General features: G+C 38.9%; 3 protein-coding genes across 4 annotated transcripts in view; 1 reads left to right on the top strand and 2 right to left on the bottom strand.

Annotated features, from left to right (window-relative positions):
• The window catches only part of ACER2 (alkaline ceramidase 2), a 19,050-nt gene extending 1,513 nt beyond the window's left edge, over positions 1–17,537 (bottom strand). The window contains exons 1-6 of one of the 2 annotated variants that reach the window (XM_059492914.1): positions 17,328–17,537; positions 11,494–11,608; positions 10,502–10,643; positions 6,631–6,768; positions 2,623–2,760; positions 1–1,924 (exon numbers count right to left, since the gene is read on the bottom strand). The exon at positions 1–1,924 is cut by the window's left edge and continues 1,513 nt beyond it. In XM_059492914.1, the coding sequence (XP_059348897.1) occupies positions 1,738–1,924; positions 2,623–2,760; positions 6,631–6,768; positions 10,502–10,643; positions 11,494–11,608; positions 17,328–17,435 (828 nt within the window). In that variant the 5' untranslated portion in view covers positions 17,436–17,537 and the 3' untranslated portion in view covers positions 1–1,737. Of the gene's footprint in view, positions 1,925–2,622; positions 2,761–6,630; positions 6,769–10,501; positions 10,644–11,493; positions 11,609–13,236; positions 13,399–17,327 lie in introns of those variants that run through there. The other variant, XM_059492915.1, reaches the window with a different exon arrangement.
• A 1,147-nt stretch (positions 17,538–18,684) lies between these two features.
• On the top strand, positions 18,685–23,550 carry RPS6 (ribosomal protein S6). The gene is made up of 6 exons (XM_059492810.1): positions 18,685–18,784; positions 19,569–19,700; positions 20,570–20,780; positions 21,155–21,301; positions 22,406–22,563; positions 23,391–23,550. The coding sequence occupies exons 1-6, from the start codon at positions 18,779–18,781 to the stop codon at positions 23,484–23,486; spliced, it is 750 nt and encodes a 249-aa protein (XP_059348793.1). The 5' UTR covers positions 18,685–18,778; the 3' UTR covers positions 23,487–23,550.
• Positions 23,551–27,903: 4,353 nt separating this feature from the next.
• DENND4C (DENN domain containing 4C) lies at positions 27,904–80,157 on the bottom strand. Its single transcript, XM_059491813.1, has 32 exons — positions 79,838–80,157; positions 74,525–74,777; positions 73,465–73,534; positions 72,512–72,681; positions 70,781–71,022; positions 69,871–69,937; positions 69,191–69,249; positions 67,656–67,800; positions 67,143–67,318; positions 63,458–63,558; positions 60,213–60,431; positions 59,085–59,230; positions 57,934–57,969; positions 57,579–57,709; positions 56,607–56,739; positions 55,976–56,182; positions 54,739–54,867; positions 53,884–54,028; positions 53,404–53,550; positions 51,071–51,196; positions 50,103–50,243; positions 47,667–48,802; positions 46,605–46,785; positions 44,842–44,951; positions 42,043–42,218; positions 40,843–41,025; positions 39,153–39,342; positions 37,923–38,168; positions 36,471–36,588; positions 34,612–34,765; positions 33,464–33,528; positions 27,904–32,728 (listed from the first exon to the last, which is right to left on the bottom strand). Exons 1-32 carry the CDS (start codon positions 80,146–80,148, stop codon positions 32,592–32,594), a joined length of 5,850 nt encoding a protein of 1,949 aa, XP_059347796.1. The 5' UTR covers positions 80,149–80,157; the 3' UTR covers positions 27,904–32,591.
• Between the last annotated feature and the right edge of the window lie 47,280 nt (positions 80,158–127,437).

The following is a 127,437-nucleotide window of genomic DNA, read 5'->3' on the forward strand; positions in this document are numbered from 1 at the left end:
AAAAGATGTTTCAAATCTACTACCAAGTGGTATAAATATGAACTGTTCCATTAGAAAAATTTTATGCTGCTTTTATGATTTTGCAGTCATCTACTGCAGTAGTCTACTCATCTATTTTGAAGGTCTCATGAAAAAACGTCTTATCTCCCACTAACAATTTGCTTCAAGAGTAAGCATACACCTTACTTCTTGCTTTCTAAGCATAAATTTTAATACAAAAGTTTTAAAGGTTTCAAAATGCTTGAAAATTAATTCAGCCCAAAGTTCTTGCTAAAAGTAACTTTCATAAAGATGACACAGCACAGAATACATTTTTGCATTGATAAAAAACAAAACATAAGACATGTAAACAAAAGAGAAAACCATATTTCATGGTCTAATGCTAAAAAAGGAAATAACACATTAATAGAAGTGTACATTCAAAGCCTTAACCCACTTAGAGTTTTGATATCAGAGTTCTGAGGAATGTGAATAGACCCTTTTTTCTCCAAAACTGCAGGTATTAGCAGCTACAATTGCTCATACTTGAAAAACATGCCGAACTTTGCACCATTTTTTTAAACAGGCCTTGTATTAATTGCTTGCAAGAACTATAGCCATTCCTGAACCTCAACACTAATAATCTTAAAACTAAATGGACCTAGACACCCCTTATCTTTACAAAATGGACTGAAAAAACCTGGAAAATCCCAATCTTTTGCAAGAATGCAAGATTCAATATTACATCTCACAGCTCACTGAAATGTAGGTCTTCAGCTTGTTTTTTAAGCAGTTATCTACTTTTTTCCTAAGTATAACTAGCAGAGCTCTGGACTATTTTTGACATCACTTGGAATGAATTGGTGAGAAGTCAGCTCTTAAATTAGATGTGCAGCTAGGCATCTAGGAGTCTTTATAGTTTAATCACACTGTCAGTCAATGCTGACCTGAGATGATACTGAAGATAATTTTCACACTTCTGTGAGCACTTCAATGCCAAATTCAAGACCAAACATGTCTCAAGAGGTAGAGAGGGATTCTGTGACATTTCTGCAAGAAAATATGCAGCATACAAGTATTCACAGGACAGTGGAAATACAATAAAATCCTCAAACTACTACATAGTTTTAGGGACTTCTGTTAGCTCCCTCTGCATTTACACTGCCTAATTGCACTTACATAGAAATCCAGCTGCAAACACTCATCTCCTGCTGTACTTGAGGAAGCAACCATGTATTCTGTGATCCAAAGTGATGCACAGCCTGGGTTCCACACAGCCTGGGTACACCAGGCTGGGAATAGCATGGGCTTCGAGCACACTCTTGTGGCCATGTGTAAGTGCAGCAAAATCAGAGCTAAGAAGGACACAGGATGGCACGTAGGCATCTTGGACTGCCTTCTTTCGCAAAGGAAGTTACAAAAGAAGTGGATCAAGCACCAAAGGTGACCTACTACAAAAAGATCATTCTTTGACCCTGGTATTTGAGAAGAGCTTTTATCAAGAGAAATGCTACATCAAAAACACAGTGCAAAAAACAAAGAAGCCATTTTGTTACTTTAGTGTTCAAGTGCCCCCATGTTCCTGCTTCCTCTCTTTTCTTCAGAGAGGAATGAACACACTTCTCTTCCCATGACACTTGAAGTACTGCCTATCTTAGGAAGAAAAGAAAATACAACACTAGTAATTTATCATTATATAAATATTCTCTGTGCTGGAATATAAGTTGAAAATCCATCCCCATTCCATGGCCTCCAAGTTCATGCAATCTTCACAGATGTTCTTTTGTGTGCGCAGAGGAGCGTGACGTAGGGAACTCCAATGAATGCCCACCTTTCACTGGGCCAGAACTTTATGACAGGGCCCTGCTCGGGGATCTCGGAGGCAGCATCAAAGTAAGCAAAGCAGACACATCCTAGATATGCCGCAAGGCAAATCAAAATGTGCCTGAGAACAGCCACCCACACACCAAGATAGGACAAAAAAAAGGAAAGAAAAAAATAATCAGTAACATAAATTCAGTAAAGTAATCAACTGTATCACCATACTTTAAAATCAGTCAGTCCTTCAGCATCTTTTCACAAGCCCCACATAGGATTGTTGTCTGTCCTTTGCATGGAGGCAAAGAATATTTGGAAAGGAAAACCACAAAACTGTAGTTTATCCCTGGTCTAAACGGGCTCCAGTTTTTTGGCTTCTCTTCACCTGTCATATTTGTGCAGAAATGCTGAGATATGGCACCTCAAGTAAGTAACCATGATTTGCTGGGTGGTAAAAGAAAAAAAGCATCAATGCCCTTTACTGCTTCTCCACTTCATCATCATTAATTAATCACTAATCCTCATTCATCATGAGGATTACCATCATCATCTATGGCAGTTTAAGTTTTCATAGTCACAGCTATGGTTTTTAGTAACCAGTATGGCATGGAATTCAGTTACAATTAATGAATGTAGTGGCTTAAGAATACAACCAGGCCTAAATCTGCCACCCTGAATAGCACAAGACTTGTTCTGGGCTTATAAAATCTTACTATATATTCTGTCTAGAGCTAACCAGAAATAGCCACAAGCAGCACAGAAGGGTAATGTGGTGAGAATGGATCATATTTGAATCAAATTCTGGACTTTATACACACCACTTACCATACACAGTGCAAATAGGGAAAGTTAAATGAGGACCAGATCTCACAAAACGCTTTGTCACTGATCCAGCAGAAAAGAGCTAGCATCCACCAAAGACCTGAAAAGAGACCCAGTTTGTATACACGCAGGTTTTCACACCTAAGGAGAAAAACATACATAAATATTTATAAAACAATGTCAGACATGCATCATTAAAATGATTCCACCATAAATGTACTTAAAATATTATCTTCATTTACAGTCTGGCTCTGATGCAAGGCAGAGATGAGGTAACAAAACAAGCCTCTTTATCAGTAGCTGTGTTTTAAGACACATTATTGTCTTAAATACCAGTGTATCAATGGTCGGCAAACATCAAATTATTCCTATACCTAGGAAGGGGTGTGACTAGTGATTAGTTACATATGCTGTTCATTAACCACCAGCCATGCAGCAAATGGTCAGATTTGCTTGTATTTGTTAGTGTATAAAGACTTCTGTTAATGCTAAGGCATTTATATTCTTCAGTGAGAGGTACTACTGTTCCTAACAGCATTAAACCATGAACCTAAGCAGATAGGCACATGAATCAATTTTGTTTTTCTGATGGATAAAACCAGACTACTGAGATGGAGTACTTGTGTGCTCTGACAAAGGAAAGGGTGTGTGTATTGAGATGAGGGTTTCCTGGACATATCTGAAGGAGATAAACACATGCAACTGCATCCCTTTTAAGAGGGTTTGAGGGTTAAGAGGGATAAGAGGTTTGGCCTCACACTTAAGGTCTTTTAGTCAGGACCTGACTACCTGAATTCCAAGAGGAAAAGGCAATTAACCTGTGTGGTTTAAAGAATTCAAGGCTGCAAAGGAAAACTGGAGACTTACTTACCCCGTACAAGATCAGCCATAGCAAAGGTACAGACTGTAAAGACAGGTTTGCTCAGTGCCACCATCACATACTACAAATTTCTTTTATAAACTTAAGACAATATTGTAGAGTGCTCTGCAAAGGACTACCTTAAGGTGGAAAGATCACAACGAGAAGAGCACAGCCTGCTGATCTCTGTAATACCCCTGGGTTTTCTGAGATCAGCCATCATGGAGTTTTCAGTTTCTGCAGTAACTGTGCTTCAGATGGGTGAGGACATGCTTGCTGACGAAGCAGGAGACTGCTTCTACTACAATGAAGAGACATAATGCAAATACCACCTGGACATGTAGCCTTTCTTTTATTTCTCAACAGACATGGATACTAATAAGAACTAAAATAGGACTTGTTAGCTGAGGGTCTAAAAGACATATTCATGCTGCCCTTATCCTATCCTACTCTATTCTGAAAGATAATGGATCCCACAAATCTTCTGCTTCCATTTCCCTTTCATCTACACTGCACAATATTCTCTGCTTAACAAAACAGTTATTCAAATTTCAGTATTCAGTATTTCTGCAAACATTTGTGAGATCCAGTCATTTGCTATTTATGTAAATACATACTTCCAGCAGCATTATCTTCTGATATCTTGAAACCCACAAAAAAGCATTACAGCTTTTCTTCAAACCAGTGCAATGTTGATTAATTGAATTTCACACAGATATCTCCCTTTCTATCCTAAGGAATATTTAAACTTTTAACTAGCTTAACCTTTTAGTCAAGGGAATAAAGAAACCAGCAGTAATGAAGCAAGGCTCCCCCCAGAGTCAGATTTCTAGTAGAAGAATCAAATAATAATGGTCAGACCAGAAGCTACGGTAAACCTTCACTACTCAAGGCTCAGAAGTCAGCTGAGCAACAATATTCTAGCAACCATCTGCACATGGAGGACATTATCTCCCTAAACAGTTACTAATTTGATGACATTATAATCTCAATGGCTCGGACTAGGCAAATCAAAGGATACACATCCACCTTTCCACTGATTTCACCTTCTAGTGCAGCTTTTTCTTTTTAGATACACAGGAAGGAACTTGTGACAGAAATGAGAATAAAGTTTAACAATTTCTTTGTCTTTCAAGGACACTTGACTACCTTTCACCCTTTTGATCACCTCCTACCCACAATACTTCCCAGCCATACACTCGATCTTACCAGGTCCACATCTAAGAACTTCATGCTCTTTTGCGACAATATTATCTTCTCACCAAAGACAAACATAAAGCAAAAAAATTTTGTTTGGAAACTCAGTAGTTTTGATTCCCCAGAATTCTGTACAAAATTGACACAGTCTAGAATAGGAATAACAACAAGGAGTTGTGGCCTAAAATACCAAAAACTTCAGCATGGAACAAAAGCAATTTTTCCTCCCCAAATATCTATTTCACAGAAAAATTTCCACTGCAGCCTGCCGGACTTGGATGTGAAGTTCCCTCCTGGCTATGGTAGCACAGAATGGAAAAATAGCAAATCTTTTCAATAATGGTTAGATTAATTTTCCTCCTGCAGAAGGGGATGAGATGACTCCTTACCTCCCAGTTTACAAGAATGTAACCCTTTAAATTTCAAAAGGATCAGCATAGCTTAAAAGAAAAGTTTTATTTGTCTTTTGCACTTAAAAATTCATCCACAAATATCAGTAGTATTAAACCATTCCAATGCACAGCCAGAGACGGTCCTATGTCACTTCTGGCCCCTTTTTATCCACCGATTGGAAAATAAGGTCAATCTCTGTCCTTAATTTTCTCCCTGAAAAAAACATGACCAGGAAACTCCAGACATTTTAGTAATATATGACTGTCTTGGGGTGGCTTTGTGATGCTAGATTTCCTCCCAAACCAGGATAATGACCCTGCAGAAAGAGTTTTAAAAAAACAAATACTTACAGGCATACCAATTCCTAGATGTGAAACAACAGTACTCAAACTTAGGAGACACTAACTTGTCCTTTCAAGTTTCTCAGGAGCTCATGCCTGGAAAACTGATACGGAACTGACAGAGAATTCACAGATTATCCCATGCCACAACCAGATGTCCCTCTGCCCTGTCAGTAGTTCTTTGTGCCATAATCAAAATGAGACACCACCAATATTGTTCCACTACTGACCTCGTCCACAACTAACTTGTGCACTGTTTCCAAGTGTCTTTTACCAAAGAAATACACAGAAGGATGCCTAAAGAGAAACGACTCATGAACACCTTTACAAAACATTGTTTGGAGAGGCTTCCATTCTATAGCAGTGGCAGATCATTACAGGGTAATGTAGCAAACAGAAAAGTCTCTATTCTAACAGACACAATTAGAATGAAGACATTTTGTTCTAACTCATTTTGATGGACATATGCAACATATAAGAACAAGTGTAAGTTGTAAAACTTTTCTCAGACAATGGAGAAGAGGTGAGAAAAAACAAGTTCAAATGCTAGTACTCCTCTGGTCCTTTTTGCAGTGGGTGAAGAGATGGAAAAAAGGTCTCTGGACAGCTGCTGGTATCACTATAACAGAACAACTCTCTAAAATGTGGAAATCAGTCTCAGGTTCTTCTCTATTTGCATTCTGGTTTTATGATTTCTACAGCCTTGACTGACACCTATCCTCCAAAATGTAGTGATTAACCTTCTCTTTGTAACTCTGACTCCATCACATTATTCATATCAGATGAGACTCACAGTACAACTTTGGGAGTTGGAAAAACTTCCACATGTGCTTGGGCCTTTCTCCCACTAGCATCCAAACTGCAACCATGCCACCACCTCACCCTTATGCACACTATATAGTAAAAATGCTGTTGATAAAACAAAACCCAGGCCCTAATTTCACAATGAATAAACAAATTTGAGTTAAATCAGGTTGCAGCAAGAGGTATGTTGCAAGAACACACAGAAAATATCTGACCGACTATGAAGTCCTAGGGAAAAGAAATCCTTGTCAAAAAATGTCTGAACTGCCAAGAAAATTTATACTAGATTTGCTCTTGCTTGTGGTAGAAGCATTTCTGATCTGCTGTGACATGCACTGAAGCCAGATATAGTGTATCACCTCACAGTGTCCTAAGGATCTGAGAAGAAAATGCTGCATTCTGGAGAACTGCACTTACCTCTTCAACTCAGCAATGAGCAAAGCTGTGCAGGGAACTCCCAGCGTCATTAGCGAGATGTTGTTAATGGCAGGCTTAATGAAAGCCAGGCAGGTGGTAACTCCAGACAGGACACCCACAGCAGCTTTAAATCGGCTCCTGAGTAGAATTTATATGAGCAGAAAAACTTATTTTAATTCAAAACTTTAAATTACTAAACTCAGAAATTTCAACATTATTAAAATAAGGTAACAAAATTGAGGTCTACCCCTGTACAGAGCACTGTACTTCTTTGAAAATGTTCTGTCTCATCATTCCTCAGGCTCTTAACATGGATTTTTATGGTATTTTCTTATTGTTAATGTCTCAACTTCTACAGCTATGTCACAGCACTCTGAACATTCCTTTATCTCATTAGAGCCTTCAAAGATACTGAAACTTACATACTAAATTGGAACACTTCCTTAATCAAATTCAACAGTAGGTGAGAAATTCCCAGAATTTTTTATAAAACCAAGATTTGGTATATTCTTAGCAAACATGAAATCACTATTGCACCCTATGTAGACAGCCCGACAACTTTTAAATTAAATATATGTTAACTGTTGTTTAAACTCCAGATCTGCATTTCAAACAACCCATTCCAGTCTATGGCTGAAAAAGAGGTATTTTAACTATTGGCCCATAGCTTTTTAAAATTGCTGTCCAAGGATGGCCTTCTATGTTTGAAGTAGGGTCTCAATATATTTGTACGGTACCATTCCATGGCCACAAGTGCTAGGCTCATTTAATTTGCCTTTTGCTTTAAAGGTTTTCATTCTGCTGGAAAGCAACAAGTTATTTAAGTAGGAAGTTCTGATATGACGTGAATGTCTCAATGAGTAAATACATCACAAATTGATCATGATAGATAATAACATTTTCAGCAGTGAAAATTCAAAGTGTGATGAGGATGATCAAAGTGAACAGTACAGCGGTGAGTACATGATACACATAATACTAGAAGATTAGTCAGGCAAAGCAAAAAACTTGAAAGTATTGACCAAACCTGTTCTAGGTTAGGGCTTTGTCTTGGGTTACAATGTAAGGTATGCATTCTATCACCACCAATAGCACCTTCTGATGAGCTGTTAATGGTCAGTTGTTTCCAACAGCTGCTCAATGCACACTCAGCCTAAAGCAGAGTCATCTCCGCTCATGGGCCATAAAGGACTCCCCAGAATGTGCCACAGAATTACATCATCCCACTGTGAGATATCCACCCTGGGGCGAGGTACCTAACATTCTTACCTGTATATAATCTGGGACCTGGGCACCATGATACCACCAGAGGATTCCCAGTGGACAAGAGCTCTCAATGACCACCACTGGACCTCCAAAGAAGAACAAGACCTTTCTACAGGATCACCGCTTCGACAAGATTACATCCCTCACTCCAATGGGACAGCTGTCACCACCCTGACCAACGGGGTCATATTCTGACTTTGTCTGTTTAAGCCAGTGCTTCTGTACTATTGCCTTTATCGCACATTTTTCCTATTAAATTGTAATTCTTACTTGGAATCCCTCACAACATGTTTGTGTGGAGTTAATTCCTTTGGCTGGTTTGCCTTCAAACTAGCACAGGTTTGTTGCCCAGTGTCTGCATACTTCAGAAAGGATTCAAGACCTTCCCTAAAAAGTAACTGTTTTGACACATTCTCTGAGAAGTGAAAGGATATGATAGGATCTTTCAGATCAGTATTTACAGTTTTAACACAAAGTTAAACAGAAACAGTATTTTACCCCAGAAGTGTTGTGATTCCTTTACAAACCAATAGTTTACCATCCTTGTCCATACTGTGAACCTACCCTGCAATATCAGAAGACACTAATTGGCAAAATGTAACCTCTAGGAATCTGAGAGCTCATTTACAGTGTTTACATAAATTACACATAAATTTAGGACTCTGAATTCTTCACTTGAACTGAACATCTAAGAGTCACACAATAAACAAAGACACCACTAAAGCTTGTTAAGTTGATGATGTTCTCTAACAACATTATACTGTAATATGCTGAAGGACTAAATTTACACCAATGCAAAAAAGCCATATAGAATCATAGAAGATGCTGAGTTGGAGGGCACCCAGCAGGATAACACCTCCAATTCCTAGCCCTGCACAGCACCATCCCCAAGAGTCCCCCATATGCCTGAGAGCACTGTCCAAACGCTTCTTGAACTGTCAGGCTGGTGCTGTGACCACTTCCCTGGGGAGCTGTTCCAGCGCCCAACCACACTCTTGGGTGAAAAACCTTTTCCTGATATTCCACCTAAACCTCCCCTGACTCAACTTCAGGACATTCCCTCAGGTCCTGTCACTGGTCACCACAGAAGGGAGACTGGCTCTTGCCGTCACTAAGGTGTTGAAGACTACAGTGAAGTCTCCCCTCAATCTTGTTTTCACCAAACTGAGCAGACCAAGTGACCTCAGCCACTTCTCACACAGCTTCCCCTCAAGGCCCTCCACCATCCTTGTTACCTCCTTTGGATACTCTCTAATATTTTAATGTTTTTCTTATATTGCAGGTGCCCAAACCAGCCCCCAGCACAGGAGGTGAGGCTGCCCCAGCTCAGAGCAGAGCAGGACAATCCCCTCCCTTGCCCAGCTGTGATGCTGTGCCTGATGCACCCCAGGACAGGGTTGGCCCTCCTGGCTGCCAGGGCACTGCTGACCCATGTTCAACTTGCCAGGATCCCCAGGTCCCTTTCCATGGCACTGCTTACAGCACCTCATTCCCAGTCGGTCCATACATTCAGGATTGCCCCATCTCAGAATCCAGCAATTTCTCTTGCTGAACTTCACCTGGTTGGTGATTGCTGTCATTTGTTGAGGCCTCTCTGCCCTCACGGAATTTAACAGCTCCTCCCAATTTGGTGTGGTCATGAAACTTACTTAGTATTCCTTCCAGTCTTGTGTCAAAGTCCAAGTCATTTATGATGATGCTGAAGAGAAGTGGGCCATGCACATAGGCTGTATACAGTAATTACAGGTACACTGTACCCAGTGCAAGCTATTTTGAGGTATGGTCAGTCTAGGCACCAAACTTCTCTCCATGCATTAGCAACTTCTAATCTGGCATATTGTCAAGAATAAACCAACCAACCAAAACCCCCAACAATCAAACAAACAAATAAAATTTTCATGCAGAGAGTAACACTGTAAGAATGCAATAGGCAACAGTCTTAGCAATCTTCAGAGAGAACAACACTGATGCTGCAAATCAAGCCTCTCCATTACCTCATCTTCTTTACTGCATAAAAGAGCAACACAATGGTTTTATTGTGGAGGGGGGCAAACCACAATCAAATGGTTTAAACTGGCTATAAAGTATTTTTTTATACCTGCAAGAAAAAAAAAACCCTTTACAACAATAGATTTCTAAAGAAACACTTAGCCTTTGAATACCGAAACACCATTTTTAATCACCATTTTAAAAATTCACATGAACATTAAGCCGACTTTCATAGGTTCACTTGTATATATCCTTCAGGATATACAAAAGGAAGAGTAAAGGATGGCTTCTCCTACATTAGCTGTAAGTTATATAAACTACCCATCATACCCATCATCTCCCTAGAATCAACAAGAAGAGACATTTCCAGAGGCAAGTCATCTCATCTAATCACCTGAAGTTACAGGACACAAATCCCACTACCAGCAACTGCTGACTCAGGAATTTTGAACAAAATGGGCTGAATGACATACAAGCAACTGCAAGACAATGGAGAGAGAAAAATAGCAGTGACAGTGGTAAGATTGATAACTTGGTGCAATTATGTGCAGATTTAAGTGTTGGCACAGGAAGTTTCAAAAAACATGAAAGTGCATATGTACCATTGTATGATTACCTGTCATTGCGAAAAACTCTGGGCAGGTATCTCCTAGGGAACCACATGGCAAGAGCACACATCAGAACCCAGAGAATAGCCAGCTCATCCAGCATCTGGCCCAAGAAACTGAGGGTAGCATGAAAATAAACAGATCCAATTCCTGGACGAATGAATCAAGAGACAGTATTATGAACAGCTGCAGTACTGGAATAGACTGAAACACCCTGCTCACACTCAGAATGTCACAGGAAATGGTAGCTACAGGAAATGGTCTACAAAAGGTTACAAAAAACACCAACTTTACTAAGAGGCAATCCAAGCTATCATACTCTTGCTAATCATGAAGAAAAAGTACATTACAAAAGTAGATTACAAAAGTAGCAGCTAAAAATGTAAGCTCCTACTAGAAAAGATGTGCCTGAAGAAACACCATGTGGAAAAGTATAAAGCAAAACCAATTAAAAAATAAATGCCAAATGCTGCTTTGGAATTTTCTCAATAGCACAAGAATGGGTAAGAAAAGAGAAAAAGCAGCAGTATCATGGATACTCTCTACCCATGATACTGATTTACATACAGGTGGAAAGTGTTCCACTACCCCAGAGGGCTCAGACTATCCCCTTGAAGTGCCTCCAGGAATGAACAAAATTCAGAATCTCACATCTACATCTCTGGGCCTTTTCAGTACAAACGCTATTCCTCTCCTAAGTTGCACTGGCACTTCAGCTTTTATTTAAGCAATGAAAACCCAAACACAAGAAAAAAAAAAAGTATTCAAGGAAGGACTGGAAGGGAACAAAACTATTGTCAAATTTCCCATCAACCTCAGTTTGCAGAAGGCATTTTCCCTCCAGAAATTATGGCTGCTTTGGCTTTAAACAAATACAAGCAAATTCTTCCATAGATATCAGGACTGCTTTGTTTTAAAAAACAGTCAAGTACAAGCAGGAAAAACTGATGTCCTCTCTCAGTTCACACAGGAGTTGGCAAATACAGAGTAATCAACTTACCAACCACGACTAGCAGAATCCATATTAAATATATTCCACTGTTGAAGCAGACTGCGTATTGACGGAACAAGCACATACATATGGGTGGTAAAATGAAAAACAAGATGTTGCTTATCTAGGAAAAAAAAACAAACAGTCTCAGAAAGACAGAAAATAAACAAATCTTAAATATCTTTAGGCTTTCTATAATACCATTTTGTCATTCAGTGAAGCCCCAGTTCAACAAATTATGACCCACTGTTTCTGCCTAAGCTGAGCTGTTTTTGCAAAAGCATTGATTTGTTTTGTTTAACATCATTAAATTAGTAGCAGTATAAAAACTTTCAACAATGTAAGATGTGGCTCTTCAAGTCACAACTCAAGTCAATTCCCAAAGGAGTTTCATTGAGAATATACATTCGAGACTGTGTACAAGATCAAGCTATTGAGGACCAGTGACCTGTCCTCTCACTGGCTATCAAGCCTAGCATGGAAAAAGCACTAGAAGTACTGACACAAGACAGAGCTAGACAAGCTTCGTGGAAGTCAAATTATTGAGCAATAGTTATTGTCTGGGAAGGTCTGAAATACAATGCTAGACTAAGAGTTAGAACCCTTTTTGTACAGGGTAAAGAATGCCTGGAGCTTTAAGTCCTTTTACACTTCAATTTTTTTTCCCTTGGTTCTACACTACAGAACATGACTGAAAACTAGTTATAGGAAGGTGGAAAGGCTATAATTAGGACGACTGCAAGGTGGTCTAATTTTTTAATTCAATATGCTTGATTTGAATAGAGACATGTTTTCTGTTTTTTCTTGCTTACAAACAATCTAAAGGATGATTCTGTAAATACTGGATACAGTTTACTATCAATTAGCAGGAACTTTCATTGTAGTAGTGATCACTTGGCTCTTCCCAGGAGCTGCCAGTGCCGAGAGCCAGCCATGGCACAGTAATTGAGCAGTTATGAAAAGACTCTATTGCCGCTTCACAATGGGCCAAAGGACAGGAGGAGTCTCCACCCTCAGCTTTCTCATGTTTGCCTGCCGAGCCCAAGCACAACAGAATATCACCTGTGACAAAACTGCTCTCAAGCTGATGTAGAAAATAACTCTCGGTCAAAAAAAATCCTTTGGGACAGATTGCCTCTTCACAGGTTACAAACTTGTGCCAACAATAATGAAAATTTAGTGGAGTACTAGTTAAAGAATAACATCGGAATTTTTTCATTCACCTACTGTTGTCAACCTCTTAACACAGTCTGAGAAAAGATTTTAAGAGGCAGATCAAGTTGTTTAAACTCATGTAAAGCAACCTACACATTCAACAAAAACAGGTTCACGTGAGAAACTTTCATACACAAAACACCCCACTCAGTCTCCATGCAGCAGAGACTGCCAGCAAAGTTGAGAATACCGTCATGGACCAGGATCCCAGTGCATGATGTCCTGGCACATACACAGAACAGGAAGACTTCCCTCACTCCAAAGCAGGTAGGAAGCATATACAGTGACAGCAGGGATGATGGAATATGAATGAGTCCTCTGGGGGCCTGGGAGTGCCCTATGCTTTTTAGGCTTTTACACACAGTTAGGCTGAAGGGAGGTGTCAAGGGGCAAAAATAGGTGGTTATAAACCAAGTGTTTGGAAGAAAACTTTTCCATCTCTACAGTTGCAACTGACCACCATCTATCAAAATTTGGCTAGAAAGTCCTTATTCCAACTAGGAACAAGATGATAAAGGACACACTAGATATACTCACCACAAGTGTAGCAATGTAGATTTATGCAAGTGATTAGCCAACAAGGGAGCAGTTATGTGTTATGGTAGTGCTCCTCTGGGAATAAACTCCCACTCATGCTAAGGTCCTGCCTGCAAATGCAAGAAATCCCTTGCAAACTGGAGCCTGAGCATAACTTGTACTCTTTGCAGTGGTCATCAGGAGGATTTCCTAACATCTCAGAAGCTGATATAATTGTAGTACTAAAAAATATTAAAGTATGGCTTCAGAAAGTACACCGCATGAGCATTTTTTAATATTAATACATAATTGGCCTCCATGATTTGGTAATGTACAATTCAAATACTTTGATAATTAAAATAAGTGCAAAAATTTACATCAGTAGTCCAGAAGATTTCCTTTGGCATCTGCAAAAGGCAATGATTAGATGTTACAGTTATGAAAAATAGGCAAGCAGTCCTGCAGTAAGAGTGCATTCTTTTGGTTTCATACAATTCTGGACCTTTAGTTTTAATTTTCAGCTAATTAATTATATAATAGAAATTCAGGACGTAAGCCTATAGGACAGAGAGAATAGGCTTGCTTAGATCATGATCATACAACTTCACTCACATCTGGCCACTGTCTTGACACAGATGCTTCCTGCAGTCCTCATGTATTTGTCACTACTGATTACATCTCCCAGAGAGCAGCTGCAGAATTCAACTACCACAGAAAAACCTACTGCACCATGTCCTTCTGAGCAGAAAGCAAGACTGGACTAAAGTAGCTGCCAGTAACATCAGAGGGTGTGTATTCTGCACATCCTGGTACCTAAACACGACATTCACGTACACTATAACTCTTCTGTGGTAAAAAAGGATGTGGTGGGGAGAGTACAAATACTCTCTCACACTCTTAAGACTACCTCATAACTTTTTATAACTTTTATTTCCATGCCACCGGGGAGCAAAAGAAGAAGAATAAAACCCTCAAAATTCCCTCAGTAAATGGAAATTACAAGTACAACTAAATGCAACATATTGAATTGCCAGATACGGACTCTCCCAGGAAAAAATACTGTTTTCAGTATTTAAAACATAAGCAATATCTTTTATTTTGTAAATACCTCTTCACAGAAAAAATTGTTTTGATCATTTGGAGACATTTGTTATGGTGTGGAGTAGGGTTACACTGCATCAGAACACATTACTTTATTAATTTCAGAAAGAAAAAAATAGAAAAAAATGTACTGTTTTTATAACTATTCTTTCAATTTGAGCTACAGAGCGTTTTGTGGCCTCACTTCAGCTAGACAAAAATCACGTTAAGTCTAGCTTGTGTATGTTTTAAAAAATTAGTTTGATCAACTTATACAAAACTTCCAAACAGTTTTCTCCTACAGATTTAATTCTGTTGAACGCTTTTTGTTTTCTGTTTAAGCCCCACCAGAGTACATAATTAATTTTTTAAAAAATACATAAGCAGCAGATAAGCTGTTCCAGTTTGTGCTTACATGAATACTGCATGAGACCTCAACCACAACTCTGACCTCAGCCATGGCAATTTAAAATGCGGATTAGCAAGGTTTTAATCTAAAGCTTAATGACCCAGATGCCAGAGTCAGGTCTGCTGAAGAGAGCTTCCTGGAACTTCAAGGGAGTTTGAATCAGTCAGAACAAACCCACCCTAGAAGGAATATAATTTAGGTGCTACCTAAGGTACTTTTTAGAGTAGGGCCAAAACTTCGTAACTGTCCTGTAAGCACCTGGTTTTGAGGACACAGTTGCACAATCCCATCAATCCACTGCAACTCACTGTTTTAATTAGCAGAAGTTGCTAACAGAGAAATCAAGCCATAACAATAACTTGGTATTGCTGAAGAGAGCCTAAACATGACTAGTCTCAACACTGCCTCTTGTTCTCCTCCTCTTTCAGCGAACAGCTTACTGATTTGTATACAGCTGCCACAACACAGCAGGCTCCACGGCAAACTTTCTTCTGTGTCTGTCCACCTGTCTGAAGCCTCGGTTATTCATCTGGACACAAGTGCAGCTTCTAGCATTTTGGTAAGCTTCTATACTACTGCTAGTCAGCTCAGTACAGTGCTGTGATTTAATCCCATCCAGCAACTACACACTACCCAGCTGCTTGTTCACTCCCTTCAGAGCAGGATGGAGAAAATCAGAAGGGTAAATGTGAAAAAACTTGTGGGGGTTGAGATAAGAACAGTCCAATAGGGAAAATATAAGCTCCTCACACAAACAAAGTGAAATAAGGAATTCATGCAGCACTCCCCATGGATAGGCAGGTGTTCTCCATCCCAAGCAAAGCAGGGCCCCTATCACACATAACAGTGATTTGGGAAGAGAAATGGCCTAAAGGCACAAACTGCTTCCTTCTCCTTCTTCCAGCTCTACACGCTGATCATGATGCCATATGGCCTGAAAAATCCACCGAGTCAGTTGGAATCAGCTGTCCCAGCTGTGTCCCCTCCAAATGCTTTCTGCACCCCCACCCACTTGCTGGTTGGGTGAGATGAGGAGCAGAAAAGGCCTGAGTAAGCCCTGCTCAGAAGTAATGAAAACATGCCTGAGTTACCAACCCTGTTTCCAGCACAAAACATACCCCCATACCAGGGCCTATAAGGAAAATTCACTCTGCCCCAGACTGAAGCAGCACATACAGTAGAAGGAAACCCATCCCCCTGCATAGCTGGCTACAAAACACATTTGCTGTCTTCAATATCTTGTTTATCCTGACCTTTTCCTCCCTTTGTTTTTGGTTCTTGCACAGTGACATCAGAAACACAAAAAAAGCCGACAGTTTCCCTCACACACCCTCAAAATTCTTCAGTGGCATGGACCAGCCACAGTCTTTGGGACTTTGGCAGCTAAGAACAAGAAGAAAACAAGTTAGCAATGTACACAGTGCACCATGGAATTAATTACTTGCTCTGCATGTACAGAGTCTCCCGGGATACACACTCCATCCGGGGAAGCCAGACACCGATTTCTTCCACTATGTTCTGGCAGTCAAAGAGATGTGGCTTGAAAGGGGAACAGAGTTCAGACAAGGATGGAATTTGGGAAAAAAAAAAAAAAACAAAAAAAAACCAACAAAACCAAAAACCTGCTCACTTTAAAGTACAAGAGACAAAAGCAGTAGCTCCAGCTCCTCATTTGTGCACATACTGCCTCCTATAGAACAGAAAACAGACAGCATTTGCATGTTTGCCCCTGGACAGGTGATTCTCATGGAAGGGCAAACCACCCAAAAGCCCAATGGATTATCTTATTCTAGTGGATCTTTCACTGCCATTCTTTACATCAACAGGAGCACTTCTCCCTTTCCAAGGTATGTGGTAAAGGGCAATCTGGCTCTGCTGCTCTGGCTGTTTTTATAAGTTCTCTCCAGCAGCTGAGAGGTATTGGGAATGTGTGAGAGGACTCAGGGGTAAACTATGACTAACTGGAAAGAAGCAACAATGACATTATTCCTCTTTCCTCTCTTCCATACTCCAGTTGCTCTCTGAAACAGGTATCTCTGTTGCTTCCAAAAATCCACTCCTAACTTCATCCTGCAACCTAAAGGCAAACTCTCCATGAAACCTTTGCCTTCTTGGAGTCAAACATGTCTGGGAGAAACCCAGTTTTGCCTCCAAACACCAAGGTACATTTCAATCTTGACCCATCACTGCTGTGCATGCCCATCAAGGTGCTGACACCTGTTTACGTGAACGGGTGATAGACCAGGGCAATCTAGCACCAAAAACTTGGTGCTTGGCCACCACAAGTCTCAATAGAGACGAGGACAGGCCTTCTACACACTACTTACCGGCAGTAGCATGACTAGAAAATCTCCCCGTTTTATACCTGAGAAACTAGGAAAAATTTTTTTAATTTTAGGCGTGCCAGCGACCGGAGAAGAAAAAGAAGTCGAAAGCCATAGAAAGGCATGCTACAATCCCAGGAAAACTCCGCAGGAGACGAAGCTGGCAGGCAGCAGGAGCGCCCCGGGCTGCAGCGGGTCCTGCCCGCCGCCGCACGCTCGCCCACCCGCAGCCCCCGCCGCCGAGGCGGCCGCCGCTCCCGCTCCGCCGGGCACCGCCGCCGCGCACCGCCGCCACCCACCGTGTTGTAGAACTCGGCGATGGCAGGCACGATGGTGTAGTTGTCCTCACACCAGTCCACCTCCGAGCTGCCGGCCCGCAGCGGGTCCCACCACAGCAGCGCGCCCATCGCGCCCGCCCGACGGCCGCTCCGGCCGGCCCTGCCGCGCCGTGCCCGGCCGCGCCGCGGGGCGGGGACCGCGCTGCCGCCCGCGCCTCTCTCCGCCGCCCGCGCAAGTGGCGGGGCGGGGCGGGGCGGGGCGGGCCCGGGCCGGCCCTCCGCGGGCAGAGGCGGTGGGGCCCCGTTCCGCTTGGGTTTCCCGAGCCTGTGCCGAAGGTGCCGGCCGGTGCGAGGGGTAGTTCCTCGCTCCCCGGCGGCTTTGAGCAGCCAGCTGCTCCACAGGCGTGGGCAGCATGCCCGCTGCCCTTGCACGCCTAGAGATATCTCACACAGAATCACAGAATTGTTACGTGTGGAATGGATCCCTGGAGAGGATCCAGTCCAACCTCTCTCCCAAGGGAGGGTCACCTAAAGTAGGTGACACAGGAACACGTCCAGGTGGGTTTTGAGTGTCTCCAAACAGGGAGACTCCCCAGGCAGCTGTTCCAGTGCTCTGCCACCCTCAGTGTTAAGAAATTCTTCACGTTAACGTGAAACTTCCCGTGTTTTAGTTTAGGGACATTATGCAGTGCCACGGGGCACTACTGCAATTTGTCTGGCGCCATCTTCTGGCACCCACATTTGAGATTTTCCTATGTATTGATGAGATCCTCTTTGTCTTCTCCACACCAACCAGTCCCAGCTCCCAGAGTCTCTCCAACTAAGAGACATGCTCCAGACCCCTGATCATCCTTGTGGCCCTCCGCAGTAGCTCCTTGTCTCTTTCGTGCTGCGGAGGCCAGAACTGGACAAAGGACACCGTGTCAATTCCAGGCGTGTGATGGAGAGGAGCGGCCGCTCCCCGCACGCCCCTGCTCCCATGCGCAGCAAGTGCGGGACACGGCCGGCAGGGAACCGGGAAGCCCATCTGGGTGGGAGGCGCTAATACGGCGCAAAAAACGCGCCTTCCTCGAAAGCCGGTGAGGCGCGTATTGATGGCGCTTATTTTTACAGGTGCCAATGCTCCCAGCCCCGGAGCGCCTGCCTGCTGTCCTCCTGGCCGCTCCTAGGGAACGCTTTCTCCCTGGCGAGCGGCGCCTCACGAAGCCGGTGACAGGCCCGGGCCTGGCCCTGGCAGGAGCCAATTGCCCGAAGTCGGGCGCGCGGCAGCGCCGGGGCCTGGTCACGCACCGCGACCACGCCCCCGCCCGCTCCTCTTGGCCCCGCCCCTCGTCGTAAAAGTCTCGCTCGGCATTGGTCAGCTCAGGTCACGTGGGGCGCGGGCGGGACTGCTCTCGCGAGAGTTTCTGGGTGTATGTAAGAAGTGCGGGCGGAACTGCGGCCTTTTCCCGCGGCGTTGAGACGTGAGCAGGATGAAGGTGAGGCCGCACCGGGCCGGGGCCGCGGTTGGGCAGGGGGGCTTGGCCTCCCCCGCCGTAAATGGTGGCGGCTCTGCCCGCAGAGCCGCTCTCGGTGGCCGATGGTCCCCGGCGGCGGGGCTGGAGTGCAGCTGCGGGGCGGATGGGAGTGGATTGCTTGCGGGCCCCGTTTCCTCGGCCGGGGCTCTGCTGCCGCGGAGTTGCGGAGCGCCGGGCTTCCGGAGCAGCCGCTTGGCTCGGAAGGGGTTTTGCGGGTGAGAGGCCTGTGCAGGCGACTGCAGGGCCCGGTAGGGAGGTGCCGTGCGCGTTGTGCCCGCGGCAGTGGCGGCTGGCGGCCGTGCAGCGCTGCGCTCTGCGGCGGCCCCCGGGAGGTACGAGTGGTCCCCGCAGCAGGTGCTGCTAGTCCCTTGCAGTGACTTGCGGTTGTGTCTTCATGCGGCGTGTGCTGTGAGGGATTTGTAGGAAGAAGGGAACGCAGTTTTCTGCTGCTCGCATTCTCTGATCCACCTCTAGCTGAAATAAAATCAGTTGCGACTGAAGGAGTTGTATATAGCCCTGTGCGGCCGAACCTGGACCTCTTTGCCTTGGCTCTCCCAAGTGTGTTGGTGACAGGTTTTTCTGGTGAGCATTTGTGTAAGCAGCTGGGGAATCTCAGCTTTGGAATGGCAAGCTCTAACCATCAGGTGAATTATAATTTTTGTTAAAATCTTTCTGAGAAGTTTCAACCAGATTTTTTTTTTTTTTTTTTTTGTTTTTTTTTTTTGTTTTTTTTTTTTTTTGTTAGCTCAACATCTCTTTTCCGGCTACTGGCTGCCAAAAGCTCATTGAAGTAGATGATGAGCGTAAGCTCAGGACATTTTATGAAAAACGAATGGCCACGGAGGTGCTGGCTGATTCCCTTGGTGAGGAGTGGAAGGTAAGTAGTGCAGAAGAATGTGTAAGAGTTGTATTTGAGGAGCTTGAAATACAAAATTTCTCCAGTATGCACTTGTCAGCTATAGTATGTGTATGGTGTGCATTTGGTGGTCAAGTTGACAGGTTCTCTTGCTGTGTGTGTACTGACCTTGCTGCTTAGGCTAGCCTCTTCCAGTATTTAACTTAATTGGGGGGGGGGGGTTGTTTTTAAAACCTTGTGGTTAGTTTCTTCTCTCTCACAGCTCCCCTTCACAGTAGCTTATTGCTCTTCATTGGAGTGCTGTCTTTTGGTATTCAGGACAGGTTAAATCTGCAGTATAAAGCTGCTGGTTGTTAAGAATTGATTTTGTTTAAACTGCTGCTAATGTGTGAGAAAAAACATGTTTGGCCTGGTGGATGGGCTTGGTCCATATTAGTGCTAATATGGACTGCGCAGCTGAACTTAAAGAATGTGATCTTTTCTGCTGCCATCTTCACAAGGAAAGTGGTCAAACTTTTTTCCTGTATATCACTACTCTAGACACTACTGTGTTTTCAGTTTGTGACAATAACTGGCTTTATTTAAGCCTACAGTTGCAGAAAAGCTAAATAATGGTAAGAGGTTTTGTGCTGCTACTTTCCAACAAAACTTCAAAGTGATATAAATCATACTAACTGTAAGTTCTGGTATGCAGAGGTACTTTTTTACATTTTTAGAGTGAAATTGCTGAGCTGTTCAGAGGTGTTGGTTAAAGTTGCATGCACTACTGGTAGCAGTGACTCCAGCTGTATCATGGACATGCTGCTCCGTTGTTCCATGCGGTATCTACTGTGGTATCTACTGCTTGAGGGAATAAGGACGTGAGTAACTCAGAAGTGTTCCTGTTGCAGGGGTACGTTGTCCGGATAAGCGGTGGCAATGACAAGCAAGGCTTCCCCATGAAGCAGGGTGTCCTGACCCACGGGCGTGTCCGCCTTCTGCTCAGCAAGGGCCACTCCTGCTACCGCCCCCGGAGAACCGGCGAGAGGAAGCGCAAGTCTGTCCGTGGCTGCATCGTTGATGCGAACCTGAGTGTCCTGAACTTGGTCATAGTGAAAAAGGGTAAGGGTCTGAGTGGAACAGCCAGTACAGAGGTAGACGTAGACACCTGGAAGGAGCCTGCTTGATAGTGGTTCGTAAGCTGCGTGGAGTGGAAATGGCAGTCCCAGTTTCAGAGCACAAATGCATCTTAGCAGTCCTGAGAGCATTGCATTCTTGTAATGCTAAAACTGGTTACTGAAGCACTTCTTGTTGCTGCAGAAATCTGATGGTGTCAAAGGAGCTAAGAGTGGCTGGGGTGGTGCTATTGACAGCTGAACCCCAAAGATTACCTAGCATTACCTTGAATTCTTGCGTATTTTAAACGCAGGGTTTTGCTTATGAACCTGGTGCTCAGTAGTGTAGTAATCGGCGTGTTTAAACTTACATTCCCAAAGGTGAAAAGGACATTCCTGGGCTGACTGACACAACTGTGCCCCGTCGTCTTGGTCCCAAGAGGGCCAGCAGGATCCGCAAGCTGTTCAACCTCTCTAAGGAAGATGATGTTCGCCAGTATGTTGTGAGGAAGCCTCTGAACAAAGAGGGTAAGAGCTCCCACTGGTACAGCTCCTCGGGATTCCTGCCGAGCTGACCAGCCCACTGCACTGGACAAAGCTCTGGCGGTAGTGCATCTGGGAAGTTGACACTCACTATATTTAAACTTTGTCAGCCATAACTTGTGGAAAAAAACCAGTTTCTTGGTTGCCTCATTTCCTTCACCCTTCTGCTATGTTCTGTAATGCTTCTCTAAAGTTTAATAGACTCTTTCGCTAGTGTTTCTAATTATAACCCTAAAGTAGTTGCTAATGAAAGTGTAATACAAGGTGGAATGTTATTAAAACTTCTGTAGTGGGGGGCAAAGGCAGTGTAGTGCTAAGATTTTTTTTCCCCATCTGCTCATTCCAGGCAGTCTGAAATGAGGTCTTATTGGCAGGGCCCTGCTTTCCTTACTGCCTCTGTATTGCAGTGTAAGATTTTTAATTTGGGGTTTTTGCTTTTGATCGTTGGGGGGGGGGGGGAAGTGGATTTTTAGAAGAATATAATTAGACTTGTGTACTGTGAAAGTTTGGGAGGGAAAGGAAAACATCATAGGAAATGGTTTTATCCATTAAAGAATACGATACAGGTGGGCATCACACTGTGGTGTATGACTTAGTCTGTCAGGATGGCTTAGTAAAATTTTATTTAAAGATATGTGTGGTAGTGTGTTTGCCCGTTGTGGGCAGGTAATCTGTTTTCTGGGGTAAACAATGTCAAACCCCTAAGTAAAATTGTAGATGTCTTTTTAGTGCTGGAAACAAGGCTTATTCTGAAAGCTATATAATGGAGTCCTTTCTTATTAAAAAATCTAGGTCTAGGGGGGAGTTAAAGGACACAGGTCTGTTGAGAAGCTAGGAATTCTCACTTCATTTCTAGTAAGTCCACGAGCATTAAGACAGTATATTGTTAATGCTGTGTCTGGTGATAATTGATAATTTTTCTTGTAAAATTTGTGAAGGTGCTGAAATTTGTATAGTTGCTGTCATGCGTAGTACTCTAAACCGTGTTATTGTAATAGTAAATCAGAGTTACTCTAAAGTTGTCTGGATGAGGCCTGTGGCCCCTTTGGAAGGTTCTGTGCCATTTGGCTGATTCCCAGTGCTTTTTAGGCAAGAAGCCCCGAACGAAGGCTCCCAAGATCCAGCGGCTGGTGACTCCTCGGGTGCTGCAGCACAAGCGCCGGCGTATCGCCCTGAAGAAGCAGCGCACTCAGAAGAACAAGGAGGAAGCTGCCGAGTACGCGAAGCTGTTGGCCAAGAGGATGAAGGTAGGTTTGCCATTCTAGCTCAGCTGTGTGGAATATAGCTCCAGAATCAAGGGATTTACTCAATTGGACTGTATGGCAAAGTAGCCCTATGCCTACGGCTGCTCTGCACCTGCTAATTTTGAATATAAGTGCCCAAATATGAGTATAAACATAGCTGGTCAGTTGAGGTTTTGGAATATTTCTTCTGTTTCTGTCATAGAGAATAGAAATTACCAAGCTCACTAATTTGAGAGCCTTTTTTGAAGAAAATTAACAGTTAGGGCCTCTGAGGATATTTTTTTCCATAGCTATTTTAGTTAAAATTAATTCAGGTTTAACCTCAAGATGCCCAAGCATTTGAGGGGTAGTGTGGAGAAATCAGACTCAATGCTTGATCTTGATGGAGGATAAGTTGGCAAGAAAGTATTTGTTAGTGTGTTTGCCCTTGCTCCTAAAACTGCAGTGACTGCTGAAGCAATACTGAAAGCAGTACAGTTGAAATATTTGGCACAGTGCTTCCTGAATTTCATTACTTCCAGATAGAAACTGAGAGCTGCACCTTTGATGTGTTGGAAACTCTACATCAGTTTCTTAACTAAAATTTTGGGTGTCCACAGTGACATATTTTGGTGTGCAGTGTAACAGTTTTGGGTGTTTGCATACAGTGCAAAGACACAGGTCTGTGCTGGTTTGGATACTTGGCAGAATTCTGAGCTGTAGAAGGGAAATTATTTAGCGCTATTGACTTATAGAATTCATTCCTTCAAGCTGCATTTTCCCTGGTTTGTTTCTTGGTATATGTTTTGAAGTGCTTGATGTGTAACATCTCTGTACTTCATGCCTTTCAGGAAGCCAAGGAGAAACGCCAGGAGCAGATTGCCAAGAGGCGCCGGCTTTCTTCTTTGAGAGCTTCTACATCCAAGTCTGAATCAAGTCAGAAGTAAAGATGTTGTGCACAATACTAAAAAGACTTACATTTAATAACCAATAAACTCCTTTGGTGGTAAACTTTCTGTATGAGACTTTGTAGTACATGTTGTTACTTGCAATTTCTTGAACAGGAGTTCAGACTACTGCATCATGCGCAGCAAACTAGAACCACAAACCATGGTCTTGATGCAGTTCTCTTATGAAAAGATTGTGTCACTCACTTTGATATTGAGTATAACCTTGGTAAAACTTTACACCTTCAGCTGATTCTTGGCAGAATTAAGTGCAGTTCAGATGCTCACTGGAACTGGTTCCCCAGGAAATGGCCATAAACCTCTGCCAGAGTTCTGGGCATGTCTGGATGATGCTTAGTCAAAAGCTTTAGTGGTGTGTAGTCCTTTAAAGAGCCCTGGTGTTCCTCTCTGATCCTTTTGGGTTACTGCAAACACGAGATGCTTGTGATTCTGTATGTATTGGAGCATTGTTCTTGAAATTGGTACTGAGCATGAGAAGGCACCTTTTAAAGGTTTGACTTGAAAATTTGACTTGGGGATTAGAAACTGCAGTGGCCTTTATTTACTGGGTGAGGATAGTGGGAATTTGACTCAAAAATTCATGTGTTGGATGATAAAGTGGTCTGCAGCTAAATCAATTGTCTTTGTTCTTTAAATAGTAATTTGGGTCCACTTCTGGTTTTGTTGAGTGTTTCTAGTAAATCAGGCTTCATTGCATCCTAAGAAGTTGGGACGATTTTTATTCCTGTGTGTGCGGCAAGGCTTTTCTGAGTTGGGGCCTCACCAGGCCAGAAGCAGATTTTAATGCATCAGATGAAAAATCTGGATTAACAAATCAAAAGTTGCAGAAGACAAGATCTGCTGCTCATGCATGAGGGGCATGGAAGGATCAAACCTGCGGTCCTTGAAATTTATTGTAGGATACTGGGATACCCATCTCTGACAAGGGCAAAATTTGCCATGAAGCACTTAGGTACAGTGGAACCTTGGACCAAGAGACTTTGCCAAAGCAGTTACCAAGCTTTAAGCCATCTTTCACAGCTGAACTGAGACTTACTGAAGGACAACTAATCAGAAAAGTTAGAGGGATGGTAATTGTGGTTATGCACGAGTTAAATAATGCTGGCTAGGTCAATAAAATTTTAAAAGGGTACCATTTTACAATGTATTTTTTTAATGGAGACCATGTTCGTTGCCCACAGTTTAATAGTGAAGATCCATAGGCCCTGTTAAACCTGAGCTTCACTAAATGAAAAGGTCGCCTTTTACTCCACGTCACTCAGCTGCAAAAATTAATGCGGAGAAAATGCGGGGAAGAGAGTAACACTCAATAAATTCACAATGCTAAGAATTTTAGTCTGCAGAAGGGAAATAACACTGCCTAACTTCTTAATGCTAGTAAAATACACTTGCACACAGTTAAGAGGTGCTCTGGACAGGGTGTACAAGCACTGAGGCGTGTCCTGGACAAGAACAAGAATGTTTTGAACAGGCTACTACTAAGTAGAGTAGTACAGGCTATTCTGTATGACCTGTCCTGCTATATAGGCTGTGATTGCGTCTTCCTCTAAAGCACTGCAACTAATACCCAGTTGTATGATTGTGTGGAAAAGGTCAGTGGAGTCCTGGTTGTTTTTATCAAGCTTTGAGGATAAGTGGCCTTGTCACACAGGGAATACATGGCCTTATCACTAGTAGCAAAAAAATCCTTTCTGCACTCTTCTCCCTCACTTGTTTCCGGGAACTGCCTTAGTACATCATCTGTTGCTTCCTTCTGCAGTTTTAGGCTTTCAGGTCCAAATTAGGCATGACTTGTAGACTCAAAGAACAATCCTGGCTTGAAGGGACCTTGAAAGATCATCTTGTCTGGCCTGTTCAGGTCTGTGAAAGGTGGTTCTCCTTGCCCCCATGTCCTCCTCAACTGACATCAGTTAGTGACACAGCAAACGTGGTAAGGGTGCTTTTGCTCCTATCATCCAGATAATTCAATGAGATGTTACAACTTGGAGCCCGGTACTGATCCTTAGGGGGCCCCACTTGGGACAGGCTGCCAGTCTCAGTACAACAAGCTGATCACCTATGAGATGATTCCTGCTTATCTCACGGATCACCCCCATCCAGTGTATACTTGACATTTATATAGGAGGTGGCTATGGGAACCAGTGTCAAATGCTTTGCCAACATCCAGCTGAACTAAACTGCTCTCTCTTGACATGCTATTTTTCTGTAGCACTTACCAATTGAGCCTGGCATAATTTGCCTTTGTTAAACTCACACTGAGTTTTCCCAGTCACCTGCTTTGACCATGGCTTTAGGTCATGGACGACTCAAATGGCCAATCCGAAAGAGGCTAATGAAGAAGGAGCATGTTTTCTCTGCCCTCATGCAGTAGGAACTGCAGTAAAACCACAAGGCCAGCAGCTGCAATAGTCCCTTAACTGCTTAACAGCAGTTCAAAACCTGTGATACTAAACACAATGCCGAGTGCTATCTGGGAATTGCAGCTTTTCCTTGCACGTCTTAGCAGTTTCAACAGGATTTCTGTTCTTTAACGGCAGACTTCCTGCAAGTCTGAAGCTTGGCTGCAAACTCAGACACACCTTAAGTTTCAGGGCAAGTAATGCACCCTGGTCAGAACCTGACCGGTTGCCATTTCACCTCTTTGCAACCAAAGGAATAGAATACACACACCATTGAATTACTTTTAACCAGCAAGGTCTGAATTTAGACAGCGTGACACAGAAAACAAATGAGGAAAAAATGGCAAAGGAAAGCATCTTGAAGAAACCTAAACAAAATGTTGGACCATCCTTCTGAGCTACTCTCATAACTAGGTGAAGTGAGCCCCTGTTCTTCCCAGCAGATTCTGTCTGCCACCCAACTCCATGGAACCACTGAGTCTCCTCCAGGCAACTCTGGAAAACAGTAATGTGCAAACACCTGCTGAAGCAGGACAGAGACTGGTCAAGTCAGCACTTTTTAGAGCTGTCTCAGGGTCAGATTGATGCCCACCAGGAACACAAGGCCTTTCCTGCTCAGCTGCTCTGGCATATGCGATTATTCCTACACAGAGGCAAAACCTTTCAGATTACTTCTGGACTCTATCAGTTTTCCAGCCTGGCAAGTTGGCTCTTCCTTTTCTTTGCAGACAATAGAAGTTTGTCTTTACAGAGATGGAAGTAACTATTATTATTAGCAGGGAACTTGCACTCAAGGTTGTTCTGAACACATGAAGCATCAGAGCTTCTTGAAGCAAGCACCTTCTGCTATTTTACCATCACATTCCCTCAAATTTCCCACCAGATTCTGACAGAGGAAGTAGCAGTTCCTTTGTCTCTACAGCTTCAAACCCTGTGTTCATGCTTCTTTGGGGATTCCTCAAATGGAAGCTTTTGTTCCTGTACAGCATTCTTCCTCTTCTGTCTCCTCCCTCAACAGGCCACATGAAGGGTAGGAAATGTTAAGACAGGGTAACATTCTTAGCAAAGAGCAATATTGAAAAGTCAGCAGTGACAAAAGCAGAGGAAAACAAGGAAAACCAGTGTGATGCTTGCAAGATACACAAATCCAAAAGACTAACTGTTCCTCAGCTCTCTGTCTAAAAATAGGACTAGAAAAATGGGCTTATTATGAATCTGCTCCACAAGCTATCAATCTGTGCTATGCACAGCACTCTCATCAGCCAAGAAAGGCTTTTAGGGTCTTGTATTATTGTTTCTGTCAGATTAATGAACTCACTGCCATACATGAGGGGGTTTGAAAGTTGTGAAGGTGAAGGCCTGAGGCACTGGCAATTTCTACTACTTAAATTTCATCTCAGCCTCACTCCTATCCTTGCCCCATAAAAAACCAAAACAAAACAAACTAAAAAGAAAACCCCTGCAAACTACATGTAATCCACAACTATGTTATGAGTCAAGAGGTCCACCAATGTTTTGAACAAGCTAGGATGCATCAGGTGAAAGCATCACTCTGTGATCCCTTACGGAGCCACTGAGAAACCAGAACTCCTGGGAAGTGTTCTCCCAAGTAAAGCCACAAATACGCTGCAGAGAGCACCAGCTATCCTCAGGAAGCCAGAGGCCATGCTTTTCCTACAAACAAGAGTTCACAGATTGTCTGAGCCTGTTTTTCACCTGTTCTTACCTCTACTGTTGCCCAGTGCTTGCTGAAGGAGCGACAGAGCCATCCATGCTCTCTAGAAGCCACATCTGCACAGGTGAGTCCCATTTTTTATTTTCCTCTCCCCTGCCTCTGCTCTTTCCCATCATTCAGAAGCCACAGATGTACTGTGAAATAATTACCCAAAAAGAGATTCAAAAGTCTTTTGCTGAACGATAGGCTGAATTTACACTTAAAGATTAAATTCTGTCAGTAATTTGAACTCCAGAGGTGAAAAAAGCTAAACAATGGCACATTTTTTACACAGGATGCATATATACTTTATTTTGGGAACAACATTAAAAATTGTTTCTTAGTCTAGAATATCTATACAGAATTTAGGATATAGAGTGCCCTTTTAAACTCATTTTTTGTCAAATGTACAAAAATATTACAGAGAAACAATTGTTAATCAAAGCACAGTAAATGGATGCCATTTTTCAACAGTTCAAAACAGTCTCTAAACCAGTGCAAATTTTATTGCATTAAGCTTCCCAGCTCACTTAAGAGATTCATAATTTATTCACGCTACATCATTTCATCCTTGTTACAATATAGTTTATTTTAAGCTCCTAATAGGAGTTTAATGTGCTTCTAAACAACAGGAAACTATCCCTTTTATTTGCACCATTGGTTGATGCAGACTGAAAGAACAAATAAAAATGCCATCTGATCCTCTCATGTATGCATCACAATATACAGCACAGGAGACTACAGAACTGGAATCCAATTCAACCTTTCAGTTTCAACTCTTACAAGTTAAAAGGGTGTTTGTTTTTAAAACGATACATAGTGAAAAGTGGATATACAGAATGCATTTTAAGATTTTTATTAGTTGAAAGAAAAAAAGAACCCTTTTGCTGAAAATATACAATTATGTGAATAAGATTACCTGCTTACTGTAAATAAAATAGGAGTTATCTGCATTGAAATAATTGCTGAATTAAGAAGAAAAAACTACTGAGTGGATTCTTCAGTTCCTTACATTTTAACAATTTGTTTTAAAAATATAATTTCTATTATCTAATTTAATATACATTTTGAAAATATCCCCTATGTTGCAGTTATTCAAGGAAAGCAGTAAACTCAATGGAAGGTATATTCTTTTAGCTGCAGCAATACAAAAAGCCATTAATTCACAGTTAAAATAGAACATTACTCATTCACAAGTGCAATGTAGCTTGAGCTTAACCAATGTGAAATTCCACCAGGAACAAGACTAAGTTACTTGCAAAATTGATTTAGCTGGAAACCCATATAGTAAATAAAGTATTTCCATTACAATTGTATTGTCTAAACTTGTATTGTCTAAATTTAAGTTACATAAAATTTGAAGACAGGATATGATTATAAGTAACATACAGATGCTTCTAGTAACATCTAAAAGCTGTTACCAATTACTGCCCCAACACTGGAGCCACATCAGTCTTCTAGGCCTAAAAGGTTTTCAAAGTTGTCAGGTTTTGGTGATGTGCCAGAATGTAATTGATAAAGAAAATCTTTTTAACTTAAGAATCCTGATTTTAAACTTTTAAGACCTCATTTGTTGTTTTAATTCCACAAAAAACCCAGCTCTTCGCCTGTGAGTTCACAAGCTGTATATGTAACTGATTTAAAGCTGGGGGAAAGGTGCAAGATAGTATCTTAGCACAACTGGCTGCAGTTCAACATCCTTACGGAAACAATTCAAGGAAGCTTCTCTGATAATTGTTCTTCCAGTACAAACTTTCTAAGTTCTTGGGCATACCTGAAATTCATTGTTTGCATCCACTTCTGTTATCAGGTTGCTCTACACCCTCATTTTGTCCACACATTGCATGTTTTGAAGTTAGTGCTGACTGATCTGCAAATGTTTTCCTCAGGCTGTATGTGGCAATTACAAAATATATAGACAGAAGACTCATCTCCTGAACACTGGCTGTTGAGGTACTAGAAAGAGTATGTGCTGGCAAGCGTTTCACAAGTGAGCAAAATGCTACTTTTTCTGTTTATATTGACAGAAAAACAGAACCAAAATCTAGCTTATCCTCATCTGTCCTCCACAACACTTTGCTCAGATCAGTAATGTATAACGGATTCAGATAAATTTCGATTCCTAGGAGTTGGGTGTCAAACAAGTTAGAAGCATTTGTACGTTACTAAGTCATCCCCATGTAGTTCAAGAAGTTCATCCTGTCAACTAAATTGCAGAAGTGTGCCTTTAGTGCCTAATTTTCAGAAGAACAAAAGTTTGCAATACACTCACAAAAATATTTTGAAATTTTTCCCTGGTTACTTTTGGCCAGATTTTGTGAAACTTACTTCCCCCTCCAATAAAAGCATCCTAGATGAAAACAAATTGTTTTCAGGTATCTCCCTTTTCATCTGAGCTATGGATTATATTAAAAAACCAACTGATTAATTAGCTACTCTAGAACCTAAGCATTAAGAACTCCCTATAGAAAGGAGAAGGTTTTCCTTTTTTTTATTCTATATTAAAGAATCAATTCCAATATGCAGATTCAAGATTTCAAGTAGCTACATGCAGGACTTCTACCACTCTGAAATCCAGGTGCCTACACCAGGAATAGCAGTTAATTTGTAGTGTACAAAATGCCAATATGCAAGAAGCAAATCAAAGCAACTCCAATTCTGCAGCTGATTTTTTCTCCTCTGGCTTTACTTTTGTTGGGTTTTTTTTTTGTTTGTTTAGTGTATATAGCTGGGAAAGGTTGGACAATTAACACTAGACATTGTGACACAATCTGCTTTGCTGTCTTTACAACACTACTCCCTTAATTAGTCCATATTTTCAGCAACAGATGAGAAAGTTGTTTGGAAATGAAGATTATGTGTTTCCAGAAACTAGTTCATAACAATATTATTTACTATGTTTTAAAACTGTTTGGATGTCACGTATCTAAAACAGCACTCACTACACAGATTTTCCTTGTCATTTGAGTTGTGAGAATTTTAAAATTACTAAAGTGACTAAAATTTGATTACTCGCAAGTTGCATCACATAATCACATGGTTTGTCAATTTAATACTCAAAAATAATGGTCTTTGTGTAGCTGTCTGTTGAAAAATAATGCATAGAGTTACACAGAAAAATTTGCTGGCTTTGATTTGTAGAAATATCAAATTGTTTGGATCAATGCTTTAGATAGACTTGTATTTTAGAAGGATGGAACCATGTCAATTACGTAACTGGAGAAGAGAGGAAAAGATGAAGAATCAAGGGCTGTTCTTTAATTGTGATGTAGGTCAGACATCAGCAAGCAACTGCATAAACCCAAAGAATAAAAAAAAAAATAATTATTGCGTGCTTTCTTGCTTTTAGTTGTTGAGAAAGCACAACAGTTTTATCAGGAGAAAATCTGTCCAGGTAATATCCCCATATTAACTTAGGATCAGCACTTGTAGACAAAATACCAGGCATCAGTCTATGATGTAAATATATTTTGTCATGTATAGTGCAACTCCCTTGTTTTCACCTCATGAAAAAAAAGTTGGTTTTATTGTTTCATATAAAAAATTGTTCCAGACAGATCTTCATCCCTCATCATTTTGAAGAATGAAAAGTTTTAAAAGTAGTATCAAGTAAATACATTCATACCTAGATGCAATTAGTATTTTAAGCTATGCTCCTTTTACATGCTACAAATATATTTTTTTCTCTATGAATTATTCCATTGTAAAAGCCATACCACTACCTTTCAGCAAAAACCTGGAAAAAATCTTATCATATTCTTCAAGTAACAGAAACACTTACACTGTTGACCAGTATCCAGGCTTTCCTTGCCAAGACTACTACTACTGTAGTCAATTAAATATGTGAGGTGAGGAAGTGTCTTATCTACTAGAAGCAATACAAAAGATGGATACATATTTTCAGATCATACACATAAGCACTTCATTTCTGCTAATATACACCTTGAAGACCACATTTATAAATACATCTTAATTGAAATATTGAATCTGGACTATCAGTGCAAAATAATTAACCCACAGGCTAGTATAAAACCAAGGGAGAGGGTGATAAAGAATTCAAGGAGGACACCTCTTAAACACACATGCAAATAGTATAAAGCATAATTTTTTTTTCAGGCAGTATCTGTTGACAACTCTTTTGTGTATTCTAATACCATTTGAGCTTCCTACATAATTCTTAGAATGCCATCCATTTCTGAGCTGCTTTGTGTAGAAGCTTATCCTCCTTTGGAGAAAGCAGCCAGTACATTTACAGAACCTTATAGTTTATCAGACAGAGAATACAGGAAAGTTGAGTGTAAGTCTCTGTTTACTCACAGCTGTAGATACACACTTTAAAAAGGTCAGCAAAGGTAATTCAGAATACTGACTGGGACAAGAATCAGGAGAAGGGTAGCAATTTAATGTACTGTCTGATGAAATTTAATGTACTATCTGATGAAAGCAACTGCATTGCAGCTTCCAATCCAAGTTTTCAAATATTTACATTCATACAACCATATTACACATTAATAAAAGGACTCTTCTCTAGGTAAAGGTCATTTTAAAGAAGCATTGAGGAATCTGAGCCCTGGAAAAGTACTTCATTAAAATACACCAATATTGGTGGCCCTTAAGAAAGTCACCAACTATAGATTGCTGTTTCATCATCAGCCTTTTGAACAACTTGATAATATGGAGGAAAACTTTGAGGAAATTAAAGAATATATATAGGAGAAAAGTATATCAACCACTGAAATAAACCCATAATTTTAAAACATTTTGACAAATTTTACAATGTGCCCATGAGATGAATGAGAAGAATACATGTTGCAGTTCAATGAAACTAATTTGACAAATTGCTCAATTAATACCTTTTGAGACTCAAAAGTGTATATGAGAGAGACTCAAAAGTGTCTATGTCACCATGCTCTTCGGTTTGTTCAGCTCTGCTTTTGTCTCTCTGAAGTACGGTGCGCATCTTCCTTGTTTTTATATTAAAGGTGCTCCAAACCACTTCCTGCAACACTCAACCCTGCTGCTTGGTGGAGCATCTATTCTCTGCATCTTTTCAAGAATTTCCTCTGGTAGTTTTTTAAGTGCAAGTCTGTATTCACTATCAAAGACCTCTGAAATAGCAAAAGCACAACTGAGATTATTTAAGAAACACTGTACAATGCACACTACTATTCCTATAAAATGCTTTTGGTGATTTTTATATAGTAACAAAATTATCTTCATTAACTAGATGCTGATTTTCTTTTTTTTTTTTTCAAAATACACCTTCTCAGAGGACCTGAAAAGCATCCCCATAAGACGGCGTGGCACCACAACACACCACAGTGGATGCCCATTGCTTCTTTCCTGAAGTTCCATTTGCCTGTTCCCAGTGTAGTTCCCCTATCACATTCCATAACGGAGTCACTTTGATTGTGTAGTACCAAATAGAAGACAGGATAGAAGAGATGAGTAGAGGGTGGGAAATCAGGTGTTTAGATAACAGGTCTTAGGTCTGATTTCAGGTGCTAGGTCTGATATCAGGTTGCTAGGTCTGATATCAGGTTGCTAAGTCTGATATGTGGGTCAGAGAAAGATGGACAAGACTGGAAACAAGCTTTCAGATATGAAGAATAACAATTTCAAGCTCTTCAAATACTCTTTGTTTAAAATAACTCATTACTGGTTTCAAACAAAGTCAAAATTAATGGTTCCATCTGAATTATATTCACATAAGAGCAACACCTAAAGACTGACAGTGCAGTTTTTCACTAAAACACAAGTGAATCTTAGAAACAGATTTTATACACTAGCTTTCACATAAAATATCCACAGGGACTATGTATTTCACAGTATTTTTTACTTACCAATGTCAATGTTTTCTCTTCCAAGAGACACCAGAGACAGGAAAAGAATTTCCCTGTAAAAACTCCTAAGGGAATATTTTGAAGGCTGAATTAATGAAAGCTTCAACTATCCTGTTTCCAAAGTCAATATTGAAGACTTCCATTATGTAGCTTCTACAACTGTTCTGTTAACCTTGCTTGTGAAAAAAGTGACCAATCTACATGACTACTAGCTTAAGGTTTTTTAATGCTTGAATACTTTTACTTGATGCAGAAAGCCACATTACTCCCAAATCCTAGTAGTTACATTTTCTACAAAAAATTCCTTTGCCATAGAAATGCCTAATAAACAAGAAATATTAAATTACCCACTTTTTTATTATTAATTAATTTCTGCCTGACCATGAAGCAATGTGTGGGTATAGATTTCTTTCAGATCATCCATACTTTTGTTTTTTGTTTCAGAATGTCATAGTCAATCTCAGACACAGGTATCATTAAATAATCAGATATTATTTTTTCCCCTTGTCAAAGTTATAAAAATGCTTCTCTGAGCAGAGCATTCTCTGTTTCTTTTTAGTAACTACAAAACACAGAAACAAAGATGACTTAGTATGACAAACTTCAAACACATCTTGTATCGACTGTAATTTACTTCAGAGTCTCTTCTTTTGTACAAAGCCATCCTTGAACTGCAGCGCAGGTTACAAAATACAAGAATTATTTACACATCTCCCTCTCTTTGAGACTCACACTGCATCCACTTTTCATAGCCAGTACTCCAGATTGCTAGAATTTCAGAAGACATAACTAGGGAGAATGTTCCACACACTGCAACAGGACACTTGTATTTATCAATTTGCTAGATCTGGAGCAACATCAAAATCTGTGTAATTCATACCTGCATTTTTCTCACTCATTGCAAAATGTCCATTTTTATTAAAGTATCACATTCATCCATTTGATCTGGATGAACTATGCATCTGCATATAGAGTGCATCTGTTCATAAAACACAGGTGTAAAAAAAAAATACACATAGTTTTTGGTGGGCACAAATGAAATGGAATCTTCCCCAGAGGTGTTTATAAAATTATCACTATGAAATGTACACAGTTTGATCTTATTTAATTTTTAGTGGGTAAAAACTAAGAAGAGATTATACCCTCACCTCTGTCGTTTCACATCTGGCTTAACTTTCTGTAGGAGGAGGTTGATTGGCTTCATAACATCATTGTGTTGAATACTTAGTTTGATGCTCTCTAACAATGTGTTTGTTGCCTGCTGATCTTCTGCCAGTGTGGAGGGTTTCTTTTCAGAAGAATCTGGAAAGTGGAAACATACAGACTATTACAGTAGTAAAGATTTTTTTTCCCTTTAATAAGCAGAAGTATTTCCAAAGGTGAGATACACATGGGGAACCTCTACTCAATCTAGAGAAATTTGTTATCATGGAAGGACCTTGTCTACCTATAGTCTTCACTCTGAAGTAACTTTATCCAGAAGTTACGGGATGCATCAAGTATCCATGTGCAAGAGGTCCAACATGACAGAGAAATACATGAGACTGAAGAGTACCCAGCATCAGATGTTGCCTGTGATGGTTTATTAGCTCAGTTTTATTTCTGTACTTAAAAATCAGGTTCACTGCAAGAAGATTATTGTTACACAAGGAAAAGAAACAGAAGTGTCACTTTTCTTAGCAAGGAAACTTTTCTTATCAAAGCCCTTCTTGAAAGCCACCTACAATTAACTGATAACTTTGGGATATATATTGAAATAGAAAATGCACAGTCAAATCAAACCGGAAAGAAAATGACCAAGATATTTACCATCATGATTTGTCACTTAAAATGCCACACTCAGAATAACACTGAACTATTATTTTCTAGAAGACAGTGTCATGAAGGAATAGTAAGTCCATGTACTGGCAAAGAAGTAAATTTACAGATTAGGCAGTGAGTACATGGTGTGTAAATGAATTGCAGACCAAGTCTAGTAATTTTCACTACATTGACATGATGCTTGCATCAAATTGACATATATGATACTTTACAAATGTAATTTTGTGTTTTCAGAATATTTTCTGACACTGCTGTATGGCCTGTCTATTTTTCTTCCACATCTCAAACAGGCTCTTTGCTCCTTTGTTTACATATATATACATACATATACATACATATATATAAGCAATATAATACATATTTATATATGTAAACAATATATACATATTTGTAAACAATATATATACATATTTATGCATCTTCATTCATGGCTAGATGATTTGGGGATGCTTTTCATCTACTGTGGTTACACCAATATGTTTTGTAGAATCTGAGGGAAATAACAAATGTTGTTCTGTGCTCAACTGTAATTTTCTGATCAGTCTCTTTATTTTAAGGACATTTTTCAATAAACACCTTTTAATCCCTTAGAATCAAAATTAGCACATGACATAGTTTTTAGCATAGTTTTTAAAAGTTAAAAGATGGAATTAGAAGGTTTTCTGATTATCAGAAGTAAGGAAGTCCTTAAGTTCTTATAAACAGTCTGCCTGGTTTTATGCTAGATGAGGCTTTCTTCTATCTTACTTTTTGACAGTCAGGAGGGCTGCCAAATGTACCTTTAAAGGGACTGGTAATGTTTCATTCATTTACAGCAGCAAAAGATACTTTTTTGTAACTCAGCCTTCTTGTACATGCCTGCATAGCTATTACCAGATAATGCAGTGAAACTGAAGTGGAACTTAAGGCGCTCAAATCAAGTGAGAGTTATTTAGCACCACGTCTACAACAATCAGCAATTCCTCTCCTCTTGTAAGTGTATGACAGGTAATGAGCAGATCAAACTTATTTTCACAACTAATTTGATACCCAGACTATGCGAAGTACCTAAGGGATTGCATATGCTTCAGATACTAAAAAAGATACTGCAGATTGATGGGTTGTGTACGCTTCAGCCACTATAAACCAATCGTTTCTTTCCATAGTCTCTTCTTCCTCTGTTTTCTGTAGCATTTGTTTTACTTACTGAGATTTCTCCAAGATATATATAGGGGCTCCCCGGGCTCTTGATGGAGGTTGATATTGTCCCACAGAAGATGGATGTATACAAGCTTGCTATCTTGAGCAAGAGATGTCAAAGGAAGCTAAAAACACATGAGGGAAGGGAATACATTTTAAAAACACTAGTACAGTGTTATGTTATTTAAAACTCCTGCCCTTTTACTATTTTTGTGACCAAAGCAGGTTAACTTTATTTAACTTGAATCTAACAAACAGGAGCATATGTTGTCCTCTACAGTAAACTGCACTCAACCAGAGTAGTTATAAGTACTTCAGTATTTAATTATCTTTTATAGTTTATCCTAATGTATGAAGAGCATTTAGTTTTCTACAGGCATCTGAAGAAAATATTTTTGAGTATTTATCTGGAAATATCTTTTGTGCATCAGACACAGTACTTGATTTGTACTACTAATCATACCATATTGCAATATTTTCTGACCTGATGAACATTTTGGTATGCATGTCTACGTATTAGCCTTCCCAAAAAGTAGAAAGAATCTTCATATGAATACAAATATGAACTATTTATTTCCATTAAAAATATATGGTGCTCAAAACAACACATATAATTATTTTAAAAAATTAAGTGCCTCTGGAATTACTAACACAATAAGAATTACGAGGCAAAAAAAACTTCTCACTTAGTGTGTCTATTTACGTAATAATTACATGACATTATGTCCCATCTTGCTGTTTTCCCTGTTAATGCATTGCAGTTTTCCAGGATGCTTTAGATTTCCTTAGTATTGTCTTCAACTTCTTTTCTTGGAAAATTTTTCTCAGTTCTAGGTGGGTGTTTTTTGAAAATCGAGGGAAAGAATTTAAAGGTGAAGTGTGTACAAGTATATAGGAAAATACTAATTTTTTGGCATGCACCAGATACAAACACATATTTAATTTCAATTTGTACCTACTCATAAAAATTATATAGGTTTCAATCTACTCCTTTAAATTAGAAAGGCAAAATACTCAAAAGATATATCTATTCTACATTCTTTTGTTCTAGTCATGTAGTAATGAAACTCGGAGTTTGAATAGCAGAACCTATTCTTGGAAGAGAAAAAAAAATACTGTCCAGTAACTTTAAAGATTATAAACTCAAGTGTGTAACTCACTCTGTGTACTGCAATATATTACAGTTTTTGAGGTCTTTGCAGACACATCTTGTTTCCTATTCTTCAATGAATCTCACTCTCTGGCTTTTCAGTAGAGACCATCTTGACTAGAACTTGAAGACTGTTTCACACATCTCCCTTCAAGAATCCTTGTGGGAAACAAACTTATCTACTTGTATGATAAAAACCCAAGAACTCATATTCAGCTGTTCAGGAATTATTTAGGCAGTTGTTTGGAACCCAGCTCCCAGTGTTGCTCACGGTAATACCCGCCGATCTAACACGAGGATGCCATTTACCTGCACTCCCTCATTGCAGTGCTCAGACGTCAGAATGAGTCCAGGTAAGTTGCTGGGCAGATCCAATCGTTGGAAATACCAGACTAGGTTCCAGAAGATTATGGGGTGTTGATTGATGAATTTGGATGTATGAATTACTTGCTCTCCCTCATTCTCCAGGAGTGATTCGAGCTCCTTACGCAGTACCAAAGGGCTCAAGTAGGGTACAGATACAGGGGCAGGGTTCTGCTGTTTTATTAAAGGATCCTAAAAACAGAACATGCACAAAAAAAAATTGGTTTGTTTTTTTTGTTTCATTTGTTTTGGGGTGGATTTTTGTTTGGTTGTTTATTGGGGGGGGGGGGTGTGTTTGTTTTTGCTTTTGACTTTGTTTTTTATGAAACCAAAGAAGATTTTTCTTCCAGAAATACTTTTCAGGATTACTTGCCCTGAAAACTTCCATTGCAGAGTTTCTTTTGACATTTGGAAGAAGCTCTGGAGCTACTGAATGCACAATAACTTTAACAGCATCACCAGTTTTTACCGTTGGAGAGTTCTTAATTTTAAAGAACAATCACCTATGCTTTTCCTATTATGTGAGCAAGAAAAAAAATGCTAATTTGTTAGAACTTGTTGCCAATTGTGCAGTTTTAAGCTATCTAAGCTGGTAGCCAGTACCAAGCCTGCAGCAGTGGAAAGTGAAGAGAAATGTCAGTAATTACATGAGCTGTGGAACTGAATCGTGACTTCACATGTTAAGGCAGTCTCTGGAAAATAACAAGTACCAAGAGAGAGGAGAAACACTTTTTTTCACAAGAAAGGCAGGAGTCTCAATACTGCCTCTCACCTTCTCCCATCCACTCCACAGATAAGCCTAACAGAATATACAGTAGGAGTACAAGTAAATGCACAGAAACAGAACCAACTTTCCATCTTGTCATGTGTTGCACTATTGTGTTTATTCAGCTGTTGGCATTGCTTTACTACTGAACTTCCAGTTTTAGAAAGACAAAGATTAGCTTCATTCTGTTAGAGAGACCATTTCAAATCAAGTAGAACTGTTTGTTTGACAAAGTATTGGAAAGCAATTTTAGATTAACTGAATTAAGACTTTTTTCAGTTGTTAGAAGGTGAAAATATGCTTGGTCATTCCCATTCTGCAAATGGACAAGAATGCTACTAGTAGAATATTATTAAATTCATTGTTTTCAGTATTCTTCTCTCAACTGCATATGCAGCTTCTAGACTTACCACAGCTTCCTGCAAACTGTTGGGAAGACTAACTGTCGAAATGCCATGAGACGGTCTCTGGGAGAGATCAATGTTTTGCAGAGGACCTCCCACACTGTGGCTCCGAGTCAAGGACACGCCCCTTTTTGGAGGATTACTGGCATGTGTGGTAATGGTGGTGGGATCTGTAGTCTGTTCTTCTCCCAAATCACTGTGTGAATTTTAGAAGAAAATATGCTAATAGTTCAGCATTTCTATGGCAACAGGAAGGAAGCAGAGGAAGGCTGCCAAGATCCCAAACCAATTTTCTCTATTAATATGAAACTGTATTTTCCCAGTTAGTTCCATTGTTTAGGGAACACAGAACAAAATGCGCCTCAGACCAGTATAAACATCCCTCCTGAAAAGCAGCTAAGTATAACTTGAGATATGCATTTGAAAGTACTGCAGTTCTGTACAGAAACCGTTGCTCTTGTATAACTTTACCTTGCTTTAAAAAAAAACCCAAAAAAAGCAGTCCACAGTTTTGCCAGTCTGTGAAGATTACCTCCTTTTGACTACACTCACTTTTACTTCCTCTTCCCTTTATGTCCTAAGTGTCATAAACAGAACAACAGTATAGCAGAAAGTAATTTAAAAATTGCATGCCAAAGTAATAATAAAAAAATTGTGTCAAACTCATTGAGCAAGCTAATTTAAGTAAAGTCAGACTTTTAATATTTAATGCAGGCAATCAAGACATTTGCAGATCTGAGAATATTCGTTCGGTGCTCCTTTTAATTATAATGGATAAAATTACAGCTTCAACTACAGTGCAGAGGAACAAAGTGAAACAGAAAGTGTCTGCTTCCAGATAATCTGTAGAGAGCAAAGAGATTATTTAGCGGTGACTTTTGGTTCTACATTTCACTGTAGTTAAAAATACATTGTCACAATATAAAGATGTTAACATAAGCAGTACCACCTCGAATGTTTAGTGTATTAAGACTAATTACTATTGCATTGATTAAAGTTTTAGTTGTCTGACACAGGCATTAGCTCATTACTCTGAGGCACTAATACTCCAGAATTTCAAATTTGATGATTTAAAAAACACCCAAACAATTACAACAAAAGGTAACCATCCCAGCAAAAAGATCACAATTCATTGCAGAATTATTTTAGTTCTTTCCTCATCCAACAGACACCTTCCCCTTAATGCTTTTTTTCATCAAACTGTTTCAAAAATGATATTGTTTTTCAGAGTTTCAGTTATACACAGACATAGAACACTCAGCACAAGTCTTGAGTGCTCCCAGAACTTTCTCTCAAGCAAAGTATTCCAGCAAATTGATTTATTTTTTCCCATAGTGCCTTATTGTTAAATCATACGTACAAGGAAAGGAGGAGCAATGCTTGAATTTCTGTGTGAGTTTACAGGGTGATTGGGTTTTAACCACACTGAGTAGAGGTTTTACCTATTGATCAATACCCCGTGGACATGAAGATTCATTTCTATAGTTGTATCTCTAGAAGCTACTCACTTGATGGAATGAGTTTACTTCAAACTGATAAAAGCATGCTTTAAACATGCAGAAAGTGAGAAAGGAAAGAGATGATCATCAAGTTACAACTGTACTTCACCACATTAGGTATAAAAGCCAACCTTACCCCTGTAAGTGTGGAAGTACTGATGCATTTCTGACAGAACTAACAATCTTGTTTTACCTACCCCTGCTCAGCTGCAGAGCTGGTTTCTTCAGCTATGGTGTGGCTGGACTGCAGGTGATCTGAAAAACTGATCAAGTCAGCAACAGCTGGACTGGTCAACAGTTTCTGCTCCAGAGGATCTGTGGTTAATGGAAGGGTGCCACTCTGTAAACTATCTCCTGAGGTACTTTGCTTCAGGAAAAAGCTGAAGTTACAACATGAATGGGAGGGAGAAAAATACAAAGGTAAAGATACAAGCATAAAATCATAAACTTATTATTTTCTACATTCACTTTTCAGAAGTAGCAAAAGAAGGAAGCACAACATTAAAAAGCTTGACAACACACCATAAATTTCATCCTGTTCCCAGCCCTGCAACTTATACAGGCAGAGTAAATTAACACATACAGAGATTTGATTTGCAAAAGAAGACATCCTACACTGGACATAAACCATTACAAGTGAACTTAGTTTGTCATGGCTTCAAATCAGCAATAGTGTATTAATAGGTGACACATCACTGAAAATGGTTGCTTACTGTAATGTGACATTACAGACTACATGATCATACACCATTCTAAGCACATGACAACACAAATGTGTCTTGCTTTGCTAAGTCTCTGAAGTACATACTCTACAGTTAATACAGATGTTCAATTTCTGCATTAGAGAACTAGTGGAACTTCTGTTTCATAGCAGACCAACCACTACAGTGAGAACGGGAACTTAATTTTAAGTTCCATTTTTCATAGTGCAACTAAAAGAGGTTAAAAACAGCAAGCAGAGAAGCTTGAACTGCAGAAACAATAAGGTAGAGCATCGGGAACCAAGTGCTCCTAACAAATTTGGTCATGGAAAAATTCTTTGCTGATAGATTTAAAAACCTCTTCCTATGTTTTTATAAAGTCCATAGGCTTTGTTTTAACATCAAAACAAAATGAAAACTGACTTAAAGCTTCCATACAGTTACTCCTAAAAAGAAAATATGAAAACAAAAAAGTAATAAAAAGGCAACCAGTTCTTTGGGTTTTAGCTGTTTAACAATGCAGCTCAATAGTTTACACAATTTATAATTTCATTCAGTGCAATCATGACCATCGAACAGGCAGTAACATTCTTGCTAACATCTAGATGGGGAAAGATATCAAAGATCCTCTTGTGAAAAAATACAACCATGCACAGGTACAAAGACAGAAATTGAGTATTAGTAAAATGCACTGACCTTGCAGAGCCACGAAGGTCTTTAAATTCAACATTAAGCAAAGGTAGGAAGGTACTTTTACAAAAAGGGCAGGTAGTGTTCAGGTTTGAGTCATCTGCTGTCCACCCAGCCATGATTTCTTCATCATAAACCAAAGCATCACAAGCTCTACATTGAGAGCAGCTTGACATCAGGACCTAGAACAGCAAAGAATTAATATTATCAGGGCTCTTTTACAATTTTTGTAGGCTTAGTACCCATAGAAGTTTAACAGGTACCAGAAGGCCAGTGGGGAGAAATGAGTTCATCACTTCTTTCCCACCATACTCAGAATTATCTCATCCACATTAACTTTTACCTACGAAATAAAGATATAAGTAATTTGTTTCTGACATGGAAAAAGCATTACCCCAAAAGGCCACTAATTTAGCATTTGCAATTGCTTGCTTCTATTCTATGAAGACTTCAGCATATACAAATTGTTTTGAATTGTATAAGTAAATGCATGTTTACTTATCCAAAAGAGCAAAGAAATCCCACAAAACCAATCAAACACAGAAGAAACCTTTATAATAGTGTGGTGTGTCGACCCTGGCTGGATGCCAGGCACTCACCAAAGCCACTCTAGCAATCTACCTATTCAAGTAAACAGGAGAAGAAAAATATGACAAAAGGCTTGTGAGTCACAATAGGGACAAGGAGATCATTCATCAATTACTGTCACAATAAGGAAAACTAGGGGAAATGAATTTAATTTTCTACCAATTAGAAGTTCAAGTAGGTTAATGAGAAATTATCTACAAATTTTAAAACACGTTCCTGCTACCCCTCCCTTCTTCCCAGGCTTCACTTTAATTTCTGACTTCTCCACCTTCTTCTTTGAAATGGCACATGGAAATGGGGAAAGGGGATTGTGGTCAATTCATCCCATGTTTTTCTGACACTCCTCACACTCTTCCCCTGCTCCAGCATGGGGTTCCTCCCACAGGACACAGTCCTAACACAAACTTCTCCAGGGTAAGCCCTTCCCATGGGCTTCAGCTCCTTACTAGTTGCTCCAGCATGGATCTCCTGCAGGGTCACAAGCCCTGCTCCAGCCTGGGCTCCTCTCCCCATGAGGTCAAGGTGCTGCCAGGAGCACTGGCTCCTGTCTATAGGGTTAGCTTCCTTTGGGCACCCACCTGCTCCAGCACGGCGCAGACGGCTGCAGGCGCACGGCTGTCTCGCTGTGGTCTGCACCACAGGCTGCAGGGAATCTCTGCCCTGGGCCTGGAGCACCTCCTATTCCTCCTTCTGCACTGACCTGGGTATCTGCAGAGGGATTTCCTGTCTTGTGTTTTCACTCCTCTCCTGCAGTTGCTGTTGCACAGCATTCTTTTCCCCTTCTCAAACACACTATGCCAGCATTGCTGCCACTGTCACTGCCTTGGCCAGTGGGGAGTCCAGTCTGGAGCTGGCTGGCATTGGCTCTGTCAGACACGGGGGAAAGTTCTGGCAGCTCTTCTGCTACCCAATCCTTGCCATGCAAACCCAGCACAAGTGGAAAATCAGAATGTTGTGTCCTTACCTAATAGAAGTCTCACCACTAAGGTAGACGGATAACTGGAGAAAAATGGTAAAATTAATCCTGGACTAACTGGAGAATGGATTATATACCTTACTCTATCCTTTTACTTCATTGTTTCAGTCAGAGGGCCCCCAAAAACCAGCCTCAAACACAGCTTCCAATAAATTTTACAGCTAATAGATATTCATTATAATGAAATTTTTTACTTTGCTATACCATTTATATAACACAGTGCAGAAGCTTGACAAGCCTAGATGTCCAGAACACTGAACATAAATGAAAATGACACAGGATCTAGCAAAATAACTGCAGCTGAAAGAAAAACAACCAAGTTAAATGCAGTGATCATTGCCTATGTATCTGAAATCTGAAAGTATCTACAGGTAATAACTGAAATAGAGAACCATACTAAAACATAATTTAATTTGGCTGGGATAGAGTTAATTTTCTTGTGAGAATTCTCTGTAGTCCTGTGTTTCAGTCTTGTAACCAGCTCCATGTTAATTGATAACACTCCAATATTTTAGTTATTGCTGCATAGGGCTTTGTAGATCATCATGGACTTTTTTCATTATGTGCACAACTCAGCCAGCAGGCTATGACAGGACACAGACAGGACAGCTGGCCTCAGCTGACCAAATGACACTGTGTAACATCAAGTTCAGAGATAAAACCCTGTATTTTCCAAGGTAGCTCTTCCTTGAGGTGTCAGGGTGCTGACTGATCTCTGCATTATTATTTTCTTTTGATTGTGTCTCCCTGTTTTTTATTTTTCCCCCATAATTCATGTATTACATTGTCTTTATCTCAACTCTCAAGCTTTTTTCTTTTGCCCTTTCAATTCTGTCCTCCATTTAAAGGGGATTAAGCAAATACCTGTGTGAGGGCCTTGGTGCTGGTTGCTGTCAACTCATCACAATTATTTAGTAACACAATTTTCATAAGGAAAATAAAATCTAAAAGCCCACAAAAATTCCTGTTTCACCTCTAACTTCTCCTTCATTTCAAGTTTTGACCCTTCCCTCAACAACTTTTTCTCTATATATATGATGGATGCATAGAGGTATTTCAGACACTCTTCTTTTTTAAAGCTGCTGTCACACTGCAAGCTACAAGTATTAAGCATTTCTGCAGTAGAAACCAGGAAAAAAATGTTTTGAAAAAAACCAACCACAACGCAACTAAACAGGTAATCAATGCATACAGTACCATTGACTAATTATAGCTTTCATCTATAAGTTTATTAATCTTACCTCCATTGCATAGTTCTGGAAAATGCTGGATAAACTAGTATTATGTGAAGAGCTGTGCTCTGATTTCTCAGAATCTAGAAGTTTCATACTTTTTGGGAATGAAACTTCACCTGTACAAAAAGAGTCATTTGAGTTTTGTTTTCAAGCAAAGAAAAATTAATCCATTCCCAAACAAAATAACTTCTGTTAAACCAAGGCAAGAAAATTGTTCCAAAAGATCTCCAAAGATATGAGTATCTCACTGACATTACAATTACAATATAGATAATGTTCACGATTAACATTTCTATGTTATTATTCTAATAATAATATCATATTAATAATTAATATATCACAGATTAGTAAAAGAAAAACACAAAGAAAAAATAGACTGGTAAAGAGCAGTAAGATTGCTCAATGTATATTGGCCAACTATAAAAAGTTGACTAGCCATGATTTCTTGAATAATACATCCATAAGTAAACAGTAAATGTAAGGACAGCACCAGGTGAGGTGTATGATACCAAAAATGCCATTACTGCACATAGATTTTCCACTTTTAACACCGAACTAAACCAAATTTTTTTTTATTGGTAATGCTAGATTTTATGATTATGAACCTTGTCCAGGACAAGGGGAAAAGGAGTTGGAATACATTCACTAGACGGAAATGGATGGGATCACTCCTAGAAGGCAAAATTATCAGAATTATTTTTTTACAAGCCCAAATTTTTCTCAAGAAAAGAAATCACCACCAGTATCCTCTCATCATAAAGAAGTCTCCTGTGTATTTTCAGCTTAAGATTATGTTTGTGAACAAATTTTGCATATCCTGTTGACTGCCACTCTTTATAGTTAGCTCTAATAACCCTCCTAACTAACTGGAACTAGAAGACATCTTGTCAAGATTTTGTGATATGGGGGCACTTTATCTCCACTATGCAAGACAGTTCTTCCTCTCTTGATATTTCTCTCTCTCTGTAAAGCAGACAGCTTTACCATATTTGCATCACTGAAGTATTGTATTACAAAGAGACCTAAACCAACCCCACAGCAGGTTCAGAAACACATCTTTTTTCTCAAAATAAGAATCAAATCTACCTGAATTAAATTTGAACTGAAAAATACTAGATTTATTTTTCCAGTTTTATATCTGGCAGAGAGGAGGGAAGGAAGGTTTGCAACAGGCTCACAGTCATGAACTATTTACCTACATAAGTTCAAATCAAGTATGTATCCAACAGTTCCTATTCCATGGTAAAGATGGATAACTTTTAGCATGTATTGCTTTAGGTTTTTTGTGGGCATGAACTACAGGGTTCTTTTGTTGATTTGGTTTTGGTGGGTTTGCTTCTTTCCTCCCTCAGATGATCTGTCTCTGGTTAGTTATGAAACTATTTGCAGTTGCCAAACTGTTCAGCTTTTCTCTACTAATATTTCACTATTAATACTTTCATGAGTTTACATGAATGAGCAGGTATTTCTTGCTATAACTAGCTAGTAATCTTCCTATCACACACACAGGAAGTATTTTATGGTTAAACTCCTGCATATTGTATCAGCTTTTTATACATTCAACAAAGAGAGAAGCATTAGCTACTTGCTACTGCAAGAGAACAGTATAGAATGGAAGTAAAAACTTGCTTGTAATACTCTAAAGGGCTTGAAATATTTTCACATTAACATAGCTTCCATTGTTTTGAGTGATTTCATACACAACAGTTTTCCCTGATTGTTGTATTATAATCAAATTATCAGAGGAAAATACAACCAAATAATCTCACCTGCACTGTAATGCTGTCTTCCTACATCTCCACCACTGCTGCTACTACCAAGACTAGTAGTGCTCTGTGCAAGCTCATTTGTAAGTAGGCCTGAGACTCCAGTTCTTGATGACAGATTATCTCCTAAAATACTATCTTCAAAGCCCACAGGGAAGTTATAGTCTGGTCGATGGCTTTCTTCCTTTAATGCAAGAAGAAAAAGTAGCATTTTTGAGTACCTCCACTTCCATTTTTATCCTAAAGAATAAATAATTAACTAGCAGATTAAGATAAATCTCATTGTAACAAAAATTACCAGATGTAAGATTAAACTTTGTAGCCTCAAAAAGATACTGGACAAAGCAGGAGGATATTGAAAAACTGACAAACTGAGTGACAAAACAATAGTGATATAAATTTATTCATTACAGACAGGAAAAATGATGCAGACACATCATTTGAAGGCACAATAACAAGACATCACAAAAAAAAAGAGGAAGTTACAATATTAATCTCTCTATATCTTCTCTCATTCTTGTCATTAGTATGTGAAATGTTTTACTCTGAAAAACACTCTGTTAGTCACAGAAGAACCATAACACTTAGTTTCCAAATTCCTGATAAGTAAATTTACTAGATCTCAGGCTGTACTTTATTACTTTCAACTTTGACCCTCACCAATCTGACTTCCTGGGTTTGTAATTTATTTTCACAACCTAGTTTTCTAAAGTAAGACAGGGCAATATGGCATCATTTAAGGTGACATACATTTGTACTTTTCAGGGTTTCTTGGTTTGGTTTCTTTACATATAAATAAAAAGATTAATAAAGAAATGGGAGATTTTTGTTGAGAACAAAAAGCTAAAACTTACTGCATTGAGACCATCTAATTTCCTTTTGTCTGAAAGGTGAGAGTTTTTTAATGGCAAGGAAAAACACCATAGATAAAGTGTAGTTTTATTAACTAATAAAAGTCAATACTTAATTAAAAAGTAAAAAACACCTAGAGAAGCAATCTTCTGAACATAGAAGTTAGCCCTCTAACTTTGCGTCCCCGAACTTTTCATACTGAAAAACACTTACCTCATCATCTGAGTAACTATATGCTGATGTTACCACTCCCCACATCTTACTGGCCACATTGGCAGCCTGCTTCATGCCTGATTTCAAAACATCAATTTTTGGTCCAGACAATATATTGTCTAACTTCAGACTGGATAAAGTTGTTACGACAGTTCCCAGTGAGCCATGCGGGGAAGAACGAGCCAGTCCTGTCAAAGATGATGACCGCTCCTTTTGAATTTGTGGGTGAGTTTGTTGCTTTGATCGTACAGTGAATGTTTTGGATCTGCAGACAGAAGGACTTCTTCGACTTTCATAACACTTGGAGGACGGCAGGATGGGATCCAAGGGCAGGCTTGACCTTCGCTCTTGGGAGTGACCAAGTGTACCAGAAGCTTCTGCTTCCTTATCTGGCTTGTGCAGTTCCATGCTGGGAAACTTACTACCCAAGGGGTTCTTCAAATTCATATAGCTCTCTATTTCATCTGCCAAATTACGTGCTGCAACTGGTGACATCAACTTTTCCCCAGATTCTGGATAACCTGGTTGTATGCTGTCAGTAGCTAGCAAAGACAGAGGGTCCAAGCCTACTTCAACATCTTCCCTTTCAATAGGCTTAACCACTCCATAAAAGCTATTTCTTTTAGCAGTTGCATCTTTGGATTCAGGTTTCTGGTTTTTAAACTCAGCTGACTGCTCAAGATTTATGTCTTCCACTGTGGTCATGTTTCCATCTCGTCCATTCTCAAGATCCTCCTGTTCTTCCCCAGGTTCTTCCAGCACTGGTGAAGACCTATGTTCTAGGTCCCAATCACTCTGAGTCACACCACTCCAAGTGCCACTCATGTCAGAAACCTGCTGGTCAGTGATATTTTCAAAGCTGTGGGATTTAGGTGAAGTTTTGGTCCCAGATAAAGCTGCTGTTAAGATCTTGGCATCTGCTCCCATCATTATTGCTATTTCTTTAGAATGCAAGTCCAAGCTGCCTTTTTTCAGCAGCATTCCAGCTCTGCTTTCACTACTGAAACTGCAGCTTCTCTCTGAAAACAGTTTTTGTCTCTTCTGTCTTTTTTCACTTGTCTTCTTAGAAGAAACATCACCAAAGACTGAATCTTCAACTGAATCCTGAGTTATGAACAGTGGGCTAGAAACTGTTTCTGAAAGAGAAAATGCATTAATAATATGGTATCCATAGCCACCAAAAATGCTTATTTCCTGAAACCATGTGAAATCTCCTTAATCTCCTTACATAGAGAAGACTGGGAGTACTACATTTCCAATATATCCATTCAGAAGTTACACTAGCATGAACACGTTATTTCACTGCAAAGACATCCTGCATATCAAAAGCCACCTACTCTTTGGAATCAAAGCTGCTTATGGCTACGTTCTTTCCCTGTGCCAACACCCAGAGAGTAAGTACTACATCCATGAACTAAAGGAAACTACAATTTTAAATAAAAGTTACTCTGGTTGGTTTTGGTTCCCCCCCCCCCCCCCCACAAGAGCTACATTCAAGATCGAAACACCAAACACCATAGTTCATTCTGGTTCTGAAAAAAAACTATAATGTGTGTCTGGTCAATACAGATGCATTATTTAATTTATGACACAGATGTATATTTAGAAAATACTAATTAAGTTTAGTATGTGGAAGCCATAAATAAATCTTATAAATGTTCCTATTTCCTATGGGTAATTTGGAATATTTACTACCTAGACAGTTGTGTTAGCAAAGTAAAAATCTTCATAAGTATGGAAATTCTACTATATTAGGACCTCAAGAGAAGACGTGTTGCACCACATCCACCTGCTGGAGAATGTTTGAGTCTCACATAAATGCTGCTTCTTAGCTAGACATGTGTTCTCATAATTGCCAAAATGTTCCAACAAACTTCTTACCTGCAACTCTAATCTGTGCTATCAAGCTACACTGAAGCTGGACTACCTTATCTTAGTAAAAAACGGACAGAAAGGCAGAAAAAAAAAATGGATCCCCAAGATTTGGCTTTTATATATCCATAAATCTTCTTCATCACAAATCTTGAGATAAGTAAATAAATTTTGTATTGCACAAAGACAACACACATTGTTCCTGCATTACAGAATGGCAATGTAAGCTGCAGGAATAGAGACAGACTTGTCCAAGATCAGCAAGGTTTAGATGACAAAATCAAGACTGGACACACTATTTCTCTTTGTTTCCTACTGTATTACTGAAACACTCTCAGTGCAGGGCAGGGAAAATCTTGATTTCAGTCTACAGAACAGTGATTTTCAACCTTAGAATCTAGAGGTTCCTTCTATATTACCTGCACAGGGTAATGGTGGAAAGCAAACATTGTGCAAGACATCTGCACCTTGAAAGAAGTTCTATTTCTTTTCATAATATGAAACAGATTGCAAAACACTACAGCACAACAAGATCAGGACTTTAGCAAGCTCTGTTTCACTCACCATCACTGCCCTTCCTTCCATTGCTATCAAAAATGCCTGATGGAACTTTCACAATACTGTTACCCCAAGCAGGTGGATCAGCTGGACTCGGAGTTTCTATATTCAGCTGTTGCTTTTCATAAGATTTTTCTGTACAAATCTCTGCAAGAAAGAGAATGTGAACATTAGGAGATAGATAGATATGGATATATAAAGTTAAGATTTAACTTAGTAATTATTTGCGCTGGTACATAAAATATAAACTCCAACTGTCACCTTATGTAATAACAAACTAAAGGATCAGTCCTACTAGGTACTGAGCATTTCCTGGAAGCAATACTCAGAAAGGTTGCCAGCATTATGCAGAGAGTGCTTAGCTGTTCACAGGGTTATAGCATTTGCCAATTTCTCCCCATGGTATTTTTTCAACTAACCAAAGTATAATAAGAACAGCAGTTCACAGATTTTCATGCAGGGCAATTTGTTTAATGAGAGCTTTAAAAGCCCTAACTCACATAATGGATCTCATAACTCAGATATGAAACAAATTTAGTAAGGAAAACAACAAAATACAGAAAAACTAAGGGCAAAATTTGAACAGAAGACAGGAGATGATCCTAAGACTGTCTATAGCTGGGAAGAGTTTGTGAGAAAAAGTAGCGCCTTTTATTAGGTCAACAGGTACAGCTAAAATAATTATCAAGATTTCAAACAGATAAAAGAGGGAAATTGAATGTAAATTACTGCATGCCCCAACATTTGTCCATTTTTTCCATCTATATTAAGTTGATCTAATAAAAGGCTATTTCTACCTATACACATTCCACTCCTATAATTTAGGACATAGAAGTAAAATAACTATATGAAATCTACCGTATTCTGAGCACTGGAATACTATTAATTCAATACACTGAGCATCTGTGGTATTCTAATGCATGAAACACATTTATTATCAAAAGCCTTCACCAACATAAACATGCATACTTAACCTCCTATTAAGTCTTCAAGGTTAGAAGAAATATCTTTCTCTACGTGTGTTTCAGTTGCAGGAAGACTATCCTCACCATGTCTCAAGAGTTCATCCTTGGATCTGTAACCCTGGTCTGAATGACCACCTGTTACAAAAAATACAAACACATGCTTCAAGCTCATTCTCCCTTCCTAAATTTGTTTTCAATAAGAAAATAAAAGATCTGAAATTTATTTGTTTCACATGTTATCTCTCCAGAAAAGTTCATGTTAAGATCTCCAAAATGTCTAATTTGTGGAAAGACCTACTCAACTCAGTGATGATAATACCAGAGATAATTCAGCTATACTAATCCAAATTTACTTTTCTAATTATACTAAATATGAGTTATTCGCCTAGGAGCACTATGGTGACTAACTATTTTTAATGCACTGTATCTGCTCTCCTTCCTTTCCTATCACATTAGCATGAAATATTTATCTGCTGGGTAGGCTAAATTCTCAAATGCATTAACAAAAGAAATTTAGACAAGCACAGCCATAACTGAGCAAGCTTCTAACAGTGAATACAGCCCTGGAAAAAACCTGTACTATAAACTGTGCTATATCTTTGCACTGTATGCCAAAGTATAAATTGTAATAGAAAAAAAAGTAAAACTACAAAGATTTTTTTAAAAGTCTGTTCCTCTGCTATACTAGTTAAGCTTGCCAGCTGTAACTCACTAAAAACCCAAAAGTTTACAGTAATCAAAGAAATCTGTCACATGAAAAAATACAGAAAGTCTCTTTTCTCGGTTTTTTTTTATCTGAAGTGCTGCTGCATGTGCAAAAAGACAAAAATTCTACATGGACACATTTCACAGCAACATGTTAAACTGGATTGTTCATATACTTCAGAGTACCTACTAGCACTCATTACTGAAACAAAAAAGATCAAAGTAAGTTATTGAGTGTGAAAGGTGTTAGGAAGCTCCATAAAATTTGGGTGACAGATACCATTCATCTACCATACATATCACTGCTATTTATTTTACCAACAAATAACAACTATGTTAAAAAGAATTAAAAATCTGAGCAGCCATCAATTAATACATTTTGCTACTATATTAAAAACTTTATATATAGAACATTGAGTTCTGACATTCGCAGGTGATTATTTTTTCCTCTGTCAGATTTTCAGTAATGTTAGTATCCCTGCCTTGAGCAGAAGTATCAATACCCCATCAATAAATGGGTGAATTACCTGCAGGAGTAATATTCAAGGGTAGAAATAATGCACACGTGCATCCAAGGCTTCACACCATAAGTCTGCACCCCACACCGTGATAGCCAAGGACAAATGCGGCACCCAAGAGACAGCAAAGAGCAAAAAGCAGAGCAACAAAGAGCAGAGAGAAGGGAAGTTCAGTAATCTAGGCAGACATATCAGATGAAGCACAGAGATCAGACTCAAAGTTCTCTTTACAGAAGGGCTCAAGATATTAAAAACATGAAGAGTGTGCAAGAATAATTTTGTGCATTAAGTTTTGAAGTACACACAGAAAGGAAGTTTAGTTGAAACTGCACAGGTAGGATGTGATCAGTACTAGAGCAGATAAGAAGAACCATGCATTTTGTCCTGTCATCCTAAATGATTAACTTCCTGTGTACTCTTTTCACTTCAGTTTGTCAGGAGGAGTGCACACTATGTTTAACGTGGAGTTTTCCTCCAGCTTATCACCTGCCTTTCCATTCCCACAGTGTCTCCTGAAAACCGTATGACAAGGTTCTGACAATTTCTGTATTTATTTCAAAGGTTAGCCACTACTATTAAGACACTTGAATACGGTGTTTAAAAGCATAGTTTTACCATAACCTAACATAACATACTAATTGCATGAATGCTAATTAGACCTTTCTGAGATGTTATCAAGGAAAAACATTTTCAAGTGTTACCTTCAGATCACCTCACCAAACATCATTCTTTTCACAGAAAGATTTTACTGACATGGACTACCACTTCTGTGAATAAATGACAGCATGCAAAAATTAAACAGCCTCATATGTCAGAGGCTTCATACCTTTTCTGAAAGTTAACACAAAAAGCAGGGTACGTGAGACCACAGCAAAACATTTCTTTTCATATAACAGTATTTCTGCTATGGTACATTCTGAATTAAAGCATGATGTGAAGTAAAGGAGAAATGTTCAACAATAGTGTGCAACAAAGTGTACTTTTTTATGCAAGTTAACTCCACACTTCTCTACAGCCTCAAGAAGGGAAAGCAGTAGTTGTAAAGGGGAAATCAACAGGAGACTACAAAATTTAGCCTTTTGGGGAACTGTAAGTAGTAAACCCAGCAGAATCTAGTACCTGTGCTAGAGTGATTATCAGCGGAATCAAGCCTGACTAAGTCACTGACGAAGAGGGTGTGCTCCCCACTGTTAGCATCATTAGAACTATCCACGCTACCATGGCTCACCATGTCCCCATCACTTCCACCCGTGGGACTCCGCAGAACTAAAGACATGAACAAGAGCTGGTTAGTAAGAGAGGACTTAATTATTCAGATTTTTAAATAAATCTAACCTCTTCAGACAACAGTAAACACTTCTGCTCACACATATCAAATAAGAGTATGAGATTCTGACAACAGAAATCAAGATAATTAATTCTTCAGTATGCAAAAGACATTCTAATCCTGTTATAAGCATCAAGTTGGCAAATATCAATTTTTATACATTTAAGGACAGATTTTCCACTTTCAAAAGCCACAATGTTAGCTGCAATCCCTCTGAAAGTACGTTATGCCCTTGTTCACCAGAAAAAAATCTATTTCAACTAAGTCTTTACCTGGTATCACAGGCACTTGTGGGATCTGCATTGATTTCTTCAGGCACTGCCTAAACTGCACTGTGCCATGAACTACATTTCGTACCTTTGTCCACAGGAATATGCCACTGCGGTTACCACTAGGCCAAGAAGACTCTAAAACCGCCTGCAGAAAGAGACATTTTGCAATAACAGAAAACAGTATGAAAGTTACATTAAAAAAATTAGTACGGTGAGAAGCTTCACCCCTGCCACCAATAAAAAAAGCATTTAATGCCAACCATGTGAAGTAGGACAAAAACCTGAATTTTTATGAGCTCTTCCCTTTTATTCCACAGGTCAGTACAAAACAGTTGAGTATAACCAGACAATGGATTAAAATTATTTTAATTAAACAAGGTGGGTTTTGTTCTTATATTTTGATAGTAACAGACGACCATAGTAACACCTCCTTTCTTTTTCCTTTATATAGTTTACCATGAAGTGTCATCAGGAACTTGGAAGCAAGGAAAGAGAGGGAGGCTACTTCAAGTTGCCTAATTCCAGCCTTCATCCATTCTGGATCTTGCTATCTTAAAGAATACACCTTAGAATAGATTTATTGGATGTGGAAGCACTAGATGGTTCCAAAATTTGAAAATGGAAACAGTGTAAATCTGTATTTCAATAGAATTTTTGGTTAGCCAAACAGCATGGGAATGTAAATTTAACATTGTAGAACCATTTAGTGTAGATTCAGTCATTCTGTAAGCATGTCCAAAAGGATGGCTTGACTAACAGAACCAGCAAGTCCAAGTGAAGAGCTGCAAGAAACAACCTTAAAAACATGCTACCGGACATTGGGAGTGACAACTGCAAAAGGCACTGGACCCTTACCTTATTGTAATAACCATAGGTGATGGCATTTGGCTGTATTCCAGCATTTTTCATTTCAAAAAGAACTCTCACAGCCTGAACAGGCTGACCCCATAGTCCACAGAGCTGCATTACTACTCTGTAACAGACCTGACAAGATACAGAAATGTGTAAATGGACTAAAGACGAGAATTTTGAAGTGTCTTAACCTCTTTCCTGATTTCCAACTTTTACGCATGTAAAAAGAAAAACTAAGAACAACTAGTTAGTCCATAACATGCTACAGCCAGAAGAGGGAGCAAAAATTAAAGAACAAGTCACAGAAACTGAAATGACATCAACAGTCACACTGTTGACCATGTCAATTTTTTTTTTCCACTCAGGTCTGTTGTTTGAGAAATAAAGGAGATAAGGTGCCTGTTGGAGAATTTTGTTCAGACATGGCTTATAGAGTTTTCTTCAGACATGCCATAATCACATACAGCTGGTTAAAAAGTAAAAGGCAGCTGTAAGCAGCAAGTTCTCAGGCTCGTTTCTGTAAACAGCAGAAGTTCTCAGGTTGTTTTTTAATAACAAGTAAATACCTTGTCCTTGGATAGTGATGGGAAAGCAGAGTGACAAACATGGAGGCCTTGAGAACAGTCAATAACAGGATGAGAAAAACAAGTTATGGTCTCAATAAGAAACCACCGGTATTGAAAACAAAAGGAGGGGTTGGTGTGTAATCTGTAGCCAATATGTATGAACTTAATTAACACGATTATAAAAATGTGCATGCTGGATAAATAAATTGGAGTTCGATGCTGATCAATTAAGATGGGTCGGCTCCCTTCGCTTCCTCAGGTGCCCACATGAAAAGCATGACAACTTGCTGCTGTGTGCCAGGGGATACTACTGAAAGAATTGTATGCTGCACACAAACCCATCATCCCTTCAGTGCAGTAAGGCTGCAAAGCACTAATTAAAGTGCAATAAAAACCAGGGATATTCAATAACTTCCTTCTGGAAGTCATCTGTGAGAAGACTAGCAACACTGAGTTGGAGTAGACCCAGCATACACTATACCGGGGATAAAAAAGAGACTAAATTTCCAGTTGCTGTAGTTAATTTCCAGTTGCTGACTTGAGATGATTTTAAGGTGGCTTTAAACACAGGTCCAACCATATGTATGCTTAACCTGGTGGTGTCAGCAAAACACACTGTGGTTGCACCTTGTCTTCTATTTCACAGTCATGGTAACTTTTTGATTTGCACTTGCCTCATCTAGTGGTTCTACTTCGGTTTTCCTCATTTTAATCAGAACATCATATGCCTGTTGCAGTGCTTTGACCTTGGGATGTGCAACTCTGACATAGGCTGGCAGGCAAATAAACCATAGGCTGTAACTATGACTGAAGAGACACTTAGCCCACTGAGAGGGGCTTACATAATATTTCTTGGCTAATTTATGGGCTGTTTTTATCTCCTGTAAGGGTGAAACAAAACACAAAATCAGATAAAAGACATAAGATCTTGAATCTAAAAATCTAACTTAGATGCTGGCTTCTGAGCATTTAATAAAAATAGACACATATTCAGCTTAAGATGCCTTTTTACCATTCTCTTATTAAGATGCTCTGCAAACAAACTCTAGCATCAGGATCAATCTTTTTTTCCCACACTAAGCATTAATTTCAATTTAATTTTATATTACAGTCTAAATCTTAAAAATGCATTTGACAATAAACTGTAATCTGAGATGGTAATTTTTTAATCTCTTCTGTTTCTTTTATTTGTAAGTTAGAGAGACCAAGTCTCTAACTTATAGTATAAACAGGCAGTGGCAGTTTTACCAAGAAAATTTGTATCTTTCAGTGATCACACAGTGATTACAGTGAGACTCATCTGACCTGTTTTGTCCTCTTTGCCATGAGTGCTGGACTATTTGAAATGCTGTTTCCAGCTGGGTGTCTGCTGAAGGAGAGCTTGAGCTCCTGTGGCCTGTCAAAGAGCTTGAAATCTAGCCGTGGGAAGTTTTTATAGCTATATGGATGATTTAAAAAAAAAAAAGAAAATAAAAGTTTTTCACATACCTGCTCATAGCAGGAAAGCCATACAAAGACAACTGATATGGGGAAAAATAACAAACAGGAGAATAAAGAACCAGGAGAAAAATAAAACAGCAAGATACTTTTAGCCTTATTCACAAATATACTACAAGAAGATGCCTTGGACATTAAGCCCCCAAAGACAATGGAAATAAGAACCAGACTGCTAACCATGTCACGAAGGTCAGGAGAGCACAGATGTGATTAACAAGGACAACAGCAAAAACCAGAACACTCATGATCCCATGATCAAGAGAGACAGGAAGAAGGGAAGAAACAAATTGCACCCAGTGTGTCTGAAACTCCACACTTCTTGCACAGGGCTGAAAAAGACTGAATGCAAGAAACCTGAAAAGCGGAGCACATGTTTTGCTTTTTTGGTTCACCATCTGCAGATCAATAGTACTCGGTAGAGTCATAACCCACCCTTCATCATTCCCAACACGGAACAAAGAGCACTGCACTTGCTACAAAATACACACAAATGGTTCAAACAGGAAGAAGGACACTGAATACATGCAGAAAAGTATTACTATAAAGGTGGCAAGAAGTTATTGAAAAATTAATATCATATTCCACATGCCCTTACATATACACACCCAGAACACTGATTTCTAGAGGTTAAGAAACTTACCAGATTCTGGGCAGTTCATATCTTTCAAAGAGTTGTTCTGAATGCTGTCTTAAGGCAAGTCTTGCACCAGCACAGAACATCTGCCCTGCTAACCATCATAGACACCCTAGTTTCACTCTATGTGACTGTCTAACTTGTACCTGTATTTTGGTACTCGGTCCTGTCCATCATCAGCTGGTGGTTCTGGTGGCATTATGAACACTGTGTGTTCACTTTTTTGTGACTCATCAAGCTCAATCAAGCGTGTATCTTCAACAGAATCTACATCAACCTGAAAACAGAGTTTGGACATTAAGTACAGAGTTTATCTTTGTAACAAAATGTCCTTTACAATGTCAATTATGTTGGAATATGTAAAAATATATATTTAATATACACTGTATTTGTATATAAATTATACTTGTTCTAATTACTCAAATATCAAGTCTACAGCCTTGTATTTGCATTTTCATTTCATGATCAGATATTCCTAAACATTTTCAAGGGCAAAAGTACCTTCTCTCCTTTTTCCGTTCCTTTATCTGGAAAGAGCTGGGAAAAGAAAAAAAAGATTAAGAGTTTCTTCTCAATTCAAAATCAAAATCCTAAATAATTATATTAAACCTGTGCTACTTGCTAAAATATTAAAGAAGAAATGGCAATTTTCCATATAACTATAGAAGCAATTCACCTCTTTTTCAAATACTTCAGTGAAGAATCAGCAGTAATCAGTAATTCAGTAATCAGCATACTTTCAATCTGCTGACATTATCTACTGAATACAAAACCCTTAATCTATCAAAGGAAAACGCTTTCATTTTATTTAGTTGAGAGAAATTCCTGTTTTGCAGCTTTTTCCAATATGACAACCTGCAGTAATAAATTATTAACAAAGTATTCTCTAGATGTATACTCCACATTTAGCATAGAAAAGGAAACGCAAATAAACTTTTGTCCATTCACAAATATTAATCTAATTAGAATCAATACTAAATCAAAGACTCACAGTCTATAATAACTTGTTAATTTGAAGGCTCAAAAACTTATTAATATGAAGGCTCTCCCAAAAAGAATCATGTACATATGCCTTAAAAAAAATACAATTCTATAACTTGTAACTTTATTATTGTAAACTTGGAATTGCAGAGATGAGGCTATAAACTCCATTACCTACCTAGACCAAAACTATACTGATGTGACTACAATAAAAAAAATAAAAAGAAAATAAAGGAGCAATCTTTCTCCTAAAACATGCATGTAATGAGAAAACTACATAAACCAGTCCTGACCACATCTGAAACACTAGGCATGTTTAAAGTTAAAATTGTGGGAAAAACTACAATGATGTTTTTGGTCATGGCAGATGACCACTGGTAGCAATTCTACATTAGAGAGAGGAAATGGATGGTATTTTCCTGAAGTGTCAGCTACTGGCGATTCTCACATTATCTTATATATTGAAATCCTACAGGCCTTTAATTGAAATTTTCTCCAACAACACAGGAATTATGATCACACAAGAAGATGAAGAAAGGAAAAAGCAATAACCACCAAGAATTCCAATCCTTTTGAATACTCCCTGCAGAAGTTATGTACCTTCCCAACTAACGGACAGGACAGTAACACAAAGTGAACAGAAGAATATTATGTAGTAGTATATTTTTCACCTTTTCTATGCAGTCATCAAAAAATGCCAAGCCAGTATCCTTGTCACTCACAAAACTGCACTCTTCAATAAAGCGGCTGAATATCTGTGTCTTGGTGAGATGCGTGTAAAACTTTGTATAGGCCCGGTCTCTGCTTTTTAAAAATCCTGGTAATAAAAGGGAACACACAACTAAATACCAGTTAAAGTTCCATAAGAAATTAATACATGAAATGAGTTAATAAACATAAATCACATAAATCAATAATCAATATAAATTACTGAAGAGGCTAATACATAAGTATTTGCTTTATCAATAACAACTACTTATATCTATTTGCATTTGGAAGATTAACAGCATTTTTAATAGCTATTTTTTTTTACATCCTTGGCCACTAGTCACACCCATGTAATCCTTTCTCACTCTGTTTGTTGATTCATTGCACAAAAAAAAGATTACCTTGTATAAAAGCATCCAACAGCTAAAACAATACTAAAATAAAAATTACGTTATTCTAAAAGGTGATGGGCTTGATAAAATTGAAAACTCTACAAATGATTACCTAAAAATCTCTTCTCAAATATCTTACCCAGTAATTCTTAAAAAATCAACAACCCCAAAAGAAGAAACAAGACCCAAAACACCACCACAGACAAAACCCCTGTGACATTTTATGTAGCATCTGACTCATGAACAGATCTGAATAGTTAACAGCGATAAGGGAAGTGACATTTGCCAAGTATCATTTATTGCTTGCCATATTTCGGATTTCTGCCCCATTTTCTACTATTTTTCCATTTCTATCAAGATCATTACTGAGCTTTTAGCACTTTTGCATCATAGAGGCTGAGAAATATTTTTTAATTCCCAAGAGATGCCCTTGCAGAATATGCCATGATGAGAGGGAACCATGCTACTAAAAAAAAAGCTTTTTCTAATACTGGAGCTAGGGCAAACCTGCAGTCCTATATGTATGTATCTGTGTTCCAATCAACTCTGAATAGCTTAACTTTAGACAACTGCAATTTTAAATATTGCCAAGAACTGTACAACCAAAGGGAACTTTGACCTTTTACAGTTATGCAGCTCTTCAGCTCTGAAGTTGTAACACTGCCAATGCTATCAGCAGCTTGTTTGCCTCACCCTCACCTTGATGATCAAACAATGAATCAGCAGCAGTTGCTTTATTTGAAGGTGCCTGTGTGATTGGCTTGAGGAATGTTCTGTAACCCTTCAAAATAGATGCCATGAAACGGAGAAATGCTTCCTGGATCAACATCTCAAGTTCTATCATCTTCTTATGCCAGGAGAAATCTGCCTCTATAGGAGTCATTTCCACTGCAGAGCCTTCTTGAGTCTTCCTGTGAACTAGCAATGAGCAACACATACAAGCCTTTAATAAAGATTCAGTGCATTAAAAAAATTGTTTCTATTTGCCCATGTTCATAAGTGATAAGCACTAGAAATCCCGTGATTATTTTCCAGTTGAATGGGTTGACATTAAAGGTTACCTCAAAAGTGTATTTTCCTAACTCATGTAGCAGTCTGTGACACAAAACAAGGATGTCAGCTCAGTTAATGTTACTTCATACTCAACTGAATATAGTCTTTAAATATAAACACAAAGCACCATGTGTGGTAGTTTTTTACACTCCCTGGCCCAGCCAAGCTCCTTTTGGGCTGCTTTACAACCTCCTGTTTCCTCAGGCATTCTCTCTCGGCCTTAGCAGTTCAGGTCCCCTTCAGCTCACCAGAAACACTGGCTGTTCTCAGGAACTGCTGCTGCTTAAAAAACAGTTCTTACCTAATGGATAGTCTTGGAACACAATTTGACTGAATCATAGCTTAAACAGATTATTATTATTATAATAATTATTATTATTATTACTACTACTACTGGACTTTTTAGGAAAATTCCAGTAGTTTTCAGTCCACAGGATGAAGACTGACAGATGACTGAAGATATTAATTTTGTGACACTATGAAGATTAGTCCTAAGCCAGGTCCTCTTAGCTCTACCTGGGCAGCCGTGACTGCACCAGCACCTAATTCTCAGTGGGACCTCTCTGAGCCCACCAGCTCTCTAGTTTGCCATGCCATACTCTGAGGACCACAGCTGAAACCTGCTGACAGGGTCTGCGCTATCCCCTCCAGTACTGGGTACCACCCAATCCTCAAAGCTCAACCTGTCACCCCTTGAGTGTTGTCAGGGGATGGGATTACCTCACTGAACTCAAAGTGAATTTTCAACAAGTACATACACATTTGCATACAATTCTTTGGGTCTGTGTGCATGTGCCTATCAATGGATTTAAACACACAATGGCAATACAGTGTCAATATTTCCATCTCAGATCTGTAATGAAGTTACTGTGGTGCTTACAGTAAATCTTGAATCACTTTGTAAATGTTATATCAGTCAAGGACTAAGTGGTGCTAAATCCTTTAGACAAACCTGGGGCTTAGTTTGGATTTGGCCCCTTGGTCTAAGGCTGACTTTGGATTCAGTTGCACCTAGGCTCCATCAGGAATTCAGAAAGCAAGTGGGTCCTCTCTGACTCTTGAGGACCTCTTTACTCTACAGAAGCGCCTCCCCTAGCTGTTTATACCCTTGCACTTTTGCATTTCCAGACTTTGTTAAAATCATTCTACCTTGATTCTAATCTGATTTTTCTTTCGTTCGTCATCAGTGATAGAGTGAATCTTGCTACTGAACTTTGTTGTGCTTTTGCAAATTCATATTAAGCCTGCTTTTGCCAATAGCTTTGTCGCTGATTCTTTAAGTGACCTAAACCGCTCATTTATTATACCATGTTTTTCCTGTTCTGAAGAATACACATCCAAAACTACTTTTCTAACATCAATCCTAACATTTTAGTGCACCAAATGGTGAAAATAAGTAAGTGACATGTAGAGTTTACTCTTGCATTCTTAAAAAACCAGCAGCAGGTATTGCTGAACATAACAGTTCCACACTTATAACAAAAATCTCAGTTATAATAATAAAATATCTCTACATAAATATAAATAAATATTACAACACAGCTATTATAATATTGCCAAATAGAAGAAAATATTTAACAGAGACCACTGGTTGTGCTCAAGACAGAATTAGGAAGTAATTCCTAATGAACGATATGCACTGCTGATAAACATAAAAGTTAAGATTTTCTAACAGATGAAGTAAAGGCTATTTGAAAAAAAAATCATAGAAAACTAAGGCAGGAACACCTATCTCTTAATTAATATCATTTTTTGCTTTTGTCATTTATGAATTTTCTGTATCTTAGGTACACCTATAAGGTCATTATAGTTTCCTTCCCCACAACAATATAACTTTACATACCCTGAACCATCTTACCTGAAAGAATCTATTTTCAGTTAGAAAGAAACAATACCTGAAAACTGTTACCAGTTAGAACTTTGCTCTTCTCTGTCAAAGACATCAGACTGAATACAGCCAGTCATTATTTTTCTTTTGACAAAACCATTTGCCAAAAATTAGCTACTCTGTTATTGTGGTAGAAAAGTCATTATCTAAGCTATTCACAAGCACTGGACCCAGGCAACTACCATCCCATCAGCCTCCCTTCTGTGCCTGGGAAGCTCATGGAATAGATCATCCTAGAAGCTATGCTAAGGCACAGGGAGAACAGGGAGGTGACTTGAGACAATAGCACAGCTTCACCAAGAGCAAGTCCTGCCTGCCCAACCCAGTGACCCTCTGTGATGCAGTGACTACATCAGTGGGCAACAGAAGGGCTAGAGATCTCTAGAACTGTGTAAAGCCTTTGACATAGACCCCCACAACACCTTCTCTCTAAACTGGAGACAGATGGATTTGACAGGTGGACTGCTAGATAGATAAGAAATTGGTTAGTCCCATCCAGAGGTTAGTGGTGAATGGTTTAGATCCCTGATGGACATCAGTGGCGTCCCTCAGGCATCCATATCAGGGTCTGTGTTGTTTATTATCAATAACACAGCCAAAGGGATCGAGTGCACCCGCAGCAAGTCTGAAGATGACATCAAGCTGAGTGATGCTGTTGACATGCCTGAGGAATGGGATGCCATCCAGAGGGACTTGAACAAACTCAGGAACTGAGCCCATGGAAATCTCGTAAGTTTTAACAAGACCAAGTGCAAGATGATGCACCCTGAGGTAGGGAAACCCCCAGTACCAGCACAGGCTGGGGGATAAACAGATCTCTGCCAAGGACGTGAGGGTGCTGCTGGATGAGAGGCTGGACATGACCATGACTAAAGAAAAAAAAAGAGATTCAATTCTAAGAATTCATATTTAAAGAGTCTAACAAAAAAATCACACTGCATGTGATAGGAGGAAATCATTACATTTATATACTACTCAGAAGTTCTTATTGCATCTATTTCACCTGCTGCAAGCTGTTGGTGCAGTTTCTTTAAGGTGCTGAGAAGACTTTTACATGGCTTTTTAGGGAACTGCTTCCAGTTGGTGTTCTTCTTATCATCTGATCTAAAGCACAGGAGAGATAAAAAGGACATATAAAATAGAGACAATATAAAAAAGAATAATGTGAACAGCTTTAAGTTGCTTCATTTACAGAAGATGGTACCTTAAAATTATTTTGAAATCTTGTCACTGTATCTATTTGTTAAAAATAAAAATTGGGACTTACATAACACAGAATTTTATTTATTCAGATACACAACAGTATAAAGTGAGTAATGAGTAGAGTTTCCTCCAGTCTGCAAGGAGATCTGCCTTCAGATTAATTTAGACTCTGTAGACAATTTCTCTTTCAGATTTTTTATCAGCCTTACCAATATTATTGAAGCACATTCTTCTGTATGTGATTATTATACAAAGTCTGTTTCTAGACTATGCCAGTCCATAAATCGGACACACTACTGCTCCTTCAAATAAAGGCAGTTCTGAGTACAACATGTTACTGAAAGAAGCCAGATCAGTCTGACAACTTGATGATCATACAGAACTTTGCTATATGTCTATGGCAACCCAGTTCCATCTTCACAGTCTAACAGGTACTAGAAAGACTGGGAATTCAGTTCACAGCTGGAAAATTATGTGGTTGATTAAGCAGTGGGGTAAATTGCTTAAAGGGATGCTCATCTACTTTATGGACAACAACAGATAAAATATAAATAAAATTAAAGGAATAAATTCCAAGAACTCTTATGCCTCTTTCTGGAAGGTAGAAGATGGGAGAGAATTGCTGTTACAGAGAATATAACAAACCTCTTTGCCCTGAAACCTAACCACTTATTACTACCCAAGCTGATACTGGGACTAGTTGTTTTTGCACTTTGCATCTGTGAAATACTTGTTCCATTATTATTTGCTTTATTGGCATAAACAGAAATATCTTAGAAAGGAAGCCAAAGTTCATGCAGTTGAAGAAAAAATTTCATCCTTTTGGATGCCTTTGCCCATTCTTCCCCCACAATAATGGCATGCCTATAAACAATATAAGTAGTACCATTCCAAAAGTGACAGGAAAAAAGTCCTGCTTAGAAAATAAAACAAACTTTCAAATCTTTGCCCTAAAAAGGCTAGCCAACATTGAAGGCTCATTAAGTATCACAGAGAGAGTTAAAAAAATTAAAAATAATAAGGAAGATGCTGAATGAATAAAAGATATTTTTACTTATTTTTAAATTACTTTATTTTATTTTAGATATTTAGGTATTTTATTTATTATTTATTTTGACTAAAAGGTATTTAATATTTTTGGTACAGCTTACGAAAGCAGCATACTTGCTCTAGAAATTGATTTTTCTATTAAGCAGTCTTTCCAAGTCAGCAACAGTGCTATTAAATGCTTTTACACCTAAACAAGCAAACAAATAAATCAAGCACTACTGCATTGCCATAGAACTAAAAAGGGCCAGAAACTGATGTGGATAAAATCAAATGAAAAAAAAATCTTTATTCAGTAACAACACAGTATTTTCATAATTCTATATTATTTTCAACACAAAGTGCTTTATGGAGATTTGGGCTTACTTACACACCTCAAAAACTGAAAGATACATTCATTGCCAGGTTAAAAATGCTTCATAATGCAGCTACCAATATCTCACATTTACCAAAGTCAAAAGTTACAGATGCCAAACTCCTCTGGAAGTCAAATATCTATAGATAAGATAAATAAAAAATGGGCAGCAAAACCAGAAGAGATAAATTCACTACTGAAAGAGAAATGGGCTTATAAGACAGTAAAAGAAAGGGTGGGAAAGCCTTTCCAGCTGACTGCCTCATAAGAGGTCAGCCACTAGTAGATTTTTAGTTCAACAACCAATCCAAGTAATGTTGGTACTTGGTCTTTCTAACAGTCCTAAAGTATCTTGATATCCCTAACTCCCTGCAAATTTTCCTGGTTTCATCTCTATTTTTCTGCCACACAACCCTCTACTTCCATTCTACTTATGAACAAAAATACTGAGGTATTTTTCCCTGCAAGTATCTTCCAATGATTAAATTATCTGTCATGACTTTATTCAATACATTCTTCTTTCACAATACCTACAATTATTCTCTTGGTGGCATAATACTTTGTTATAAACTGATGAAAATTATTTTTGAAGTGTTTTTCATGGAGAGTTAGGGGAAGGAGAAAAAAACACCAGACAGAAAAAACAAACACAATTTGTTTCATTGTTTACCATTTCCTGTGATGCTACTAACAAAAAAATGAATGTCAGTAATGTAAAGGAAACATTGGCATCAGTAGAGGAAGGGTCCTTCTGAGACAGTAAAAATCCAGTAAGCATTTCACTGTTCCACTGGTCAAATTACTAACTCTAACGCAAGTGAGTAAAAAAAAAGTCAAGAGTTAAAAAATTACATGGTAAGTAAAACAAAATTTGCACAAAGATGTGCACTTGAATTAGTGATGATCACCCTCATCTTGAACTAGCTTATATCCATCTTTCTATTTATGTTCTAGTTAAAAATGGAAAAGTAGTTACTAATACTGAAAAACCAATTTTTCCTTTCTGTTATTTGTACTCATATTATAGAAACCCAGAAGAATTATTCTGGATTAGCTTCTCCTCAAGAAGGTGCAAAGAAACTGTTCAAAGAACACTTCAATTTAAGAAAAGTACTATATTACAATACAATAATTAAGTTAAAATACTTTTGAATTAATGTAGTGAGACACCAAATTTTGCTTGATTGGTCTCACAAAAAACATGGTCCTTGTAACTTCAGAAAAATTTCTTTATGAACACTAATATAAAGTAGCCCAAGTTCAAGATAGTGTCAAGAATTATTATGAAAGATTTGGAAGCATTCATATTCATCTAGGTTGCTTTAAGATGATCAAGTCTGACCACCTAAATAACACTGTCATGACTACTACAAAACCATGTCCATCACTAAAACAAGCAATGCATCTATATGTCTTTTAAATACCCTCTAGGGCTAGTGATTCAGCCACTTCTCTGAGCAGTCAATTCCAATGCCTGACCACAAGTGAACAAAGTTTTCCTACTATCTAATCTAAAGCTCCTGTGGTGCAACTTGAGGCCATTTCCTTTAGTCTTGCTGCTTGTTACCTGGCACAAGAGACTGACCTCCACCTGGCTACAGCCTCCCTTCAGGCAGTTGTAGGAAGTGATAAGGTCTTTCTCAGGATCTTTTTCTACACACCACACAACCCCAGATCCCTCATCTGCTCCTCACACTCCTTGTGTTTCAGACCCTTCACCACCTTCTCTGGACATGCTCCAACACCTCAGTGTCCTTCTTGTGAAGTGCTCAGAACTGAACACAGCATTTGAGATATGGCCTCAGCAGCACCCAGTACAGGGGGAAAATCCTTTCCCTAGTTACTTACCATTGTTACTGCATTTATAGTAAGATCACACTTCCTATAAAAATGTGATGCAGAAGTGTTGATCCTTGACTTACTAAGTTTTAATTTACTTATAGCTTTAGAAATGAGAGAAAAAAAAAAGGGACAGTAAGAAACAAACCATGTTGGATCAAACAGCGTTTAACAATTTTTTTCTCCTGAGCACTTCAGCAATCTCTTCATCTACAGAAAAATGTAAAATCTCCATAGAACTTACATGTAGACCATGTTTGTGTCTAAGTCAATGCACACAATATCCTGTGGTGGATCGTACAGATCAAAGTATCGTGAATCAACTCCAACAATAAATGGAAGAGGTGCACTGAGTACGGTGGCCAGAGACAAAGGACAGAGGGGGATATATGGACATTGCCACTGAAATGGAAATATCATCTGAAGGAAAAATTAAATTAAATAAATGCATTAAAAAAAGACAACAGATACTGCACAAGAAAAAACAATAAGTTACTTGCAGCACATTGAAATGAAATTACTAAAAGCTTTGTAACACTATCAGAAAAAGGTCCCCAAGTTTGTTACTTTAATACATTATAACTCTCAGTTAGCTATGCAAAAATCATGATCTCTAAGAGTTACTAGATAGAGCAATAGAACTAAATGCTGTTGTTATGACCATTTAGTACATCAGTAATTTTCATTTAAAGCCTTGTTACAACTGTGATATTGAAATCAATTTCTCTTACTGCAGTACAGAACACTTTGTACTTACAGCTACTACAGCTTCAGCCACTCCTGTCAACACAGCCGGTCTAAGGGAATGGAGGAGGATCTTGCCTTCTAGTAATACAAAGAGTAACAGAGTGGCACAGTTTTCTGGTCCAAGATTCATGAGTAGAGTGCTAAAGTTTGCTCCACTAAGGAGTGGATGGGAAAGGAGAAGAAAAGAAAAATATTATAGAGTTTAAAAAAAATTCACTACTATCAAATTTTCTGACAACTGCCAATGTTTGGGATCAACTAGTTGAATGGTGCTAATACACATCAAACACCTACCTATCTAACTAATAGCTATGACATCATTTTAAGGCTTGTACCACCCGAAAGAAACGTAAATTTAAATTCTATTGCTAAAGAAACATACACTAAACCATGATAGTGCTAAATTTGCGTTGTTTACAGCACTCTCTCTCAGACATGCACTCACATCTTGCTGTCACACCAACAAAGCAAAGCTAATTGCTAATTCAAACGAAAATAACACCAGGAGTTTCATATGATCAGTTATCTCACACAAGAATCATAAACTAGAGTATCCATTTGATCTTAGAATCACAGTATCAAATTCCTGTGTGAGTCAAAATTAATCCATCATTCTTTTGGAGACATACTTTTATTTTCTGTGGTTTAGCCTCCAATCAATTTGTTGAGACTATGCATTTAGGAATGACGCTGACATCTGTGAGTACATGGGTGTAAAATCTGTCCTTAAAAAGGTTCTTACATGTTGTTCGGCGATTTAGTGCCTGGATGCAATTTTTTATCCAAATGCTTGTGTAACAAATATGATTAAAGATGGGATTCTGCATAAAGAATATTATATGATAATGTCATCATCATATGAGGTTATCATCATATAATCATATGATTGTATGATAATGTTAGAATATTATATGATAATGGGTGGAGAGAATAAAAAGGGAGAAGATTTTGGTTTTTAACATGAAGACAAAGATGAACAGAAGTGTTAAAATAAAACTACGTGTCACAATCATAGGGAGGTCTAACCCTGAAGATGCAGGAAGCATCCACAGACACTGCATCAACCTTCAAGCTCAAATACTAATTTGGAGGCATACCCTTGAATTCCCAAAATGTTTGCACACTTGTGCAAACATGGATTTCACCTAACGGCTTGATGTTATTGTCTCTCTTGGATCCAAAAAGGAGAAAAAAGCAAGATAGCAGTCTCTATGCTATTAAATTTTGCTTACTACACTGGTTCTGAAAATACAAGATCTTTAAATATGGGTACTTTTCTCTCCTCACAAATGTCTTATTATTCCTTTAGAGTTCCTGCAATAATCTGGCAATTCATCTTTATTTCAGGGTAATTAGTGATCTTATACTTCCACAAGGGGCACGTGTATGTCAAGCCAAGACTGCGTAACATTATAAACACATACTGAGCTTCCTGTTTATAATACCTCATGATATTGCACTAATATTTGACTTTCTTCTATGATTGACTCCTGCTTGCCTCTGATTTTTTCAAGTAGCATACATTTAAAGCATTAATAATGATACCTTAATGGCAATGGTGTGGAAACTGGCTGTGACAATATTAATGCATCATGGGCAGAAAGCTGAAACACATAAAGTAATATGTGATTGACAAGAACAACCCCAAAGTTAATACAGTATAACATTCCAATATAAATATATATCAATAGTCTCATAAACTGCCTGGCATACAGACACAGTGACTTTGGGACTCAGGTTCAGTAAGTGAACAGAGCTCATATTAGTCACCGAAAGAATTCTGAGAATTACAGGAAATTGTCTGTGACTCAGTGTTGCTGCTGGGTGACTAAACAGAGAAGCACAAGAGACAGCACCCCAGGGGACTAACCTCTGCCCCACAGCAGTGGGTGGACAAATGAGGGGAAGTCAGAAAACAACCCTACCACTGAGGTAACGCAAATGGTGCCTATAAAATGAAAGCATAATACTTGGCCGATATTTCAAAAGTGCAAGTAGAACACTTCTGCCATCCACACCACCTGAAGTATGAAAGAGTTTGTTTCCTTTGCTAAGTTGTCCTAGGATTTTATCAATGTGAGAGAAGGCCAGCCCATCCACCCCCTCCCCTCTCTCTTCCAGGACATATGTATTCAAACCCAAGTAAAAAAAATAAAGAAAGAAACCAAAGGAAAGAGGAGGTTTGCTGTTGCTGCAGCTTAAAATGAATGAAAATTGTTGCTTACCTGCACAAGAATCCTTGGCCTTTGTGGTGAAGGGAAAGGTATATTGTGCATAAAATGGGATATATGCCTGTAAAGAAGACAAGATACTAGAAAAACAGCACCAGGGTGTAATGAAGGTCTGTAAACAATGTTAACTAAATTTTAGAATTAATATGGTAGCATTTTTTAGAAAGACTTTTAAGATTTATTTACTCTTTTCAGAAGTCCAAGAGTCTGTTTATGCAAGCCAAAATGAAGAAGCTTCATTCACTCAATTTCATGTCTGAAAATTAATACTAGCAGCTTCAGATATGTAAGCAAAAGATAAGAACATACTGGCATTTAGGCAAGCCACTTCAAATCCCAGGCACCCTAACCCTGTTCTCCAGTTTCTAAAGAGATTCTGCTAAGAGAAAGTATTTTGTTGGATTTCTTAACATCTATCTTACTTGAATGTAACATAATTTTCCAGCAAACTTTCAGGACCATGACAAGCATCCTCTGCAGAGTTTGCATGCATAATCACAGACATGAATTAGCAGTAATGCTTGGAAACAAACATAGATATTCACCACTGATGTACAGCATTACTGAGCTTACATTTACTAAACTAAAACACAGGACTGGAAATATAGCATGTATCACAGCACAGCCTGTTCTAGGCTTGATGTAGCTAAAAGAAAGGTAAACAGGCTTGACATACTCTAAAAAAGACCCAGACTAAAATCCAGTTAGCTTTGCTGGCACTGCAAGAGCCAATACTATTAAACAGAAGCAGCAATAATTTGTACCAGTACAACATAAGCTAAACAGTGCAAACATGATGGTGGGTCAACTATAGCAACTATAGCAACTGTGACATGCACAAATCACATGATTTCTTGAGCTAATGACTACATTCCCATAGCAACTTCAAAAATGTATTACATACTTTTCAATGGGAAGAGGATGAGGTCCAGAGACAGAGAGTTTGTAGATGAACATAAGAAATTTTCGAAACGCTTCAAAGAAAGGCCAGTGTGAGAGAAGACAGATGCATTTGTTTGAATTGATGGACTTGGAAGTAATCGCTTTTCTCTCTACAGTCGTCAGAAGACCCAGCTGTGATTGCTGTTTCTCTGTTAGCAGCTCCCGGGGATAAGGCTCATAAAACTGGATAGCAGCACCGTAAACCTACAAGATGAAGTGAAACAGCTAAGCAGGCCCAGTATTTAACAGGAATATGGGCTAGAACTTTTGATGCACCTTTAAGTCTTTGGAGTTTGCACACACTACAGTGCTTTTGCTGGTACCTTATGAAATTACTTCATTTGTGTAATATGCACAAAGCAACCCTATAAACAAAATGCCTTGAACTTTCCTCTTCATTTTCATTGCACCTTCCTCAACCAGTGAGAACTTATACTCACTTGAAAGGGAAGGAACCAAACCTTCATTTTGTGACAAAACCCTATCCATGAATCATACGGGTCAAGAACATCCCCAAAATCTCAAACCCAAACCCTCATGAAATGTTTCTGTTCAGTAAATTCCCCTCTCTTTACCAAACTAAACAATAAAACTATTTTAGCTTTGACTTCTCTCATTTTATTTAAAAATATATTTTCTAATACTCCTTATCTATTTGTCTGTGCTTCATAACTGAGTTATTCTGGCAAGCTTAGCAAAAATGAATAAGGAAAGAAACCAGTAGCAGCTACTGCATTCCTCCTAGCAAAATAAGTATTAATATTTTGAAGCAATGTGGTTTTGTTCTGTTTGGAAATGGAGAAGTGTGTAAATATTTTTATTAGGGGAGTGAGACAGAGTGGAAGTTGAGCAGTTATCACAACAGAGACAAACTGCTGTTTATTAGAGAACTATTCAATCACACACTGATACAGAGAGCCAATAACACATTACAGTCACTTACTCCCTCATACAGTTCACAGACATTCACAATTGGCAAGCTGAAACAACGGCTGGGAGACCAACCCTAAGCAAAGGCTCCCTTGCTTCATCAAGAGTACCTCTACTACCTTCCTGCCTGTAACCTAAGTCACACAATACATTTTTGGTGCCTTTGTATGCTGATGGCCTTATACAGATTCAGCAGACAAATCTGAATGTTAGAAGACAAAATTCAGATGTTCTGAATCTTTTCCTTCATGCAAATTAGAGTCTTTCACATACTACCTCTCAAAGCACACCTCTTGTCCCTGCCTTCCTGCTTTCTGGTAACTAGTTTTCAATTCACATGCAGAGATATGTACACGGCCCTATTACAGAAAGTCACAAAGCCTGTTATATAAAGTCACATCGAAGTGTCTTTTAAGGTAACCAAGTAAAAACTGTAGCAATTGGCTACATCGCTAATACCCGTGTTAAATTCTCTTTAATATATAGACTACACTTCCATTCCCATCACATGAAAGAACAGGGAAAGCAATGTGCTGTGAGCTTTGGTTTTGTTAAGCGTACAGTTCAACCTACATAGGAGTAAACAGCACGTACTCTTCAGCTGCTTCCTGATTTGGTCCAGTTTCATCTTACATGAAGGCTTAAGAAATGTAACTTTATAAGGGAAGTATTAGACAATGTATTTCTCAAACACAGAAGAAATAATCCCTAGCTCCATAACAGCCATCTGAAATAAAAGCAAAACCACATTGTGGAGCCATACCTTTTCTGCTGAAGAGCAGGTCAGTACAAATGTTGAGAACACTGGTAGTGGATATTTGGTTTGAGGGTCCCAGCATTCAATAGTAGCTCCCATAGGAAGGCAGAAGAGAGGTACAGAGTCTGACAGTGGAAATGACTCATAGTTCTCTTGAGGATATCTGAAAAGTAAGCCTCAAAGAAAAAAGAAAAGTAAGCACATTTGCTCTGTAGGCCATAAATATTACAAGCAATATATTTTCCACAAAATATGGCCACATCTACACAACCCTGGGTTTACTGTTGCTGCTGATCTTGCTTGTTCTGTGAACAGCAACTTCATTATCTATTCTTTCAACTTCTATTTGATAATTTACTCTTTTTAAAGGAATTTAGTGTACTTACTACTCAGCAGAAATGCTTCTGTGAGTTTTTCTGGGCTTCTTCATAAACAAAAAATAATCTGTAGCAGTGCATTAAAATTTTTTTTAAAAGCCAGACTTGTCATTTATTCAGAATATTTTTCACTCTCTTCAAACAAAGAACAAGAAAATAGTTGCAGAATTGAAGGAAAGGAACACATTAAATTTTCAAATTAAACAGAAGATGTGTAAGCATAGAATGAAATACAAGTAAACCTGAACAGGATTTTAATTACTCCTTCTCCATTATTACCAACAAAAAAATATGAAGTCTTTTCTTACATGTGTAATGTTTGCAAAGACAAAAGTTTACTAAAGCTCCTCAGTTAGCAAGCCTGTCATGATAAGAACTAAAATAATAAAGAGAAATGTTATTCCTTTTTTTCCTGGGAAAAAATAAGGTGAGGAAAGAAGGCATTAGAGAAGCTGATTTCAACATCCTCCAGGACCAGTATTCTGACAGACAGCACTTAAATTTTTCAAATTATCATTTTATTTTAACAAGGCATTTGAATCCTTTTGTTAACATGTTTAGACAGTTTCTAAAATTACTTACCAGCTTTATATGCTAAAGAGTTAGAAGCTGGCACAGACTTCTTGTAACAAAGGTATACACTGGAACCCCACTGAAAAACAAGTTTCATCTCAGAATCAGCAAAGATGACAACAAGGAACAGAAATCACGCATTTGAATAAACTCCCTTTACAAACAAATCAGGTATTTTAACAAAAAACACTACAGAATAAAATGACCAGCTGGCTGCTGAGTGCATGTAAATGACAAAAATGAGAACTCACCCTTCTCTCATTTTTAGACATTACAGGATTTACATAAAATAACCACACCACACACAACCACACTACTCTCTTACCTATTTCAACAAAAGAACAGGCAAAAGTGAAGCAGATAATTTCCACCTTGATGTTTCCTTGGTTATTTAAAAGTAGAGTCTTATGGGGACCCATTACAGGAAGTCAAGTTCTAATCATCCTAAGTCATAATTGAAGCTTTTATTGTACTTCTATAAACTGGTTATTGACACAGTGTTTTTTGCAGTTTGGCTACCTATACTCTATTAAAAAACTATTACTATTAAAAAAAACTCACTTATTCCACTACAAGTAAAGTAATGCAAAACAAACGAAAAAAAAGAGAGAACCAATTAAAGCAAAGCACACTGAGAAACTCTAAGTAGCAATTATTATCCTTACAATGCATTAGTAACACAGGCATTAATGAATCACTAAGAAAAAAGCGTTTCTGCTTCATCCCAAGTGTCAGCCTCTCCTAAGGGTGTGGGAGAGATAATTTTAAAAAAATAAATTAAAACTTCATTGCACTACTCCTAAATAGCACCTAAACATGAATATGCAAACTGAAGTAGCAAGTAATCAGTACGAAACAGTAATTTTCAACATGAAAGAAAATCAAAGCAACAAAACCTACAAAACTGACATCTCACACATGGTATAAAAAATGAAGGAATTCTGATGTAGTGATAGAACACAATTACAATAGTACTAAGAAGAGTTTAAGGAGCTCCTCCTTTAAATATATGTGTTGGGCTAAAAAAGAAAAATGAAAGAAAAAGAAACTCAGTCTTACAGATACTCACCATACCACAATTTAAATTCTTATCCACTTTACAGAATGTGTGAGGAGGGGTTTCCCCTTTGCTGGTAACAATAACACAGATATCTGTCACTGCCAGTGAGTTCTGGGGTCGCACTGGAGGGGCCCTTCGGTAGGTGATGAAGATGCGCTGCGAAGAAGCTGAGCTGTTGTTAACGTTGGCGCAACGACCATACGGAGTAGCTTGGATCACCTCACAGCCCGAAATTATGCGGTCCTTCCCCTCGTAGAGAACTCTGCACAGGAAGGAAACACTATCATGAGCATTTGGAGAAACTGCCCATCCATTAGCAACCTATGCCATCCTTGCAACATTTTATCATGAATCTTATATATTCTCTTTCATCATGCAGTACCTGAGGTTGAAGAAACTGCTCAGAAATATTTAAAACTACATTGAACTCTCTGTGGGAACAAACCAGAGTTTCAGAAAAATAAAATCAAGCCACATTGAAAAGGATTTAGTTATAGAACCAGTTGGAATGCTGCACTATCAATGAAAAATAAATACATTCCACTTTAAATTGCTTGCACACATCACAGTGGATAACTTAATCACTAAAATCACTGCTAAGTCTTTTAAAACTTGGGTTTTTTCTGGGTTTTTTGTTAAGTATTTTTTGGGGTTGGGTGAGTTTTTTTGTTTGTTTGTTTTTTTAAAATAAATATTTTTGGAAAATCACAACAGAGGACAGAAGTCTGCTTCCCAGATGAATTTTTACAGAAAAAAACAATCCAAGCCCAGTAATAATTGACATTCACACTTTGAATAACAGTGCTTAAGAAAATGAGGCAGGAAGACAAACTAATACTTTGTTCCACAATAAAGGAAGAAACAGTAAGTACAATTGACTGTACACCTAGAAAGCAGAATATATATTACATATCTCATATATCTTATACATGGCTGTACAGCAATATTCATATGGTGCATGACTTTTTTCTTTTTGCAAGATCACTAACTTAGATCATCATATTTTTAGCAAAAACCAAAAGATCCTTAACAGCTTCACAGCAGCTAAATAAGCTATAACGTTTCTTTACCTAAGATAAAGCTATTAGAAAGTCATTATGAGAAAAAATGTGGAAGTTCAAGCATACACCTAAACATTTTTAACGCACAGATGCTATTACAGGGCAAGCTTTATCTCCCATTCCACACCCAAATATGCAATGGCTCCATTTGCTTGGTTCTCTGCAGTATGTACAGAGTACCTGTCACCTTCAAATCAGTTTTTATCATAACAAGACATAGGATAAAGGTAACACATTAAACCTTTGTACTTTGTGATCTCCAGCTTCTCACTCATAGTCCCTAACAACGTTAAAATAAGAAATAACCAGGCAATACATATTTCCTGTCCCCAAATACCTTTGGTTAAATGTTTGACAGACTAGTACTAAGTACATATTTGAAAACTTCACAAAGTCATGTCTCTAAGCTAAAATAAGTCTTTTTTCATATCCAACTATTTCCAGAACTTAAAAAAAAATTACTAAACTTCCAAAATTACTTAAAGACTACTTCCACAATTACACTGGAATATGTAAAAATTACTGTTTATTATGATTTAACACAAAATACATCTTGTCATAGTATTGATAAGAGACATAAATTACAGTCATAGAATACTTTAAAAAAGCAAAGAAATCACATGAGTTGGGACTATATTGATGTAGCTATCAGGCTGCCAATTTATTCACCTAGTTCATGGAGGACAGCAATATTCAACAATGGCTTCAGTGGTAAAGACTCTGACCATCAGACTTCATACATTTTAAACAATGTGTACTTTCAGAACCAGCCCAGTACCAGCATTTCCAAGTCACAACATTAGTGTTAATATACTATGTACTGGTTCAAGATATTTATAGGAAAAGTAGGTGTGCCTGAACTACTCCTAAGCTAAGTAAAATTCTGGAAGAACACTTATTTTGCTCCTCCATAAAGTTAAAGAGCCTCAAACAAAACAGAACCCAAACAACTACAATGGCGGCTGCTTTCAGGCCACATCCATTGTGCATAAGGGAGTTTACATGAATCCTTCACATCACTGTCTACATCAATCAGAAGAAAATACTAACAGAGCAATCTCCAGTAAAAGTTTCAGTTCAGTTTTATTTCAGTTTCATGTATTTTAAATAAAACAAAAATTATAAATTTATTCCAGAAACATTTATCAGCTGTCAGCTTATGAGAAGGAGCACAACATTAATCAGACTGTTTCAGCAGTCCAATTTAATAAGTTTACAAGTATTGTAAGAAAATTACTTTAAGTGTTCAAGACTTTATCAGTGGGGTGACCTCTCACCAAATGAAAAAAGAAAATGAAAGCAATGTGCACCTCTGCATGTACACTAGAGAAGTATTATTAAACCCACACCATTTCCTAGCCTCAAGCATAGTTCGCAAGTTACAGTACGATGCTGTATCTGGGAGCAAACCGAAGAAAGCCACCACCCATGAACCACTCAAATTAAACAATGGTTTTAATCATTCAGAGAAAACATTCAGAAGTGATGCATGAAATAGTGCACGACACCCTGTGTATACAATGTCCTCCCTGACAGGGTAAGTTTACTTCCATTTGTTTCAACTTCCAAGTGTCTGCCTTTGATTAATAATTAGCGATCACAGTTAGACTTCTTTCCTGCCTTTTTACATTTATAGTTTGGTGTCAATCCTAAGTACATATTATTTGCTATATTATTCTATCAATGTCAATACAGTTTCACTTCAAGCAAAATGTAAACCAGTTTCCTCTAGACGTCAGGTCCTTTGCAAGCAAAACCAAAAGAATCTTATCATCTCATTGTAAGACTGTTTGATATTGTACATGGAAGTTCTCTCACACCCAGTTTTACTGATTTCAAAGTGTACTTCAATGCATCAGGTAATAGAATTTACAAAGAGGAAATACAACCTTGTGGCTGTTGAGCTAAAAATCATAAACCATAAAAAACTTTGCTCTAGAAAACCATTTCAAAACAGTCGGACTTCTGTAAATTGCATTTGTCTAAGACTGCTGTTGAGTTTGACTCCTTCTCTAGGTCCAAACACAATCCTGTCTCTCACAGTTCCTAGGCAAAATACACCTTTATAACTCCTCTTCCTCTCTCATTTTTCAAGTATTGAAAAATAAAGGAATTTATACAAATAAATTTCAAACAAAATCTCACTCCACCTAAACCAAAACAGATCTCAAATCTCAGTTCTTGTCTTTTTTTGGAACACCAGCAAAAAAACTGGTGAAGAAAAGAACAGAATGACAGTTACTGAATTATTTCATAGACACACAAGCCTAAGATACTAAATTTTACAGCTACATTTATGAAGAGGATCTTAAGAGATCATTTATCCTAGGAATGAACCTTTATTTTTCCAACTAATTAATCTGATTAATTCTGGAAAAGATAACATTCAAAGGCATGACACATGGCCTAACTGTGTGCAAGTGAGTAATTGCAGCAGGAATTCACTCTAGCAACTTACAGACACTTTGATTCAACAAGCAGTGGACAAATGGAAAGGAATGAAGATGGAGGGAACAGAAACACCAAACACAAGGACAGGAGCAGACAAACAGTAGAGCATATCCCTATCCCTCTCTTCACCAAATGGCATTTGTTTAACTACTTTCCCTGAAAATAACACTGAAAGAAATACAAAGACAGACAAAAACATTCATCAAGAATCACTTGAATGCTCCGACTATGACATAACTCAATTTTATACATACAATAACGTAAGAGTACACATTTCACCCTTTCAAGGGATGTACTCTTCCTGTACATATTGAGTTCACTCACCATGTCAAGACTGGCTCAAAGGTAAAACATTATTTCACACTGGTTCTTTAATAAAGTAATAGGAAACAGCATAAATTAGCCTTCAGACTGTACATGCATCGCTTGCCTGAACTCTGCTTTTATCTGAACACAATGGAATTCGAAGATTAAAAAAAAAAAACAAATAAAAAAATATTGCTCTACCCATCTCTTGAATATAGTTGCAAAGCAGGAGGAACAGCAGGGGGAGAATATGCATCGTTGCTCAGAGAGAAAAGACTGCCATGATGTATTAGGTGCGACACCCTAACTTGATCTGTCTACAACAAAACACAGAATAAATACTATTTGCCAAATGCCATCATCTTAGCCAACTACTTGCCTACTTTGTTTACAAAATCACCCCAAGCATTCAAGCTGCCAAGGTCATAGGAGACACCAAATACACATATGCTAGCCAAGTTGCTTCCTTAAAGGCACATGCTGAAGACTGATTTTTCATTACTTCCTTTGAGGAAACACTCCCAGTAGAAATGCTTCCTTCTATAGGAACTTAATGAAGCTTAAAAAATCAGCCAAAATGTAACTTCACACTGTAATGTCTCTTCTTACAGTGCCAGTCACACACATGGGAAAAGATTAGGTTAAAAATCACCTACTGGAATGCAGGTTAGATGATCAAGATGAACACCAGTTAGAACGTACCAGCTTAATTTTACAACTCAAACTATAACCCTTAAGAGCAAACTATCTTGCCATGAAGCTGCTTTCATTATTCAGATTTCACTATCAGTCTCCTCCCTGACTGAACACTGTCAGTAAGCACATAAATTGTAGATCAAAAACAGAATATGTAGGCTTCAAGCCAAAGCATTTAAGCTTATAAATGAAAATAACTAAATGGATTATAGCATATATATAGATGCACGATTTTTACTCCCTACTATTTATTTAATAACTAAGTAGGGAGAAAAATAAAATTCTTTATTTTGCCCTAATTGTAAAAGCACACCCCACAACCAGGCTCTACTTTCTTTTTCATTATACTCCCAGTAGCTCTACAATGTCCTTATACATTTTTAAGTTGTATCTTTCACCATAAGCATTAAAGTGAATTCCAAAGTGATAATTTTTGACTTCTGAAGTCACAATTTTCAGATAAAGCATGTTAATGTTTCTGGATTTACACTACATATTTTCTATAAATTAATTCTGTGTTATTCAATTGTCTTTCATAAAACTGCAGCAGAGAACTTAATTTCTCATTTTTACCAGCTTCATCTCGCCCATCCTTTCAACTAAAACATCATCGTTCATTTTAAAAAGAGAAATTCACTAGATGACTGACACTTTGTTCAATGTATTCGATACAGAAACACACAGTAAGCAATACAGATTCAAACAGGACTTTGTAAGATGTTTTCTCACATCTGTCTTCACCATCATCAATGAAGAATAAGATTTTATCATTATTTAAGGAGGAACTGAACTGCCATAGAAATCTCACCCGATGTCAGTAAGAGGTGGCTTGTCCCGGCCTCTCTTGTAGCACAGGAAAAGTTCAGGACTCTTTAGACTTCCATAGTTTAAGTTGGCTTGGAGGGCTGTAGGGGTGGCCTCAACACAGGTATATCCCTCTGGGACAGTTTCGCCAGCTGATTTAATTATCACAGCAATGTCAGTAATTGGAGCCTTGGGACCAGTTGACTTTGTTTCATGTCGGCTGATTTCTTGGTCCAGGAGGGTTGCCGTGTCTGTATCAGTGAGCCCTGCCACTACGAAATAGTCAGCCACCCGTGGACCTTTGTCTTCTATCATGGTTATGTCAGTACTTCCTGGGTAAAAGAAAGAGAGAAATCAAACACTCCGCTTTCAAACTCAAACCCTTCTCTCAGCAACTATGAGGATCTAGAACTTTTGAAAAAAAATTTTGCAACTAGAAAAGTACAGAGTTATATACAGAGTTCATGAAAATTCCATGAAAACTGCAAAACAAACTTTGACTTTTGCTGCACAAAAAAGATACTGAAGGATATTGCAGGTAATCAGATTTCAGTTCTAGCACCACAATAGTAATGTTTTAGCACAAGGAAGTTTAAGTGAGATATAGGATAACTCAAAGCTCTTAACACAGCAGCTACACAGAAAAGTAATTTGTGTTATCTATTAGACCAAGCTCTTCATGGGCTATACGTTGATGTATGTATCCTGGTCTGAAAGCATTCATATTTTTCTGCCATTGCTTGTGAGCAATATGACCACAGAACCAGGTTGCCTTTTTTTTTTTTTTTTTTTTTTGACACAGAGAGAACAATTCCAAGTACAGGCTCATCACTTTATCTTCTGCATAATTCATCCATTTTGTTTTATAACATAGGCCTAATAGTGAAGTCTTGAGACACTCAGCTGGCAACTGTAACATCTGGAAGTCATTTACAAAAATCACACATCCAAACCAGCACTTCATCAGCTGATCAGAAAGTACACATCACTGCTCAGCTGCACATTCCAGATCTGGAAAGAGCTGTTCTCTCAACACCACTGATGTTCACTAAGCATATGAAATTAAAGCAGTGAAACATAAGTTTCTTTTAGAACCATAAGTTTCTTTTAGGAACCTAGCCGACAGCCTATGCTCAGCTACCTCAAGTACTACTTCAAGTTCCCAAATCCAGTTACATCTTTGATTTTCATAAAATGAGTAAGACATATTTAAACAGTAGCAGTCAAGCAATGAGCCTGAATACTGTTATACCTCTTCAGAAAGCTAAGTATGAAATTTTTCTAGATCTTATTTCCATCACCGATTTTTGGGAATCCCATATAAAAAGCAAATGAGTAATGGAAGTCTGGTTCCCATCTCTGAAAACAAGACAGCCATAGCTGCCAAGGTCCTACCTACCAAGGAGTGGTGGTTCATGGATACTACCACCAAAATAATTATACAAGAAATTGCACAAATATTGTGAAATTTCTTGTATACCGAATGCCCAAGGTTGGTAACTGCAGAAACATTGGCCTCTGCTGAAAGAAAGGTAGTTTGGTGAAGGCAATATAATATTGTTCCCTGCAATCTGATTTATGCTCCTGTTCTTACCCTGCTCTTTCTTACTAACTTTATATTCAAAACATAGTTTCGATCTTCACAACACACAAGACTTCTAAGACTTTTGATAATAAGGGTACTAAATACTCACCTGAGGTAAAAATCAGTTTTCCATCCTGCATATTTACTAAGAAATTTTAGCATAAGATTATGCAACTTGTGCCCAGTGCTATATTGCAAGCTATTGCAGCAAGAGACAAAAGTAGGGAGAGGAAGGGAAATAACTTCATGTAAATTTGTTGCACCTCTATATTACAAGTACAGTTTTTATTTTCTTACACTGAAATAACAACTTTTCAAATCCCTTCAAACCTGAAAGGAGATGTACCTGCACCCTTTAAAATATTTTTCAATACTACTTTTCACAATATCACTACAATGTTCTCTAAGCACTTTGGCTAACAGCTTTGTAGGGTAATCCATATAGAGACAGAGAAGAGTTTGGCTCCCTTCAAAGGAGAATGCCAAGGGACAGTTATTTACATGACTGGATTTAGGCCTAAAATATGTAGATGCCATATCAACAGAACAATGAAAGGTTTATCAAATTTGTCAGGTCCTCATTTCCTTGCTCTTCAAGGGCCTACATCTCCTGAAGAACAAGGAAATTATTACAGAGCCACAGCTACCTGTGAAACTCCTATCACCTTTATGTACAAAACTTGCCTCAGTTTACTTTTACTGTCATAAAAAGCATGAAATCAGCAACAAAGTGCCTTACAGCTAAGCAAGACAGCAAGAAATGCAGGGGGAGTGGCCTCAACTTCATCTCTATAAACTGGTCTTCAGTTAAAAGGTCCCTTCTCACACTGCCACGGCTCGTTTACACCTTCACTTCTATCTGGAACTATAGTTTGTGCAACCACATAAAGAACTGGAACAAGAAATTGCTCTGACTGAATGCTAACCTGGCAGAGATTTAGTGTTCAACCAGAGCAGGTCTCCAGCAATTGCCTGTGTCAGCACAAAAGCAGTAGCAGTATGACCCTTTCGGCAGCAGCACTGACTTACACTGGATTAATCATAAAACTGTGAAGTCTAAAATGTTTCAGTTTGCCTCTCAGATGCTTGGAATTGTTTGAAGAGTCATAAAAACAAAGAACGAAAAAAGAAATAAAGAAATAAACTATCCACTCTCTGCTCCTCTTAAAAGAAAGTCCTAAGCTAGAATATCTTGCAGTCTGTAAAATACCAAATTACTGGGAAAAGCTGATAAAAACAGCAGAAGAGGTGGCATCCTATTGTTTGTTTGGTTTTTTTTACCAAAAACCTTTTTTAAATATTCCAGCCTTTTATTAACTGGGTCACATTCACACAGCTCAGTATCATGTTCTCTCAATGCAACACTAAAATCGTGGCCTACATTTACTTTTAGCACGCAGAGCAGCAAAAAAAACCCAAACAGTAACAATAACAGCATACATCAAAAACATCATAAGAGTTTATATCTTTAATCACAGCTCAAGTTTCTGGAATTGCACTGTTATCCTCAAATATGCTTTAAAAGGAGAACTTTGTTTTCCTGGGAAAATGGAGGAAAATTCAAAAGCACCTGAAAAAGTAAATACTAAGATTTGGAAAGTTAGAATGCAAATTAAGAGAATGCATTTGTAAATTTTCCTCAGTGGGGATCAATAAAACTGTAGAAATTAGTTGCTAAGGAGCATACGCTTGTATCTCCTTGTGTACATTACACTTTTCTATTAGCCCTGGCTATGTTTTACCTCATAGAAACTTTGTGTAATATGGGGCAGGCAAAAGTCAGTCACCAGACAATTCAGCTGAGATACTTGGCACAAAAGCTTTGTATGTCAGCACAACATTTAGTGAGTTTTTCAAAATGTTACAAGTCTCTCAAAACAGTTCCTTTTCCACAAGGATAAGTAAGGTTTCAAATAAGCACTACAAGTCAGCTCTTCAGGAATCTGTTCTCCAGTTTCAAAAAGACTTAAAGAAACAGGATCACTCAAAAGAGACCTGAAAGTAATAGCTCTTAATTAAGCCATAGTGATCTTCACTAATGCAACAGCTTTAGAAACATAAATAGACAAAGAATTAGCAGACAACCACCAATACAAATAGAAACAGCAGAATTCACCAAGTCCAAGAATACTCTGCCTTATGAACTGCAGGGAAAAAACCCCACAGGATTTGTAGGGAACAAAATGAATCCACTATTATTTTCCATTATTTTTGTGATGACTCACACAAGAACAAGTACGAACACTGCTCCTCTTAACAGACAGGGGAACAAACATTCTTCTAAGAGCCCATCAAATAAGTTTTATCAAACCAACACTTCCCAAGAAGAACATCAAAAGCTACTGTCCTCCATCCATTTTCTATGAGCACAGCTCTGTACATCACAAGACTAAGAGAAAACCTCAACATTTAGAAAATATTGGGATTTCTATTGTAACACACAATAGTGTGTTTCCTTGCAGGAAAAAACCCAAATACAAAAACAATTCTCAAATTAAAAACTCTTATCTTCAGGCTGGACAATGACAATGCAGGATGTATTGGGAAAAAAAGTCTGCATACAAGTCCCATGAAATATCTTTTTTTTAAAGTCTACAAAGATACCTAATTTTAAGCTAAATAAACAAAAATTGGGAATTCCATTTCAAGAACACGAGCAATAGTGCTCAAGGAATTGCTAACTCCAAGGTCCATAGGTTATGAAAAAAATTATTTAAGTGAAGTTTGTTTTCCAATTTATTCATAGTCCACAATAGGAAAGTTTCCTGTGAGCAATTTAGGAACTTTTTTTTTTTTTTTTTAAATAAAGGAAGGGGAAAAAAAAGAAAAATGTATTCCGAATAAAAGATGCACTTTTAACACACAACTCCCCCCACCCCCTGTCATGTTCTTCTAAAGCAAATTCCCATGGGCAGTAATTAGTTTCATAAATGGAAAACAAAACCAGTCAGCACACACCACACTTTAAGGCACTTAGTACATCTAGCCTAAGACAAGATTTGTTTAGCAAAAATATGCAGCACTGAAGAAAACAACATATTTTCAGTGTTAAATGCCAGAAACATGACAAAGTGTTCTCTCCCACAGTTCATTTAAGGTTAGCTGCTTTAAGAACATAATAATCTTTCTCACAATCAAAATGCAATTTTATAATTCTTCATAAGGTTCTACCAAAAATAAAGTTAAGTTGCTATTTTCTTCACAAAGGTGACTGATCTTTCTTAAGGAGAGGTTTCATAGGGAAACTGCCTTGGTGAAAAGGATTCCATTTTTATAAAAATAGTTTTTATAATTTTTGAAAAAAATTACTACATTAGAATTTGCTTCAGTTCTTTAGTAGTCTCTAAAGCTTTGGTTAAATTCTAAAAAGGTATTAAGTGTCAAATTATCCTCTAAAATTAGACTAGAAATGTAAGCATAAGTCAACAAAAAAATGGTACTGTTAAATGTAGTTTTTGACAAGTGTCCTAAAGAAAAGGAAGCATAAGCTTTGCTAGACTGTGTACAGAAGCAACCGAGGGAAAGGGTTTGTTACAAACCCAATCTGATAATTCGCACACAAATAATAACACCTGCAACTAACAAGAAGGCAGCATTCTTGGAAAACTATGTATATACTCACTCCAGAGTAAGAATGAGAGCCGGATTCAGAAATAGCTGGTTTTAAGGCTTATGTGCAGGCAAGTCCTTGAGTACTGCTTATTTCTTTCAGCTCTTGGAAAGTGCTGCAAATGCTGTTATCTCAATGCACAAAGCCAACAAAATAAACTTGCATCTACAGTGTGTGTGGATATCAAGGGGTATTTTTTCCAGCTCATTTCTAACTGGAGTGCTAACCTCATGTGCTCTCAAGAAAACCAGCACAGGGCTTAGGAGGCTAACTAGCATAGCTTTGCTCAAAATCAAGTTGGTCTTTAAAATCTTGTATTTCCACTTCAGTAAGTACTCTACTACCTGAAAAGGTAGTAATGTCTGTAAGTGATTAATGGCTAACACATGGCATTGCAATTTATTAAACTTGCATCTTCTTTCACATACTGACATCACCCACAAACAACTATGTGTGTGGAAACTACTACTCACAAAGTACTTGCTGTGTGGAACCTTCTAACATGCATACAGAGATGATGGAAGAACTTAGATGAGTTCTTTCCTTCATAACTAGAAATATTTTTGTAACCCAACTGCACAGGAAATGGGTTTTATTCCAGACCGAAGAATAACTTTGGCACTTTTTATTCACTGGAGTTGAAACATCTATTTTGTCAACAGCCTTCACAGTTAAAATTTTAAGCAAGGTAGATGTGAAAATTAACTCAGGACTTCTGTACAATTCTTTAACTTAGCAAGTGAATTATACTTGGCTATTGGCAGTTAAGAAGTTAAAAAATGCACATGCACTCTGCTCTGACATTTACTTTTAAAATTAACTGACCTAAATTCACTGAAAACACTAAATTTACCACACTAATTTGAGAGAGAAAGACATTACTGGATAGATAGAAGACAGTGCATTGCGAGGTCATCTGCAAGACTTGGAAAACTTATTGGTTACCATCTGAGTAAGAGAGAAGCATTACTATATTTCACAACCACTGCCCTAGGCAAAACTTCGTAGACAACACAATGATTACCACAGGCATCTCACTCCTCAATACAGAAATACAGCTATGTGACCAAGTCTTCTCTATTATTTCCAATGAATTAATCAGAAGAGAAAAAGGATATACAGATTCTGAAAATACAGAAACTTTCCCTGGAGTGCTAAAGAAGGGAGATATCTCATTATTTATTCACACAGACCACTGTTTATCTGGTACTGAGATTAAATAGCACTATTTATGAAGGAATGGGAAGAACAATGTGTTTTCCCTTTGTATAAAAGAAGCTTCATCTATGCCAGCTAAACATTTATTTTATAACAAAACAACCAGTGCAGAATTTATTTTAATCAGTGAATTTGGAAGTGTGCCTTAAAACACACAAAAGGTATTACATAGTATGCACATACACCTCAGACAGGCACATCAAGAAACAAGAAATTATTGAGATAAACAGTATCAGCTTTTTGTTCAAGCTGAAAGGAGAAAAAAATTTAAACAAGATTTGTAATTGCCTTTAAATACATGCTTGAAGAAGTTAAATCACTATCATACCCAGCAAAGAGATACTGCAGCTGAGCTGCATTAAGCCTTAATGCATACATCTGAAATACCAGAATCACAAAATTATTTGGGTTGGGAGCACAGTAACCTGAAATATCATCTAGTTCCAACCTCCCTTGCCAGGAGCAGCAGCACCTTTCATTACATCAGGTTGCTCACAGCCCCATCCAAAGTGCCCTTGAACACCTCCAGGGATGTGGCATCCACAGCTCTGGATACCCTGATTCTCTGGGCAAGCTGCATCTCACCAGCCCCACTGAGTCCTACGTACAATCTAAACTCCTCTTGTTTGAACTTAAAATTGTTGCCCCTTATTCTGTGACCTACAGGCCTTCTTAAAAAAATCTCCATGTAGCATTTCATAACAGTGGTAAAGATAACAGCATGACAAAACTGGTGGCAGGAAACAGATGATCAAAAAAGACCAATTTTTGTAGAAGCAGATCCCAAATCAGAACAATTAAGTTTAATCACCTAGGGCAAGAGAAAGTAAAACCTGAAGGCCTGAACATAGCAAGTTTGATCAGCATTGAGGATTTAGACACTAAAAAGTTTTGTCTCAAAGACTGCTCATAAAAATCAAATCTAAATACGAATGCTAAAGGGCTGTATTACTGGATATAGTGGTTAGCATTAATACTGTGAATTTGGTTTTTTAAAACTTCACATTAGCAAAATACATCAACAATAGTTCTTCCTTTGGCTTTTTTTTTTTTTTTACTCTTTCCTAGCTGTATTCCACAGCAACACACAGAACACAGTGAAGGTGGTTCTCAATGTTAACTGTATTCAATAAATCTGCATGGTTGCTCTTATTCTAGTTGCCTTAATTTCTGTCTGTTTGAATAGATTTCAAGACCAGGAAGTTGATAGTTGAGTTCACTCTGAAAAGCAATAAGGAATGCAACTATACACTATACCTGTCAATCAAAACATTTTATACTGTTTTGTTTGGTGGGTTTTTTTTCTAGACACAAAATCCAGTTATGATTTGAACACACTCATGTAGCCATACAGGCTTAAATGTGCACAGCAAGTGCAAACAGTCACCAGAACATACTGCAGCTGGCACTCCAGTTGCTTGCCAGCATACCTTTCATTGCTACTGCTCACATCACTGTGCTTGTCCATATCACACTCACTTCTAAGCAAACCCATTTCTACTCCAATAAGTGTGCAATTCCAGCTTATGCATCTCATTTTCACAGCAGACCTTGCACGCGCATTACAGACAACTTAATATTATGACAGAATGGAATATTATAAACTAGACTATCCCACAAAGTTAAGTGAGTTCAGGAGTAATTATTGAGCAAGGAAGTGATCAAACACTTAAAATGGCACTTGCAGCACACAGGGAAGTCACAGAGACATATCCATAGGTAAGTTCTCTGAAGCATATTTTACAAGGTGTAAGAACATAAAGTGCATCCATATATACACACACACATATACACACCTTAACAAAAGACAAGGTAAGGCAACATTACTTCCAGCATACCATTAGGACTGAACAGGATTAAAATAGAAAAAAAGAAGTCCACAAATTATTAGCCAGTCAGTCAGCAGCAAGAGGAAAAATTATTAGAAATGCTTATAAAGACCACCTTTTTTAGATTGCATTATCAGATTGTTATGAAAATTAATAAAGTAACAGTTACAGTCACTTGAGTAAATTACATGAGGATTAGAAAAATCAGAATTGCAAAAATAACTTCAGAGATGAACTGCCATCTGTTATTATAGGACATGAAACAACATGAGTGCACACACTGATTTTTTAGGGTGAAGAAAGGGAAGTTTATTTTTTGACTTTAACATTTATAGATTTTTAAAAGTGATAGTGGATTGGAGGGTGAAAGTGCTACTTTTCTAATGACTAGACAAACTGTTTATCAAATTACTTTATTTTAAAAAAAGAATGCAAAATAATAAGTTATTTACAGAAAGTGTGTAAGAAAGTTTGGAATGTGAACATCAGAAAGCTTACAAAATTTTTTAAAAATCACAGCAACAGGTCTCCTTCTGCCTGTCTTAACACATCCAGCTGTGGAACAGGAATGGCTGGATGTCACCTGCATTTTGGTCTGAACATGCAAATATGCAAATACAGGACCATTCCTTCCTAGCAGTTCTCAAGTAAACATTGCAGAATATTGTAATTGCACAGCTGAAATATATTACAACCTACATGGTGATTACCGTACAGAGGCCTCTAACGCTGGAAAAATAAACTAAAGGACAAGGTGAAAGATAAAAAACTTGCCAATTACATTTTAATGAAGCATTCCCACAGGATGATTTAGGATTGAGTTAATTGAATTTCATCCAGAAAATAACCTGTATCAAGGTCTGGTACTGAAAATAATCTAGACTGGCTTTTTGCATCAGATATCTAAATTGTTGCAAATATGAACATATGCAAAGAAAAAATAGTTGACTCTGCAGTTGCTTTTTGTGTACCAGATTGTTTTCTGACTGCATATGAACACAAAAACCAGGCATAAAAAGCAGGTAACCAGGCTTGATGGTGAAGTTTTCAAAAGCAGACCAAACTGATCAGGCCACTACAGTAGGAAGTATCATAGCAAATCACCTCAGGTAAGCAACTCCCAGGAAAGGAAAGCAACCAAGCCTGAAAAAAATCTGATGACACAGCAGAGGTTTTTTTCCCTCCACCGGTACAGAAAACAGTTCTCAGAGCAGCAGAGTTCTGCAGACTGTGAATGTTTGAGAACCAAATCACTTCTGCATTAAGCTTTTGGTATGTCAAACATATTTAATACAGTTAATACTGAAAAAACCTCTATGATATAAATTGATTAAATAAATAAATCTTACCATCAAATTACCATGGTTAGAACTCAAACACCAAAGCCTAGAACACCACAGGTGAGAAATGCAAAGATATTTTTCACGCTTTAACTGTTACTCCTGCAATGACCAGAGAAAACAATTGTTTTTAAAAACCTGGACAGATATTCGGCGTCTCTTTTTGGCAATTTGTTACTAACATTTCCATGAGAGCCAAAAAAACACACCATTCGTATAACGGGAAACAGGTGTCTGTGTTCTTCCAATGTAGACTTCCTTTCCAATTTGCTTGGAGATGATGCAAAAGTGTACATCACAAGAAGAAGAGGTGGAGACAAACTGACACTGCAAATTCAGTATTGTAAGAAGTACTAATGACCTAGCAATAAATATCTAGTTTTCTCAATCATATGCAGTTTGCCATTTATGCATCAGTTTTGTTACTGAGAAGTCTTACAGCTTTCCAGACATGTTTTACAAAAAGTGGAGAGCCCTTTGGCCTTAAACAAAACATATTATTGTTCCCTATTACCTAGAAATTTCTTTTCATTTGTTTCTTGTCCTGTATGCCAAGATTATCAAAGGAAGTGAGGAAACTAGCCACAATTTTTCAGGTTTATATTTAAAAAATTAAAACTAGATAGAAAAGCAATCTAGTAACAATTTAAGGTTCTGTCTTAAGAAGTAGAACTGTGCTTTTAGTCTGATTTTTTTAGTGATTGCCAGAAAAACCAGTTCCCACTCCCACAAAATAGTGGGGCAATTATGTGATGATATAAATGCCTGTATCAAACATAACAAAGCTTTCAGAAGCAAAGTTTTGTGAAAGCAAGCTGAATAACTACTCATTAATTAAAAATGGCTGAAAATACAATGAAATATCATGAAGTTAATGGAGACTGTAATCCAGGACACTCAGAGGTCTGAAAATTTGCACCTCAGAAAAAAATTAAGTTTTTTAAGGAAAAAAACCAAAACCAAACCAAACAAAAAAAAACCCACAAACTCTCCCACTACCACAAAAACAAACCAAACCAACCAACCAAACAAACAAACAAGGCCACCAAGAAAACAAAACCAAATAAAAAAAATCCCCTAAATCTAAGAAATACCCAAGCTACTCCAGACCATCCAGACCATTCTACTATATTAATATTCAACAATATATTTTTTCCTATTGAACAGTAATTTAAAGTTGTCCAATGGTACAAAAATTGGAGCACTTATAGATATGTAAAGTGAAAACTTAAAAGCTGAACTGACCTACACAGTCTTGAGAAGCAGCTGGAACCAATGAAGGCAAGTTTGGTACCAGCAAACTAAGTTCTATTGCCAAGGACAGAAAACAGAAATGGAATATATGTGAGACAGAAAGAATGATAATCAGCAAGCAGTCCAGCTACACTCATTACACAAACCACTTTAGTCTTGTTTCATGAGTGTTGTACCGCAAGTGCTCTTTCACATTACAGAAGATGGCAACTACTCCAAAGACTGCAAAGAAAATACCTCAAAAGAGAAAATTTAACAACAAAAATAATAACAACAACATAGTTGTCAGAGCAAGAAGATTACTTCATAAAATGAACTTACTGCCCCAGTGGGAAGCTTTAAAGGTTAGCCATGCTCAGTATTATGTAATGAGTGAAACATCTGCTGCCCTGGAAACATTCTTTGTTAGAGAACTCTTTCTGTAATTGGAAACTCCTTTGGAAAAAAGCCAAATATAGTAGCCTGAAACACAAACAAAACAGCAAAGAAAAAGTCAAGAAACAAAAAGTCCAGTGGTTAAATTTCTTCTGGGAGAACAAATCTCCAAGATTGCTTTTTGTAGTTATTTTGGTGCCTTTTTTGGGTTGGCATGACTGGGGACCAGGATTTGGTTTTCAGAGGACAAAGGAGAGAAGAAAGAATGCTGCTTCAAATTCACCTGAGAGGTTACTGCAAGTAAGTGGTAAGAATCAGAGATATTCTCTCTCTTAGTGCTCTCTTTACTAAGCATTGAAATAGTTAAGCACTAATATTGAAATTACTTTGCCAGAACGTCAACAGAGATTTGCCAGATTAAAGAATCATGGTTTGACTAGATTTTTGCTAGCCATCTACAATACAATCATTCATATGTCACTTGAAATCATCATCTAAGGGCTCTACAAAACCACAGTGAAAACCCACTCACTGGTTTTGAAGAACACAATTTTCCTCATTTTTATCTTTTGGTAAAAAAGACCACATCACTGCAGGAAAGCATCTTTCTTCTCTGTAGTCTCTTCCTTGACAGCTTCACCACACCAAACCCAGGCCGTGCCATCGATACAGTCAGAGCCCCACAGCTTATCCCCACCCCACTGAACTCTTCTTGTGCCTATCAAGAGCTATGATTCCCATTTCTGGTTGGCCTATGATAACCAGCCTCAAACCACTTGGCTTCAGCATTTTCTTGCTGAAAAATTTTCTTCCTCAGCTGCTTTTCAAGCTTGGTGGGAGCTTATTAACACTTCAGAAGTCTGTCTTTTAATCCTCTTGCCAACTCCTCATTAAGAAACTCTCGTTTGCCAAGATGTCTTAAAATTAAGTCCAAACCACACACTTGACAGCAGTTAGAATATTCTTTTGAATATGCTTTTGGTCTTAAGCTGCAGCAGTGCACTACTTACAGACATATGTGCAATAAATATTTTCCTCAAACATGAAGAAAAGCTATCAAGGGTAGCAAGCTTGAGATTCTCTGTCATGAAGTCCCAACACATACCAGACATGATAAATGTGAAGTCTGACATTACACCTATTTTGAGCCTTCTTTTAATATCATCATATGATACTCAAAATACCAGCACTGTATTACTCAACACACTGCAGAATTCTCAGACAAAATAGTTACAGGAAACTTGATTTTCTAGGATAAACTATACAGATTTTAGGCAGTAGAAGAAGTCAAATCATTGTCAAGAGCATGCCATTAATTTCTGTCATAATTTAACACATGCCCTTATCTTTATATTTAAAATATTCTTCCCAATTGTTTTTATGTTTTTGTGGTTTTTTTTACTGTTTTGGCACACAATATATTTCTGGATTTAGTAACTGACTTAGTTATATGTTTAAAATAAAAACCCTGTTTTCCTAAAGTGGGCTATTAGTATCATGAATACAATTTGCAATTGTTAATATTTCTATTTCCAATTTCACCATTTAGGAATTAATAAATTTGATTTACTTGGAGAACTGATCTCAGACTTTTCCAAATTTTTTTGAAATCCCATTATTTGATCCCACACAACTTACAGAACAGTCCCAATGTGCATTTGCTGTAGCATGCACAAAAAGTTTGAGACACTGTACATTCATTTCTCTGCACAGGGTGCAGTGGGATTCACAATTTCATCCTTTGCAAAAAAACCAAAACAAAAAACCCAAACCAGCCAAAAAAACCCCAAGCCCCAAAACAACAAAACCATCAAAACAAACTCCTCAAACCCTGCCCCACCAAACCAAAACCCAAACAAAAACCAACCAACCAAAACCACCAAAAAAACAGACACCTATCCCAGCCTTCACAATGCGCTCCCAAGTATTCAGCAGTGGAATGTCCTCATTTTCCTGCTGCTCCACTGTACACTTTACCAGACTGCTGGTTTTCAGAAGGCACAGGTGGGATGACAGCTGTGGAGTCAGATTTACATTAGAGATGGGCTACCATCATTTTAGTCCCTGCTCAAAAGAGAGAGCATAAGCCTGTCCTCTGTGATAGCTTTAATTTTTTACACTCTTTTTTTTAAACCTCTGCCAGGTCTAGGGCAGTATCAATGCTCCACACAGACAGGTGGAGTAGGAATATAAATGGAGTGACATTACTTTTACACTTAACAACCTGAAGACCTGAAATGCAAGGTAGTTCAACTCAGACATTCAAACCAGAAACCATGCTAGTTAATGCTGAGATTTTTTAAAAGGAACAACAGACAATTAGACACTTGAGGATCAAAGCAGTTTCCCTCCTCAGATCTGTGAATCATCTGGCTACTAATATAAGTAGAAAAACAGTTTAAGATTAGAGGAGTGACTGAGTAAATAAGATCTCTTATTCCTAGCAGAATCAGCTGGATCAAAAAGCCTAAGAAGAGGAGGTTTTGAGATGTATAGTGCATACACCGTACCTCTGAGTCTCACAGAAGAAAAAAGAAAATCTGTAAATGTCTTTGAACAGGAATTGTTCTGCTTTCTTTAAAATAAACTGAAATGTCACATTAGCCACTACGTTCACAGTGAATGAGCCATCATAGTCCAAAAGAATTTCAGGCATTTACATATAATTATCTTACGCGTAGAAGTTCAAAGCAAAAATGCAGCAAAGTATATGTATTAGAGTTTGAAATGCCCTTCAAGAAAGCATGGGTTTCTTTTAAGAAAGTTTGTGCATCATGCCTTTTTGCAAAGGTGAACTTGCTATTTTGTCTACTCAATCCTGAATGACATACTTCTCCCTTTATTGTGTGTTAGGTAGGTACATCTGGTTTATTTTTAGAATTGTACTAGCATAGCCAGAAGTCCACCAAAGAACTCTGTTCTTCAGAGTCACACAAGTATTCCAATATAAGTCCCTGTGAAAGTACACCACCACTAGCGAAACAAATTTTTGGTTTGCAAAGTCTGCTTTACTTATGCCTTGAGATCTTCTTATATCAGTGCAGCTCCACGTTTGCATACATTGTTGATTAGTACTGGAAAACTTTAGTGGTATGTCTATACTTTATTCACAAACAAAATGAACGGTCCTGTATAGGGAGATTACTACTTACTTATTTACTACTAAAACATAACAAAAAGTGAAAAGAAAGCTAAGGAAGCATGTATCCCCAAGGTTAAGCAAGAGTTTAAGGCCAGAAAAAAATTAAGTCTTTCACTGATGATTCTAACTGCAAGAATTCCCTTTGAATCAAATAAACATTATATGGGAGACATATACACTTGCTTTTTCTGGTTTCAGCAAAACCTTGAGAAAATAGTAACACATTTACACAGTTACAAATTTTTATCTTTTATGTCCTGCTTACCTTTGAATATTCAGAACTGAAAACAAACCTGGATGTGACCTGTAAGCAGCAGACTACTCCCAGGCACTAGCAAGCCACATCACAGTGGTTTCATTACTTTGAAACCTTATAATAAAAGCACTTGTACTCTTCCTCCTCCTGCCAAATCCAAATTTTACTCTTAAATGGATGTGGTACCTGTTCAGAAAACTGAACTTCATAGGGTTAGCCTTCCTATATTCCTTCTGCAGGAACTGGAGGAGAAGCTTCAGCTAGTAATTGAGGGCACCTAAAGTTAGGCTTTCATTGCGAATTACCCCCTAAAAAGAAGATGGTGGATAACAGGGGAAGAAGAAAGCCTAGAAATTTGAGTCTCCCTGGGCTAAAATTAACTTCTGTCAATATTGCTCTTCAGTCACATCTTTGGCAGCTTTAGCAACTTAACAGGTAAAAGATACATATGTTTTACATACATGAAATATTTCTCAAGTTATCCATCTCCTTGAAAGCATTTCCTCTGGTAAAGACACAGCTTATTTTTTAGGATTTATTTCAAGGAACCCAGCAAAATGTATTATCTATGGTGTGAAAAAATACACCTCAGCATACTTAAGCTCATATTACTTGCAAATAGACAATTTTCTGCCACTTCCAGCTAGATACCCAAAATTTTACATTCTCATTAGAATCATTAATTAGTTAAAATGTTAATATGAAATTTCATGCTCAGCTGTGAAAGCACAGTACAAATGACTCTGTAGTGTAGGCAAGCTGCTACTGCTATTTCCAAGGACGGCTGGCTGATCAGCTGTTGAGAACTGGCAACACCAGTTTCCATATTTTGAAATAGTCCCTTTTGATGATTAGAGTAACTAAATGAATTGCTGCAACTCAGCATTTTACTTTTTATTTCCTTTCTATAACCTTCTCTTAGACCCAGATGGATATCCTGCAGAAGCTTCAGCACTCAACTATGCAACTACAGGTGCCTTGAATTCTTGAATTTCCTGAAACATTACTTAAGTCCTTGAACTTCTTTTTCTTCATATGCTGCCCATAGGTAGCTGCTTTCTAGCTATGATCTCTTTCTCTCATCTTCAACCATGCTTTAATCCCTTCTTGAAGTAGAAAAATATACACATTATGCAGTCAAAGCATGGGGATATTTTAATCACAAGACTTCTATCTACGTCAGATTTCTTATCTGGTTGAGAGTATAGCCTCTTCCACAGAGAACAGACAGAGGGCTGGAGCCATGTTATGTGACACCAGGAACAGCAGGACTGGGTTGCTCAACAGGGAAGAAAAAAAAATGTCTTGCTTTCAGCAGTCAAGTCCTCTATATTACAAAGATGTGCAAAGGAGAAGAGCAGCACTGAAGAATGCATCAGGAGAGAGACTTCAGCTTATGCATTACTGATCAAAGGCTGAAATTAATTATAAAGACAAAAACTATCACTGAAATTAGCTGGTTCAGAGAAAAATCAAGAACATCAGAGGTTTTGCCTCTTTGGTAAAAAATGGTTAGGTTTTGTGGTATACCTTCCCTTCGTTCCCAGCTGGAAATCACTTCCATTTCAAGACGATGAAAGCTTCTATGCCTTTGGACACTCATAATTGTAAACTCAGCTTTTGCTGCTAGAAGTGAATAACTTAATTTGCACATCAATCCTTGATTTACACTATTTTTAATATCTTTTAGGCAGAGGAACACAGGCTCTTGGTTTTTGCTTGAAAAGCATCGAGTCTCTTTAGAGACTTTTTGAGAATAAAGGAAAGGAACTGAAGTGTCACTAAATGCAAAGATGAAAGCAAAGTAAGGCAAAACTGGCCCACTACATTTAACTGAAACAAAGCAAATGGAATGTTTAATGACACGCAAGCCAACATTCAAAAAGAAACTATGGGTACATTTTTACTGTTCTTTTGATCAACAACTCTGAGATGCTGTTAAAAAAGAAGAAAACATAGAAAATAGTTGCATGATTAAACAGAGACCATAATCATAATCTTAGTCATTCTGAAAACTTCTCAATTTTCCTGCCTGCCAAAGCAAACAGTAAACATTGGGACTACATTCATACCCTCAAAAAGCCTGTAAGCAGAAAGAAAGGCCTAAAGTGAGATACTAACCAAGACAAAGCTTTCTGCTCAAACAGAGCTTGGAATGCAGAGCACAGCGAACTTGTACTCCTGGAACTTTAGAATAAAGTTTCTACACGCTCACATTCTGTGACAGATACACAAGAATTAACTTAACATGAAACAGTAACACTGTACCAGAAACTATGTTTCACTCCAGAAACTGTCTTGAACTAAGTCACTTTGCTTCTAAGAACACAGAACTGTGAAGCTTTATCTACACAAATTTGCAGAATGAAGCACTCTCATTATCATTACAGGGGTGTAGCATTTCCAACAACACTACCTTTTTATCAGATGGGAAAGAAGCAGCCTCACGTTTCTGTACAACCATGGGCAACAACTTTAACAGAGGGATTATTTTTGTAGCAAACCAGAAATTCCAAAGCAGATAAAAAACCTAAAACATTCAGTTTACTGTTTGAAGCACTACAGGAGGAAAACCGGTCTCCTGATGCAAGTGCAGCAAACTGATTTTCATTTTACAGATCTGAACAAGCAGTATGGACAACTATCAGGCAAGTCACATGGGAAACAACTTAGTAGCTATGACTACGACCCCCAAGAACTATTTTACAGGTCACCTGTGCCAAGATCTCCAGTACTGTGAATATCATCCACGAAAGCAGCGTGCTGAAGGTGGGCAATCCTTGCCTTGGGATGACTAGCATGCAGAGGAAGAAAAAGATAGCCTTCGACAGTGCAAGCAACCCTTAGACAAACAGACCTGATTTAGAGGTTACAGGCACTTTTTGTTGTTATTTCAGACAGAAGGCCATGAAACAAGTAAGAAGGCCACCAAACTAGCCTTTATGCACACTGCTCTATACCTACAGGGGCCATTTACCTATAGGGGAAATTTATCTGAAAGCTTAACAGTAAGACATAACAGTCAAGAGACTATCTTCCCTTCTTCTTACAACTTTTTCAACATATCTTTTCCACCAAATTCTACTGAGACTTTTCTCCTACTGTATTTTTAAGCAAACCCAGATGGCGTGTCAAGATGAACACTTGAACACACTTTTCCTTAAAGCATATCAAGGCTGAATTCCAAAATCAATTCTCCACTGCCTAAATGCAGACCTAAAGAAGAACTAAGCTTAAAAAGATACCACTTCTAGAACTGTATTTCAACAATATGTGGCACTAACACTCCAAATGAGAATTAAAAATATGTTGAGCCAGAGGGATGCTATACATACCAACATTTAATATTCCAATTTTGCTCCAGTTGTTTGTTTGTTTTTTTTTAATGAAAGCCATGTAACTGTTGATCAGAAAGAAATCACACACACAGTCATCAAATAAGAAAACAAATATGTATGACATGGTCCAAAAAGATGTCACTACTTTACTTTGGGCTATGGAGGGACCAATCTTAACCGAAGAATAAACAGTCAGATGTAACATTACACTTATCCATAAGTATTTATGAAAATGCCCATCTTAACTTGTAAGATTTCTTTTTCTTTTTTTAAAGATTCAAACATTGAAATTTTAGCAGCAATTTTTGTTGAGTTGCACTAGTAACTGTTTTAGTAACAGAAGTCAGAACTCATGTAGGCAAGCTAATATTTATATTTCTGGTTTCTACTGAACTTCATTGCACTGCTCAAGACAGACACGCACTATTAGCATTTCATATCCAATGGAATGGTAAAAAGCAGCGTATCAGCTAATTCTTAAAAAAATTTGAAAAATCTTAGAAACCACTTACAGTCACATTTATAATACAAACATTCACAAACTACCTATCAGTTATGGTTTGCTAGTTGGTGTCCTTTTTGCAAAGGATTTGAAATATATATGCTAGTATGGCTGGTTAGTAGTCTGGTTAATCGCTTAAGTCTGGTCATGACTGCTTTTCAAAAAAAAATACAAATAAAAAATCTTTCGTTTAGCAAACAGACATGAAGTAGTTTGCATTCCACCATTATTTTTTACCACAGGAACAAAACATTTACTCCCTAACTCCTAATATGCCAGCTTAAAAAGAGTGATGTAAAAACTTTTACTAACTTCGTGTTTGGTCCACATGAAGAAACAGCCAACAAAACTAACAGCATACCTCTTTTTATTAACATGTCCATGTGAAGGCTCAAATTTACCTAAACTTTAAACTCCTATGAAGTTGAAAAACTTCATAGGAAGCCAAGAAAATACTAGAGAAGTCGCACTAACACAACTTAGAGGGAAAAAAAAAAAAAGTCAAATGAAATGTCCTGTTTGTTGTTTGTCCTTCCCTCATGCAGGTATAAAAGGTTAGCCAGAGGCATTGTTTGACAGCAACACAACAGTCCATGTCTGCAACGAGTTTGATTTTAAGAAGAGAAGAGGACTTAACAGCATTAAAAAGATTGGTACAGAATTGACATTAAGCTTAGAATTAATATAGTGTTGTTCAGTTTTTGCATCCCTTCTGAGACTGCGGTACCAATAATTTCGAGGACTGTGTTTGGCATTATCGGGACAGTTAATCAGCTTACATCATATTTAAACAGTCTGTGAATATTTTTTCACTGTTTATCACACAGAAGCCCTAGCATATCACCAGATCTTTCCGCTCCATAGGCTCCCTGGCTGTGCAGCAATGACACACGAGATATCCTCAGATGACAATACAGATTGATTAAAAGTAATGCATTTAGCTTTTCCTTGTTCTCACGTCTTCAGTACTTTACGTTTCTCACTCGAACGACCAACTTCCAAAATACCAGTGTGACTCAGTCAGGACGACCCCTGTTATCCTAACAGCCTTCCAACAGCCGGTGACGATCTCCGGCAAGGGTTAAACTCGCTGACGCCGGAGCTTAGGGGAGGAGCCGGGGCATGGAAAGGGAGAGGAAAATGGAGAAATATAGGAGGGAGCTGCCCCGGGACTCACCTGCAGCGCCTGCCACCTGCGCCGCTGGAGAGCCCCGCGCTCCCGTGAGGCGGCCGCGCCCGACGGGAGCAGGGAAAGTAACAATTATCATGGTAATAATTATAGCGAAAAAGTCCAGAAAACGCCTCCGCCCCCCCGGCCGCGCAGAGCGGGTTAAGGACGAGCCCCGGCGCAGAAGCTCTGCCGGGGCAGGTCAGGGCAGGAGCCCTTCCCAGGGACCGAGTAGGCGCGGGGGAACAGCCTGAGCGTCCCTGCCTGTCCGGCGAGGAGGGGAGTTACCTCCGGACAGATGAGAGGGGAAGGAAGGGGCCGTGCAGCCGGGGGCAGGAGAGGGGTTCCCCCGCCGAGCGCTGCGCCCCGAGGCGGGAGCGGGCGCCAGACCCGGCGGCTCGCCCGCCTGCCCCGCTCCCGCCTGTCAGGCCGCCTCCTCTCCTCTCCCTCTCCCTCTCCCTCTCCCTCTCCCTCTCCCTCTCCTCTCCTCCCTCCCTGCCTGCCTGCCGCGGCCGCTCACCTGCCGCCGGCCCCTGCCCCTCGAGCGCGCCGCCGGCCGCGCCGCCCCCGCCCCGCCGCTTCGCGCCGTGCCCACCGCCGCCTCAGGAGCCGCCGCACCCGTCACCGCTCCTGTTTGGGGAGGAAGCGGCCACCATGTTACTTTCTCCCCCTACAACGCCTACAGGCGGGTCCAGGGCCCGCCCCGAAAGGAGGCGGTGGCGGCGGGGCCGGGGAGCGGCGCTGTGGCGGCCAGGGGGCGCCGGCGGGCGGGCCGCAGGCCGGGACTCGCCCTGCGGCGCGGGCACCTGCCGCGGGCACCCCGAGGAGCCGGCCCTGTGTGCCCGGGCACCCCGAGCAGCCGGCCCTGTGTCCCTGGGCACCCCGTTCAGCCGGCCCGCCCCGTGTGCCCGGGCACCCCCAGCAGCCGACCCGCCCCGTGTGCCCGGGCACCCCGAGGAGCCGGCCCCGTGTCCCCTCAGGCGGGGAGCCGGGCGGGGGTACGGGGGTGCTACTGTCCCCGCTGCGGCTTCGGTGAGGTGTTGGGTTGTAGCAGGAAAAAAGTAGTAAGAAAGGAAACTTGACGAATCACAGAATATTCTGTGTTGGAAGGGACCCATCGAGGTTCAGTTCTTAGTCCTATACAGGACAGCCCCAAGAATCAAGCTGAGAGCATTGTCCAAATTCTTCTTAAACTCTGTCAGGCTTGGAGAGCCTGTTCCTGTGCTCAACTACAGTCGGGGTGAGGAATCTTTTCCTAATATCCAACTGAAACATCCTTTAATGCAGTATCACATCATTCCCTCGGGTCCTGTCACTGTTTGTCAGAGAGGAGATCAGCGCCTGCCTCAACACTCCCTTTCATGAGGAACCTGTAGACTCTGATGAGGACTGTTCTCAGCCTCCTCCAGGCTGAACAGACCAAATGACCTCATCTTATCCTTGTATGGTTGTGATCATTTCAGCTACCTACCCTGATGAGGCTATGCACTTCATAGGTGGCTCTCATTTAACCAAATAGTGCTTGTAACTTTTTCTGAAAGATACAGAAGTGTAGTGCTACAGAACAAGGTCAGAGGAGCTTACCTTGGGTGAAGGGAAGATGGTAGACACAGGTTTTTTGTATTTTAATGAGGTATTTTGTTTTTGAAGCATCCTTCTGGACAAATCGTCCAGCAGTGAGAGGAACAGTTTCACAGTGCAGTGGGTGAAGAATTGACTGAAGGGCAGAGCTCAAAGGGTAGCAGCCAATGTGGGTACATCTGGCTGACAGCAGCTCATCAGTGGTGTTCCTCAGGGTTCTGTTCTACCTTCTGATCACAGATGTTTTTATCTGTGATCAGAAGGTAGGGGTTGAAGGCACATTTAGTATATTTGCTGATGATATTAAATTGGGGGCTGCTATTGACTCTCTTGGGAGACTCTTTGGATGCAGAGCAATCTGGGTATATCAGAGCATTGGAAAATAATAGTGTCATGATGTCTAACAAGAATAAATACCAGATTCAGCACCTGTGCTGAAGGAACACTAGACACAAGTACAGACTGGGAGAGGAGTGTGTGTGGGGCAGCCTGCCAAAGGGCTCTGGGGTGCTGGTGGGCAGCAGCTCAGGGTGAGCCAGCAGTGTGCGCCCGGGCAGCCAGGAGGGCAAACCCCATCCCGGGGGGCAGCAGACACAGCATCACCAGCTGGGATTGGGATCATCCTGCTGGATTCAGCCCTGCTGCCCTCACCCTGAGTCCTGTGTGCAGGGCTGGGCCCCACACTCTGAGAAGGGTGGGAAGGTCCCTGAATGTGTCCAGAGGAGGGGAAAGAAAGCTGGTGAAAGGGCTGGAAGGAATATCCTGTGAGGAGCATCTGAGCACTCTGGGTTTGTCTGGCTTGGAGGAGAGGAGGCTGAGGGGTGACCTTACTGCCCTGAACAGCTGCCTGAGGAGGGGATGTGGAGAGGGAAGGGCTGATCTCTTCTACCTGGGACCTAGCAACAGGATGTATGGGAATGACTAAGCAGCACTATGGAAGGTTTAGACTGAACTCTGCAAAGCATTTCTTTACAAAGAGGGTGGTCAAACACTGGAACTGACTTCTTAAAGAAGTGGTCAATGCCCTAAGCCTGTCCCTGAGAGGGTTTAGGATATTGGCATCAATGAAGGACTGTAGCTTTTAGTCAGCCTGGGAGTGGTCAGGCAGTTCGACTAAATGGTTGTTGTACGTCCCTTCCAAGAGGTACTATGCTATAGTACTCTGTTTGCTTCTACCCTAAGATGTCGTCCTTTCTACCACCTCTCAGCAACTCTGACATCAGGTGTTCCACTATTCTGGTTTTATTTAATAACTGACTAGGAAGCTCAAGTGGTGTTTTAATGTATTCATTTTTTTTTCTGAATTCTTGATTGAAAAAAGTATCCTAAAAAGTCACTGATTAGTAGATCTGCCATAAAAAATGAAATGACCATTCTTTTGGTAGTGCTTAGTCATGGTATTGCTCATGCCATCCTTTAATTCCACATACCCAAAGGAAAAATGAGGCTAAGAGAAAGGCAGCTTATTTAGTGGTTTTGAACCAATTTCACCCAGAGAGGTTAGCTCTGATCCTTGCATCTAAAGAAGTAGTGGGTTGGTTTTCTTTCCTGGAAAACTGTGAGTTTCTGGATCCATTCTACTCTTTTTGTCTTTTAACCAAAGCAGATAGTCTAAGCATCAATGTTATTTTTTTCATAACCCTCTAAATCATGTGTCAGGCAGCTTGTTACTGACCCTGAAAACCAATAATTTAAGAATTTTATGTTATTTATTCTGTTTAAATCTGATATCTGAGTAGCAAGAAGTCTCCCTCTGTTCAGTGTAGTTTCGGATAGTTTTCAAAAATTGCCTTGACTTTGATTAATCACCAATTGCCAAATTTATACTCCAGGTAGGCCTGATCCTTCAAACTCATTGAAGCAAATAATTTGTCTATTTTGGGTCCTTGGGAATAAAAATACCTTCCCTTTTCAGATTTCTGACAGAACAACTGAAAATTTCTTCGTAACTGCTGGAAGATTTAATTCCTTAATCCTGTGGTTGCCTCCACTTATATGAATTATGGAAATTACATGAGAGACCACTTCATCTTCTCTGGCTTTTGGAACTGGCATAAGGAGTAGTAGTTGGGTCTATAAAGGGGGTAGTGAAAATGAATAAAGGGATGCTTGCCTGCTGCCCCAGGGAGTTTTGCTGATCGCAATCTGTTAAAGACTGTGTGAGGAAATGCCATCACTGTGATACGTGGAAGATCTGATCACTGTTTACTTTTGAACAGTTACAGCTGTGTTCTGCAATTCCATATAAGACAGAAAGCTCTGAATATGAGTGTTTCTTCTTATTGTGCAGCTGGTTACAGTTTCACTTTTATTTACTCAGACTGTATGATATGTGTGGGAGTTGAAGATTCACAGGCTCTCTCTGGCTTTAGTAATTTAATCAGTGATGTACAGAGATGGGATAAACATAAATTCTTTGTCATATATAGCTTCAGCTTAAAACATGTATCCTGTAATTGGCAACTGTATTTCAGCAAACCTGTCGGAAAAACATCATATTGTCTGGAAGTGTCAGGATTTCAATGCACTATTATACATTTTTGCTAGTTGTCACTGTGTTACGAGATCAAAACCTAAGATAAGCTATTCTTGCTGGAAAGGTCTTCATGAATACCAGCAGGGGACAGTAAGGATACCTTTCTTTATATAAATTATTTTTATATGCTCCTTAAAATACTGGCCTAAATTTGAGAATACTTTGAAATTAATAATTTTAAAAAATCTGGTTATCTTGATCTTTTCTGCATAGAATGTGGCAGGATTTTTTGAGATACTTATCTTCCAAAGGTTTTCTCAGTATATTTTTCTGAAAACTATCACATTCCCTTTCCTTGTAAAAGCTTTTGGTTAGAGTCTCTGTGTGTCCAGCTTAGAAGGCAACAGGAATTGTTTTCAAAATGTTTATGATTCCCTCAAGTATTGTTTCTTACATGTGTCCTTAGTGGTTGGAAAAAAGAGGTTATTCCTGCTAGAAAGTATTAAGCATGATACTTCTTGGTTTTGGCTGCACATAGAAAAGGGGGGTTCCAGAGACCACAAACTTGTTGCAATGCCTTTTTTTGCTAGGACTTGTTTCTGTCTGTTGTTTGCTGTTAGATTTGGTTCTGGAATTTTTTTTGCAGGTTCCTGGCTTAGCTGTCATACAACAGCCACTTCTCTATACTCACAGAAGGGTCTCTGTGCTGTTGCATGTTGAACCTGACTGATCAGCCCATATGAGCAAAAAGGCAGAAAAGACAGTACTTTTTTAAGTACACTCAGATTTGTGTTTTGTGTAATTTTTGATCTCCTGTAATTGCTGAGATAATTGATCCTGTCCTAATAGGAATGTCTCTGAACATAAATTCTGTTTTGAAATTCAGGTCAGTTTATGCTGACTCACTTTGTCCCTCACTTATCTAACCTGACTTCTTAACTGTCGGTACCTACTTAGGTCTTAATGGCTGGTTTTAATAACATAACTTCATTTTTAATTCATTTTCCAAGAAAACTCACTTCTTGGAAATGAGAAAACTCTTTTTCCTGAGCAAAAAACTTGCTCAGTTTATCAAAAGATGTGGGTTGACTTGATTGAAATAAGTAGGTACCTTCACAAAGACTAAATAGGACCTTATAATTTAGGGACAAGAAACAAAAAATAATATCTGGAATATAATGCCCTGCAAATTGCACCTGGGTTGAGAAAATCCCTGGTATAAATACAGACTTGAAGATGAAGAGATGGAGAGCAGGTGGATGAGAGGCTGGACATGACCCAGCCATGGGCACTCCCAGCCCAGAGAGCCAAACGTGTCCTGGGCTGCATCCAGAGCAGCGTGGGCAGCAGGGCCAGGGAGGGGATTCTGCCCCTCTGCTCTGCTCTGCTGAGAGCCCACCTGCAGGGCTGCATCAGCTCTGGGCTCCCAGCACAGCAAGGACATGGAACTGATGGAGAGAGTCCAGATGAGGCATGGAGCACCTCTCCTAAGAGAAAAGGCCTAGACAATTTGGATTGTTCAGCCTGGAGAAGAGAAAGCTTTAGTGTGACCTAATTATGGCCTTCCAGTACCTGAAAGGAACTTAGAAGAAAGATGGAGAAAGATTGTGTACAAGAGTATTTAGTGACAGGACAATGAACAACTTCAAACTGAGAGCAGATTTAGATTAGATATTAGGAAGAAATTCTTTACTGTGAGGGTGGTGAGACACTGGCACAGGTTTCCCAGAGAAAATGTGGATGCCTCATTCCTAGAAGTGTTTATGGCCAGGCTGGATGGAGGTCTGACCAATCTGTTCTAGTGGAAGGTATTGCTGCAGGGTGTTTGGAAATAGATGATCTTTAAGGTCCCTTCCAACCCAAGATATCCTATGATTATATGAAAATCAGATGTGAAATAAGACATAGTTTCTTACTGTATAATAATAAGTGATAGAACCCACTGAAAAAAGGTAGATATTTAATTTCTATATGCTTTTTGAGGCAGCATTGTTTATTTATGGGTAGTCTAAAGAAGGCAATATGAGCTAATAACTTCTCTTGGCTTCATCTATGATTAAATCCAATGTTTAGCTCATTTATTTTATAAAATAGGTCCACACAATTGGTATTTAATTGGTCCTCTGAGCACTGACTGGAAATGCATAACACTGAGCCAAATTACTTTGTCATTTCATCCAGGCTGAACAGAAAGATAGAAGTTAGACCTTGTCAATATTCATAGGATGTTCGTAGTTGAATCTCAAAGATACTGCTGGAAATGGGCATGATCCTACAAAGCTGAACACAAGAGAAACAGGACACAAGAGAAAAGGAATTGGAAGCAAGGAAAACATAAACATTATCATTCTACTCCTGTTTTTGTTTAAGAATTAGAGAAGCAACAATTCTTACACTGGGAGAGTGCAAAATGCTTTCTGGGAAGGGAGTAGGAATGTGGCTAGAAGCTACTGTTGTGAGGATCTTTGGCTAAGAGCCCAGGTGTCTGGGACATACATGGCATCAGTTAACTCACTGGAAATACGTGGGGGTGTTTCTTCCTGAGATTTAACCACAAGTCTCTCTGTTGCTTGACTGTAGCTTTCTTAATACTGTGTTCTTTGACTTTACCCCTCTTCTAGCAATTTCTTCCCTGTTAACTCCTGTTCTCTAATCTCAGTGACAGCAGTACGTCCTCAATCATCTGACTCCATGAGGATACCTATGAGGGGGAAGCTCCCTCGTATACAACATACGACAACAAATATTAAACAACATCCTTGCTTATTAAGAAAGGATATTATCCAAGAATCCTTGACTATATACTAATGAAGACTAGGTTTTCTGTGTCTGCAAAGACAGATGCCTTAATGCAATCTGAGACCTGTTAACTCAGGTTGTGACTCCTCAAAAACTTCAAGCCAATGGAGGAGTCCAAAAAGCACAGGTTTAGTTTTCTTGTGGCTTCACAGATGCCACAAAGACATCAAAACAAATGCTTTGTTTTCCTAGCAAAACAAAGACATCAGTAAAAGCACCCCCTTCCCAAGCCACTCAGTCTGCTTAAAGAGTTCTTCAGAACGTACCTTTGAAAAGTGGTTGGAGACTCATAGTAGTTCTAGTCACAGTGGAAGCAGGTAAGTACTGTTTGATGTGTGAGGCAGCAGGTAGAGTTGCCTTATCCAGACAGTTTGGGTTTCTATAAAAAAACCTATTTACATTTGGTGTAAGTGAACTTAAAAGCTTAGCGCATTTAGTAAAGTCCACTCTTAAGATTTTAATCCTGGAAGCACTTATCTGAGACCCTATCTCAACAGGAAAAATAATGACTCAGGGTGACTAATGGAGCTTGGTCCCGTGTTCCAGAGCATATGTAAATACAGCAAATGGGTGTGTATGTTTGATTTTGTTTTTTCCTTTCACAGTTCCTTTTTCATCTATTAGGTGCCTTACAGGGAAAAGGATGGGAGTTGAGATGGGACAACAGACTATGTACAGAGGCTGGTTTGTGTATTGAAATTGAATATTTGACCCCATTGGAGCGTCCCAGAGTACAGAAGTGATTCACTTGCAGGATTCTGCAGGTAAACAGCTATGTGAATGCTGCCTAGCCCTTTTCATTCCTGAGCTAATGGTGTTGTCATTTGAACACCAAAGACTTCAGCATTCCCAGAGTTCCCATTCTCTCTGAGTTTTCTACCTCCTGCTTGAGAAAGCTAGAGGGAATGACCTTGTAACATATTTCTGGCATCAGATGAGTGAGAAATGAGGTTGGATATCTCCCTATGCTACCGTACCCATTGGCTCTGGAGTGACTCAGTCTTTCATCTTTCCAAAGTAAATAAATAGAGTTCTCTGCAGCTTACCATAGGTGGTGGTTTCACTCATGACCTTAGAAGGTTGTATTCTCTTTGCTCCATGTATTCTCTTCACTCTTTTCAGAAGAGTAACTGCTCATTGTACTTTTTTTTCCCCTGAATCTTTGTTACGGTTCTCCACTTCTTTTCTAAATTTGTAACGCATACCATAACAAAGAGAAAGCCTAGGTGTATGATCAAATCAGTGCCATTTGATGGCAAAATGTGCAGATATATTCCAGATGCATGCTGTTAATTTATATCTTTTCAGGCAACAGGAAAATCTAGAGCATATCACAAAGGCACAAGTAATACATACAGGTCCTGTATTTCCACTTCTTCCCTCGGGATTTTAACTACCTCTTATGAATTCCTTAATCTCTCTATGCTAATCATAATATTATAAAATTGATATTTTCTGTAGCATTATGTGATATCAGGATAAAAACACGTCAAAAGTGTTAACTGTTGTTATAATTTTATGTTACTACTGACTAACTAAAAAGCCTAGTACTCAAACAGAAAAATATTTCTCTGCTAGAACAATGTTTTCAGACTTCATTTAACTGTTCGACATGTTTATAACTTTGGAACATTGCAAAGCACTGTGAAAATTTTGTTTCAATTGGAGATAATCCAAGCACATACAAACAAAATTTCCCTCAAATTATCTGAAAGCAAAAGTTATTTTACAAACAGAATGAGTAACAGCAATAATAAACATATAGTTAGCACTGGGTGAAAAGCACATGAATTAGTTCCAAAACAATTGCCTGATAGAGTAATCAGCCTTGCTAACATGTTGCCCAAGCACAACTGGATGTAACTGGAGCATGGCCCGTTAGGCTATGATTTTTGTTATGTTGACTATATTTAAAACAATAGAGTGATTCATACTTGATATAGAGCTTTAAAGGCTCATAACTGCATACTGTTGTACAGCAGCAGAAGCTATTCCTCTGGTGTTTTACATTAAAAGCATATATAAACAATTTAGTACATGGATACTAATATTAATATCAATCAATTTCAGAATAGCTGTGTACTGTAGCATAAAGTCTAAAATTGCTTATTGATACACTAAAATACATACATTTCCCAAAAAATAGGCTTTCCTATTTGCAAAACTGTAGAAATAGAAGGGTTCTTTACCATATTTAAAAAAAATGGCAAAGGAGCTTGACTGTGATTAGAATCTGGATCACTGGATAGCAAGTGTCTTAATAAGAAATCAGTATTGTGTATTCCAGTTTCATATATTTCTATTATGAGTTTTCTGAGTTTTTCTAAACATGACATTTTGCAGAATAGCCAATTTTTAAAGCAATGTTATAATAAAATAAAAAAATTATAAAACAACAAAAAATAATTAATAACATATTTTTCTTTTAAAATCTAATAAAAATTTAGTTGGAGTAGTTGATTTAGGTACAGCAAGATTTTTTCTTAATTCTGAGCAAACTAAGAATCTTTAATGGCCTATTAAATGTAAGTCTGTTAGGACATGTTAATCTACTTTTTAGGGTCTACTCATTCCTCTTGTCTATTTAACGCTGGTTTTCCTCTCATCTCTGTGGTTGTGGTGGGGTTTTTTTGGTTGTTTTTTGAGGTTTTTTTAAATGTTTTTACATAAATTCTTCGGAATTTCCATTTCAGTTGTATTCTGGTCTTTCATAGAAAATTTTTAGCTAAGACCAAATCTAAGTCACCATACTTGCTGACTTAGTATCTAGAACCAGAAGCACATACCATAGGACTAAAAGGCATGCTATTGAAGGTAATCTGTGTATATCTTAGTAAAGGTATGGATAATTTGAATATTATAAGCCTGAGAACATAATTTATTTTTAGAAAAAGACAAACCTTTATTTCAAACCTGCCCTAGTAATTTATGGTGCTTTGGGAAAATTTTTTGTAGCTTATTACATATTGCAGTGTTCATAGGATTATTCAAACTGGACTACTTGCTATAAGAATCCTTCTTATCCAGCCTAAGGTACCTTCACATTGTTTTTCTCAAAATGTGGAAAAAAAAGTGTTTTCAATTACATCCACTAGAGTAAATACAGAATTTTTGCATGTCTACATTAAAAAACCAAACACCAACCTGATCTGCAGGATGTCACTGAATTGATCTGATGGACTGTGCTGCAGGTTCATACCTAGTGAAAGAAAACCCCATACCTGCACATACCTAATGAATTACCACATAGATCTTTGAGTGGCATGTGTGAAGGACTTTGGTTTTATCTGCAGAATGCGTGTTACATGAGTAATTGATACAGTATGGAACAAAGCTTCAGCAAACAAATCATGACATAAGATTTCACCAGTGTAAGTTCAGGCAGTTCACTCAAGTGCTGCCAGTCTTTACACACAAAGGGCCTTTTCCATTATTTAATGTACAAATGCAGCAATACTCAGGGCATTCACTGTTCTTTGGAAACTACCATGATGCCATTAATCTAGTTACAAGGGCAGCAAAAATCCATTAGCCGTTGAATGCATGAGGTAAAATTGCTTGTGTTCCTCAGTTATTGCTGCTGTAAGTTCTACTTATAGTGTTATTTTGATAGAATTAGGTTTATTACTTTGATGCACCCTATTCAGTTTTGTCTCCAAACAGTGGTGTAGCAGATAGGAAGCGTATGGAAAAATATTTTCCTTTCTGACCATTAGGTGGAGCTAAAAATCTCTTATACGGGAAAGTGATTTCATTTCTTTCCATCAAATTGTCCCCACCTCTATTTGGTTTTGTTGTGTTTTCAGTTTTCCCTGACGGAGAGTGGCAGTATTGTATAATCTCCTTTCAGGAAATTTCAGACACTAGCCTTGTAACTAAAAAACTGAAAATTTTCAAAAGTTCAGCAATAAAATCATTATAATGAAGGCTTCCCTAATTATGGATGTTGTCAAGCTTTTAAGTTAAACGAATGTTAAAGCATTTCAATGGGTTGTGTCTTACATATTCCATATATGTCTGGATTGCTGCACTAAAATATCTGGTAGCAGGGGGTCTGCAGGGGGAGCTTATCTAGTTAAATACATCTGTTTATCACATGGACCCTAAAAAAGAAATGCATTTACAGACCTCTGTCTAATATAAATTAATAAAAATGGATACAGCATTCTAAGACAAGGAACAACAAAGTAGCACCACACAAATACATATTAAAATATGTCATTGGGTAAAATTAAAAACATTTAAACTTCTCTGATTCTCATAATTCCATCCCCAGGTGTAAAACTCATGTTGCTACTTGCCTGTTGAACCTGAACCACAGGACACATTTAAGCCATACAATATCTCTACTTCTGCACTGTGTTCTGAAGTGAAGGAATGCACAAATAAGACACAGCATGCAGCCTGGGCAAAGCAACTATGCCTAGGAAAAGCCAGGCCGGGAGCCATTTCTGTATGTATTGAGTTCATATGAACTTCCTTAGAAGTCTGAAGGTGCTTTCCATTTCCTAATTTGATAATTTATCATTATTATGACTATTCTTACCATCCCTGGGGGAAAAACACACTTCATAGTACTAAAAAATATGACATTTCTGCTACAACTGTTATGTTCCTTTCAGAAAGGAAAACTGAAGCATACAATAAATAACTTGTTCATGGTCATACACCAAGTCTGCAGCACTGACAGGATTGAAATTTCAGGTTTCTGACATTCTGTACCTCAGTAACCAGTATCCTTATGGTACATTTTTTATCATAGAAAGTATTGAGAATACTTAGACATGTCATTAAGTGCTGAAACATATAAAAAACAAGGACAGTAAAACACAACAGCACAACTTTGGATAAATAAATAAAGTATGTAACCCAGGCAAACAGAAGTCATGCAAAACAGAAGCAGGGTGCCAGCTCAGCTCTACAAGGCTGACAAAGTAGAAGTTGTGCAAAACAATGATATTGCACTTACTCTGTTCAATTAATGCTCAGGGCATTCAAATAGAAGAAGGGTCCCCCAAGTGACCAGCATGCTTTCTAATACTCAAAACTGTATTAGAAATTTTCTATCCAGTCATTATCAAACATACTAAGGAAATAGAAGAGTTTGGTATTCCCAAGGTTGTTGTTTTTCTGGTCTTCAGAATATTTGTTTGCATCCAGTAATAGAGTTAAAAATTAAATTCTAAATTACATGAAGTTATAGAGATGAAAGTTACCAAAAATAGACTCTGCTTTAAAACTATATTCCTCAGAGTATAGATGTCTTCTTTATTCCTGCTCTTATGATTGTCAAAAACACTCATGAGTTTGAGAAACTATAAATTCCACTTAAATACAGAAAAGTTCACCAGAAACTTAGTGACACAAAATTCATGGCCAACATCTACACTAAGTTCCTATTTTTTTTAAAGTAGACATGGATACTTTTTTTAAAGTATACCTCTGATGCCCAAATCTGTTTTTGTTTTAAAATATTTAGCATAGGACAATGCTTTCATAAATGATGTGGAATTTTTTCAAGAATATGTTAGCTAAGTGTTTGTCCATGAGAAGATACCAAATATATTTTTATCAATGAATGCATTGCTCACATAAATGAATGCATTTCTCACATCCAATATGAATTTAGTAAATATATGTATAAAACTAAAATTGCTTGCTTACGAACAGCCCTGGCTTGTGATAGATCCACTACCTAAACAATTTTGCTAGCAGTGGGACTTACAGGTACTTTAAATAACAACTGGTGGAGGAAATTCAAGTGAAGTTACAGCAGCAAGCAGAATTAAGAGACCAATGGAATGGGGTTAAACAAGGCCAGGTGCTAGGTCTTTCCCTTGGGGCACAACAACCCCATGTAACACCACAAGCTGAAGGGGCAGTGTGCTTGGAAAGCCTCCTGGTGGGAAAGGACCTGGCAGTGCTGGTGACAGCAGCTGAACATGAGCCAGCTGTGTCCAAGTGGCCAAGAAGGCCAGCGGCATCCTGGATTGTCCCTCTGTGCTTGGCACTGGTGAGGCTGCACCTCAGATCCTGTGTCCAGTTCTGGGCCCGTCACTCACTGTGGGACAGGGCAATGAGATTGGTAAAGGGTATGGAGCACAGATTTTATGGGGAGCAGCTGAGGAAACTGGAGCTGTTAAACCCGGAGAAAAAGAGGCTCAGGGGAGATTTTATCACTATCTATATCACTATCTATCTTCCTGAAAGGAGGTTGTAGCCAGGTTAGAATTGGCCCCTTCCCCTAGGGCAGCTGGTGACAGGATAAGGGGAAAAGGCCTTAAGATGCACCAGAGGAGGTTCAAGTTAGACAAAAGAAGGAATTTCTACCTGAAAGGGTTATCAAGCATTGGAATGAGCTGCCCAGAGAGGTGGTGGAGTCATCATCTCTGGAAGTGTTTAAGAACGACTGGAGTACTGCTTAGCACAATGGTTTAGTTGTCATGGTGGTGTTTGGTCAAAGGTTGGACTCAATGATCTTGGAGGTCTTTTCCAACCTTAATGGTTCTATGATTCTACATCAAAAAGCAAGAAAAGAAATTTACTCATATTGAATTATATATGTACTTTTAAGCTTTGTGAGAAAAGCTTGGAAGATCAGTACTTGGTTAAGACTATCAGTAGAAAAATGCTGAAAAGCTGATAAAGCCATAGCTGCTAAGAAGAAGGAAGATTAATAGGTTTAAGAATTGTATACTTAGTGACCATAACTGTCCACAGGTCACACCCACTGATTTTTTATTCAAATACAAATACTCTAGAGTTTGTCTAGAAGCCAACAAGCCTGAGCTGTTTGAGTAAGTTCATAAGGGTTGTCTTTGAAAGAGGGATGAGAAAGTGAGCATGAAGTGAAGTCATTCTACAAAAGCAATAAGACTGTGAGGCTGTTCCATCTGAGGGAACAGAGTGCATCAAAGCTATTCAGTTGCATGTACTCATGGTTTATACTGATGCTGAGCTTACAAATATCAGCCATTTTACAGTATGATGCTTTGTTTTTGTATTTTGATTCAGATCTGAATGAACCATTATCTGCCAATAACATAAGAAAATAGGATTTTTTTTTTTGTCCAAAAAGGACTGACATAAGAAGGGTGGTCTCCAACTCTGAGAGATTTATTCAGTGCCTGTTGGAACCTCTGTCTGCTCATTAGGGGATGTTAGACAGATCACTTGCAATCTAATCCAAAGTTTATTGAAGTTAATAACAAGTTTCTGATGTATTTTTTAAGTCTGAGAATTAGGACTGTCAGAAGTGAAATGCTTGTTTAAGAATAACAATTTTAAAAAGCACTTTTGCTCCTAATTAAGTTTTCCTACACTTTATTAATTATTGGTGCAAAATCATTCTGAATATCATTATTATTTCATGTTATTAGCATAATTTCCATGAGGAGGACCATGTTTTGTGCTTTAAATAGTATATAATACATTTGAGAAGATCATGTGGTTTTGGAAAATTATAATTTTTTCTTTTGGATTACATTTTCAGATGTCACTGTAAGTGGTTCCAAATTTCAAAGTTCTTATGGAGCAATTGCACAGAGCTGGGGTGTGGTTTTCGGTTTGGTTTTTTTTGGCTTTCTTTTTCTTAAGTTTCTGCTGCTATAAGAAATATTACATGTCTAAAGGAAGCCATGATGTCTATTTTCTGACAGAAGCTCTATAATTTTGCAGCTTTATCAGAAAGAGAGCTTTATAAATAGGCCATAAAGGGATTTAGCAAAAAGTAAGGTATTGACATCAATTATTTAGAGGAATAAAATAATGGATTTCTGCTACCTGACCAGATCTGCTCTTACTATTTGTGTAAACGTAGTTACTGATCAGAGGGATGAACAAGTTAAAAAAAAGGGGAGAAAATACCCTAATTTGTGAATCTGTTGTCTTTCCTTATTTTTAAAATCAAGTGTGTTGCTTTTGCTACAAAAGACTACGAATGTACAAAAAGAAAGGAAAGAGAAACTAGAGGAAAGGTCAAAGATGAAGTGTTTAGCAATTCTGTTAAATACATACAGCAGTCTGGCAATCTTTCTGTCTGTCTGACTCATCCCACTGCATTATAGAATAGAAGGGAAATAGGGACTGCTGACTTCACTCAGGAAGCTTGTTGTCTGCTGACTCACTGACTCACTATTGTTCACTTTGAGAAAAAGTGGTTCCATATGAGAAGAATACTTCACGATTAGCTGAATTGTTCTTAGGAAAGTAAAGGAAAAAGACACCGAGGTTTTTAGTATGAAGGAATAGGTTTTAACTCCACATGATATGGGGTTTTCTTCTGGTTTTTTAAAGGCAGCCTAGCTAGAACAGAAATGCTGACTAAGCCAAAAGCATACTTGCTTAGTGCAGATAAAACCTGATTGTGACAAAGTATGACAAGTTGAAGAAACACGGGCTTTTGGTAGATATCAAGAAAAAGGCTAGAGATATTTTTGTAAGTAAAGCTAAAGTAGTTCCACTTGCTTAACGCACTAAAGAGAGATACCTCCCTTATAGGGAGATGTCTGCAGGTGTTTAGAAAGTAGTTACCCTGGAAGTCTCCCACTGCTGGATTAGGAAGGAAATGGCTATTCGAACTTCTCTTTGCATGCCTTCAGATGCAGTGCCTGCTCCCTGGGATTTGAGTGAAAAATCACTTGTTGAGGTCTCTAGTTGTTCATTTTTATGTGTTGCTAGCAGCAATTTCATGAAATAATTGTTAGTGCCTATCTGTCATAATTCTTGTTTGAAAGAGCATTTATGGCCTTAGCACTATTTACTTACTAAGCAGTAAATTGGGGTGAATTTATAAATCTATTGTCCTAATCTCTTGAGGAAGAGACATACTGTTACCTTTTTTTAGCAGGCATGGAGTAACTTAGCAGAATTAATTTCTGCTTTCTCTTTGTATCATCCTTCTGCTTTTAAACTTCAATATAGAAACCTTAAGTATCTGGCAGAAGAAGGAAAAAAATCAAAGAAATCTGGAAAGAGCAAGAAGTTGGCTTGACAGAAAAAAAAGAAGAGCTCTCAGCCCTTGTGTTAGGTTTTTTTTTTTCTCCTCTCAGTGGTTGTTGGTTACTGGAGCTATGAAATACACTTGTTTAAAGGGCCCTGAGACCATCCCTCCTCCTGGGGGTTTGGCTACCTCAGGGCTAATTTAAAATCATTGAGGACTATACCTTCTCTCTGGTAAGCTTGGAGAGATCCCTCCAAGAGACATTCCTTGCAGACAGTACTGCAGAAAGTCCTTACCTTCCTGTGGGAACTGACCTAAGGTGCTGCTCTAGTGATTGGATCCTATCTGAGAAACAGGCGCTACTACATCACAATCCTGTCCATGCCTGACTTTTAGCCTGCTAATCTGTGTCCAGGCCCTCGTGCACAAGATGATGTCCCATCCTGACCTTGGACCTTCCTCATCACTATGGTCCTGTCAGGTGATTATTTGTTAACCTTACAGTGCCTGGTCCTAACTCTGAATTGCTGGCTCATAATCCTGGCTTTCCCCAGCCCTGTCTCATTACCTTCACCTTGCCTGATGTCCTGGGCTCTGGGCAAACTTCTGGGGTCTCCTTCAGCTCCCAGCTCCCCTCCCTTATAGTGGCCAGCCTGTGCAGCATGGTGACCTCAGACTTTCTTGAACTCACAACCCAGTCAGCCTGTGAGGAGGGATGCACTTACAGTACTTACATTGGCATACATTAGTGTGTGAGGTGACACAGGCAGGCAGAGGAACAACCACAGACTTGTGGCTTGAATACAAAGAGTGAATTAATTTCTGTGATTTTACCCCTGTGAACTGGGGTATCCCCAAAGCAATACCTGGGCAGAGCTATACAAGTGGGCGTGCAGGCACTCTTAAACTCAGTCCATGCTAGAGGATCACTGGCCTGCTTTACACATTTGCTTATCCAGAGTTATTCCCAGCTGTAAAGTTCATTTGAGCAATTTACAATTGTAAATGACTCCTCTCCAGTCTTCTGCTTTTTAATCTATTTGCCACAGTAATTAGTGTATATATTACACTAATTAGTGTGTAAAAATTTGACATTTATTTTGATATTTGAAGCAGTCATACTGACAGGTATCCTGGGAGAAAACTGTGCTTGTGAACATACCTAACAGTCAGCACAATGAAAAGTGTCTCTCCAGACCCAGAAAATTAGGAACCAGATTTCAGTCTGGTTGTAAAAAACTGTTGCCCAAAGAGGGGAACCAGTCTGTAACTGGCACAAAGGTACATATGTACCAAAGGCACTTATGCCTTCCAGGAATACCAGGATTATCTAAGAAAAGATATTAAAAAAAAATCCACCAAAATAGTCCATTTTCAGTATCACCTGGCATTAATAAGCTCTACAAAAGAGCCTGATGGTCTTGGTCCTTCCATTACATACTTTGATTTTGTGCTCTACCCTGCTTTGTTCTTTACATGTTCCCTTGTAAGAATGGAAGATGTAGTTCCAATAAATGACCTTGTTCTGTACACATAATTCAAGCTGACTTTACTTTAGTCCTGGAACCTTTTATGATCACAGTTTCACTGTCTAACTGCAGAGTTTTTCATAGGTTCACCACCTATTGTTCATTTGGTTACAGAACAGGGTTTTACAAAGAGAATGTCAGGTTACTGTGCTAAGCCCTCATTCCAGCTGTTTCAAAATTAAATCCTGGGAGACTACTCATGTATGAAATTATACTTTGGTGAGAATGTAATTCTTCCAAGTTCCCTTCTGTGATGATTTTACTACATGATTGCTGTCACAGACATTTTTTCATAAAAATCCTCTCTTTGAGGTTTTTCCTCTTCTGGGAAGCTGGGGCCCCAGAAAGAGAATGTAAACAATAATTATCTACTGATGTGGAATGTGATAGGTGTGCCTGTGATGTTTACAATTGGGGGCCAATCACAGGACCAAGCTTGGGGACAGATTCACAGAGAGCTCCCTTGTTTTGAGATTCCTATTCTATTCTTAACTTAGCAGCTTCTGAACTTCTCTCTCTATTCCTATTAGCATAGTAATAATGTAACTTATATCATAAATTAATAAATCCAGCCTTCTGATCATGAAGCAAGATTCTCGTCTATCTCTCTCACCCTGAGGAACCCTCACAAGTCTGGTAACAGATTACAGTATTGTACTGTATGAGGGGAGATGCAGCTTCTTTTTGTTTCACCAATGCTGATGGAACAGATTGTTATCCTCTACTAAGTTACAAGAGTTTCACATCTAGAGGTTGATCTTTTGTGTAAATTATTCATTCATTAACCCATGTGAGGCAATGTGAGATGAGTTAACAACATTATTTAAGCTATTTGAAATAACCAGGTGTAATTTGATGGACATGGGTGGGGGAGTATTACACAATTCTCTCCTTTGGCAGATCTGAGAAGGTGTTGACATCTCTATCTGAAGAAGAGGAGACACCTGGGAAATGCTAAAGTAGCAATTTTTTCTCTATTTCTTTGTACCATTTTGTCTCTGCATTTAACCTGCCAGGGCATCAGAGGAATAAGAACTTGCTGGTTTTGTTGACTGAAATGCCTTTCAGCTCCTCTTCAGTGAACTTTGTACAAGCTTCAGAATATTGTCATTGTACCCTCAACAAATATGGCTGCTCCTCTCCATAACAAATGAGGCATTATTATCCATTAATTATTTGTGAACTTGATACAAGTGGATACTTTAAGATGGGTAATTGCTGAGCTATCCAAATTCTAAAAGTTCATGAGTGATGGGCATGTGGGAAAGAGGACCAGATTTTTTAACCTTCAGAATATATTTAACAAAATATTATGAATGCTGAATTTCTATCGCTTTCAGAAACTCAACTAAGTTTATGGAGATACTATTTTTTTTATCCTAAGTGCTTTTCTTCTCCTTCTCCATTTCAGTTTCTGCTGCAGGTTTTGACCTTTGTGGATTTGCTGATGTCTGTTCTTCTGGCTTTTTAAGAGGAAACAGAAGCTGGCAAAGAACAACCTTCAGCATCTGCCTGTTTTACTACCTTTCCTTGAACTTCAGATGACAGAACATTGAGAAACATCATCTCACATCCTCATGCAAGTTGCTTGTTATCTGCCTTGAACTTGTCAAGGCGAGCTTAGCTAGATTTATCTTGCCAGAAGTAAATTAAGAAACACTCTCAGGGAGTCTTTTGCCAATAAATCTAAGGAAGAAGTAACCTCATATAGCAAAACAAAGACAAAGAGATTGGGGAAGAGTTTTCCACATGCTCTTAAAAAGAAAAGGAAAGAAGTGTTCTTAAATTTGCCTACTGATTGTACAGTGTATGAAGATATAGTTTTCACACAAATTTACAGTTTAACTATCAGACTTACACTATCCCACTTATATGAAATCTACAAACATTTTTCCTTCATTAGGACTTTTGGTTAATTAGTTCAGATAAAGAATACTTTCTTACTCAGATTAAGAAAACTTTTTCTGTCGCAGACATTTCTCCACAGAAATCCTTTTCTTTCATATTTCTGTGTCTTTGGGAGCCAGAGGCCCCCGAAGAGAAGGTAAACAATTATTATCAGCTGCTGTGGAATGCAATAGGATTCACCTTGATTGGCTCATTTTCTATGTTTATAATTAAGGGCCAATCATCAGTGCAAGCCAGGGGACTGAGTCCCTGGACACAACTTTGTTGTGGATTCTTTTCTATCCATTCTTAGCTTAGCTAGCAGCTCTGCAAACCTCTCTCTATATTCTTTTTAGTATAATTATAATGTATTATATCATATATTAATAAATTCAGCCTTCTGATCAAGATATAAGATTCACCGTCTCTCTCTCACCAGCAGCGACCCACTCAGGCCGCTGTAATATCTGGTGACCCCTCGTGTCAGAGCAAAAATTAATCTGATAAGACCAGAGGAGCAAAATTGCTGCACTGGGTAAAAATCCTGTATGTGTAGCATTTGAGGGTTGCTTTGAAGTGACCTCAGAAAGTGGATTCAAGCCAGGAGCTGAAGAACCGAAGATCCTGATTTGGACAGAGTTCACAGCCAAGGCTGACCACAAAGAGAATCTTTCTTCTGGAAAACCATCAGGAAAGATGATGGAAAAGAGCAGCAGACCTGTGGAGCTGGCCAGAGCAAGCTGGACTCTTTCAAAAGGTACTGTTCACTTTTCTATCCCTGATGAACCAGCCCTTCGTAGCTTGTGGCTGTTTGTATGGCAGACCCATGCCTTGCCAGAAGAGATTCAATTCTCCCCTTCAGAGGAGAAAATAATAGCCCTCTGGAAACATTGGTGCAGGGAAGACGGTTTCTTTTTGTCAAAAACAGATATCTATGAATTCTTTCGATGGGCAAAGCTTTTTGGGTTCTTTACTGATATTCTGTATGCTTTAGATGCTTTTGTCTGGGAGTGCATGGACTCGATTATCCAGTGCGTCTACCTGGAGGGACGCGTGTTGCCTTCCATCTACCCAGCATTTATAAAGCTTTTCCCAGTCCTGAAGCGCAGAGCAGCTTGTTTTCAATGGATCTCTAACTGTTATGGCCAGGCTCCGTTTCCACCGCCCTTGGCAGAAGACCCGGTGGGGGACGACTTTGGGTTTTTTTCCCCCCCCGCTTCGCGGCGGCGGGGGGCGAAACTTCGCGGCGCGAAGAAGTTTTTTTTTACTCTTGCTCCGGAGCATGCTCAGATGGAGTTTTCTCTTTTCCCCCCTTCTCTCTCTCCGGGGGGATGGGAGCGGCCGCTCAAGCCAGCGCCGGCCTCTCAGACTCCGCCTTCAGAAACGGGGGCGGCACCGGTCTCCGAGGTTTCCTCCACGGCCCTGCTAGAGCTGTCACTCCAGGAGATCCCGTCTCCGCCTCTGCAGGAGGTCCCGCCCGCGGTGGCACCGGTCTCCCTGCCCCCGCCAGAGCCTGTGTCGGAGAAGGCAGAAGAGACAGCACTTCCGTCGATTGACCTGTTGCTAAGCAACGGCGACGCTTCGCCGCTCCTCCCAGCTCCGCTGGTGCCCGTGCCGTGCCCGCCGCCGTTTTCAGAGCCCAAGGACGCAGCACCAGCGTGTTCCCGCGTGTCCCTGCCGCCTCCACAGCAGACCCCAGAGTCAGCAGCAGAAAACGGAGTTGAACCTGCGGGACCCTCGAAGCAGCCCGCGGCTGATCCCACGCTCAGCGCGGTTCCCCCCCCGGTTCCGGCTCCCTCCCCGGTTCCGGCTCCGTCCCCGCTGCTTCCACCGGACGTCCCAGCAGCCGCCCTGGAGGCTGGTCTCTCCTTCAGTGGAGCAGGGGCTGCCCGCCAGCTCACTCTTGCGGCAGTCCGGCTGCCGGCTTTCAAGCTCGGCGGTTTGGGGGGTGGTTTTTCGGGGATTGTCCCATGGAGGCCGCCGCCTCTCTTGTGCCCTAGCGGTGAGGGGGAGGGGGCTCCCGAAAGTTTTGCCTTTGGTCCCCAGCCCAGTGGGGGTGGTGCCGTGATGCTGTGGGAAACAAACATTCCCAGACCCAAGATGAAGATTCTCGGGGCAGCTTCTATTTCCCTGCTGCTGGCATGCCTCAGTGGTTTAGGGGAAAGGAAGCGTCTCACTGCCCGTGCTGCCATTGTGCTGGCAGAAAGGTTCAGGCCTGCAGCAGGAATGCAGAGCCTTCCTCATGGGTTTGGCCTGGGATGCTGGGCTCAGGAGGTTCCTGGGCCAGGGCCATCATTTGGCCTCCTTGTGTTTCTAGGGGTTCTGGTTTGTCCTACCGGTCCGGGTCCCCCTGTGTGAGCCAGTTTTGGGGTTCCTGGTCCAGTATGGGCCAGGGCCCCCAGGGCCTTTCCTTCTCTGGCATTGCTCTGCTCGGCAGCTGCTCTTTTGCTTTTCGATCAAAAAAAAAAAAAAAAAAAAAAAAAAAAAAAAAAAAAAAAATTAAATAAAAAAGATTGAAAATAGGCGGGCAGCAGCTCTGAAGTGCTGAAGCACTGAAGGGCCAGAAAAGGACATTCTAAAAATTGTTCAAATTGTTTCAAATTGTTTAAAATTGTATTATGCTGTTTCAGGACCAAAAAGGACTCTCAGATGTCCAAAAGAAACAACTTCAGCTGATGGACTGTTCCTGAAACTCAGCTGCATGGACTTGAATTCTCTTTGCATTGTTTCTTGCAATTTTCTTATACTGTAGGATTGTTTTAGTGAATTATTAGTATTCTATATTTTATAGGTGAAGGAATTTCCTGTTTATTCCACATCAGCATTTTTCTTTTATTTTTATACAATTTAGAAAGGTGAGATGTCGCAGACATTTCTCCACAGAAATCCTTTTCTTTCATATTTCTGTGTCTTCGGGAGCCAGAGGCCCCCGAAGAGAAGGTAAACAATTATTATCAGCTGCTGTGGAATGCAATAGGATTCACCTTGATTGGCTCATTTTCTATGTTTATAATTAAGGGCCAATCATCAGTGCAAGCCAGGGGACTGAGTCCCTGGACACAACTTTGTTGTGGATTCTTTTCTATCTATTCTTAGCTTAGCTAGCAGCTCTGCAAACCTCTCTCTATATTCTTTTTAGTATAATTATAATGTATTATATCATATATTAATAAATTCAGCCTTCTGATCAAGATATAAGATTCACCGTCTCTCTCTCACCAGCAGCGACCCACTCAGGCCGCTGTAATATTTTTCCCCTCCAGTTGTAAGATAAAACTGTAAGAGGGCTAGATTAGATCCAGAGCATAAAATCACAGAATCATAGTATAGTTTGGGTTAGAAGGGACCTTAAAGATCATCTAGTTACAAACATATAGGACTACAGATCAAAACTTTCCCAAAGACTGGAGATCACTGAATGCATTTCATATTTATTTGTTAATAACAAAGCAAACTCATAATTTTAATTTTACAATTGGGAAAATTGAAGCACTAAGAGAACTAGAATGCAGCTTCTCAGGCAACTTTATTTTGAATATGAGTTGGACATGCCTTTCAGAGGTACTGAATATCTGGAAACTCCTGTTAGAACTCAGGAAAATTTGCCCTTGTTCAAGGCTATGTTAGCTACCAGCCCAGGCTTGCCAATTTGATAGAAAATGCTACTAGATTGTAGCTATGAAACTAAAACCAGTTACATTAACATTCCTGTTTTTTTAAGTTCACTTTACTTCTGGTTTTGAGCACTGGGGGTGAGTGGCTCTGTTTCTGACTACAAGAACAGCATTCAGAAATAAGCAATTAAATAGAAGTAAGCAGCAACCCTGTGAAGAATTTTTTGAGATTATATGGAGAAACAGAGTTAGTAGTTATAAATTCTGTAACTTATGGTAGGTCAACACTGATGAGCTCTGATTTCACAGCATTTCACTCCAGTCTGACAGGAAGCCATGTGTCCCTATTAATAAAATGGGATACCTAAACTCTGCTTCTTACTGGAGCTGGTGAATTTGAAACAAATGGCATGCTAACATACCAATAGAAACTTCCAGATCATCAATTTTGTGTTTAGCAAGTATGGAATCTAGGGGAGACCCTTTTTGTTACCAGTGGATTTTGAACCTTTATCTGCTGCTTTTCATTCCCCTGAACCACTGACCAGAATACATAATCTTGTGTACATGCATTGCGCAGTACCATTAAGTAAGCACCTAATAGCCTGATTTGATAGTCTAAGATAGTGTTTGATTTATCAGGTTGGTGAACTCTGTACTGCAAAAAAGATGAGTAATTTTTATTGATTGTGGCAAAACAGCCAAGCGGGCCTTAACCAGGACATGTGAACATTTCCATGCATGAGTTGCACATATTAAGAGCAAGATCTTATCAAGAGGACAATTCCCAGTGCTACCCAGGGATGCTAAAATGCTTCTAAGAGAGAGACATTTAGCCTTTTTCAAGGAAAAAAAGCCACTAAGGTGAGGAGCTTGTGGAAAACTTAGAGTATCAGGAGTATCCTCCACAAACATGGTGGAGTAACAGCAAGGCTTCCATGGAAGCTTCTTTGGGCTGTAAAAGAAGAATGTCTTCCACACTACCAAACATGAGACTTGATTCTGTCTCCAAAAGCTTTTGCCACAGGATCTTTTGCAGCTAAATCAAAATGGAACCCAGGAAGTCAGTCACACCAAAATGATTTCCAGCAACTGTCTGGCCCTCTTTCCTCTTTTTGTACCAAGTCAAAGAAATCTAAGTAGAGAAAGCTTGGATGTTTGTAGTGCATTCATCTTAGATTCTTATGCAGTATATAAGAATAAATATACATCTAGTAAGGAACTAGATCTTTTGGAATTTAATAAAAGAAACTCTCAGATCTAGATAAAAAGAAAAGATTAGTTGCTTATAAGTGGCTTGTTGATAAAACATTATAAAAGAATGTGGTTTAAGTAGAGAATAACATGAAGTATCTCAGGTTTTGTGGTGAGAATGTCTTATAGTAGAGCAAATATAGTTTTAATAGCTATATTTTATGAGTTACATTTTAATTAGTTATTCATTATTTTAATAGTCCTATAATTGTTACTTAGTTCTAGAACAGGCCTGGACATTTTTGTCCTGTGCATTTTGTATCTACCAACAAAATCCTCATCCATAGCTACATGTCCTGACTGTTTATGAAATACAATTAAACAGTTACAGGATCTTGTTACATAAATGCAATACTTGGTGTATTGTTTAACTGATGGTACCTAGATGATGGCCAAACAAGGACATTTTTCTTTCTGGTGGTAAGTTATTATGAAATAATTTGTCTTTTAAAATAGACTGCTTTATTGGCAGCATGGCCTCATCTAGTGTGTTTTACTACATAAAGGGTGAAAACTAAAAGGGTACACATGGGCTGATTTATATGTCACATGAGACATGGAGACTTGCTGTTATCTTTCCGAAGAGCAGCATGACACCATAACAACAGGTTGCTGCCTAGCCTTCTGATGATATCTGGCAAGGTTATAGAGGAACTGTAGTCAAATTAAAAAAAAAAATCCTGTATGATATGTAAATATGTATAATTGACTCCCTGTCCTTATCAAGCCAGCACGAGTTAGTCCCGTTCCTTCTTCTTCTGTCTTAATTAAACACGTAACATCTGTTGTGGGAGTGGGTTTATAGTGCCTGTCTGCCTGTAATTGATGATACTGTTGCTTGCTTTTGCCTTTCTTCAAGTATTTAGAGGAGAACTAAGTTTGACCCAGTTAGTCTCTTTTGAATCAGATGTCAGGTTAACTCTGTTACAGCTGAAGAGGAAAGAGGTAATGATCTTTGAACAGCTAACAAAACATAAGACACACTGAAAGATAAGGACGTTCCAGAAAAAAATGTTAAAGTACATAACATTTCTTCATGTTATAAAGAAAACCTGGAGGTTGTGTTACTCAGAAACAATAGGTGGAGGTCTCTAACTCTGGGCAGAGCAGAATAAGGATGCTATTCTTTCTAAGTACAATTAGCGTGGACTTTTAAAACAAGGATCAGGCCTCACAAATCTGATATCCTCTTCTGGAGACAGGAAAACTAAGTGAGTCACAGCAGGAAAACTATTGACATGATTAATCAAGACAAGGGGAAAGCTTTTCATACAGGAACTTACAAAAGGCCTAATCTCAAACCCAAGGAGTGAGGCAAATAAAGAGTTTAGGTGCATAAGAAGTTAGTTGCCAGTGCCAAGACAGAATGGTGCAAGACAGGATTACGAAGCCCAGAAACTAATTACTGTGAGACTGGAAAGAAAGGGGAACAGTGAGAAAGCTGAGAGAAAACATTCTTTGATAATTGTGTTATTTGACAATTAACATTCTCAGGGTGTCCAATGCAAGTAAATTGACTCCTAGTTCATTGGAATCACTTGCATCTCACATGACATCTCTAAACATATAAAAGAAAAATATTCTTTGAATATTAGACATCTTCGAGGTCAAATGAATGGGTGTAATGAATTGAATTGATTATTTATGTTATGGACCCAGAACCATCCATGCTTCATAGCTATAAACACCTTTTTTTCCTTTGTGTCCCTGCAGCATTCCTGACTGCTGGGAATACTTCAGTGCCTGTGCTACTGGCAAGAAGTTGAGGCAAAGACGGCATGTCAGTTTTCTTGTGGCTCTAGCTCCCTACTGAGAGCCTCAAAAGCTGTCTGGAGGCAGTCCTTCAAAGCCTGCTAGCTTCCTAAGGCTGTGAGTGGACATAATTTATTGACAGCTCCAAAGGGACACCCTTCTCTGCTCTCTGTTTGCAGGCCAAGCAGATAGTTTTTGGATAGTTTCTCATTACATGATTAGGAGTATGACACCACTTCACTGTTTGAACAGTCATCCTAAAGACTGAGAAGAGGTCATGGCTAGCTATCTCAATGTGCAAGCATGACGACTTTAAAATAAATGGGAAGGGCTCTCAGTCCCCCATTTTTTGAGTTCCCAAGATTTCCCTCCACCCACCAGCTGTAAGGTCAGGTGAAGATGCCTGTACCTGATCTGGTTAATACACTAGCACTCTAGCTGTCAGTCAGCCCTACATCCACCTACTAGACTACACCTGCTCCTAAAGGAATATTAGTAGACTACTCAGGTCCCTTCCGACTTAGCACTGCTCTCCCCTTTCTGTCACCTTGTTAGGGAACAGCTGATAACATGGTCTCAAGACAAGTGGAAGTACCTGTCCCCTGCTGGAACTGTTGGTCAGGGCCTTGATGGCACGGACAGGGCGCACTGTCCCTGCCCAGCCTTCCCTACAGCATCCCACATCCTACCATTTCAGCTTCTCAGGGCTGCCAGCCCCTGGCCCAGTGATGCCACAGCAGGGATGCTCTCTGGCTTCCCTGAGCACTGCTAGAGCCTGGCATTGGTGTTCCAGCAGCTCCTCCACTTGGCTAAACTAAGATGGTAAGAAAAGCTGAGGGACTCATGCTATCTATTGCTGCTATCTCTGTCAGGGCTGTGTTACAGAGACAGGTGGCTGAAACCTGAGGTGTTCTGTATCATGAAGGACATTAAAGTATGTTTAAAAGAGATGCACCAAAGGATAGATAGATAGATAGATAGATAGATAGATAGATAGATAGATAGATAGATAGATAGATAGATTTATTGTCTGATCAATTAACTAATATCTTTAAACTTTATTCCTACAGTTAAGGATCTGTAGGTGGACTTATTTTCTAAAATGTTAATTAAATGGACTTGGATGGTTGAATTACTGTGAATTACTTCTTGAAAGAAAGAAACTTCTTAGATACATTATGTGACTTTAAACATCTGCCGTTGCCTCATGAAAGAGAAGGATAGGGTATATATTATATATAGGGTATATATATTATTACTTTCCTCTTTTAGGAAAGGCTGGTGTGTCATGCTTTTGTGTTATCTGTTACTACTGCTTTTCTTGATACTCTTCTGCCTTCCCCTTCATCAGTGTTGACATGGACCACACCACTGCTCTCCCTGGTTTATGATATTTGAGGAATTTGGTCAATCCAAGATGTAATGTCATCCTCTCTCCCTTCCTCCCCCTGCATTCTCCCTGACTGCCTCTGTAACAAAGGCAATGTTCTCAAGAGGCATATTTGTAGATTTTCAAAACTTCAGATAAGCCCATCCAAGTTTATAAAGTACACCTAGTTGTGGAAAAAATATGACCACAATCTACACTCTTAGCCTGCCAAGGACTGTCAAGCGGTTGGTACTATGTCTAGTTACTGCATTCTGGCAGAATGTGTCACTGGGCTGTGAGAGTCTTGGGTGTTTCTGTACTGCAAATAATGGTGCTACTTGTTAGTAAATAAATCCCTGGAACAGTCTAGAATTCCCAGTAGAGTCACTCATGACAAAGGGTATTAATTAATTTTGTGGTAGCCGTGGTATGCTGAGTGGTTTACATTTGAGAAGCCACATGACCAGGAAAAGAAACAAAGAGTGCTCTCACATGACAACCATGTAATGAAAAGAGCAGAGCGCGTTTAATTGTTTGGTATGTATGCTAGCAGAGGTGTAATAAATCTGTTCAAGTAAGTGAAAAATTCTTGTTTGTTCGACTTATTCTGCTCTGCTGTCAGGGGAGGTTTAGGTTGAATACTAGAAAAAGGTTCTTTACCCCTATGGTGGTTGGACACGGGAATAGGGAAGTTCCCTGCTCCCCAGGACAGTGGTCACAGCACTAGCGTGCCAGAGTTCAAGAAAGCTTGGCACAGTGCTCTCAGGCACACGGTACTGCCGTGT

This window comes from Ammospiza nelsoni, chromosome Z (genome assembly GCF_027579445.1).
Source record: "Ammospiza nelsoni isolate bAmmNel1 chromosome Z, bAmmNel1.pri, whole genome shotgun sequence".
Taxonomy (NCBI): domain Eukaryota; kingdom Metazoa; phylum Chordata; class Aves; order Passeriformes; family Passerellidae; genus Ammospiza; species Ammospiza nelsoni.

Coding starts and splice junctions, on each gene's coding strand:
- RPS6 (XM_059492810.1), top strand. Junction 20,781..21,154: donor CTTGGTCATAGTGAAAAAGG/GTAAGGGTCTGA, acceptor ACATTCCCAAAG/GTGAAAAGGACATTCCTGGG. Junction 22,564..23,390: donor TGTTGGCCAAGAGGATGAAG/GTAGGTTTGCCA, acceptor CATGCCTTTCAG/GAAGCCAAGGAGAAACGCCA.
- DENND4C (XM_059491813.1), bottom strand. CDS start 80,148: ATGATAGAAGACAAAGGTCCACGGGTGGCTGACTATTTCGTAGTGGCA. Junction 60,432..63,457: donor GCACCAACAGCTTGCAGCAG/GTGAAATAGATG, acceptor GCTCATTGCTAG/TTCACAGGAAGACTCAAGAA. Junction 38,169..39,152: donor ACAGTTTGCAGGAAGCTGTG/GTAAGTCTAGAA, acceptor TTCTGTTTTTAG/GATCCTTTAATAAAACAGCA.